At 49.0% G+C, this 142,723-nt stretch overlaps 1 protein-coding gene across 10 annotated transcripts; it reads left to right on the top strand.

The window, feature by feature from the left end:
* The first annotated feature begins 47,036 nt into the window (after positions 1-47,036).
* On the top strand, positions 47,037-98,341 carry MVB12B (multivesicular body subunit 12B). 10 transcript variants are annotated; one of them, XM_072352458.1, is made up of 11 exons: positions 47,038-47,447; positions 51,672-51,756; positions 52,754-52,876; positions 57,183-57,290; positions 59,269-59,365; positions 62,275-62,404; positions 62,796-62,915; positions 74,611-74,708; positions 89,740-89,795; positions 91,402-91,461; positions 93,987-98,341. In XM_072352458.1, exons 3-11 carry the CDS (start codon positions 52,766-52,768, stop codon positions 94,071-94,073), a joined length of 867 nt encoding a protein of 288 aa, XP_072208559.1. In that variant the 5' UTR covers positions 47,038-47,447; positions 51,672-51,756; positions 52,754-52,765; the 3' UTR covers positions 94,074-98,341. The 10 variants fall into 10 exon arrangements, with proteins under 10 accessions (XP_072208562.1, XP_072208559.1, XP_072208561.1 ...); XM_072352459.1 differs by lacking the exon at positions 47,038-47,447 and adding an exon at positions 47,526-47,570; XM_072352454.1 differs by lacking the exon at positions 47,038-47,447 and adding an exon at positions 47,776-47,843.
* Positions 98,342-142,723: the final 44,382 nt, after the last annotated feature.

Here is a 142,723-nt window from a genome sequence, read left to right on the forward strand (position 1 = left end):
CCTCCCTTCCTGAACATTTTCTTGACAATCACAGTTGGCGGATCTGTACTTAGCCTTTTTTACAATTAAAATATTGCACTGATACAAATAGGCTCTGGCAGCCGCTTCAAGAGATTTTTAATTGAATGATTATTGTATTAAGTAACTGTTTTTAATGGAGCATGAACTTGCTTAAATGATGACTGCGGTGCTATCGAGGTTCCAGAGAATTTCTCAGGTGTTTCCAGCACTGCACAAATAAATATTTATGTCTCCTGGTGGCTGGGTGGGTGCTCCCAGCACAGGGACACAGCTCAGTGCCATGCAGCACAACCCAGGCAGTGGCTCCCTGGGATCCATGGCCCCCCCAGGTCTCTGCAGCCCAAGCACTGCCTTGATGCTGGCCACCTCTTTCTATCTGGGCATCACTGCAGACACCCCTCGCAAGTCATCGTGATGTCCTGGTGCATAGCAGCTTCCAGTGACAAACTCCTCCACTTGGAGCTACTTAGAACACCTGCCCACAGGAGCAGGACATCTGGGGTTCAGGACTCTGGCTCGGGGGCATGCTGGATCCTGGCACACTGCTGCGGAGGCAGAGCTCAGAGCACGGGGGGGAGCGGAGCTGGGTTGGGCTGACCCTTACCCTGAGCAGCTGCAGTGGGACACCCCAAGGTGCGGTGACAGCCCTGACGCTCTGCACAGCATCTGCCTGTCACTGAGCCCTTTCTGCTACAGACACCTCAGCCTGTCTGCCTTCCACAATGGCTCGCGTCAGTTCAGATTACACATGAGCAGCAGAAGCAAACATGAAGATGAACCCTCCGGAAAAGTCTTCTGCAGTTCTTCAGCATGAGTGGGATTAATCACAGATGATAATTACCATACCAAGCAATGATACTTGCAGCAGCTCAGCTCCCAGGCAGGAAGGACCTATTGAGACCAGGGGAACAACAGTTCAGACGCATCCTAGCATGAATCACCTGCACCATATTATGAAAACAGCTCTTGCCTTACATCCAGATTTCATGGTTTATCACATCAGAAGCGGGGCACCACGCCAGCAGGCCCACGGCCCCACACAGGGCTCAGCCTTCCCTTTAACCCCCCACTCTGCTTCCAGCAGCACCCTTCAGCTCCTGTGTCCACTCAAGCTTCAGAGCCCATTTAATCTGTGGAGCACTACAATGTTGCAAAGTGCAGCCCAATACCCCCCAGCACCTGGTTACGGCCCTGCAGCACAGGTAGGATCTGCAGCGCGATGCTGCCCACTGGGATCCCACAGCAGCACAGGGAGAGCTGTAGCAGCACAAGGCAGGACCTGCATGATCCGGTGCCCACATGCCACAGGAGTGGAGTGCTGGCCCTCATCCTGCTGCCCCCACCGCTCCTCAGCTCTTCTGCATCCTGGGAATGGTGGTTAATTGCTCTCCCAGCTTATGTGGCCGGGTGACAACAACGTGCGCTATTGGTTTATTGCCTCCATTAAGTCTCCGATAACTTAACAACAGATCAATAAGCCATTATCACCCTCCAGCTTTGAGAATCCAGTCACCCCCAAATCCAGTGAGCTCCGATAAGTTCACGGTTTCTCATCACTAAAATGCAGAGGCAATTTGTTAAAATAATGTGCTGTCAAAACGCCCCTTGCTGCAGGGAGGCGGGGGGCTGCCTCCCCACACTGCAGCTCTGCCCCTGCACACTGCAGGGCTCAGCCCCAGCTCCCTGCTGCCCCATGGGGGTCCCACAGCCCCCTGCCCTCAGTATGTGTGGGTGTCCAGGGCGGCATTTGTCGGGCAACACCCGGCACCTCAGGAGCCCTTGACAGGCTCCTGGATTTGTCATCACCAAATCAAAACTGTTCCTGTAGTATTTAAACACTTGCGTGGCTCCCACCTTAACAGCGAATTTGCCATTTGAAGAGCTAATAATTTATTTTACTAAAAACTTGAATTAATTCAGCCATTTTCCATAATGTGCTGCTCAATAATAAAAATATTGCTTCTGCTTTTGGATTCTTTCCATTAGCTTCAGAGCAAAATGGCTTTTTAAAAATGGTGCTCTCTAAAAGTCTTCTCTGAAAAGTGATCTTGAATTGATACATTAGAAGAGAAAGTTGGGTTCCCTTTGTAGGAATCGCACACTCCGCAACAGCCTTAACAAAGCAAGTTGTCTCCGAATGCCGTAATTTAGTCCTGAAAAAAGTGACAAACAAATGACTCCAACTAAACCAGAGAAAGAAAAGAAATGACTTTTAATTATATAATCTTTTGACGAATTTATTTCTGACAGTTTTATAGGCTGACAAGAGAAAGTATTTTATATGCAAAAAACATTATTCACTCTCAGTCGTTAAAGCATAAAAATTGTCAAATGATTTTAATACAGTTTTAAGTTTAATGTTTATTGTCAGAAAAAAAGTCCACGGCAATTACTGAGTCATGTGGCCCTTAATTCTTTGCATTTCTGACAGCAAAAACAATAACACGCATTTTTGCCCAAGCCTTCTGCTGTACAGATGTATGAGGTTTAAAAGACAGATGTTTTTCTTATTTTATCTTTCCTTTTTTAAAGGCACCGAACTCCCAGACGTTGTTCCACATTCCCCGTCCCAGCTGGGGCTGTTAAGTGGGGCTCTGCACCTCCCCTGAGCGCACAGCTCCATGCTGTCCAACCGTGGGCACCTCAGCTAAAGTGGGCATTGCTTGGAAGAAAAGCAGCTTTCTTTCCTAACAAGAAATCCCCTTTCTTTTCCCCCAGACCACGCTCTTCAATAGGGCCAGGTAATTTAAATACAGCAATTTCCACTCCTTTGGAAGTTCAGATGTTTTCAAGGAGATGGAGGATAACATTAAAATCTAACCTCTCTCATTTGCCAGCAATGAGATTTTTGTGCCCTTAGCGGGTACTGAAAGACAAATGCTACAGTGCTGCCCATGTCGGGCTCCAGGAGGTGAGCCCTCATGTCCTGCTGGGACAATGATGGAAGCAGCTGTTGCTTTTCTTGCCCAGAGCACTGCCAGGAGCGCCCTGGTGCAGTGCTGTGGTGCTAGAGGTGCTGAGGTTCTGCCCGGTGCTTTCGCCATGCCCAGCTCATCCTATTGGGCTTGTGCTATTGTGCCTACAGGAAAGCTTGTGCTCACTAAAGGTGTATTATGGCCTGCATAGGTTGTGAAATGGTACATAACTAATGATTTTTAATATCAGAATAATGAAGCCGAGCTGAGAAATATTAATCTTTTTTAAAATGTAAAAAACTACAGCTCTGTTTCCATGGCAAACCACATCCTGCATGTTATCTATCAACCGGGGATTACGGCAGCGTGGTAAATAGAAGGGGTAAATACACGAGAGAGGCACTGTGTCTCCGTCTGCAGACATCAGCAGTGCTGCCATGGTGAGAGCGTAGCAGTGTTAACCACAGCTGACAGCAGTCCCATCTGCGGGGGAGACTCCAACCCACTCCCCAAAGCCGGTTTGTGAGCCCCTTGCTCCCCTGGGCTGCAGGCTGGGCTCAGCATCCCCTGCAGCCAGCAGGGGACCAACAGGGATTCTTCATCAGAATTCCTCCCTTGTCCCTCTGTGGGCAGCCCCCACCTCAGCCCCACGGAGCAGTGCTGCCCACGGGGGTCTGAGGTGCTGGCACCCCATGGCGCCCACCAGCCAGGTAAAGAGAAAATCCCACCAAACCTCAAACTTCCCAGAGTTTGCCAAACCCCGCTATAAATAGACCCCTAATAGGACACTGTAATAGGATACAATTTATTTCCACATCTGATGGGCTGACCTTCATCATCACTCGAGGCTCTGTTTGTCATGAATTATGGGCAATTCACTCAGTAGTGGAAATAAATTGTATTACCAGTGCTCCGCATCATGTCCTGTGCACTGCGTGCAGATGGACGGCAACTCAGCACCGGCATTGCCAGGGGCTCAGTTCCTCTTCTATGGTCCAAACTCCCTTCAGACCCACCCAGAAGCTCCGTGTGGAATGTGAGCACTGTGCACAAAGGCCATTGTGGGAGCACTGTGCAGAGCCAAGGCACAGCCCCCCCTGAGCTGCAGTATTGCCAGACTGCCACACAGTGCCACGGTTCTCCTGGCACCTGTTGCTGTGGCACAGATCCAGCACCACCTTTTCAATGGGGTTTATAAGGCACCTCAGGGATCAGATGCAGTAACCTGAGCCCTGGGCCCCCAGAGTGCCATCTGGGATTCCCCCTTGCTGAGTGCTCCACACAAGTGGCAAGAGAGGAGGTGTTGTGCAAAGGAGTCACACTGTTAACCAAGGGCAGTGAAGGCCAACATCAATGGAAGTACTTAACACTGGGCAGAGCCATATCAAGGCTTAAAGCAAAGTCTGGCCCTACAAGCTGCAGTGGCCCCGGGCAGCAGAGCCCTTGTGTCTGTCCCCAGTGTTCCCCTCACATCTCAGCGCCCTGCGCTGCCCCACACTGGGTACTGGGGGGACACAGAGAGCAGCCCCCTGAGCCCAGACACCTGCACTACTGTCCCAGGCCCTGCATTGCCCCATCCTCATCAGCTAACACAGCTCTGACATTTTGCACAGGCGTGACTGCAGCAGCAGCTTCAGAGCAAGCCTAATGGATGAGTTCAGGCTCGCAATTAAGTGTGAGCCTATGGGCACACAGTAGTTAGTGCTGTACTTGTAGCAGTGCGCTCAGCAGATTGCCGAGCAGCTCGCTGCAACTCCACTGGGGGCACGGGGCTGCAGTGCACCAAGGGGCTCACGGCAGCACTGTGCTGCAGCCCAGTTCTGCTCCCCAGTACGAAGGGTCAGCTGCAAAGAAAAGGCACAGATGGGCTGTGCTGGTGTGCAGGCAGGAAATGTCATAGGGGTGCTCTGGAAAATGCTGCCTGGTGGATCCACCATCCACTGGACACAGGGCACAGAGCCATGCCACACGTCTCAGGTTTGAGATGCACATAAGCAAGCAGCGTAACAGTGCTTACAAGGTAGCACAAGGATTTCATAAAACAAATCCACTTCTTTGTCTGTAACAGGCAAGCATGGAACTCAGAACCAAAGCCCATGTTGTTCAGAAGAGCCCAGTACACACTGGGCCGGGGGGCTGAGTAAGATCTGCTCCCACAGCAGGGCTGCAGAAGAGGGGAGGGGGCCCTGGCACACAGCACAGCCCTCTGCGAGCTGTCAGCAGGTGGGAGTTATTGCCAAGTTCTGTATTTATAATGTGCTTGCCCATGCATATACAATAAAGGATTTCTCAAGCTATGTGGCGACGAGCTTCTGTGTAGCTCAGATTAGGGAAGAGCTTGTGGTTAGCATTATACACGGTACACATGGAACAGGAATTCATTATTTCGTACTAGAAAACATGTTCTCTGAATACCCCTTAAAAAAAAAAAAAAAAAAAAAAAAAAAAAAAAAAAAGGAAAAGAGGCTCAGGCTTGGAGCAGAACAGTACTCTTCCTGCTCCCTGTGAATGTCTCCAGCTCTTCTTCTTCCCAGCAGAGCCCCATCCCTGCCTGCAGGAGCACAGTCAGCCTGCACACAAAAATTCATTAAAGGCAACAGCCTGTATCACAGCTTATCAGCAATTGATCAAGGCCCAGCCCAACAAGTGGCCAAACACAGCGTAAGTTACGACCCATGGCACTGCAGGATAACAGCCGGGCCCTGCTGGGAGGGCGCAGTGCAGCAGGGCTGCCTCCTACCAGGACTCGTCCCACCACCCCAGGGCAGCACAGTCACGCATACCCATCTGCAGAGCACACCCTGCGCCAGGAATACTCCAAACGTGAAGGCCTCAGCCCCCACAGCACGGCTTCTTAGGGCCAGTTTGTTATTGAGTTGGCAGCTTTATAATTAGCTGAGAGGAATCTGCTGTTCTCTTTCCTCTTGGATTCACGCAGGTGAGCTCTCACAACTAACATCCCTTCCTTTACCAGATAATGAACTTTGCTGCTCCCTCAAGACCGAGTCCCTTCTCCAAGTCTGAAAATACAGCAAAGAATGGATAATCTGTCATCCTTCAGCCACTCTGTCTTGTTTGTAGGTGACAGGAATGTCTCCTGCTTCTCCTGATGCAGCACAGGAAAATCTCTGCAAGTCAGTGGCTCAGAGCACTGTCCTGAAGCCGTGGAGGAACATCAGTGCTGTTCTGCTCCTTGAGCCAAGGCAAAGCAGTGCTTGGAAGACTGCTCTAGCTACTGATGCCTAGGCATAAAACAAAGAACTAGCCAACATGGAGTCTAAAAGGAAAAACGTTCATTAAGCTTCAGTAGCAGAAGGAAACAGATTATGTTGTGTTCCAGTGTGGGCACACTGGAAGGAGATACAGAACTGCAGCAGAGCTGCTCAGAAACTGAAAACCTTTTCTACATGTGAATGCAAGAAGACTGAGTCCATCTTCCCTAAACACAGGCGTGCTCTGTCATCCTTAAAGTTTCCCTAAATACAGTTCTGAGGGAAATGCTGACTACTTTTACCCTTTACAGCTCCTTTTTCTCTACAGTTTAACTGGAGCTTGAAGAGCAGCTGAAATCCAGAAGACACAACCTTTGCAATCTGTTCAGGAAACTAACATTCTGTCCTACAGAATAGCAGGAGAAAGGGGAAAAATGCTTCAGGCTGAGGCACAATACAACTCCTACAGGCACCAAGGTATCATCACACGAGCTAGACAACATTGTGCTTCTCCTACATGTACAGATGTAGAGCAGCCACTGAGCCCCACACTTATGGGAAGCGTGGGCCCTCTGCCCCCACCTTAGGGCAGAACTACCGGGTTGGAAGGCTCAGGGCCACTCCACTTTCTAGAGGGTAGCAGGCATCAAGTGCTTGTTTTTCTTCTGTAGCTGTATGAGATCAATTACCTGCTGCACTGTGCTGATGTAGTCTGGAAGTAATGATGTTCTCTTTCAACTGCAGCATTCAGGGTTTGGTGGGGTGCAGGTCAAGAAAGCAATGCAGGTGTGCTCAGTGGGCTGTGCAAAGGGACTTCTGAGCCTGTGCTCTGCTCCAGTCCTTCAGCAGCTGATGGTGCCCTAGTAAACTCATGGCCCCCCACAGGCTTTTCCCTATCTTCTTCTCAATGGGAATAAAGGTCCCTTAACTCTTTCCCCGGCTGCCTGAAATGATCTTCATTTGTATCTCTTCCTTTGTTCTTGGGAGATAAATGTGTACTCATCTTCTCCTTAGTGTTGGCTCTAATGAACTTTACATTATGAAAAATAGGCAACTTTCTAGGAAACAAAGCTGCTGCTGTGGAAGGCATAGGACAGTCCTAATGGCTGAGTGGAAGCCTCTGGGGGCTTTGAAGTGCATCTGATCTCAAACTCAAAGCAGGGGGGGTGGGAAGGAGCATTGCCAGCAGGTGTACTTCACCTCTGCACAGAACGCCCTTTGTTTTCTCTGTGACTGCTCTGTGATCTCTCTGTTTTCTTGAGTCCAAGGTTTCAAAATAAGTGAGTGCCCCATGTATTTACTGCAGAGATCTTTGTCTTAAACCAGTTCAAATGGAAGGGGAAAGCCAGCTTATTTTTGATAATAGATTATTGCTTATAAACAAAAATCCATCACTCGATTACTTTTGCAGAAGCTTTCTTTCCCAGTGTATGCTCTTTGCACATTAAGGTGCTACAAGGGTGTTTTTCCTATTTTCCTAGCTGCAGATGCGCAGAGAATCCTAATTAAAACCTTTATGTCTCATTCCATTTACAAGAAGGAGTGTATCATTTTTCTTCTAGCTTTTTTTAATACAGGGCCTCAGTACCCATTACAAAAATTCCAATGCATCTTTGAAGTTAGCAGCTAATTATATTTCTCCAAGTTATATATCTGGAGTTCTAGATGTGGGAAAGGCAATTACTTTTTTTTTTTCCTCATTCAACATAACAATCTCCAAAGCTTTATTGGAGCTCCAGTGAGGCTGGCCAGGGAAGAGGAGGAATTTGGGGGGAAGGCAGGATGCTTACTCAGCTGTTCCTGGCTCCTTCCCTCGTTAGTATGCCATCCCCACCAGGACGCTCTCTAATTGTTTGTTGAATGACCGCAGTGCTTTTTGCCTCAATAACTTTGCTTGGTAGGTCATTCTGCACATTCATTATGGGGGCACCTGCTAGCGCTGCTGTAGCTAAGGGTCTGTCAGCATTTTACAGGAGTTTATAACTTGGCTGTACATGCTTGTGTGGAGCTGAAAATCGTTGCATGATTCCTCCCAGGCAGAAACGGGCTGGTTCAGCCCATTTGTTACCATACCACAGCCCATGCGCTGCCTGAAGGCTGCAGAAAGCATGATTCCTCCTGTATCCTGGGAGCACTGTCCCAGTGCTTGGCGCCAGCACCGCGGAGCTGCTCTTTGCCTGCAGGACAAGAGTTGCTTCAGTGGTTGCAGGAGGCAAGGAGCACTGCTCCTGCATGCGGGCAGTGGGGGCTGATGGCTCAGCCCTGGGTGTGGGTGTGATGGAGGCTGCTGGGCTGGGAATGTTGGTGCGTGCTGGGCTGTAGCACGGAGATGCTCCTCTGCTGAGGAACCGGCGAGAAATTAAATTCTCCACTTGGCTGGTCTGGGTGACTCGGCTTTGCTCTACCGACTTGTTCCTTCATTATTTTTTTGGCTGATAACTGACTGCAAGCTTGTCTTGTCTGCTTAATGCCAGCGCAGTGGCTCCATGGGAGGCAGAGCCCTGCTGATGCTGCCAGGCATGCTGTGCTGCTGTCCCCGCTCCCTTCCCTCTGGGCAGCGTGGGGCCTTCAGCTGCCTGGGTTGTTCTCTGGGGCAGCCCCACACCGGCAGGGGCTCAGCACAAATGGGGCCATGCACACGTCCCATCCAGGGGGAGCAGCCAGAGCTGGGCCAGGCGAGCTGCGGACAGTCATTATTAAGATTAATCTTCCCATCACACCTCCTGGAGCATGACAGGGGACTCTCCAGGCAGCCAGGGCTGTGATGGACGTGGCTCAGCTCTCCATAATGCCCGGTGCAGCCGCACCTGCAGCCATGGGTCAGTGGTGGGGTGAGTGTGGGGGCTGCCCCATCCTGTGGTGGGTGTCGGGCATGAGCCCCTGGAGGAACTGTGGAGGATGCTCAGTGATGGTTGGATTCACCGCTGCCTCTGTGCCAAAGGAAGGGGTCTGCCTGCTGAGACCAGTTCTGGCAGCCAGGCTGGGCAGGAGTGTCACAGTGTCTGAGGCGGTTGTGTGGTGTCTGTGGCCCAGCTGGTGCACAAGACATCGTGGATGCAGATGCCCGGAAGATGATCTGCTGTGGGGTTGGAGCCCCTGCACACAACCAGACCCAGTAGCTCTTGTCCCAGGGGTATCAGCAACTGGGGGTGAAGGGACTGCTGCTTTTGCCTACTGGATGGGTCTCTGCATGGACGGCTGGCTGCCTGTGTTTGGCTTGGGGCCGCTGCAGTTTGGTCTTCAGAGCAAGGCTTAGCAAACATGGGAGGTTTTTATTTAATTAAGAGCAAGTGAGGAATTTAAAGATTGGGTTTTCTTCATCCGGTGATAAATTAACCTCCTCCTTGTGCAGAAGGACAGGCAAGCACTTGAGATCAATGATCTTGCTGATGCTTGGCCTCTTCCTTGTTTGGAGGGGAAAAAAGAACAAAGTGTGTCAGCCCCTGCCCTGCTGCTGCCCTGGGGGGCAGTGAGCAGAGTGACTGTGGGTAATTATGATGAATGGTGTGATTCATACCAAAGCTTGGGCCTAAAGCTGGAATTTTAGACCTATTCATAGAATAACACAACTCCTGCTGTGCTGTCTGGTGGAACTCATGGTGCAGCCAAAAGCTCTGGAATTCTCAAGGCAAACCATCCCGAGTCAGGGCTGTCATTGTGCTGCTCACTCATGCCTGCATTCAGAGGACTGAGGAGCTCAGGTTTCTGTGCCAGGTCCATCTTGAAGCCCTGGGCAGGAGCGGGCAGCTCCATGCTGCCTGCATTTTGCAGCAGTGCAGGGTGCCATGGTGCGATGCCATGGTGCAATGCCCCAGAGCAGAGCCCGGCTGGTGGCTGTCCCTGCTGGCCTGGGGAGACTCCCACAGGCTTCCCGTGCTGGTGGAGCACTGCCAGGAGTGTGGGTACCAGGAGGAAGCTGGCAGCCAGCACAGGGCTGAGCACCACAATCCTGAGCAGCTCCGGCTCTGTGGGGACGACTGGTGTTGTTCCTGCTGGCCACAGGAAAGCTGCTAATTTTGTTTTGCACTAGCACTAATCATCAGGAGCAGGATTAGCTCAACTGCATCCAACAAAATACCGCTTTGGAACAGCATGTAATAATGGCAGTCTGCAAAACATTGATTTGAGCATGAGGGAGCTGGCACAGCTGTGTGCTTCTCCAGTGAGAGCAGTGGATGGGGCAGTAGCAATTGCCTCACACCTGCAGACCTGCTTCCACGGAGTGCACCCCAAGTTCTGCATCCCGAGCCCAACCCTGTGGGCACCTGGTGCTGCTTCTGAGTAGGGCTGCACCTGGCGCTGTGCCTTGGGTGCTGGGCAGGGTCTGGCACTGTCCTGACTCCTGGAGCTGGACAGGTGGGTCTGTGCTGGACTCGTGTCTGCAAAAACGTCCGTACCTCAAAAGTGTAAACATGGCAATTCTCCCCATGTCCTTTTACTAGAGAAAAAACCTGACGCAAAGTAAGTCTGATTCTCACCTTTAAATTTTTGAGCATTTAAAATAGAATTACAGTGTTATAAGTCTCTCAGAAATTGCTACTGATGTACTGCAACACATGCTGCTGTGTCTAAACAGTGTCGTTCCTGAGCCATAGTTTTTGCTTTTCTGAACTCCTTCTTTAAATGTATTTTTATACAGTAGCGTTGACCTTTTCCGGCAGCCCCTGCAGAGTGAGGTTGTATCTTGTATAAAAGTCATATCAAATGGGCCACAAAAAATCACTCTTGCCTGATTAAAATGAATAGTCCGGCTGATGTGCGTGTTTTCCTTCTGTGCCGTTTGCTTTGTGTGAGAGCTTGCAGCCATCAGGGCATTTCTGGGAGAAATACAGTTACAGGTACAGGCTGCCTTTGTGGATACTAATTGCAGTCCTTGTAAGGACTGATTTGCAGAGAAAATTTCTATTGCCTCAAGGACCAGCAGTTGTGTATATCATATTATTGTGCATAGAGAAACCAGTAACACTTTGTGAAATGGTTCATTTATAAATCCTCTTTATTGAATTAAATTATCTTTATCACAATCCTTTTCCTAAGTTAAAGTACAGTAAGTGGGATGGTTTCTTTTCCCATTGTTTCCACACTGATGCAGGTTTTGGTTCTCACCACTTGTTGGGATTTCATCATCTGTGCGTTCTGTGACACCGTGCTGTGCTGAGGGCTGGGGCAGCAGCCAGCTTCAGCTTCAGCACCCCTCTCTCTTCCTTTCATTTGATTCTGACATCTGAGAACAGAAAAATTCTGAGCCGCCAGCTCTGAGCAGTGGATTTTTGCTTCCTATGTGGAAATCCCCCCCATTGTTTTATTCCTGTTGTGCATTTTAGCCTGAGAAATCTGGAAAGGAAAATTTCGTGTGGGGTGTGTGGGGTGGCCGTGCCCGTCCTGTGCTCTGCGGGGACACCGCAGCATTTGTCCCATCTCTCAGTAATTGGCACGCATTAGTCCAGCTCGTTAACGACGCTGTGGCTGCGCTCCCTGTCTGCTCCTGCTCTGAGAACAAGGAGTTGACCTTGCCTTCTGAAATTCTCGTCCGCTCTGGAAAACAAGCAGACAAGACATCTTTACTGAGCTAGAAATTCCTCTTGAATGTTCCCTCTTTAATTTATGTTCCCTCTCACTTCGTTGCCTGCAGCAAAACCCATTAATGGTGGCAGTTTGTGACACAACTGAAGGCTCCTCTAATGGGCAGCTCTCCCGCAATTCCACTGCTCTCTTGCTTCAGAGGAATTTGCAGGCGTTGTGGTGCACAGCTTCTCCCCCTCCATTTCCCAGGCTCCAGAGACCAATCCTTCCTTCCGTCGGTTTTGCTGCTACTATGGCAATATTTTCTCCCCCATAGTGGTAATCATACAATGGTCTCTGAGAACAGCAGGAGAAGTGGTGCCTGTTAGATGCATAAAAGGTAAGATGAACTACGTGTCATAAAACTTTTAAAAGTTCCTTTTTCGTGTTTGTGCGGGGGTTATTTTATATGGCTTTTGATATGAAGGTAAAATTGCACATCAAAAAGGATAATGCATCTTTAAGCTGTTACAATGACTTCTAAATTTTTCATTTAATGTCAGTGAGGAAAAAACCCCCTCAGTCGGCTGAGCTACGTTGGTGAGATGGCTGTTTCATTCCATAAAGTGTCTGCAGTGGATTTGAACAGTAGGAAATCCAAGGGTGATAAATAGCTATTTCTAAGTAAATTTCATGCAATTGCCCTTTGGTTAAAGTCTTTCCTCTCAGCACTTTCCTGTGCACATAGCCCAACTAATAATATTCAGGAGCAAGTGCTTTCCAGTGTGACAACTGATTGCACTTTGAAGCAGTAAATGGCTGATTTCATAATTGGTATAATTTTTCACAAGTACCTGAATGTCATATACAGAAAGAATAAGCAACCTGGACTTAATACGGGAGCTTTTTCAATTCTCCTAAAAATCAATAATGTATTAAACCCCTCTAACTGATTAAAATAATGTGAACTCTGAGTGGGTTTGTGAGGAAGGCAGGTTTCTTCAAGGGTGGCAGATTTATGGCAAAAGGGTTAATACATGGGGAGAGCGGGGATCTGTTACAGATGGAGGCGGTTTTCCTAATTAAACTTTTATCAAGATTTCCCTGCTCTGAATTGTTTTGCTGAGTGCTGTGGAAAGGAGCGCTCCGTCCCACACAGCGCACTCCGACCCCCGCAGCGGCGCTGGCTGTGCGCGCTCCCATGGCCGGAGCAGTGTGTGGGGCACGGTGCCCGCAGCGCTCAGCCAGCCCCAAACCCACCGGAGCCCGGGGGGAACATTGGCACAGCCATCATCTATGTGTGCCGTGGGCAGCTTTTTGCCTGTGGGCCTCTCTGCCTAGGAAAGTTCAATTAGTGTCATGGTGACACAAACGTTATTAACACCGCTACGGACGAGGGAGTCGATCTGCCAGGAGATGAGCAGAGGTCACAGTTACTTCTTTCCCAGGATTTGGAGATTTCTTGAAGCCCTTCCAGGAGGACTGTTGTGGAAAGATGTTTGAAGATCTCCTGGGAAAATATCTGTAATAAGAAAAGCAGAGGTGGGCTCTGACAGAGGAGGGGTGGGCCAGGAGGGAGCACAGCCCACCCGGACAGGCGATGGCGCACACTGTGACTGGAGGGATCCGCTCAGACCTCGCTTCTCAAATCAGACATCTTAAGCTCTGTTTTATCCATGTTTGTCTATTGTTTCTAACTCATTTCCTATTTTCCAGCTGAGGAACTCTGCCAGAAGCACTCTTTGCCAGAGATTAAAGCAGTTTAGGAAGCAGACACACAATTCCTTTCTTTGGATGGTAGGTAAATTGGATATCTGCAAGAAGCAACAAATTTTATTATCAAAAGATAGTTTGCTACTTAACTACCCTTAAGAATTCCCAAATATTTGCAGGATGGAGCCTCATGCTGCCCTGCTGCTGGGTTGGGTTGGGCTGGGGCTGTGCTGCAGGGACAGTGCTGAACATGAAGGACTGAAACAGGAGTGAGAGGTTGGGGCAATCCATCAGAACCCAGGGCCAAAGCTGAAGGCTGACTGGGAGTTCATCTTGTGGTGTCTCTGCTCTGCTCGAGGTCCACTACTCTATGCGCAACAGAAGCACTTTGTTCTGGCTTTGGTGGAGGCACTGTGCCATTGCTCTGATGCAGTTTGCGCTCTGAATCTCTGTGGTTGTTCATAATGAGGCCAAGGGACACATGAAATAGCATTTATGTCATTAGCCATGGCTCTCATTGATTTGTATCAAAATAGCTGTTTTAAATGTAATTACCACTAATTTGTGAAAATGCACTGTTAGATATGTAAATTCATTGCCTAATAGATGCATGAGGCAGACTACAGCGAATGGGATGACATGGGATAATGACACCAGCATCATTTCTCAGTGTGCTAAGCAGGTTCCTGGGATCTATGCAGGGCCCTCCCCGGGGTCTGGGGGCTGTGGGATACCCCATGGCAGAAGCAGTTCCTTCAGCCCTGCCGTGGCTGCACCACCAGGGCTCAGCCGTGGGACCTGCCAGGTTGTGGGAAGACAAAGGGGGATGGCTCTTAACAATTTACACAAAGATCAAAAAAAATCATGGGATCATTCATCAGGATTGCTGTAGTTCTTGACCACATAGTAAATGATTTATTTAATCTTAATATATTCCATAAAGAGTCCCCATATTTCCATAAATATGTCATATCTACCTAATACATAGTAATGAACCTGCTCCAAGGGTAAATAAATAAGATCTAAGCTCAGCAAGCCAATGTTTATCAAAGGGAGATATACAGATATTGAGTCCTTTAAAGTACCATTCTTCACAGCAATCACGGCCAAGTTAGGCAATTCATAACATGTCACATCAATTAGAAGTCCCGCGGGCGCAGCGTGGGCTGGGTGTGGAAACAGGAGCCCGCAGTGTGGGCACAGGGCTGCAGTGCCCTCAGCAGGAGGGGTTGTGCCCTCAGGGCTCTGCGGCACCTCAGGTGAGATCTTCTTGTCCTCCAGTGCAGAATAAAGCCTTTGTCTTTTTGAACATATTTAGTCTAAAACAGTTGAGATGATCGTTTCAAGCTGAAGTTGGTTGTGTTAATTGTTCTTACTCCATTATTTCATGGAATTTTATGTAGCAGTGTGTAACACAGCGTAATATACCAGTGGAATGTTTGTTCTCATACAAACGTGGTAGAATACAATCGCAAATGGAAGTAACTATTAATTTCTTGAAGTTACACCTTTTAATCTCACTTTCTGTATCAAACTATTTCCTGTCTGTGTTGTAATTAGTTTGACAAAGTCAATAATAATAGAATATTCTGATTATGTCAATATGACATGTAATATTATGCACTTCTACTACTATTATGCATATTATGACATGACTTGACATGATATGACAGGTCACATTATGCACTACTACTGATGTCATAAAATAATGTAAATGTAAGGAAAACAAATTTTGAAATGAAAAATTTTGAAAGGAATTTATGACTTTTTCTAGGGACAGATCCTGAGCAAATCTTCTTTGTTTCCAATACTAAAATACATTCCTTTTGTTTCCATTCAGAAGGTGAATGGGCTGTGCCATGCAGCTCTTCCCACACACAGGGACCCCGTGGCTTCTGCCCACACGCCCACTTCAGCCTCAGCACAGAGCTCACTTATAGTCCTCATGGGCACCCCCAGTCAGCACATGCTGTGGACCTGTCGGCGTGGCCCTGTGAGAATGCGGTGTGCTCCCATGTGGTGCTGGAGTTCCATGGGTGAGTTGCTGTGGGTGAATGGTGCTGGAAGGTCTCCATCCCAGAGCACAGCCGCTGGGGTCTGCACAGCCCTTCCTGCCCTGTTAGCTGTCTGCCTGCTTCGTGCAGAAGGCAGCTGTGTCCTGGTGGCTGTGAGATGTGTGATGGAGGCACTCACTGACACCAGCGTAGCGAATAGTTTATCTGTGAGCTTCTTAATGGGAAGTGTGCTCCTATTTTATATTCATTTTTACTGAGATGCAATGATAATTCTCACCTCCCAGAGACACAAACCAGTTCGGAAAACATTTATAATGAGTCGTTAGCGAGCCGGATGCTTAAGTTCTGAGAACATCCTGATTTTGTGTACGCTGTGCTTCTGAAGGTGTGGATTCCCTCTGCAAATCATTATGAAGAATTGGCACTTGCTGGCAGGTAGGTGGGAGTTTTAGTGTCCTGGAGATTTAAGCAGGAATCAGGTATGGACACCAGGGAGTACAGAGTGTGCTCAGTGTTCTCCTGCAACGCAAAGGCTGGAGTTTGGATTCATTTTTAATGAAACACGCTTTGCAACAATCCTACAGCAGCCCCAAATGGCGGCAGATCAGAGGACTGCCATGTGTGAGCTCTCTGCCCACTGCTGCCTCCCGCACCCCTCTGTGTGCTCAGTGGTGTTGGGGGCTGCAGACTCACCTCCCCACCGTGTCCTGTAGTGTCCTGCTGGGCTCTGCACTTAGTGTGCAGGACAGGCAACATGCTGACAACTGCTCCTAGGCATGAGGAACCCTGGTGGTAAAGAAAGGTCGTCCAGGGACCTCACCAGTGTCTTTTTCAAATGGAAATGTCATTTATTATTATTTAGTGCTGATAGAGTCCTCAGAATAAAGGCAGCTCATGGATGGGGGAGCTCCCGCTCTGACAGCCTCTGCTCTCTGCTCTCAGCCCATCTCCTGTGTGCAGCATGGAGCTCCCCAGAGCCACCCTTTGGCAGCACCCCCTTCCTGAAAGCAGAGCCCTCCTGCAAGGGGCTGAACGATCACCATGTCACATCCCTGTGCTGGAGACTGTCAGAGTACTTTGCCAGGTGGGTGTCTGCATACCAGGACCAAGGTGAAGGAGGCTCATCAGCACCCCAACATCATTGGTGCCCTGCCAAGCCTGCAGGAAGGAAGGACCTGAGAGGGACCCCCAGCACTGGCTGCAGGGATGGGGGCTCAGCTGTTGTTCCATGGTGTATCCAGCTTTGTGTCCAGGAATACAAGGCTGGAGAGACTCTTTGGGGCACAACCATGCAGCATCCTCTGTCACCACGTGGAGGGCAGAGCCCAGGTCCCTGCAGCACAGCAGCTGTGTAGGACATGTCCTCCCACAGTGCCCAGGCTGCAGCAGTCCCTGGGGCATGGCTGTGGCTGTGGATCCTGAGGTCAGGAAGGGCTGCATGCACAGTAGCCTATGAGAGCTGCTTGCAGGTCTGTGAGGCTGAGGGAGCATCTGCTGTGGGCTCCTTGAAAGCCAGGGGATGCCAGCAGGTGCTTGTGCAGAGGCATTCTGGTTCTGGTGGCCCACAGAGCTGTGCCAGTGGTGAAAGGACTACAGCCACAGCAGTGGCACCAGGCTGGTGCAAGGCCCAGCTCCGTACTGCATTCCTGAAGTGCCTGCCATGTATGTAGGGATGGGAATCCTGTGACCACAGCTCTGCAGCATCCACCTCTGGGCAGGAGGACAGAGTGGGCCGCCACGTGCAGCAGCACTTTGCCCTCCCACCTCCTGCACTGCCGGGTGGGAGCTGTGAGCGCTCACAGGAGTGCACTGCCACCTCCATGAAAGCAAATGAAAGGATTTTGGTCCAAATTGCGTTTCCTCTCGTTGTCTGGAGGCTGTCGGTACATTACGGCCTACAATATTCTGCTGCTGCTCTTTTGCATGATTTTTTAATTAAAAAACTATGGAGTGAACAAGCGTTCTGCTCTGGAGTAGCCCTGCGGAGACCCATCGATAGGCACATTTACATCCCCACACTTCTTCAAGAAAGTTTATATCTTAACAACAACAACAACAACAAAATAGTAATAATAATCTCACTCACCCAAACAGTCAGTATTGGGTAAAAGTTTGAAGTGAAAGGCAGCTGGCAACCTTCTCCAGCCCGTGAAATGATATTAACATTTTATTATTCTAAGGTGAGCTTTTTGAAACGGAATTTTAAATGTTACCCTGCTGTTCCAGAACACAAAAACCTTTAATTTTATGCAAATGAACAGCGAGGAGCTGAGCGCTTAATGTAAACGAACACTTTCTTTGTAGGAGAGGTTGGAAGAGAAAAAAAAAAATTCCCAGGGATTCTTTAATTGCTGTCTGAAATTATGTAAATCCCACCGCTAGGCAGAACGCAATTATCCCGTGCCCCTCTCTGCCAGCATTGCTAATGTCTAACAAAATATCGGTGGGTGACATTTAGTCGAGGTAATGCAAATGAGAATTAATTTTTTTTCCAAGACAAAGGGCAGCGCAAAGATCACCTCATCCATATACAGCAGAGGGGCGTGGGGAGGCAGAGCCGGGGGTGCGGAGCCGGGCAGAGCCGGCTGCGGGGCGGGACGCTGAGCCCGGCGCAGCCCCGCGCCTTTGGAGCGCTTTCTTTTCTGCAGGAGCGAGGCTCGGGGCGGGGCCAGGCTGTTTGTATTTCATTTTAATTCATGGTCATCCTGACAAGAGGGTAGGGTGGGAAATGTGATTGAAACCCCCTAATGGTTCTGCCTTGTGTTGTGTAAAGACTGCTTGCAATTTATCACCTAGTTGTGCAGATAACTAGCAATAATTCTATTAAATATTCAGAGTGAGGCTTTTGCAACACAATTATCAAACGGGATTTGTTAGAGCAGAAATCCTTCCGAGCACAAAAAGGTGCTGTGCTGCAGTGCTGGGTCCTGCAGTTCTGGGGGGCCGCTGCCACGTGTCACCAACCAGCAGAGCTGTGCAGAGATTTTCAGTCGCTTCTCTGCTTTCCTTTTCCATGTTTATTTTTGGTGCTTGAGTTTCAGCTATCCTTGCTCTTAAGTCTGCATCTAAGAGCTTACAACTCTTCTTACCTTTGGAAGAGAAAAGGAAACCCCGGTGGGAGATGGTGCGAGGCAGGGGCAGGTATATGCGAGGAATGATGAAGTACATAGATGCTCAGAAGACTTCAGATCAGGGTAAGCAGTGCTGCTGGAATTATCCTTTGAAATGTACACTCTCTGCAGGGAGGCCCCAGGGATCATCCTTGCTGGAGGAGATGGGCTGAGTTGCACCATCTGCTTGGGATTTAGGACAGGCAGATCTGCGAAAATATGAATTAAAAATACAGAGTAGCAGGAAATCATTTCCTCCTGCCCTGTCTTTTGAAATTATGCTAGGCAAACCTGGGTGGCTGCTGCCACCTGCGTGCCGTGGTGTCCTCGTGGTAAGGCCAGCTCTGCTGCATCGCACTGAGCTCACACCTCTGCTGCAAGGGAGCTCAGCTCCGTGCACAACACCGGCTCACAGCTTGCGGTTGGCACTGGTGTGCAGTGACCAGCTGTGCTGTGACATCGGTGTCCAGAACTTCCCACAGCCACACTCCCGCTCTCTGCCCTGCTGCAGCAGTGCTGGTGATGGTGAGGTGCAACAGCAGGGAGAGGCTGCCCCCCACACAGGGCACCTCTGTGCAAACACGGCTGTCCTTGTCTTCCTATAATTTATAATCTTTATAATCTAAGGTTTAGACTCCTCAAAGCTTTATGCCTGTCTTTAACCTGTAGCACATGCATAGTCTCAGTGGGATTTCTCATCTGCTAAGAGTTAAGCATGTGCATAAATCTTTGCAGGCCTGGGGCCTAAGGCATTCCTGTTCACACATGCACACACATTCCTGTGTGCATGAGTCATGGAACGGCTGCCCTGCAAATCCCCACCACGGTTGGAGCAGGAGGCAGCAATAGTCACACCAACCACCAAAGCATTTCTCGAGCAGTTTGGATGCCCTGGGGGTGCTGAACTCCTGACACTATCTTCAGCAAAGCTCCTTTCTCTGCCTGTGTCTCCTGAAGGCAGGTGAGATGACAGCATACAGTGACTGTGCCGGAGGTGAACACAAGCAGGGAGAAATCATGTATGGCTGCCTGCCGACAGCATTTGGGGCAGATTGGAAACCAGGAATAGCTGAGGAAGAATGCTGGCATGTCAGAAATGTGGGATGGAAAGGGAAGCATGTGCCCTGGGCTGCAAATTCACAGCCACAGCTAGGGCAGACTGGCTCTGCCTAATGAGAACTTTGGCATCAGTCACTGTTGTGAAGATATTTTAGTGGGCTCCATTGCATCAGCTCTGCATTTACCAATGCAGGATGACCCAGGGTGAAGTCCAGGTAAGAAAACAGCACAGATTATTGTGGTCTGGCAGAAGTGTGCACAGCACGGCACAGTGTTCTGGTGGCCCTGTGCTCATGGGCTGTTCCCTAGGAGCCTGTGTTTGGCGGCACAGCATTTACAGAAGCTGTGAGATGTCACTGCATGAACCTCTGACCTTTCCTTTCCACGGAGCAGACCTCGACAGCAAATGATGAAAAAAGAAACAATACGCTTCACATTTAAAATCATTACTGTGAAACTCTTCTTTTTGCCCTTGTGCAATGCTGTTTTAGTCAGATAACGTGATCTTTCATGAAATCACTCTTTTCACTTCATATCTTGTGTTGGCAATGTGACTGGATACGGCCTCTTTAATTTAGGGTTAGAAAATGCAGGCAGAGCCATCAGGTGAGAAGTGGCATTTCATAAATGTTGTGTTTCCTGCAGCGTTCTATTCATTAAGGATGAAATCACATTATTGTCCCTAAAACATCCCCCCATGTACCCGTTGGTGCAGGGTGGCAGAGCAGCGTGCAGTGATGGCTGTGCTCTGTGGCTGCAGCCCTCTCCCACTCTGCAGCCCCGTGGTCACTCAGGTCACCTGCTATTTGTCAGCAGGGCCCAAGCCCCGGGCACCGTGCTGAGCACGCAGCACCCTCTGAGCTGGCCCGGGTGCTCAGTCGTTCCTGAGAAACATTCACAGAAAGGTCAGCAAATGTGTTGTGACAAGATGCCAGCACATCCCTGCCCACTCCCAGCTCAGCCCGGCCCTTGCCTCGCGTTCCAGGCACAGAGCAGTGGAAGCAGAGGTCCATCCTCAGTTTCCTACCCCTTCCTCAGCACTGTGCAAACACCTCCACATGCCACCAGCAAACGATCAGGGGGAAGTGCCATGCTGCACCACAGCAGCACCAGGCAGACAGACAGACAGACAGGCAGGCAGAGAAGCAGGCAGAGCAGCAGGAACCAATCTCTCTGAACAGATTTAGCACCTAGAAAAGGTCCTTGCAAGAAGGCAGAGATGTAAGGGGCAGTGGTCATGGGGAAGAAGCTGGCTTAGCACTCTGAGCCCCTGCCCTGAGATGGCCTGGGCTGTAAGAAGATGAGGGGCAAAGCCACCCACCACTGGGTAATTCTACTTCTTCCCTATAAGCCTGTAACCCCATTAGCAGCAAGTCTGGCAGAGAGGGAGCAGTGCTGGGAAAGCACTGCACCTCCACATGCACAGCAGATTAAAAAGGACTTAATCACAGTACAGCCACAAAGTGCACTACATGGCATTATTCCTCTGAAATAAAATTTTATAAATGGCCTATCTGAGAGCAGCACAAAATAAATACTTTTAAAATCTATGATCTCTGGAGGTTGTTGGGTTTTTTTGTTTTGTTTTGTTTTGTTTTTAATTTTATATTGGTGGCTGAGTTCTGCTCTTGCTCCGAAGGATTAGAGGGATAATTCCATTACAATTTAGTAACAAGATTATAAGAGCCAGTTATCCATTTACGGGGGGTCTGTGGAAATGAGCAGTGGCTTCTGGAGGTCTCGGGATCTGGGCAAGTATCACTCACATCTCAGACACATCCAAATCAGGTTAGGGTGCAGGCAGGGCATGCACGAGGTGAAAAGGTCTTGGGGCCACCTGTCCTCCCATCAGCATGAGAAATGCTCAGGGCTCGTGGGGCAGGAAGGACACAGGTAAGGAGACTCCTGATGAGAACAGCTGCAGGGGAAAGGCAGGGAGAGAAAGAAGTGCCCTGGAAATAAAGCTGACTGCACGGTGTGCAGCGGTGCTGCCGAGAGCCGGTGTGAGGAACCGCCCTGTATGAGATCTGACGCCGGGCAGGCAGCGTCCACAGCACGGCACAGCGCCAGGGCAGGACGGGACCCCGCGACCACCCAGCACCGCTGTGAGACGCCCCCACTGCGGGGCGCTGTGGCATGGCGGTGGGCTCCTGGCCCTGCGGTGCTGCCGAGCGGCGGGCTGTGCGGGGCCCGGTCTGCTCCTCCCTGCTCACACCTTGCTCAGGGAGTAGGGAGGGCACAGCGCTGTGTGTCTGAACGGCCGTGTCACGCTGATGGTCAGTTATGCCATTACGGGGGATTTGAGCATTTGAGTTTAACGTGCTTTTCAGGAGCATTACCAAGTTTCAGGTGCAAGGACATCACCTGGAGGTAGGCATCACACAAGAGTCCCACATGAATGGTGGGAAGGAACGGAGTTACTTGGCTCTGCTCATGAGTGTGCGCACAAAGCCTTGTGATGTCCCTGATTGGAAACCACAGTGTCAGAAACTCCCTTGCAAGAGGTGACAAGTCAAGCTGCACACATGCAAACAGCACAGAATATTCAGAGTTTGGTATTGGCCAGCGCTGACATCGCTATGTGTATCCTCTATACTGATTAACTGATTAATTGATATGTAATTGATTGCACTGTCAGAGTGGGACTTTAGCATGTGCTGATTGTACAACTGTTTTCTGACTGTTACTAACAGGTCTGCAGAGCAGTTGGTGTAAATCCATGGGAACTGTACATAGGATGGGAACAGAGACTGCTTTGTGGCAGCAGAGAGCAGAGCTCATGGTGCATGGTCAGCAGGTGCTGCCATCACCCACAGCTGGGAATCTCTATCTGCTTGTTGTTAAAAATGATAGTCTAGCTAAATGTAAATCTGGCCCTGGACACCCTGTGCCCTCTGCTCCGCTCTGCACTCGCTCCTCGCCCTTTAGACTCACAGCCCAAAGCAATCTCTGCTTCTCAAACCAACCCCCAGGTTGTTCTCGTGAAGCTTGTGGGTTCTTGGGTGAAACATTAGGAAACCTTGCATCAACATGTAGAATGCCTTTTACAGCCTGAGCTGAGGGCTGTGGCAGGTGCTGGCTGCTGAGACATGGCTCTGAGCAGCGCTCCCTTGGCTGCACTGGGGTGCACTGGGTGCAGGGCCCACCCACCCTCTGCACTGCACAGACATAGAGGGTGTCAAGGACAACCTTTAAAAGCAGCATAAATAGGTGAGGTGGTCTCCACCCAGAGCTTGGTGGAGAACAAAGCTGGCTGAGAAACGGCTCTAAATGCGGTATGAGAATTTGAAACGACCAATAGGTTGCAGAAGAACCACCAGACAATTGTAACCACGTTGTCTTGCTGTATTAGTTTAATGTCCACTTGAATCACTGACCTTAAGGTCTGAAAAGGACTAAATCCAGAAACAGATGATTTTTTCCATGCAACATGACAGGGGGGCTGTGGTCGCTTCTAAATACAATTTTACGTTCACTTATGGAAATGCATTGTTTCTTGGCTACTTTAAAAAAGAAACCAATATATGTTCTCCTGAAAGGGGTTAGACCTCAATTATTTCAAAGCCACTGTACGCGCCGCGGTGACAGAGCCGCAGCGCTGTACCAATGCTACCCCCTGGTGACCAGAGCCGACGGCTGGCGTGTGCCGGGCGGCACTGAGCGGGGCGGTGCGGGGCTGTGCTGAGCGGGGCTGTGTGGGACAAGGAGGGACAGGCACGGGGCTGGTACTGTGTAGGACAGGTGCTGTGGTCACAGCCTGCAGAGGAGCTAGGGGAGCCATGCCTGTTGGCACTTCCTCGGACTTCTCGCGGCATTAACAAACTGATTCAATTTGAATACCATTCCCGGTTATTTCCCGCTGGGCTAGGTGGAGATTCTGAGCATTGCACTGCATCCTGCAGCAGAGCAGGAGAAGCCGGGGCATGCTGCTCTTGGTGCCTTCGGATCCCAAGGCAAATGCACAAGCCCCAGCTGGGCCAGCCCCAGGCACCCCACTACCACATGCATGCAGCAGTGGGGTCCAGTGCTGCCTGACGCTGGCTGCAGTAAGAGCTGTGCCCTGGTAGAGCCACCCCTGGCACCTCCAGCAGCAGCTGCCGTGGGCTCAGCGCAGCCGCAGCAGCAATGCAGCCTGGCCTGGTGTGTGGCACATCTCTCTGTGTTACACTGCTCACTCTTTGCATCTTGTTAATGAAAAGCGTGGATGTAATTTCAATTAAAGATAATTACATATTTAAACTTAACATTAAATTCTAAACAAAATTACATGAAATCTCAGTGTGCAGCCTGCTGCAAGGCAGCATGTGAAGCAAGCGGAGGAAGGAAATGCTATTATGCAAAGTGAGCTGATCCTTCCCACAGGTGTCCCCGCCTGCACGGTACTTCCCTGTCCAGTGAGGTAATCCCCATCTGCTCCCACATCACAGCACAGCACCCACAGCCCATCCATGGCTGCAGCCCTGGCCCACCATGCAGTGCTGCGGCAAAGCAAAGGCACTGCAGCACCACCGCACCTTTCCGAGAGAGGCTTTTGTTTAATAAAACATGAAAATTATTCATTGCATGATTTAATTTGATAGGAAATTCCTGCTGCTCCTGTAATAATTATTATCATTATTGATTGTTGCAGTGTGGCTGAGCCCCGCAGAGCGCCTTGTGTCAGAGCAGCCCCTCACCAGCTGTGTGGCCGGAGCTGAGGCCAGCGCAGACAGAGGGGCATCTCTGTGCAGGCGTTGGACTGTGCAGTGCAGGGGAGTTTGAGGATCCACAGCAGTGGAGGAGATGCAATGCCCAGAGCAGCACAGGTCACCTGGTGTGGCTGTCACCAAGTGCCTCTGCAGAGCCATTGGCAGCAGCTGGCCACTGCAGAGCTGTGGAGCTGAGGGCTGTGTGTGGGCACCCAGCAGTGTGCTCAGCCTGGACACCACGTGCAGCACTGGGGCTGCTCCTGCACGACATGACTGCAGTGATCAAGCACTGACAGGTGGCAGTAACATTTATGAGCCAGCATAAAGTTTTATTTAAGGGATGGTCAGAGATTTAGTGGGCTCTGCAAGTCCTTGCCTCAGCTGCATGTGTCCCCCAGCAGTGGATGGGCACAGCCCCGTTCTGTGGGGGGGAGTGGGGTGCAGGGACCCCCAGCTGCCACTCCCTGATCCCTCTGTCCCCCAGCACTGGCCAGCCCTGCCACAGCACTCCCATTCATCACTGGCAATTGTAAATCATGCTACATATGTCCCAAGTTTAAATCCCAGCCTCCCTAATGTCTTGCCATACACTAAATCCTCTTCATGTTATTCAACTTATAAATGCAAGGAATATTCCAAATCAAAGCGACTTTATGTCACGCTCAGCCCATCTCACAGAACCCAGAATTAACATCCTTGCCTGCTCGGCAGTGTGGCTGCACTGAGCCACTGCTCTGTGCTCGTTAATATTTATGATGGGGAGAGAAAGTTGCATAAATCCTGGATGATACTTAATTAAACCCCAATTCTTCTGATTCCTTCTCTTTCAGCTTCACTTAGTGAAGGCAGTGCAGCGATCAGACACTCACCCTGCAGTGTGCATGGGGACACGTGGCACTGCCTGCAGCCATTGCCGCTGCCCTCCTGCACTCTGCCACAGGGCCGCCATGTGCCACCGGGATGTGGTGTGGGGGCTTCAGGTTGGAGGGCCCAGCAGGGTCATGCAGCTGGGGAAGCACGAACCCCACTTTGGCCTTTTTGCTCTGTTTATCTGTTCCTTGAGTCTGATCCTTGCATGATCCATAAGAGAACAGTTAACGTGCGGCTGACAGATCTTTGATACGGTGCTCATTCGCAGGAAGCAGTTTGACCCCCGAAGGTTCCGCATGCGGCAGGATTGACACTTCACATTGACTTTGCTTCAGGCTTATCAGGAAATCTCAGCCAATTTTATTAAAGAGCCGCGTGTGGTGTGCGGAGCGTGCCAGTCAGAGACAACTTCATTTGTGGACCAAGTGCTTGACTGGTTTTCTTCTCATTCATGTTTTCACTTTGCTGGCAAATTTAACTTTAGAAAAACCCATTGCGTGTTCCAGTGAAGGATGGAGAATAGTAAAACCCCTCAGCATTTCCTGGCCCTGTTACTAAGAACAGGGAGAGAGCAAGTAGATTCCTGTTTAAGGGCAATGAGGTCTGTCAATGAGTAAGTGGCGGCTGGGGAGAAATGCAGAGCGCGGCGGCTGCGGTCTGTCCGGGCCGTGCAGGGCTGTAAATCACCCGAGGCAGCTCAGGCAGATCTCTGCCATGCAGATCCCTGGGCAGGCATCGTCCTGGGCTGCTGCCAGTGGATGTTGCCAAAGCCTTTCCTGCACGGCAATGTAACAGTGGAGGGGTGGGCATACGGCTGGGGTGGGGGCCTGGCCCTGCACCCTGATAGCCCCAGCACCCCCACACCGTGGTAGCACCTGGTAGCACCCCAGCACATGTGCTGCATGACAGACACATTCTTTGCAGATCCCATGGGCAGCACTGACTGTTCTAAGCTGGTTTACCTGTTTTCTGCCTTATTTTTTTAACTCAATTCAACATGCACATGGTATTTTCAGCACTCAGGGAGGGCTGGAGCAGGATCCTCAGCATCGAAGTGGGGTAGCGAGCTGCCAGCGGGATCCACTGCTCTGAGGCATCCTTTGGTAATTATGTCTCTTTTTACTCATGCAAATTTTATCAATATTATTTATATATTCAAATCCATTTATAAATAATATATACATTTGTGCTAAGGTAATTGCCTCAACTAGATTATTTGTCCCAGTTTTTATTGTCTACCAAGACACTGAATACAAACCCCTTCTTCTGGCTCACCCTGTGGCCAGGAGGCTGCTGCCTCACAGGAGTGGCTCTGCACCCATCCATGAGGGAAAGGGGAGGAGTGGAGGGTGGCTCTGGAGGGACCACATGGCAGGGAGAGGTGCAGGAGGGGGAAGCTGCACACAGTGCCGTTGTCCCATCCTGCTGTTCTGCTTGGGGCTCTGGGCTCCAGGAGGGGCACAGTGCAGCTCCATCCCAGTGCTGCAAACATCCTCCCTCCTTCTCACTTACCAAAACCCGACATCACAATGAAAAAAGATTAGGAGCACTGACAGGCCTGCAAAGGTGACAGCTACAAAGAAATATGGAGCAATCACGTTGTCAGAGTGCCTATTAGGAACCTAAAAAACCTCAGCTCTCCTGCACAGGCAAAACTGATTTATTGCACAGCACAGTTCATGAACTCATCAGTGGTTTTGCATGGAGAAGAGATGGATTTTCTTTCAGATGTTTATGGTGTGAGCAGACTGTCCTGAAAGTTATTGTTTGGTTTAATAAGATCGGTACTGCTTGCTGGGGCAGAATCGGCACTGCACAACCACCCAAACCATGAGCCAGGCCCTGTCCCACAGCCTGAGCAGCTCCATGCATCCCCAAGGAAATGTTCCTCAAGCATTACCAGCACTGCCCACACTGTGTGCCAGTGCCTGCATGGAACGGGGCTGGGACACCTGCACAGAGCAGGGATGGGACATGCACAGAGTGGGGCTGCTCTTCTGCCCACCTGTGCTGGGGGCTGGGGGCCTTCTCCCAGGCAAGCCGAACGTGTGACTAAACCACAGCTCACCCAAATAAAGTGGAGCTTCCCCATGCATCAGCGCAGCATGTGGGCCTCCCTGTGCCACAGGTGCAGCAGGAGCTGCAGCTCTGGGGGCTGCAGGATGCTCACAGCACGATGCCCACAGCAGCCGCCAGCGCTGCTCCTGAAACATTTCTTTGCAGGAGGGAGCTTTAAATGGGTGTCATGCAGAAGCAGTGTTGGCTTTCTGACAATGTTGTACTGCTGTTAACATGTAAATGTTTCCTTCTCCTGCTTTGGATTATGCCTCAGATGCTCTGGGAACAGCTGTGGTTTATGTAGATTTTAAAGGTGAACTTTCATGCTCACTGAAACTTTAAAAGTGGCTGATTTACACTTGAACCCATTTCTGCTAGTGTTGGTGTGGCTGTTTCTCTTCCTTAATGGCGTGTGAGTGCAGGGCTGTACTGGAGTGGGTTTGTGCCAGGAGCCTGCAATGGGAGTGGGGGCACGTCCTATGTGTGGCCAAAGGTGCAGACATGGAGTGGGTCCTGCACAGCCCCACACAGCCTCATTCAGCCCCCATTCAGCCCCACACAGCCCCGTACAGCCCTGCACAGCCCCATACAGCCCCACACAGTCCTGCACGGCCACTCTCCCTGCTGGGCCCCAGCTCCTTGGCTACGCCAGCTCCATCTCCGTGACCCTTTAAAGATGCTCTCTCTTTTTCCTTTAAAAACACAAAATTTAAATGGCTCTGAATAAAATAAAAGAGAATAACTGAGCTGTGAAGGGTGATGATTGTATTTCTTTCACTTGTAAGAGAGACCTTTATAACTCTCTTGGGAGGAAAAAAACAATAATGGTCCTTCATGGATGAAGTGCGCTAAATATGGTGTATATTTTTTAAAATACCAGTTCTACAGTTATTGAAACAAATTATTGTTAAATGCATTTACAGCATAATAACTGTGCTAATTTGCTGATAAAAAGCATCCAGCGTTAAAGCCCCCATACATTATTTTGTCATTAGCATTTGTTAGCTCCTCTTAGGTATGTTCAGACAGAAGGCTTTGTTCTGTATTTAGCACAGGGCCCCGCATTCCTCACTCTCCCCTCCCTTTGGGATTTGCTTGTGCGCAGAACTGCAGCGTTTTTTTGTTGTTTTTTTTTTAGAACTTCATGTTTAAAAATGGAAAATTTATTTCATTTCATTAATGGGCAAAGGGAGGGGAAGGAAGGAAGGAGGAGGGGGTGTGACTTGATGAGGGAGTGTCACAGCGGGCAGTGCTCACAGCAGCTGTGCAGGCGTCCCGGGGGGTGCAGGGCTGTGCAGACCCCCAGCACCTCCCGGCCACGGCTGTGTGCAGACGTAACGGCGCTGCGCTGGGGTCCCCCACCCCACACCTGCCCACAGGGGCCACCACTGTGGGCACCCCATAGGCAGCACCTGTGTGGGGGGCACACACCAGTCGTGGGGATGGGGATGGGATGGTGATGGGATGGCAGTAGGGATGGAGAACCTGGGTGCACATCTCACTGTGCCCAGCTGCAGCCAGGCTCTGTCACCTCATGGGGCAGGTGGGCACTGCCGGCCCCTGTCCATTCCCCACAGCCACGTCCTTGTGGGCGGGGTTTTCTGGAGCAGTGGTTGCCATGGCGACCATGCTGTGATCAGATCATCACCAGAGGGGGAAAAAAAAAAAAAAAAAAAAGAAAAAAAAAAAAAAAAAGGAAAAAGGCAGCTTTATTATCAACACATCTTCCCAAATTAACCCCTCACACACCCAGTGAGCACAAGGTGGGCTCAGGCCGGCAGGAACTGATGGTCCCCTCACATGCTGCCCAGTCCCTGCTCAGTGCAAAGCCCCACTTTCACACCCAGCAGTCAGCTGTGGAACAGCTGGGGCTGCTCAGAGTGACCGCACCAGGATCAGGGCACCCACAGGGGTGTCACGGAGCTGTGCTGTGTGCTGCAGGCCAGGCCTCACTTTGCTCCCCTGCTGTACCGCCAGGTGCTGACACGTGGTGACAGTGTCACCAAATTCCAGTTTGGATGAAAGCCTAAGAGAAAAGCTCTGATTGACAGAGGGCACCACTGGCTGCAAGGTGGGTGCACCACACGTGTCCTGGTCTGCAGCATCCCTTGGTGCCCTCTGCAGTTTGGAACATTCCTGCTCCCATGTCCTTGGGGGCAGTGTGAGCATGTCAGGCTTCCTTCACAGCCATAACATGTGCTGTGGGCCATGTCACCACCACTTCCCACGACCCCTTGGAGCAGCATCAATACCAACGCAGTGCTGTGAAATATTTCCCTGTGTATCACAGTGCTCAGGGACCCACAGCAGTGACATACAGTGACATACAGATGAGGTGCAGGGATGGACGGGCCCAGCCCACCTACCCCACCTACCCCACCCAGCTGCATGTAAAAGAGGAGACACACATTTCCTCCCTGAAAGCCTGAAATATCATTCTAACTCATGTTATGAATGTTCCTTGACCCTTCCTGCGGTCTCCAGGTGCAGCTGTATCACAGATAAATAAAGAGAAGTCACGAGGAGGGATCAGCGCCAACAGAGCAATGGCTGACAGCGATGAAGTGCAGCATGGCGAGACCAAGGTGTAAGGGTCCAGCCACAGCATCCTGGCAGCACTGCCCACCCCCTGTGTCATGTGTCCCGTGAGCCCTGTGCATCCCGTGTCAGTTCCACATGCTGACAATGCCACACTGCCCCCTCCACCCCCAGAACTGCTGTGCTGCAGAGTGAAGGCCTCAGACAAATGAATTAAGATAGCTACTGTATATTGATTAATATCCTGAGCTATAAAAATATAATTGATTACTTGAAGAAGAGCAGAGGTAATGTACAGAGAACCTGTCTGAGAAGTGATCAATACTCACATTCAGGAAACTCACCCAGGAGTATAATTGGACAAAACAGAATTTGGGCCAAGCCAAGCACCAGGAAAATAATTTTGCTAACAACAAGCCATTAGGAAGTGGCTGGACTGACTGCCATCCATCTCAGCCGTGGTTTATGGCCACAACAGCTGCAGTAACGTTTTTATTTTCATTCCTTTGGTGAAGAAATTGAGTCCGTGGGACCGAACGCTGCTCCCAGTGCCGCAGCTCTGCCGGGCCGTGCCATGGCAGTGCTCCTGCTTCAGGGGGTACCGGGAGCCATGCCCTGCCCTCCTCCCCAGTGGCCCTGGGGGTCCTGCTCCAGGGGAAGGCTGCAGGACCTCTCTGGTCACCAGCTCAGGCCACCACCAGCACTGCATTGGGAAGAGCCAGGTGTGAGGGTGTGAAGTGGGTGCCAGGTTGTTTCCACCTGCAGCAGGGCAAGGCAATTAGCAAGGTGTGCTGCGAGATTACAGAATGCAATGAAATACTTAAAATCTTCTCTCCAGACTAAAGTAAATCAGACCTGACTTTGACAAGGTGAAACCAAAGTGATGAAACCAATCCATTGTGCTTGGGGAATCGATCTCCCTGGCAGGGCGCGGAGAGGCCATCGATTCACAGCCTCAGCAGTCAGCAGTGTCAAGCTGCCTGATCTAAATTTCTATATGCATCACTCCCGATTAGATGATGGAGAAGCACTGTGTGCAAGCATCCACCTGCCTGGCCATGTCCGGGGGCAGCGGGAGGGCTGTGGGGCACAGGCAGCCCTAAGCAGAGATGCACATGCTGGACTGGCCCTGGGCTGGAGTCCAGGGGGCCAAACTGGGGTGGGGGCACCCATGGCGGGATGCACAGAGCAGCCAAGTGCCCATGCCCTGCCAAATACCAGGGAGAGCGTGTGAGTTACAGCCTCACTGTGAAACAGAAACCTGCTGTAGTAATTAAGATTTCATTCTTGAAAATTAAATATTTATCTGCAAAGACGAGCTGTGCTGGCAGCAGGAAGGCTGCGGCCACACGACAGGATGGGGCAGCAGCAGCAGGGCAGGCTGTGCTCAGGGCACGTCACGCGTGGCAGCGCGTTGGTGGGGCAGATGCCATGCGCTGCTTTGTCACTGTCATACCAGGAGAGGCCATTAGTTTTGTCAGTGTGAGAATAAAGAGCTGTCTCTGGGGACAGATGGAAAAACTCGATCCAGCTCCCAGCAGCCCTGAGGGGGTTGTGTTCTACCATTTCTTTATGACTTACCAGCTGGAACAAGAGCAGACTTAGCAGTCACGAGTGGCAGGAGCATTTTCTGCTTCCAGCTCCCACGGGGAGCTTGTGACAGAATAGCAAGGACTTGTGGTGGGAAGCTGAAACGCCGGAGAACAGATTGGGGAAGGGAGGGAAGAGAGAGCTCGGTTGTGCCAGATCTGAGAAGCTTCTGGCACGTGCTCTGCCCATCCCAGCCCCGACCGGCACGGGGGGGATGGGGTACTGCTGTAGCCCTACACTGAGACTGCTCTTGTTAAGTGATTGTATCCCATGACGTTTGGCCATTTTGGCACGACGTGACTAACAGAGATGACGAGAGAGCACACAACGAGCGACTGAGGGTGCCCCCGCGCTCTGTACCCCCCGATAAGCTGCAGCGCGTCCTGCCGGCCACCGCGCAGTCCCGTCTTTGCTTCTGCCACTTCTGTTTCGTACAGCAGACACCTGGACGCCGGGCTGGGGAGAATCGCATCCCCGGGGGATACAGAGCCCGCAGCCCTCCGGAGGACCGCGAGGCGGGCGGGGAGCCCGGCGGGGTCCGTCAGGTAATCAATCCATCGCAGGTGGTGAAAGGAGCAGCTGCTTCCGGAGGCGGGTGGGGGGTTCTTGCAGCGGATCTGCCAGTGCCGGGGCGGGGGGCAGCTGTCCCACGCGAAGGGCTCCTCCTGGGCTCACGTGCAGCTCCGTCAGCCCTCAATCCGCCCCGGAGCGCAGCGCTCCCCGCACGGCCCCGCTCCGCCCCGGCGCTGTCCCGCGTGGCCGTGCGCGTTCCGCTCCCTCTGAGCGCAGCGCTGCGCCACCGCAGCCCCACCCACGGTGTGAGCCCGAAATACCCAGATTGCGCTGCTTTGAGAAACGCGTGAGGACTCATAATTTATTTGCTTCTTAACCTCACAAAACCCGCTTTCAGTTATTTGTTGCAATTCCAAGTGAAACAAACAGTGATAAGCACAACCAAAATAAAAGGGAACATTCTGCTACATAACAATTGCTTATGCAAAACACACCGTTGCTGCTGGTGTTTCGTGTTGGTACACATTTCTACTGATAGTACTTAGGTTCCATTCTCCCTTCTATGTGCTACTGTATTTGCAGTGGGGGCTGCAAAGCACCCTCAGCACCCATGCGCGTCCCACTGTGCGGCTGCCTGAGGTCTGCCTGCAGGATTTCATGGCTGTGGTTGCAGACTAAATAATATTAAATGGTATTAAACTTGAAAGATTTGTTTCCGAGTCGCAAATGGATTCCCCATATTATTCTTTACTGTAAGTAGTTGTTGTTATATCTTATTCATCTGGAAAATAATTTCAAACAGCCATGAAAATAGCGGATTTCTCTCTGTTAAAATGATCGGCGGTGCCCGGGCCGCTGACATGTAGTAACATGATTCACTTGGACAGTTACTGACTGCACATCCAATTCATTTCTTCTCCGGAGCACCAAGTTATTATCTGAAATGCACAAGGTGTCTGGGGGTAACGTATGATCAGCCGGGGACGCTTTTGACGGCTTGAAGAGCAATCAATAAAAATTGTCTCCAGCAGTTTTGTAGAGGATGGAAGTTGGTGGTGAAATGAAGTGATGGAGATTAACTAGTGGAAGTCAGTGCTCCGGTGCTGTGAACCCTGATTTTTAATTAAAGATCCAAAGTGGCTTTTCACTTGAATGGGGCTTTTCCTCCCTCCCAAATTCCATGCTGAGGGACAGCCTCAGTGAGTGGCAGCCACTGCTCCCCATGCGCTGTGTCTGCAGCCTGGCTCCTGCTGCCCCGTGCTGCTGAGGGTGCTTTGCCACTTCGAGCATCACAGTTTCTCACCCTTTGGAAGTGCATTGGAAGGGTAATGTTGTAAATGGTGATGACCAAGTTTTTGCTCTCCATCACACAGCTGTGTGGTCCATGGACAGCTGATGGTTCATTCACCAAAGAGGTAAATGCACGCTGCCAGTCTTACACAACAATTATTCCATTTAGGTCTCGTGTTTATGAGTCCATGTATTCTAGGGTCAGTGTGACTTTTTCAATGAACATTAATAGTGGGCTCTATTCTCTCTGCAATGACTGGAGTGTGTGCTGGGCAAGCACATGGTGTGAAGGCTGCTCCTTGCTCGTCTGCATTCACTGGAGGTGGCATCACTGCAGTGGGCTATGGCAATGCCACTGGACACACATCCCCACCCAGGAGCAGCAGTGGCCTCAGCCCTCAGTGCTGAGGAAACCCATTTGCCATTTTCTTATTGGAGGAGAATTGCCTCTTTTTAAAGCACTTTCTTCTACACAGTGCAGTACAAAGCTGTGGGTTTTCATGGTGACATACTATCAAACACACAAGGACATGTCCACAAGAAATAATGAATGTTTGCTAAATAGACTTCATGGAAAGCAGCAGAGCTGCGGGGGTTGGTGCAGAACCGCAGTGCCCCCAGGGCAGCAGCTCCTCATGTATCCATCACCAGAGCTCAGCACCAGCCACGGCCACAGCCCTCCTCCATGCGGGGCCGCTGCCGTCTGGCTGCACAGAGCTGTGGGGAGCAGAGTTGCACTGCTCAGCCCCACGCAGCCCCCACCACGCACGGGACAACCCAACTGTGCCACTTGGCTTAATAAGAAATGAATAAAAATAATAAAAATGGAAAGTCGTGGATATTATTTGTCAAGCGTGTGCCTAGCAACTCCCTGTTATTTCACATATCGTTCTAGTGGGAACATAAGTAAAACACATTAGCAGTAATTTAAAGTTGCTGTGTGCATTGATTATTTATACCCCCACATAAAGCCCCGTCTCTCCGTGCTGCGCACCAGCCTTGATAAACTGTGTATGTTAAATCATGATCTCCGAATATGTGGACAGAATCTCCAGACGAATATTGTGGGGTTTTTTAATATATATAGAGAGAGATAGATCCACTCTTCAGTAGCGACTTGTTTGGTTCAAGTGCATCTCTAAATCACACCATACATATAAATAATAAATAAGGGAGGCTCATATCCTTAATATTATTCTCATGTCTTATTAAACTAATATTTCAAAAACTTTTATTTTTCCGTTAGTTTGGGTCACCACTAAAGTTAAAAAAATATTACAACCCAGCTCTGATGCTTCCCAGGAAGAACGCAGGAGTCCCTGCTACGGCACAGGCATGAATGATTATTCTAATTGCCTGGAGATGCCTTCCGAGAGTCGGAATAATTAAGTGCCACAATGATTGAGACCTTTGGCACCATTGTCTCCATCCCCCCCAGCCCCTCCTGGCACTGAGAAGAAAGGGACATTTTCTGGAAGCATGTTTTATTTTTCACTTCATCACCATGAGCGCTTTATTTGATTTCTTGCCACAAAAACCTTTCCCTGCATTGGGGCCATTCCTTGCGGCCTTTGTGCTCAGTGTAGCTGCTGGAGTGGAGCGGAGCAGCAGCGCTGATGGGGACGGTAGTGCCAGGAAAGCCAACAGAGTGTGGTGAGGGCTGCCATGTGCCCTCTCCCCACTGCGTGCCCTCACCCCAACACAGAGCTGGGTTTGCTCCCACTGACGCTCCATGCAGCACTGCCATGCTGGGGAAGAACCCACCAACATGCTGGGCAGCGTGTGTCGTGTGGACACACAACTGCAGACACAGCTGTGTCAGCAGAGCTGTGGGTTTGCTCAGGGCGATGCATGGGGGAACCCGGAGGGGTGGGCATGGCTTTGCAGTCAGACCTGCAGTAAACACACCACATCAACATTTGTTGCAGACAAATCCCGCAGCACCGCTGGGCAGAGAGCAGCCAGCACAGAGCTGCCACCACAGAGCCCTGCAGAGCTGCTGAGCGCCCAGCCCAGCACTGCGCAGCTGTAAAATGCCAGTTGTCAGCAGGAAGATGTTCCACAGGAGCACACTGTGCCGCCTCTGACAAAAATTTGTTTCGAAAGAAAAATTGGGGGTGTGGGGGGAAGTTTCCCTGATAAGGTCAAAGCATTCAGCTTCAACCTTTTCAGAGCAGAACGTTTCAATTTTCTACTCCAGACTGATGTTTCATTTCAATTTTGTACCAGAAATGTGAGCAAAATGAGAAGTTGGAAATAAACACTCAGATTTTCCTGAAGGAAGCCACTCCTCTTGACCCGAAATCAGACTTTTTACAAAATGTTTGTTTCCTGGGAGACTGCAAAGTGATGTCACCTGCTGCCATCGGGATGCAGCTCCTATGCAGCCCAGCTGCAGTAACTCTCTGCATGGGGACGTCTAGCTCTCTTCTTTACCAGTTTACTACCAGTACAAGGAGTCTCCTATTTCCCGCAGGGATTGCAGATTTTATTGTAATATAAGCAACAACAGTGACAATAGTCCATAATACTACCACAGAAAACATGAGCTCTGCAGAGGCTGCCAGTACATCGGTGGTTTGCATGTGGGTGGGCCCCTATCATTTTGTGGTAAACAAAACACCAGTTGCTTCCCAGCCCGGAACCCTGGCGTACAGAAGTTAAATCCCGTGCTTACGAGCAGCTCCATATCCATAAATCTCTGCATACAGTGTGAGGAGGGCACAGCCACCAGTGCCACCACCTGCCCCGGTGCTGCCACAGGACCACAGGTGCAGTGTCTGCCCTCCTGCAGCCTCAGTTCTTAGCCTCCTGCAGCCCTGGTGCCTGGCATCCCTCCTGCAGGGCCTGCTGATGGCTGCAGCACTGTGAGGCTGCACTCAGTGCTTCTGGGGCTGTGCTCTCCATCACCATCGCAGCACTGCCCGCTCCAGCTCCGCTCTCTGCCCTCCTCATGGCTGTCATGGCGCTGACATGAGAACAATACTTTATGTAAATAACTTCCAAGTGTAGTTGCTCATTATTAATACAGACAGTTCCGAAGACAAAAGCAAACGGCGTTTGGCAGCAAGGACTTTTCATGAGAATACTGTTAAGGAGCTCAGACGGCAAGGCACGGTGATGCTGGCGCTCCCGGCTGACTCCTGCCTTCCTGCTCCTCTGCCATCCACCAAACAGAAAGACGCCGTTTGTTTCTGTAACCCTGGCATCCCGCTCCCTCTCTCCCTTTATTAACCAATCTATTAGTGGGACAAGTGCAGCCAGCCGGCGTCGGAGGGCAGTGGCCTGTGGACCCTTTTTTTGCACTCACCCCAATTATTTATGGCTATCAGACATCAGTGTTCCTATAAATCACGCCCTCTCTTCCCATCGCTGCCCCGTGGGTTTAAATCAATACCGTGCGTCTCACATCATGAACAATAATTAATAAGCGGTGGGCTGAGATCACTGCATGGTGCTGCTCTGTGGGTGTGGGCAGGTGGGGCTGGGGGGGACCAAGGGGGCCGGGGAGCTCAGGGCTGTGTCAGCACCTGGACCAGTGGGAAACTGGGGGCTGCAGAGGATGGAGGACAGCACTTCTGGTCTGAGGGGTGTTCTGGCCATCGGAGATACGTTTTCCTCTGGAATTTTACAAATAGTCATCATAGAGCAGGAAGAAAAGAACCATAAACTTAATTTAGAGGCATCCGAGCTGTCTTCTTATGACATCAAATTGTTTCGTTATGTAGGAAAATGTATTATCAGACACAATATGCTACATATTATAATGCTATATAAATATTTAATATTATATGCAATTTTAAGCAAAAGTAATTGAAGTAAGAAAAGAGAATATTTTTAATATTCTACCCTATCAAATCAAAATTTTCAAACCAAATATAAAAAGGAAAAAGAAATTGTTTAATCTTTCTCCCATCAAACGTGTCATCAAAACTGACATCCCGCGGGTATTTCCATCTCTGTGAAAATGTGCTTCATGATGGAAAATAAGGCACAAGTTGCACTCAGCAGCGCTGCCAGCCCCGCTTTGCACAGTGCCAACTGCTCCCTGCTGCCCACAGCCGCCTTTCCCTGCAGGAACTCCATGTGGGGACTCAGGGCAGAGACCCACGAGGCTGACCCTGCAGCCAAGACTGTGCAGCTGCACAGGGGAAGGGAAGCTCCCCTGCTGTTGGTGCGGGGGCATCTCCCTTCCTCCTTCCCTTCTCCCTTTTCTTTCTTCTTTCTTATATTTTTGTCTTTCTCCTTTTGTCTCCTCTTTTCTCTTTCCTCTCTTTCCTTTTTTCTTTTCTTTTTCCCCCTTCAATTGAGATTAATTAATGGGTCATTTCTTCCAGGGAATCTGAAGGCTCTCTTCCAGCCATCACTTGGGCTGCTGCCAGTGTTTCACTGTGGCTGTTCTGTAACTCCCATCTGTGGCAGACTGAGAAAGAAGAGAAAAGCACCGCTTTGAAACACTCTGAGATTTACCCCTGGAATGAATTGCACCGTCTTTTCAAGGACGTCTTCATGACCACCATTATTAGCACAAATGCCACATGCAAATGGAGCCAGAGCCTCCCAGCTCTATGGCAGTGCTGCTCCTGCTGTGCAATGCTGTGAGATCGCTGCTGGGAGTGGCCCTGCATTCAAAGAGTGGTTGGAAAAAACAACTTTTTCTTGTTAAAAATAATTATATCTTGTCAAGTACGGTGGCATCTGCAAAATATCTGTTAATCTAAATTACATGATACTTATAGAGCAGAACTAGAAGCTGCACTGATGGTAATTTTTTTCCTCCTACACTTTTAGAAATTCAATTAACGTGTTCATATGGTCTGTGCATCACTCAGGAAGTCAGCTACAGGAGCTATAGGAGCTGTAGGAGCCATAGGACCTATAGGAGTTGTAGCGTCTCCCTGGCTCTCTTCTCTGTTGCTGCTGCAGATCAGAGAGATCCTGTCTGTTTGAGGGAGGCTGGGGCACCCAAATGCAAAGGCACCAAAGGGAGCAGGGATGGCTGAGATGCCTGGTACTGCAGCACAGGTCCTGCCAAGCTGGTGCATGTGTGCCAGGGAAGGAGCTGGGAAGTACCGAATGGAGGAATGTGGCTCTGGGCAGGTTAGAAGCAGAGTCTTATTGCCATCAGCACTGCATCCCACCAGCAGCAGCACGTCCCAGAAGCACAACAGGCACTGGCACTGTTGAGGGAGCTTGGAGACCTGCGCCCAGGCCTGTGTTCACACAAGTTGGTGCTGGCTGGGGACAGCCCCAGGCTCACGGCTGCTGCCCTGCGCTGCCTGCTACCAGCAGTAGGGCCAGGAGCTCTCCCCAGGTTGATGGTGAGGAGCTCTCAGTGTCTGACAGCTCTCAACACAGCACTCGGGCAGAGCTGTGCAGAGAGCCAGAGCTGGAGAGGTGTGGGCAGCAGGAGCCTTGGCTGCGGCACAGCTCTCATTATCAAAACCTGTGAGACATTTGTTAGCTCATTAGCACTCCCAGCTCTGGATGGATGCTTGTGGGCTGGCAAGGGCTGTGCTGAACACCACGGGGCCAGGCACCCGCAGCCCTGCATTCCAGGAGCAGCCCATGGCAGATTGAACCCCCATCTCTGTGCTCTGACACTCAGCATCTGATGCTTCTGGGAAGGGACACTGCAGAGTTTGTGTCCTTGCCTTGAGGATGCACAGCACAAAGCAGACACTGCACGCTCCTGCCCACAAGGTCTTGTGCCCACCTTGTGCCTCCTCATCCTTTTCCTGTCTTTGTGCAGCCATGAAGTAGGCTGTCCTTGGGGCACAAACCAAGGTGCCAGCAGCTGAAAGGGACACAGAAGTCAAACTTGCAGGTGGGATGCGACTAACCTGGAGTAAAGGTATGAGTGGTTACAGAACCACAGAGCACCCTCTGGTGCTGCTGTCACTGCGCACTGCAGGGCAGCCCCCACCCAGCCATGGCCATGACACCCTCAGCAGCACCCAGCGGCTCTGCCAACCCCAGCTCAGCCTCCTCCAGGGCATTCAGCACACAGTGCAGCAGAGCAGGAGGCAGAGAGCAGTCCCAGCAGTGCTGGCAGCCAGGTTCAGAGCATGGGACGGGACAAGGAGCGCAGGCAGGGTGCAGGAGGGACAAGTGGATGCAGGGCCGGCTGTGGGCGAGAGCCCCGCTGTGCTCTGCCATGCACTGCTGCTTCACCCTGCGCCCGCTGCGGCAGCGAGACGTGAGTGACAGCGTGAGGCCGCGCACAGCACCAGGCAGAGCAGCCCCTGACAAACACTCACTGGAAAATAATAAAGTGGCAAAATAATTCTGCATCGGACACACTTACCAGAGCATAAAGAGTCTGAAAAGGAGACAGCATCTTGTATCATCTATCTTCCTTAAATACCCAAGCTGTGACAAAGTGGAAAGCAAAATTATGATGAATGATCGGACATATTTAGTCTGTACCTGTGCTCTTTAACTAGGCCTGGTGAAATGGGTGCTAATGAAAAGCAGAACACCTACCAAAAAGAGGAGATTTCATTGAAAACAAGTCTTTATTACAAATTGGCACTTCGTTTTCATAAAGTGCATAATGAAGGTGCATATTGTGACATAAATTAAAACAGGCAAGTGATGGGTCAGCATTGCAAAACATTACACAAAGACAAATCACCAGTGAGCCCTCGACAATGGCTGTATCTCATTTACAATTTTTCGAGTACATTTTCAGATTGTACGGGAACACGGCGAGGTTTTGTTCATAAGCGGCATGCCATCATTTATTTTACTGCCTCATTTGAATATGATGAATACTGTAGCCCTTTATTTGTTCACAACAACCAAATAATTGTAGATCCGTGGGTTTCTGGGCAATTAATCACATTTTTTTCCTCCAACAATCCACTATAAACATGACATTGAACAATAAAGTACATTAACCTCTGCTTTGCACAAAAACTTTGCTTATTTAAGCAGTGCGAGAGTATTGCTCCCACTCTCCTCTAACACAGAGTGGATGTGCCACAGGCACTGGGCCCCCACCTGCCAGGCTCCAACACTGCTCCCACTGCTGCATACCCAGTCCAGCTCCTCAGCACGGCGTAGTGACTGGGCTGCTGCTGGGGGTTGCAGAGAGCCCCTGTCAGCCCCCCCAGTGTGCTTCCCCAGCAGCAGGACAGACACTGCCACTGGAGGTATGGCACGGCATGGCACAGCTTAGAATTGCACAGCATGGCACGGCATGGCACAGCTCAGTTCAGCATAGCTCAGTGTGGCTCAGCTCAGCTCGGCATGGCACACATGGCACAGTTCAGTTCAGCTCAGCGTGGCACACATGGCACAGCACAGCTCAGTTCAGCTTGGTGTGGCACACATGGCACAGCACAGCTCAGTTCAGCTCAGCATGGCACAGCTCAGCACAGCAGTGGAGGTGTGATTCTCTGCTTGAGTGAAGAAGGCTGTTCCTTCAGCTGTGATGTTTCCTATGGGCAGGACCACTTCAGTGAATTTCCTGACTCCAAAGGAGGCCGACATAAGTTTGTCAATGATTCAGATTCCCCATTTTCCAGCAGAAGATGTTCCTGAAATGAACCTTGTTGGTGCATACCACGGCTCCTGCAGCCCCAGCTGCAAGGTGGGGGGCAGTGTGTTTTTCCTCCATGTTGCTGTTACTTTGAACACTTTGAAAAATCTTTTTGTATTCTTTTAAATCTTCAACCAGGGATAGAACCCACCTGGAAAAGTCTGAGTGCATCCACTGCTAAGCCATGTGAAGCAGTGACCGGACCGCTATCTAACACTGTTGTAAGGTTACTATTTATCTAGAGCAACTGAAGTTGGCACTCACATCTGGCGCCTGGTACTTAGTGCAATTATTTATGATTTCCACCAAGATTTAAAAGCTCATCGCCGGCCTTGTAATGCAGTAACTGATTGCACTGCTAATGTAATTAAGAAAAGATTATGATGTCCACGTGGCACACCAGATGGTGGCATTCATAGCAATCAGCACACACAACTGGCAGACAACTGCACAAGGGCAGTGCGGCTCAGGCAGCTGGAGCACTGTGCTCCGTGCCACGCTCTGAGGAGGGGTTTTCCTGGCCACAGCACTGAGCCCATCCCCACAGCCTGACAGTGGGTGGCCCCAAGCCTGGCACCACTGGGCTGCACGGGGCACACTCAGCTCCTGCCCCCTGCAGGTGCTGTGTGCCTGATCCATGCCAGGCAGAATGTGGGCAGTGGGCAGGGACACCAGGAGCTGCACCCCCTCAGTGCTTGAGTGCAACCCCTGGGGTGGGCAGTGCCTGGCACAAGGACTCTGTTCAGCTCTGTGGGCACCACACACCCTCACTCGGTCTCTGTGTGCCCATGGGCACTGGGCTCGGTGCCCAGGATTGATGCCTACACATGTCCTGGAGTTTCAGTTGTGCAAATACTGCTGCAGCACCAAGATGCTCCCAGCAGGCTGGTGGAGGAAGCAGGGCCGTGCTCAATTGGAACACCATGGTTTGTTCCCAGAAGCAGCAGAGTAGCACAGCGCTGCATCCCATAACTCCTGTGCAGTGCCATGCAGTGCCTGTCCTTGCAACCGCATATGGATTTAACAACACAACTTTGACTCCTTCTCTCTCGGTGCTGCAGCTGACGTAAGTAAAAGTGCAGATTGCCACCTCAATGGAAATTTTTTAACATCTGTATTTACAACACGAATATTTCAGCGAATGTGACATTTTGGAGCCTTCTGTCCTCCAGGTTTGGTGATGACACATATCTGGGTCAGGAGAGCCGCAGGTCTGCCAGCAGCATCCTGTCAATAACTCACTGCTCTGAGTGCTGAGCAGCGCTCGCAGGACACGCTCCGGCACTGCGGGGTTTGTTGGCTCATTGAGCTGACACCATTCTGAAGCAACATAAAAACAGGTTTTGATCTCTGGCTGCTGGCCTCTGTCTGAAAAGCACAGAGCAGGAGGCAGCCCCGTGGCGGCCATTCCACTAATGTCATTGTAACGCGGGCACTGTTTTACTGTCACTTATCAAAGGAAAACAAGAACAGGGCAGGGTAAGGAGAAGCCCTTCTCAGCCCCTCTGCCAGGTGCCCTGGGCACCACCCACAGCACCGTCCCGCTGAGAGAAGTGCAGACTGTCACACCTGTGGGGGCCACAGCACCTGCTACTGTCAGCCCTGGGCAGCCCCACCTGCCCCACACAACGCCCACAGAGCACACTTAAGCACAGCTTTGGGCCTCCTCTGTTCCTGTTGAGCTCTGCTGCAGGCTCCTGGCCTTTGCCCTGCAGGCTGGTGGCTTGGTTCTGTCTCATTCTGAGCTGTTATACTAAGGAGACGGAGAACAGCATCCTCCGAACAAGCCTTTGAAGAAAAAGAAGAAATGTTGGGAATGGGCATTTCTGTTAAACCCAGCTGAGACTTTTCTTTCTTTCTATGAAATGTCACTTTTAAAACATTTACATTGCAAAAATGCTGCACTTTGCCTATAAAAGCAATGCTTTGCATGAGCCTCTTTGAGTCAGGAAGGGGCTGAGGAACCCTATTTCCCCTAATTCCAGGCTCTATCGTGTTGTTGGTGCCTGGTGCTGTGTGCCCTGGGGAGTGGCTCTGTATGCAGTGGCTTCTAAGTGGGGTGTGAGGGCCTCCACTGCTCCTGCTGGTGAGAAGCTCTTCCTGCTCTCCCGATGATGCTGTCACTGTCTGGTTATGGCTGCTGCTGGCATTGCTCTGCCCTGAATGCTGTCAGGCAGCCGAGCAGCGTGCTGGGGTGCTAAGTGGCACAAGCTGCAGCAGCCAAGGAGCCGGGCAGCAGCTTAATGCTGCCAGCTGGCCTGGGATTCGTGATGGGGAAGCCAGCCTGCCTCGAACAGGAGGGATAGCCCTTGGTGGCACACCACCTTCTGCACACAAAGGAGCGAGGCTGGTGGCAGCTCGGGGCTGCACCAGGGGGCAGTAATCCTCTGGCTGCAGCACTGCCTGCAATGTGTGTGCATTATTTTGTTGGGTTTAGGGAGAAGGAAGGATGCTGATGTTCTGCTCTGGTGAATCTGAAGCTCTCAGCTGTAGTTTTTGGGGCCTTGTAAGGTGGAATTGAAGAGGGGGCTGCACCTAGGGAATGCCTCACAGAGCCAGGTGGGCTGCGAGCAATGCCAGTGCTGTCAAATGGTCACTGCATGAATCATTGACAGCATTCCTCTGTGCAAACACCAGGTCACCTGAGTGCTTCTGCCTGGCAGCGTGTTCCTGGGGCAGCAGTGCTGCATCTGTAACTGCCATCAACTGTGGCTTTCCCTGCACACCTTCCCAGGGACGGCTCACAGCAGCACAGTGTGTGCGGGGCCCCTTGCCTGTATAGGTGGGCCCTGGGCAATGTGCAGCAGTGCCTGGCAGCAGCTGGAGGGCAGGGAGTGTGTGCTGCACTGGAAGCCCCGTGGTACCCATTGCCAGCGGGAAAGTGAAGTGAGCAACAACACTCCACCACAGGGTTTGCAAAGAAAACGTTATTTCCCCAAATGTGTTCATCACTCAAAATCATTCAAGCAAAAGTCTCCGTCTTACTGTAGCTATTACTCATAATCCGAGATCCTGGGTACGTGCAGCCCTGGGTAATTAAGCTATGTGCTTTTTCTGCCCTCTGTTTGGGTAGAAGGGCAGCTACAGTTCAGCTCCAGACTGTTTTGCAGAACAGACAGGGCTGCTCCTGGTGGGGCATGGATGACCCCACTCCAGTGCAGAGCTGCTGAAGTGGCAGCACCTTGGGCAAGCTTCTCCCTTCCATCCCATGCTTCTTTGAGTCTGGCTTCCCTGGCAGGAAGGGATGATGGGGAGACCTGGGTTACCCCTTCCCATGAGGAAAGCCTCCACCTGTTCTGCAGCGTGAGCACAGTGTGGCTGTGGCCGTCTCTCAGTGCTCTGTGAATCCCAGCTGTCATCAGTATCACTGCTGTATGCTGGTGTTCCTTATGCCATAACTGAACTAGGGGACAGTATGTAGGTTGTTCTGAAAGCAATGCCTCCTACTTTTTTCCATTGAAACTACAATACATAGACCAGCTGTGCAGCTCTGAGCCTGGCCTTAGGCACAGGCACTGCCCCAGCCCTGGTCCAGCACCCCGGGCTCTTTGCAGCACTGTGTCTGCCTGTGCGTGGGCTGTGCCGCAGCGATAAGCAGAACTGCTGTCCCCGCAGGGCTGCATGGAGTAACTGACCTCACCGCCTTTCCTTTAGTTCAGTGAACTGTCTAAGCATGTGCTTAAAATGGTACATACGTTTTAGTGCTTTGCTGACCTGGGGCTAAGTGAGGAGCTGATAACACTAAATACAGTGTTTCCTTTTGTGTTCAGACTCCTGCATGAACTGCAACTTTGCCTTGGGAGTTGCAAAACTAACACAAATGTGCTGGTTGACTTTGAGCTGCCCACTGCTGTGCTGCAGGGACCTGGCAGCACTCAGAGTGAGGCCGAGGGGCTGTGGCCAGGCTGGCAGGGACTGGCCCTGTGGTGCTGCCGGATCTGGCACTGAGCAGGTCTGGTCACCTCCACCATGACCCAGCCTAAGGAACCCTGGTGTGCAGGCAGCAACAGCACACAGGCAGTTCTGTGCAGCATTACCACCTTTGTCCTTGTGCTCTGCCCTTGCTTTGTTCTGTTCAGGCTGTACTGTTCTGTGAAGGTTAATGTTGCTCATGGCTGTAGGCAGTTTTCAGCTGGAGGACGTGGCACACTCCTTTGCCTTTCCCACCTATCAGCCCTCTCACCTTGGGACCCTAGAGAGCTGTCTTCCCCTCAGCAGCATGCAGGAGGTGCCACATGTTCAAGGTAAGACACCACAGGCCCAATCCACCCAGCTGTGTGCTCCCCAGCAGGGGGGATGGCTCTGGTCCCTGTCACGGCAGTGCCACAGTACCACAGTTGTGCTGTTGGGAAATTCATGGGCAATTCGTAAATGTGTTTTACAGACAGCTGTTAGTGTGTGCTGAGCAGAGCTCATTTTGTCAAGCAAAGCCAGTTACAGGGTTATAGCAGGGCCACTTAAATATTATTATCCATAACATATAAATAGTGGGCTGAGCGCTGCTACGTTGTGCTGCGCAGACAGCGCTGTGCGCTCTGCCCAGGCTCTCACAGGAAGATCAAACTTGCAGTAAAATGAAATGCAAAAAGTGCTGTGGGACCTGGTGGGTGGTCTGGAGGTTTTGACTCCCAAAATATCACCACTGCTCTGGATCTTGTCACTACCTGAAGTGCTCTGGGATTTCCCCATTGAAGAGCAACCCACACACATCCCGGGAGGCAGCAGGTGGTGCCCCAGAGCCCGCAGCAACTGAGAGCCTGTCCGGAGTGCTGCTTTGCTGTAGCTCAGACTTCTGCTGTGCTTTTAAGAAATGGCATTTAGCTGCTGCCTGGGCCTGTGCTGCCCTGAGGAGGGGGAGATATGTGGGACCTGCCTCAGCTTCTCGAGAAAGAGTACCGGGCTCATCTCAACCCACGTGTGTCCTTCCTCCTGCCTGCTGCAGTCCACCCATGTGTCTGTGCCCAGGATGTGCACTGGCAGCTGGGCTGAAACCTGCGCAGGAGATACCAGGGTGTCTCATCTCCTTTCAGAAAGCCACCCTGGGAGCCAGAGCCCAGTGTGATGTATATGGCAGGAGGACTTGTGAGAAAAGGCATGGTCTGAATAAAAAACAAATGTACTTTAGAAAAGAAATATATGCAAAGTATTCAGGGGATAACATTGTACTTGCAAATAGTTACGCTTTTGAGGAACTCTATCTGATAGATGAACCATCTGCAGTATGGTTAGTCACGTACTTAATGCTATGGGAATGAGTATGTGCTGATTCAAAGCCTGTGCTCATGCCCTGTGTAGGAGAACCACTGGGCCCATCTCAGCCCTGCATACAGCAGCTCCATGTGCCCTGGGCAGTGCTGGCACCGGGCAGCTCCTCCAAGGGGAAAGCAGCAGCAGCAGCTGAGCTGTGCTGTGCTGGGAGCAATGTGTCACTGCAGCTCATGCCACAGACACATGGGGTGTACGTTTGCAGTGTATAGTTGAATGTTTTGTGGATGCTAAGCAGCAATTAGAGTCTTCCTTTGGAACTGATTCATTTCACACTGCCGTGGTAGCAGGGAGGATCTTATTGAAACTGTAGGATTTTTAATATTATTACACTAAAGACTCTCTAGTATCGGTGTCTCCGTGGAGGGTCATTAGTGCACTGTAATGGGTAACAACTTCTCCAGTTCAGGAAATCTTGTTGTATTTGTAATGGGACATCTGGGGCATATATTATGTATGGGACATATATTTCTCATTTCCACCAGGCATCATCTTTTCTTCTCTCTAAATTATTTTCTGAATCAAAAAAAAAAAAATAAAATAAAATAAAAATCTTGCCCCTCAAATAAGATGCATTTCTTATTCCTCTCTATTTTATTTTGATATTTGAACCCAGAAGCCACTACCACCACCAGGACTGTACAGAGGAGTGCTCAGCTGCACTTGAGGGAAGGCTGTGGGGCCCAGGCGTGTTGCGTTTTGGGGTGCACAGAGCACAGCTGCCTGCTTTGTCATACAAGTTCTCACTATGCCCCTGCAGAACTCTTCTTATGGCACTTCATACCCAGCACTCACAGACCAGACTGAGGACATGAACTGGTCGCTGCCCTCCTCTTTGATGCTCCTCCAGGTTAATGCTTTCCTCCGTACTGCACTTTGCTTCTCACCTCTGTTGTTTTCTTTCATCACTGTTTTCCTTTAGCACTTTTAGTGCTGCACTTAAGGCAGTTGATGCCGGCCCTACACCAACATCCTGCTCTATGGGTTATTACCCCCTGTAAGCATGGTGCCCACAGCTGGGTGCAGGACAGCTGCTGCATTACCCTATGGCTGCTGCTGCAAGCTGTGCCGTGGTTTTCATCAGCTGCTACCTCATTGTGTTCTCAGTGCCGTCCCTGGAATATGATAGCATTGAACCTAACGGAGCTCTGCAGCAGGTCAGGACGTCTCCGTGCCGCAGGGTTGTGCGCCCCGTTTGGTTGCAGGCTGCGGCGAGTGCCGGGCGGATGGCTGAGGTCGGCTCAGTCCGGAGCTGTTTGACCCCGGGAGCAAAACTGCCGCACCACCGCCTGCCGCCGTCGGCCCAGCACAGCTCCAGGGCGATGCACGAGGGCACCGCGCGCCTCGGCCCCTCTCCTCTCGGCAACAGCCGCGTGCGGGAGCCCTAAGGCTGAATCTCGTGGCGAGGTGAAGACGTGAGTGAAATGATTCTGGGACCGCTACCCACGCGGGAGCCAACAGACGCATCGCTCTCTTCAGAAAGTTTATTTTTCGGCACCGCGGGACTCCCGGCTTCCCGGACCGACGGGGCACAAGCTCCAGGTGCGGCCGTGCCGCTGCGGACCCCCGTGCCCGCGGGTTTCCTGTGGGTGGGGCGGTCGTCGTTTCGGCGGCGCGCCGGTCCGGCTCCGGGTGGGCGCGGGGGAACGGCGCCGCACGGCCGCGGTGAGTGCGGGCGGCTCCCGCGGGAGCGGGCGCGGGGCCGGGGCGGCGCGGGGGCGCGGATCGGGACGCGCCGGAGCCGCGCGGCGCGGAGGAGCTGCTCCCAGGGGCCGGCCCGGGCCGCCGGTGAGGCCCTGCCCGCCGCCTCCCGCGCTAGGCCGCTCCCCCGCCGCCGCCGCTCCTCCCGCCGCGCCGCCCCCGCCCCGCTGGGCGATGAGGAGCTGCTTCTGCCTGCGCCGAGGGAGCCGGGAGCCGCCGCCCGCCGCGCGGGCAACAGTTAAGTGTCCCCGGCTCCGCCGCCGCCCTCGGCCGGCCCCGCTCCGCCGCGCTCCGGGAGGGAGGGAAGGAAGGCAGGAAGGCAGGCAGGCAGGCAGGCCGGGCCTGCGAGCGCTCGCCGCTCCGCGCGGGGCCGAGCCGGGGCGTGGGGGAGCGGAACCGTCCGCGGCCTTCGGGGAGGCGCGGCCCGGGACGGGGGCCGTCCCTACAGCCGCGGCGTCCCCCGCGCGGGGCTGGGTCCGCAGGGCGCCTCCGTGCTGCTCGGCGCCCGGCGCGGCCTGCACCGAAGCTCGGCCCCAGCTGGGCTTCTGCTGCGCGGAGCGGGGCTGCGGGCGCGAGTGGGACGCCGTCCTCCGGCCCCGGTGTGCTGGGGAGTTCGCTGCGAATGCTGTTATCGTCTGGTTAGAGAGAACTGCAACTGAACGGTATAATTGTGGTCTTTTGCTGCAAGCATGAATTTGCTTGATTGTTATTGTTTTTTTCACCTGTTCGCAGAGGTTTCTGCACAGCTGGAAGCGATCAGACCGTGGTGTCTCTTTGCTATCCCAGCCAGGACGGGATGCTGAGCTGCCCGTGCTCTGTTTGCTCCCATCCCTCGTTCCCAGCACTCAGCATCTCTCTGTGGTGTCCATGAAGGGTCACGAGGACCCTCTTGAGCTTCACCCCCTCCCATGTGTCCTCAGAGCCGGCACAGTCACAGCTGGGTTGTGATAGTGTAGGGTCCTAGGAGGCGTTCGCTGCATGGGCCAACAGCCATGTGCCTCCATCCTGTGTTTAACTGGCACTGCTGTGCCCAGCTTTGTGGTTCATTGTTGTTCCTATCCGAGGTCGCCTAACCCATGCAATGTTCTGGGGTAAAGCCTTGGTATGAGTTCGTGAAGGTCTGAAGATGAATACAAAACGTCCTGGCTCGTGTCATCTGCTCTTCTAAGTGAGCCCCAGGCTTCAGGCCTTGCAGCCCCCAGGTGCAGAGATGGAAATACATGACTCGAGTGTTACTGAAACCCTGGGGAAGGTCATCTCTGTGTGGAAATCTATTTTGGTTTGAAATAGGATACCTCACAAATGGGTGTCCCCAGTTAGAACTGCTGCACAGTAATCCAAGATCTCAGTTTTGCTCACCATGCTCACCATGCTGTGCCTTGTGATCAGAGTGACAGAGCAGGACCCACCTGTGTGGACAAGTTTCCAGCAGCACCTGCTCTGGTTTGGTGGGATTGCCTCCTGCACTGTACGGGAACATACTGAGGTAGCCAGTACGTTTGTTTTTTCAGTTTTGCCTTAGCTTTTGATTTGATGACAGCAAGCTGAGTTGTGCAGTTGACACAACAGAGGGGAGCGATGCCATCTAGAGAGACCTGGACACACTTACCAGGTGGGCATGCAAGAATTCAGTGAATTTTGACAAGGCCAAGAACAAGGTGTTGCACCTGAGTCAGGGCGATTTCAGATCTGAGTACTGACTGAGAGAAGAACTCCTTGAGAGCAGCCCTGTGGAGGAGGTGGAGTTGGGGTTCTGGGTTCTGGTGGATTAAAATCTGACATGAGCCAGCAGTTTGTGTGTGCAGCCCAGAAGGCCAGCAGCATCCTGGGCGGCATTAGCAGAGGGGTGGCAGTTGGATGAGGGGAGGGAATTGTCCCTCTCTGCTCTATACTTGTGAGGCCCCATCTGGAGTACTGCGTCCAGGCCTGCGACCCTCCGTACCGGAGGGATGCAAAGCTGTTGGAGCAAGTCCAGAGGAGGGCCACAGAGATGATAGAAGGGCTGGAGCACCTCTCCTGTGAAGATGGGTTGAGGGAACTGGGCTTGTTTAGCTTTGAGAAGGCTCCAGGGGGATCTCATTGTGATCTCTCTTCATTGAAGGGAGCTTACAAGCAGGAGGAGGACCAACTTTTTACACAGTCTGTGACAGGACGGGGGGATTGGCCTTGAACTAAAATAAGGTAGGCTTAGGTTCAGGGTTAGGAAGAAATGTATTTACTCAGTGAGGCTCTGGAGCAGTTTGCTCAGAAAGGTAGTAGATGCCCCACCTCTGGGGGCACTTGAGGCCAAGGTGGATGGGACCCTGTACAGTCTGATGGAGTGGTTGGCAACCCTGCCCATGGCAGGAGGGATAGAGCTAGGTGATCCTTAAGGTCTCCTACAGCCTAAGCCATTCTGTGATTTTCTTCTCTGTAGGATGAGCAGGTTGGTGCCAAAGCACAGGGCTTACAGTTGTGGGAAGAACCAGTGAGCCTCTTCTTTCTCCCGGCCCCCACTATTTAACCTCAGAACCTGGCCTGCCTCGCTGCAGCATGAGGCTTCTACAGCACATACATCAGGCACTGGCCACTCATCTACCACCCACTCTTGGTCTTGCTTCTTGAAAAAGAGCACTTCGAAGAAGAGCATTCTGTGAGCTCAGCATGATGTGTGGGGTTCTGGAGCTGCACTTCTGTGTATGTATGCCCCAGCCTTGATGCAGCAGTGCAGGCAGTTGGGTCACCAGTGCATAGTGCTCCACTCCAAGTAGGCAGTGAAACCAGCAGGAAAGTGTTCTTGAGATTGTCAGAGTTGAACAAGCAAGGAAACAGTTGAGAGAGAGCACAAAGTGGATGTGAAGGGACAGCTCAGCGGCTGTGGCACAGTGGGGCCTATCTCCAGGCACGGGCTGTGCTGGGGGCTTCCTGTATTACATGGTGCTGTGCCTGCAGGTCGTGGCCTCCAGCCTGTGACTGTGGGACTGGGCAGAAAGTCACCACTAGTGAATGCTGTTTGTTCTGTGGCTGGAGCAGAGCATCCTTGTGCACAGACTGCAGGGCTCTGGGCTGACTGTCCCATGTAGAGACTGCCTGATGTGGGCTGCCAGTGCAGCCATGGTGTCAGGGTTGAAGATTTGCTGCTGAGGGACTGGGGCTGGTTTTGCTGCTTTTCAGGAAGGTCAGCTTCTGATATTCCTGAGGCCGCTCCAAAGTGGGGATCTCTCTGTGCCCAGGGCCAGTACTGCACTGAGCGAGTGGGGCCTGAGCTGGGCCTCTTCCTGCCCAGGACTGTGTCCGGCTTCCCCAGGCTGGGAGCAGGAAGTGCCCTGCTGCTGGGAACGGCCTCCAGGGAATGTGCTTCTAGCAGTGTGAAAAATGCTGTGATTGTCGGGTCGTTCCCAAATTCACCCTGCAGGGGGGTGGTCGGACTTTGGGGAGAACAGGGCCATCATTGGACATCGGCTGAGTCCTCAGGCACTGCCTCGCTGTGGGCAGGTCAGTGCTGTGGTGTTTAAAGAGAACTTTCCTAAAACAACAAGCTGTCTAATGGATGTATTTATAGAATCTTGTTCCTTAATTTAATCTGCTCTTTCACTGTTTGTTTTTTATTTTTAAGTTCAAAGGTGTGATAGCAAAGAAACTAAACTTTGCAGGCGCCCGAGGGGGAGTTGAAATGTAACTCATGGTCTGCATCAGCCCAAAGCTCCGCTCTGACCTGTTCTGACTTCAGAAAAACATTTACTGAGCACACAGGCTGGTTCCTGCTGCTCTGCACCAGCTCCAGCTGCATCCCAGTGCCCCTCGGGTGAGAGCCGCCGTGCCGCACAGCCTGGGGTCAGCTGGGTGCCATCTTGTAGGGTGCTGTGCTGGGTGGTGGCACAGCCAGCAGGAGGCTTCGTGTGGGCTCTGGCGGTGTGTGTTGGTGTATGTGCTGGGTGCTCACCCAGGTGTTGGGGTAGAGCTCTGTTGGTGGCGGTCTTTTTACTGCGCCCGCTGCTTTGTAGGCTTTAGGCAGTCTGGTTTGGTTGTTTGTGTGGCGTTGATATTTACATAGGCCCCAGATTTGCTTTTTTTTGTTGCCCGCAGCACCGTGTTGGTTCATACTGGTTACTGTGAAGTGTATTCCCTGGTCCTGCTGGCACCAGCACTCACCTCTGCCTTTTTAGAAGCAGTAAGTAACCTGCTGTCTCTGCAGCCTCAATGCTGGGCTTGGTCTCTCTGAGGAGGCCCTGCCCTGCAGTTTGTCTGCCTGCCCACCTACAACAATGCTTGTGCCAGGTGCTGCTGTTGGATCTGCAGTGCTGGGGGGTCTTGGGGCAGTTCTGCCTGAGCCGGGGTCTCTGCCCAGCTGCCGCTGCAGGAGGATGTGGAAGGGCAGGGGCACCTTTCCTCTTCCGTGAGCTCTTTGGGCAGCTCTCCTCTTCTGCTTCCAGCAACAGCATCTCTCCGAGATGGGTTGGTTTCACCTGCTCCTCTCCCTTTTTGTGTAGTTCTCTACCCTGAAGTATTCAGTGCTGTTCTGCCTTGCTCATGGGGTGTGCTCAGACTCCTTCAAGGTCTCTGCCTGCTTTGCATCAGACCATCTTGTGCTGCTTCGTCTGTGTTTCCCTGGCGCTCAGGCACTCTGCCACGGGCACAGTTTTGCATACAGACACATCTGTGCTGCTATGCGGCTGTGGCTCACTTCAGGGGGGTGTGGTGGGGCTGAAGCCTCGCGAGAGCCCTCATCGTGCCCAGTGCCTGTCATGGGTGGGAGTTTTGTGCTGAAGCCATGGGGATTTCTTGCTACTTAAAATAGCAGAGCAGCTTCAGCCAGCCTGAATCAAGAATGGAATTTGTTCTTATTTGGAAGGGAAGGGACGAGCTTGCGTTTTCCCATCGTTGCTAGATGGAGACCAGCCCATGCTAAATATCCTGGAAACGATAAAATTAATCTCAGAAGAGGCTGCTGACCCAAATTCCAAACTTGCTGGGCATTGCACAAGTGTGTTGTCTTATCAAAAACAAACAAAAGCGCAGAAGGTGTGTCTGCATAATCCTGCATTTGACTTGGCAGCCAGTGTTGTTCTGGCACAGGCCCTGTGGCACACATGTGGGCTCCCAGTGCTCTGTTCCTCCAGGGAGTGCATGCTCCCAAGCAGCCTCTTAACTCTGCTGCTTTCTTTCAGGATCAGTCCACAATGCCTGAAGTGCGTGATCTCTCTGATGCCTTGCCTGATGTGCCAATGGATCCCATCACAGGGGTTGGCGTGGTTGCATCCCGGAGCCGTGCACCGACAGGCTATGATGTAGTAAGTAGAGCTAGTTCAGCTGCGGTTGCAAATGCTTTGGTTCTGCATTAATGAAACTTTACTCTGCTGGGAATGGTATCTCTTCCAGCAAGGATTTGCCATCGGACATGTTGTAAGAAATAATTTGGTGTCTGTATGCCCACCTTGCAGCTCAGGACGCTCAGCAGTGCTTTCCCTGGATGGAGGTCTGTAGGTGCAGTTGTGCAACTTTCTCTGTGCTTCTCCTCCAGAGCATAATTACCTGGAGGAGGGGCTCTGAGAAACAGCTGGCTGCTGTGGCATGCAAATTTAATAATCCTAGTAACTGCCATCCTGAAGGATTCCTAAGTATCGCACAAATTACATCTCCAAATAAATGGATCCCGCATCAGCTGTTTAATCCCACATATCAGCACTGCATAATAATGATGAGAAGCTCCAGATTGAGAAGCAAAGAGTTTCACAACCAGCTGAAATTGCAAGGGCAATTTTGATGGACAGAATGCAAATCTCTAAATTAAGCTTTGGCAGGAGGCTGGGCAGCAGGAAGAGGCAGCTGGATCCATTGAAGATGAATATGTGAATGGATAGATGGACGTCATTGTTTAACAGCTGCTTGATCCCTGGATTAGTTGCTGTGTAACCAACAGGGTGATTTTATTTGCCTATAGATGAATGTCCTAAGCAGCAGAACATCACGAAGTACTGACTTTGCAGAGCAGCGTAGGGAAGGTTTGGCCTATAGCTCATCTTTCTGTGTGTCCTGCTCCAGCTATGCTGCACTGCATCTTGGGTTACAGTGTCACACAGCTCGTGTAGCTCACATCCTCACAGCCCTGGGTTGCAGCACGCCCTGTGCTGCTGTGTGAGAAGAAAGGAAATGGGTCGGGCTGCAGTAAGGAGGGGGAAATTGTGAAAAGGCCCCTTGAGAGCCAGAAGGTTTTTTGCATTTACTGCATTTTTCTGAGCACCAATTGCTTATGTGAGCCAGGCTCTGTAATTAGCTGGTTGCCCTGATAAAGGAGCATGGGGCAGTGAGAGAGCCATGATAACAGAATAGCATTCTGCCTAAATGACTGGGCAGAGAACTCACTTGCCCCAGATAGCATGTGTGGAGTTTAATGGGGGCTGCAGCCCTAACACTATTTAAACTAAACAAGATAAAAGATTCTTCCTGGAGGTTAATCCAATTATAGTGGTGTTGCAATCATGCTTGAGAATGTGGGTCGCTCTCTCCTAGGGGGCACAGGGAGGAGTCTGCCTTGCTTCTGATTTTTGTCTTGCTTTATGTTTACAAGGAGCTCTCCTCTGACCCTGGGGCCAACAGCTCCTGCTGTAGGCACTGAGGTGTCTGCCGCCTGCAGCAGCTCTGCCTATGTTCTGTGCATGTAGCAGGAGAGCTCTGCTCAGGGTCACAGCTGGCATCCCACTATGCAGTACCTGCAGTGGTGTGGCCTTATGCCCAGCCCATGGGTGGGTGCTGTCAGGGCAACACTCCCCTCAACCTCCAGAACCCAGGCTGTAGTGACTCAAAGCAGGAAGCCAGGCATGCTGTGACCACAGGTAGCGTTGGGATGGTCTTGCAGTTCCCTGGGGGATACCATCTCTTTGCCCCTTGTTACAGCATCCTGTAGTACTCCATTCCAACAGTGGACTCAGAGCTGTGGGAACGCTTTTCCTCTTAGCAGTAATGAATTGAGCATTGTGTCATATTGTTGGTGGGTTTCATTTCTGTGATGGCATAATAACCAGTTCTTTTTTTCTGAGCCAGATGTATTATATGTAGGCTTTATCTAGTTTTCCTTTCATCTGTGCACTTTTCACAACACACAGCCATTACTACACTATTTCCCTTCCCTCTGCTTGGCAGAGGGCAGTGCCTGGGGCTGCAGCTGGGCCTTGGGGTGCTGCCCTGCCAGGAGTGGGTGGCAGGGCCTGATGGCATCTGGGATATTTTTTTTTCATCTTTTAGTTCTTTTCTTTCAGTAGTTTTCTTAATCATCCAAACAACTCATTTCCCTTTCTGACTGCTTAGGAAACAGCTGCTGGCACTTGTGGCCAGATCTTTTAGTAGCTGGAGCACTAAAGAACGCATTCTGCCAAAACATACAGAGTGTGTCTGAACTCAAATTCCTGAAAATCCACCCCAGCTGGCACTGCTGAGAGGTGGGCAGGAGGGGTGAGTGGGGAGACTTGCAGTGTGGCACAGGCTGCAAGCAGAATAGACTGTGCTTTGCTGCAGCCTCTCTGGGTGTCTGCAGAGCTGTGAGTAGGTGTCCCCTCCTTTTGGGACTCAATGCATTCTGGGGTGGGAAGGCATGAAGAGGCTGAGCTGACCCATGCCTCTGTCCCCTTGGTAAGGTCAAGGTGGGTGTGCTGGGCACCCATTACCAGGCACCAGCTCTTGTCCCACGCGTTCAGCCCTGTCAGGAGGACCTGGTGGGGCTGCATGGGGCCACAGCCCTTCCTTGTCCTGTCCTCTCAGTGCAGCCCCCAGGGCCATGCCCTAGTGCACACTACTGCTTGGGTGCAGCTCCACTCAAAGTCAGCAAGGATCCTCCCCACCTGCAGGTGCCCAGAAGATGATGCAAGAACTTTCTCATTTATGTTACTCTGTTTTCTTTCCCCGTGAGTTTTCTGACAAGTTAACGCATGCTTACCTCGAGGCTTAGAAAGAGGGTTCAGCTGGATGATGTGAAGCCACAGCGCTCAGGATTAATTACTGGAGATGGTGCCTGTGACTGCTGCATTTCAGCAGAAACAGGAAGGGTTCTCTTTGCCTGCCCTGCCCATGGGAGCCAGTAAGACCCAGACCCTGCTGTGTTGGTTTCCTGTTCACAGTCCTGCAGTGCTGGAGGAGGTGGTTGGGCTGTGTGGGGCAGTGGGGCATCACGGCAGTGCGGGAGGGTTGTGGGGGCTGGTGGGACACATGCTTCTGTCTGTTACTCGCTGCTAAACTGGCTCCAGCCGTTGTGTCTGTTGTAACTGTGGAGTTAGAATTGCAGGGTACTTCCCTAAAAGGGTTTGTGGTGTGGCTTTGTGTATTCTTATTGTTCCTTTTTGAGGGCTTTTTTTCATCACTGAGTCAGGGTGGGACACTGTCAGGCTCTGCTGCTCAGGGCAGATGCTGGTGGTGGCTTACAGCACACAATGGGGGCTGTTCCCACGTCCTGTATCCAGGAATGAGCTCAGCAGGGATTTGTGAGCAGAAGATGCTGAAATGTGACAGCCCATGCACTTTTTTGCCTTTGTGTTAGACAGACACAAGTTTCTCTCCTGCTCTTTGGGTGATGGGGGGGTGGGTCAGCACGCACCTTGACTCCTGCACTCTGCACGGAGCCTCTGCCCTACAAAATGTGGGTGCAGACTGTACCAACAGATACTAGCTGCTCTGGTATCAGGCTGCACAGGTGCTAAGGTCTCACTTTTTTCAATGTGATCATGGCTTTAGAAACAGCAGAGGGGGAGGTTTGTTCCTTCTGAGGGGCACTGGGCAGTCCTGCTGTTAGACTCCTGGTGGGAGCTGTCAGTGGGACTCTAGGGGATTATATGACTTGTTTGCTGTCCCCTCTGGCTAGCGAGCATGCCCTCTGGGCAAGGCTTCGTGCCCCCAGCTGCTGGTGCAGCCCTGCTCTGGGCCCTGGTGCCCCTTGTGCTGTGCCCTGAGCCACTGTGAATGGCATCTGCTGCTGCCTGCCTTCCTGTGTGCATTTGTCTCTTCCATGCTGAATCTGTGGTGTTTTCCTCACTCTCCAGTTTGCTACTGATTGTACTGAATGCAATTGCTGTCACAGCTCCACGATTCATTTGATGTGATGCTTTAATCTGGTTGAAACAGTGTGTAAAATCACAAGAGAAGACAATGGTTTTTGCAGGAGTGCTGTTCTTTCAGCTTCATCCTGTCAGAAGCGGCCGTGGCTCCTGGGCAGCCTCGGAGCTGTCACTTTGCAGATAGCTCTCCAGAGGTTTGTCAAGATGGACCCCTCCTCGCATCTTGCACAGAGTGTGTACAGTGTAATGAATGCCTCAGTATGCTGACTTGTCCAAACTATTGTTTGGAAACTGCACCAGAGTTGCTGTTTCCTCATTAGAATAGCTTTTGTCAGAACATCTTTAATCAATGAACTCCCCAGAGACAGCATTTTTAGAACTTCATCATACCTCTGCTTGGAAGTTCTCTGCACTGCACCTTGTGAAGAAACTAATGAGATGCTGTGAGAGTTTGGGCTACCGTTAATTAGAAAAGGTCTGAGGAAGAGGTACTGCACACACATTAACGTTATCTTGGCTTACACGTCTCCTCTCTCCCTCTGTCTCTTCCTTCCAGGTTGCACAAACAGCAGATGGCCTGGATGCTGACCTCTGGAAGGATGGCCTATTTAAATCCAAGGTCACACGATACCTGTGCTTCACAAGATCATTTTCAAAAGAAAATGTAAGTTTGTTTGCTGAGTATCTGCATGATTTGCATCTGAGCCTGGTATGTTCTTACCTATACAGTGATTAATGTTGTGGAGCCAATTATAATGCAAGCAAATATTTAGCTGAACTGAGGTGACTAAGAAGGCAAAATGCAATGGCCAGATACTTGTGTTTTGTCTGTATTCTTTGGGGAAGGAAATCACTAGCAAAATCTTTAATAAAGGCAGCACAAAAGTGCATGTTTGCATTTCAGCAGCTCCCTTACACAAGCGTTTCCCCCTCTTAATATGGGAGCTGCATGCTCCAGATGATGATGACTGTCTAGCTCTAATCACATGTAACGGTAACAAAGGAGATGGTAGTTTCTGAATCCAGGGGCATCATAGACGTTTTCTTCCAGGATTACCTTTTCTTCCATTGTTTTTTTTGTGCCAATTCTTGAAAATTTGCCCATGCTGTACATACGCTGCCCTATACCTGTAATCTTTCAGTATGGCTGTGAAACACTGGGCTTATTGTTGATCGGTGCCAGGTGTATGCTCACATCTCTTGTGGAGGGGTGGAGACCATATGCAGTGAGAGTCTGATGCCTTCTGCTGTGTTCACTTAATTTTTCAGCTGAGGGTAGCATGAAAACTTCCTCCTTTCCAGGAGGAACCGTTCAATTCTACAATGAATGCACTCCATCTAGTGGGTAATTCTGCTCTTCTTGGTGTTTTGGATATTCTCAGGGACTGAATTCTCAAGGGTATGGTGATAATCATTTTGTACTTGAGCCTTTCCCAACAACAGAAAAGCAACTGTGACTTTGGAGGTTGATCGCAGATCTTGAAATGAAAACCAAGGGCCTGCCAATTCCCAGCTTTTCACCTTTATTCTGTCCACTTTCCTGCCATCCTCCACATTAAAATAAAGCTCTAAAGCTGTGCTTCCTGGGGTCGACGGACAGTAATTGTGTATTTCATCCTTGAGTAGCTGCAGTAGCAGCAGTAATAGCCCAGAATAGGTAGGGAGGATACTAAACAGAAAGATTTGTGATTATTTGGTGTTAAATTTATCTGTGGCTACCTTAAATGCAAGGTTGTCAGAAATAATTACAGGATAGTAGCAACTACTGGCTATCAGAGACAGTGTAAGTCCCCTCAGTCAGTGTCTGTTGGGCTTTGGCATGAATCATCTGCTCAGCATGGTTTGGGAATACATTCCTCATATTTATGAGGAGTGAATTAAAGCAAATGTAGCAGGAGGGCTGTGGGGGTCTCAGCTGTGCAGCAGACGGAGGTATGAGGAGCAACACAGGCACCGTGCCCTGTGCTGGGGCTGTGAGGCAGCCCATTGGGCCGGGTGCTGGGCTGGGGCACCGCTGGGCAGCTGCTGTGCTGAGCCGTGCTCCCACACCTGATGGCTGGCAAGGAGCTCCCTCATTTTGGAGGCCAGATTTCCCAAGATAGGTCAGCCTGCTCACACCTGCTGGGATTCCCTCCCGAGGCTGCTCTTCTGTCCAAGCTGTGCAGAAGATGGCTTATTTTTTTTCTATATTCATGTTTAGAAATGCTGCATAGTAACTAAAGTATTGGGGTTTTTTTCTTACATACATGAGTGTAGATTGCTGGCAGCAGTGTTGGCTTTAATGAGAACTGCAAAGAAAATCTGGTCTCAAAACAATTGTGGAGGTTGTCATTCTGAATTGTGTTTTTAGCTCTTCAAGCCTTGATTAATGGGACAAGGCATCAGTTCAGAATTCACATGGACTCAAATGAAGTTCTTCGTTCCAGATGGCCTGCTTTTCTGGAGCATGGTTATGTTTGGAGCTAGAACTGTCTTTATTCAGTACTAATTAGCTAATGCATGTAATAACTTTGGCTGTGTCTGCATGAACCATCTTCTTGTAATGCTTTCTGCCATTGTTGTCACAGAAGTGTTGCATTGCTCTTTTAGAAGCAGTGAGAGCAATGAGGTTACCTGATTAACTGTTTCTTTTCTCTCTTCAGAGTCACTTAGGAAATGTCTTGGTTGACATGAAGCTCATTGACATCAAGGACACTTTGCCTGTGGGCTTCATCCCCATTCAAGAGACTGTTGACACACGTAAGTTGAGGCTGATCTTCAGTCCTGTGCCCTGGTGCCTGCACAGTTGGAGGGCCATGTCCTGGGTAGAGGGGATGCTCTGAGTGTGGCTGCTCTGTGAGGCACAAGCACGTTTCTGGGTAGCTCTTTCCTGTACTCCCCAGACTCACTAATACTGCCTGGCTGCCACTGGCCTGCTTGCATGACTGGAAAGGAAGAACTTGTCCTTCCATCTTGCAGGGTTTGGACTGGACCAGTAAGGGACAGAGCTGCCATGCTGGGGGATAGTCATAGACGTGTACTGAAAGCACAGAGTTTGTGCACGGTGCTGTGTTCATGCATGTGCAGCTTTGTACCACCTGCACAAACATGGAGTGCTGAGATGTTTGAGCTTGCTGAGAGAAGCCAGGAAAAATACTGTCCTTTCTTCTGAAAGGCATTGGTGACTTTCTCACAGTGTTTAAGAGAGCAGTTCCTAAGCAGTGTCTTCTGATCCCCTGAGACTCATGGCAGCTGCTGACACTGTGCTGACCTGCAGCAGGCACTGAGTGTTCCTGGCTTCCAGTGCAAAGGGACCAGGGGAGCAGCCCAGGGCAGATGGCTGGAGGGGTCATGGGGCATGGGATGTGACTGCACAGTAACTACACAGGGTGCATGCTGCTGGCACCTGTCTGTGCCATTAATGAGATCCAAACCTGTCAGGGACAGAAAGGAGGCATGTGAACCTGCTGTGCAGGGAATCATTCATCCAGATCTGCAGCAAATCATGATTTTTTTTAGTCCCTGCTGAACTGGTTCTGATTGGAACACGTAGCCCAGAAGTGAAAAGTTCTGCAGCTTGGTATTGGGTGCCTGAGCTGTCCCCTTTCCCTGGAGAATTCCCCACAATTCCTGTGCATCCCTGGGAGTGTGGGGTAGTTGTCAGCTGCTAGTGCAGCGTTCGTAGCTGTGCTGGTAGAAAGGTGAGAGGAGAATTTGTCCTTAATTTAAAATGCATTGGATTTGCAGCTCATATAGAGGCACTGTCTGTATTAATGAAGTGGTGCATATCCCTGTCTCCATTAGCATGTCTGAACACATTTCGATTGACTGTTTATAATATGTTTACTTAAAATTAACTCAGGTTAAGCATGAGTAATTAATGGATTCTGTTCCTAAACCAAGTTTCTGCAGACTACAGACTCTAGCCAAGTGTGGAAGAGATTGAAGATCAAAGCAAACACTTGGCTTTGTGCTGTGAAAGTCGAATAAGAGGCATGAGTTTTGTTTAAAACTGAATGTTTTGGATGTGTGAGTTCCTGTGTTCTCCTCTAAGTGACACTTGGCTTGCAGTAAATAGGTATAAATGTTCCTTAGTGGTCTTGACAAAAATTTTCAGATGTGAAAGCCTTAAACCTGAAATAGTATCCTAAAATCTGTTTTAGACATGCCAAATAAAGGTCTTCATTTTTCAGTGCAGGAGTGGATTAGAGTTTTGGGGAATAGGTATTGAGTGTCTATAAAAAACATCTCTGTGAATGCAAAGGTGAGTGCTGTACTGTGACACCTCAGTGCTGTACACTTGCTGGTACTGGATGGCAGGTTTCAAAGTCCAGGATGGATTGCTTTCTCTGAGATGCAGATTATGAAACAGGAGGAGTCTACAGAGATAGGACTGCTTGCCATCTGGTGAAGTGAGGGCACATTTTTATACTGGAGGTTATTTATTCGTATTAAATTGGAGAGGTTTTATTTTCCAGGTGCTTTCAGATTTTTCATTCATTGTCTGCACTTTTCATTTTTCACTTTATCTGTAAACTTCTGTCATGTCTTTTAAGTGTCTGCATGCACAAATGGAAACCTCACCTTGCTGACATGGAGCCCCACAGATTATTTAGGAAGAGGTGGAGCAGATCTATATCTGTGTACCAGTACCATGTATTATCCTGCGACTGACCCATAACTGGATGTGGATTATCTGCATGCAGACAGACAACAGCCTTATTATACATCAAGTCATGCTACAGATAAGCCTTAACTTTGATGGGCTTGACTTATTCATAGTGGATAACATGGGAGCAAGTGAAATGTCCCTGTGATGCAGCATATGGAAGGGCTGTGCAGGAGATGCTTCTACCCTCTGAATACCGTGCAGACCAGCTCTCCTGTTGGGGTCCCAGCAGTTACTGCTTTGTAAATCTGGTTTTAACCCTTCGAAGATGCCACGGCATTTTCAGTGGGAGTATCACTTCAGTGCTAACTGACAGAGTCAGGACAGCTTGTTAGCACTTAAAATGTGTAAGAGTTGGACAGGTGAGGTTTATTACTAGCTACTCTACATGGCAGCTTGTTTTTTGCTGTTCCTCAGTGCAGTTTGATTGGCTGTCTGGGAGCACTTGGCAGAACAACCTGCCTGGTTGCTTCAGCCGATACCAAGTCCGCTGACTCAAATGCCCCTTAGAAAGAGGAACTGAATATGAGAATTGTATCATAGAATGGCTTTGGTTGGAAAGGACCATAAAGATCACCCAGTTCCAGCCCCCTGCCACAGGCTGCTTCCCATCCAGTGGATCAGACTCCCATCTAGCCTAGCCTTGGAATAGGAGGATCTAAAAACCACTTGCCACTTCTTTTCTCGGTGCATTGTGCTATCGTATGTGTGAGGTCTTGTCTTCTCTGCGGAGGAGAGTAGAAAGTGTTGGGTTATACCAGTGCCCAGTAACAAATGTCACACAGTATACAGGGAGTTCCTGATAGAAAATTTCCTCGGTCATCAAATGGCACTGTACTGTCTGGTTTGCTAACATATATCTGTTTTTTGGCTCCATTTCCTGCCGTGATTATCTGCCTAATATCTGGAGAGACAATAAATAACATTTATACGCTGATCTTGCATTAGGAAAAAAAAAAAACAGCACAAAAAGCCGCTCTGTCTTGGATTGTTTTTGCAGAAGAAACAGCTTTCAGAAAGAAGCGGCTGTGCATTAAATTTATCCCTCGAGATTCTACAGAGGCAGCCATCTGTGATATCCGAATCCTGGGGAGATCTAAGCAAGCCCCTCCTCAGTACACGTTCATAGGGTAAGTAGCACTGCTCCTGAAGATGATCCCATATTTTCAGTTGTAGCGAGGCTAAGTGTCTTGTCTTCCTGTAATTACTACGTGGGTGTTTGTAAGAACTGGAAAGGTCCGTGTGATTACGAGCGTTACTGACTGTGATGTGGAAACTTGTTAACCTGGAGGTGTTCAAGGAATGTTTAGACATTCTATTGGGGGACATGGTTTAGTGAGAACTATTGGTGATAGGTGGATGGTTGGATTGGATGACCTTGTAGGTCTTTTCCAGCCTTGGTGTTTCTTTTATTTCTTCAATAAAACTAGTTCTTACTAGCAGAGATGTTTATGAAATTTGTCTGTGCTTTGATAGTTGTGCATGTATGCAAGATTAATGTCTTCTGTCTTGACTACCCAGGGAGTTGAACAACATGGGCATTTGGTACCGGATGGGCAGAGTTCCCCGCAACCATGAATCTTCACAGCCTGCTGCTCCTTCCCAAGCTTCATCTCCAACACCAGCTCCCAACCTGCCAAGGTGAGTTTTCTGCTTTCCAGCTCTTTCTGCATTGTGCAACGTGGCATATTATTGTGAAAAGCTTTGCGTGGTAGAATCAAGACCAGGGGCATCACCTCAGGATGAAAAACTGTATGGTATGTTTTCTAGTTTCAGTGTACATGCGAGTTACCCTGGAGGGTAGGCCAGAACCCTGTAGTCAGGCTGATTTGTTTCCTTGGCAAAAGTATGCATATAATCATTAATGGCTAGGGAGGCAAGTTCTGCTTGTTCTTCAAAATCAGCCCATTCATACTTCGAAATAGTAGCCCTTCTTTTTGTTATTTATTGGACCCATCCACTGTGCTTTCAGTTGACATTGTGTAGGCAGAGCAGACTGCTCACTTCGCAGTGAATGACAAGAGCAGCAGTTTTGGGCAGACACTGGCATGGTGTCTGTCTAGGTTATTTTCTCTGTTATATGGAATCTGATTGTGTACAAATGCATGCACAAGTATACTTAACGTATAATAGTAGTCCTATAATGACAGCTTACTTGCTGCATTTCTCTGGAGAAAGCAATGTTGTTAAGCAACAAACCAACCTAGACAGATGTTAAACTGAGCGATTTATACTCCTGGATTTGATGTGAAAGCACAGTCATGTAAGATAGGCTTCTACTGGTGAGTCTGGTCGCACTGAACTGCTGCCCCAGCCATTGCGGGTCCCTTTGTTTTTTTGCTTAGTAGAACAAAATACATATTTTTGCATTAGCCTTTTGGTGTACTGCAAGTATGTTTACAGTATGACAGTAACTGTCGAAAGCTAAAACATCAAAGGAGACAACAAAGAGTAGTTCCAGGGAAGTCGTATACAAAGGTCACAATCATTCCAGAGAATGATGCTTTTAAACTGCTTTGAACTGTCCCTGAAAAACTTATTGAGTATATTGATAAAGCAGGTGTGTGTATTAGGGCCCTCACCTGCCTCCCTAACTTGTCTTCTGTCTTATGGTGTCTCTTTGACTTCTCCAAAGAGTTTGGGTGCTTTTTTTCACCAAGAGGTTTGCTCAGTCACCAGCCATACCTCGGCCCCCCGCTTGCTGTCCTTCCTTGCCAGGTGCTGTGCAAGCAGAGGTGCTGCCTTCTTTCTTGAGTGAAAATGGAGGCAGAAGAGGTGAAAAGTCATCAGGCTTCTGGAAACATTTGCCTGTCTCACCAGGAGTTGTTGCATTGTTTTGAAACTCCCCTGGCCATAAGCTATGTGCTGGTGAGGGCCTTGCAAGATCAGAGGGAGAGATGTCCTGGTTTCAGAGCATAGCTCTTCATTTTCTGTTTGCAGAAAATTCCTGCCTGGGCAAATTTTCACAGTAAAGAGAAAAATTGTCATAGAGAGAGAATGTCAATGGCAGTCCTTAATCACTAAATGTGGAAGGGTCACTTTATAGCCAAGCAGGGAAGGCTGCAGAACAGCTTCAGAGCTATTGGGAACAGGGCCAAAATTAGAGCTCAGAGCATCAGCAACAGTCTGAAAAGAAGTGTTTACAAGGCTTATATATTTTATAACCTCTTGTTGTACAGTTTATGGTTTACAATGGCTGCAAGGAAATTGGATCAGTTTTGTTTTACTTGCCAAATAAAGCAAATGTCAAAATAGTCAATATAAAATGTATTCTAATTTGGCTGAGTTAAAACAGCCAGTATGCACTGGAATAATTGAATGTTACATTAATGCCTCCTAGTAAAAACCACCTGTCTGTCGCCAGCTCTGCTCTCATGCCCACCATGTGATTTAGAGGTAACTGTTACACCACCAGCCTGATCATTCGAAGCATCTTTCATGTCTGCTTTTTACTCCGATTATTTATTATTCAATATATTTTTTTAAGAAATAGAAATATATATAAGGGTACACCCTGGCAATATTTCATTATTATGGGAAGCGCATGCTACTCAAGAAGCCTTTTCTAATACTATATCAGCAATGTAGTAAGTTACTCAAGTTTAACGTTTGTGGAAGACTGTAGTCACAAGTAACCTCTTATTTTTACATCACCATAGAGAGATGAGATTACAGCTGTAGCCAGTTTGCCATTTTATTCTGTGTGGATGAATTCTGATGGGAGCAGCTACTGTGAGTTGCTCTGCTACTGTGAGTGCTAAGACCAAACTGGCGAGTAGTGCAGAATGGAGCTCTGTGGAGATCTGGCTGTTAGGCCGGTCAGGTATTTACGCTGTTCTCTTCAGTTGCTGGCTAGCTTTATTAAACAACTTTAAATCAAGATGTCGTGCTGGGGTCCTTCTGAGCAGTTTTTAACTCCGAGTATAAACTAAACATGTAGAAACTAAACATGAAAAACACAACACTGAGCTTCTGCACAGCAGACATGTCTGCTGGGGAGAGCTCCTCACAGTGGGAGGTTTTAGTTTTTATACCAGCCACGTTTACTCTGCTGGACCTTGATTCAGGTTACTGATGGCCATCAGTGGAGGCTCATCAGAGCTTTGTTCTGTGTAAGAGGTTTGACCTCTGCAGCTTGCTGTTTGGCAGAACACTGCTTCCTTTCTGTGTCGAAGGGTTATGGCTCACATCAGAGCTGCACAAGGGGAGGCTTTGTTTGATATTCTTGCTGGACTGCATGTTATTTTCTGGCCACTTCTTGGTGTTCCATACTGCAGGCATCTGTCTCAGTGGTCTCTAATGGCTGCAGCAGCACATGCCAGCAAGGATGGCACGCTGTGCTTTTCTGAGAGGCATCAGGTTCCTTTACTGCCTTTTCTGTCCAAATCCTGTGACAGCCCCTTGGCATTAATGGCAGCCTGGAGAAATGCCTTTGTAGACTCCTGTCCTGGAAAGTTGCTGCTAAAGAGCTCTTCCTGTTGACTTGAGTCACCAGTGAGTATGCAGTGCAAGTGCCCTCAGTTCCTCGCACTGTGATGCATGTGGCCCCAAATACTAGTAATGCCAGTTCTGCATGTTGGCTGCGTTTTAGGTACAGTGGGTAGTGCTCCCACAGGAAGAAGTGCCAATAACAGGCCATTCACCTGGCCCTTGTCATGCTTCTGTTTCATCCAGTCTGCAAGTCAGTGACTGCAGTGTGTATGTTGGGGACCTGCAGGGATGCATGTCAGCAGCACATAAGCAGTGCCTCAGTGCTCAGACCTTCTCTTGCATGGGCTCTGCCTGGGCTGGCAAAGGGCTGCCATGCAGTGTTCCTTTCTTCTCCAGTCCACCTGCAGCTGGATCAGCTCTGAGCCCAGTGCTGACCTCCGCTCACTTTGCCCCACGACTCCCATGGCAGCTGCAGCTCCTGCAATGTGTGTGGCCCTTTGGGAGCTGCAGAGCACCACCACCGCCGGGCTGCGGCCGTTTGTCAGCTGTGAGCAGGTGTCAGTCAGCGCTGCTGAAGGGTGCTTTGCAGTGACAGACATAATTGCACTTAACTTTGTGTGTGGATGTTATCAATCTGTGACAGATACTTTGGGAAATGGAGCACTCTGATTGCAGATGATGTGTCACAGGCGTTCAATCTTCCTCTTGGAGAGACTGGGATTCAGTCACAACTTTTACTTGTTGATGTCAGGTTTTGAAAATATCAATAGTCCCTGACCCTGGGAGCCACTCCGTCACGCCGTGTGTGGGGCTGTCACCTGCAGCGGGCTGGGAAGAGGCGGCACTGCTGCTGGTGTCTTTGTGCCATGTGGCCATGGCGGGGCCTGAGCTGCTCCTGGCCTGCAGGGTGAGCCTGCAGCGAGGGGCTGGGCAGCTGCTGTTGGGGCCCAAAACCTCCATCAACAAGCAGAGAAGCCAGGTTTTCAAGTTGATTTATTAATGGCATTTGAACTTTGTCCTGTGGGCTTGGAAAAGCGATCAGCGTGTGGCTGCCTGCTGCAGATGATGATGTGCAAGAGGTGGCAGCTAATAAAGCAGCCATGTACCCTGGCTTAGTGGCACATCAGACACGCTCTGTGCAGTGGGGGAACTGCAGGAAAGAAAGCCTCTGCTTTTCCAGGTTTGTAAGTAGCAACAATAATATTGAGAAGTAACTGTGTTAATCTTCTCTTGAAGACATTTGGAACAATTTTCTTGGAAATGCTGTGGAGGAGGTTCTGAGGTTTCACCGCTTGCCTGTTCCAATGAGGAGCACAGCCAGGACTTCAGGAAGCTGCCATTGAGCAAGGACAGCCCCCACTGGCAGCCTGGTAGCTGGGGTCTGCCTCCAGACCCTCATCTGAATGAAATGCTACCACATACAGAGCACTTTGGGGTGGATGACTTTGATTTGACTGGAAGCCATTCAGAAACCTGCCTGAGAGAGCTCTGTCAGTGCAGTCCCTTTGCAAAGTCTTTCGTTCTGGGTGGAGTGACCACTGAGGATAAGGAAGAGGCAGAGGTTCTGAATGCCTTCTTTACGTCTGTCTTTAAAGGTCAGACCAGTTATCCTAAGGATACTCCAATCTCTAACCTGGTAGTCTTGGCTGGGGAGCAGACAAAACCCCCCGTGATTCAGGAGGAAACAGTCAGAGACCTGCTGCTCCAACTGGGCTGCCACAAGTCCATGGGGCCAGATGATTGTGTGCCTCCGGTGGCGCAGCGGTAAAATTCCCGTTTGCAACACCAGGGGGCCCGGGTTCGAATCCCCCCCTGTGGAGCAGGGGGTAGAAGTGCCGCTCTGCTACACAGAGGGCTCGAATCCCAGGAGTTGGACTCAATGATCTCTAAGGTCCCTTCCAACTCGCACGATACTATGATATGATATGATTTTCACCTGAGAGTGCTGAGGGATCTGGCGGAGGTTGAGAGCTGAACTTCTTTCCTTCATCTATTCACACTCCTTGTTGACTGGTGAGGTCCCAAGACTGGAGGCTTGCCAGTGTGTCTCCCATCTACAAGAGGGGTTATAAGGAGGACCTGGGGAGCTACAGGCCTGTTAGCATGACCGTGGTACCAGGGAAGATTATGGAGCAGATTGTCTTGAGGGAGATCATGTGATAAGTGCGGGACAATGAGGGGATCAGGCCCAGCCAGCATGGGTTCACGAAGGGCAGGTCCTGCTTGACCAACCTGATCTCCTTCTATGATCCAGTGACCCATCTGGTAGATGAGGGAAAGGCTGTTGATGTGGTCTACCTAGACTTCAGCAAAGCCTTTGACACTGCCTCCCACAGTATTCTCCTACAGAACTGGCAGCCCCTGGCTTGGACAGGTACATCCTTGGCTGGGTAAGGAACTGACTGGAGAGCTGGGCCCAGAGAGTGGTGGTGAATGGAGCTCAATCCAACTGGCAGCTGGTCACAAGTGGTGTCCTCCAGGGGTTGGTGCTGGGGCCTGTCCTCTTCAATGTCTTTATTGATGATCTCGAGTGCGCCCTCAGTAAGGTTGCAGAAGACACCAAGTTGGCTGGGAGTGTGGATCTGCCTGGGGGTAGCGAGGCCCTACAGAGGGATCTGGGTAGGCTGTAGAGCTGGGCTGAAGCCAACGGGATGAGGTTCAACAAGACCAAATGCTGGGTCCTGCACTTTGGCTACAACAACCCCAGGCGATGCTACAGGCTTGAGGCAGAGTGGCTGGAAGACTGTGTAGAGGAAATGGACCTGAGAGTATTGATTTATGCTTGGCTGAACATGAGCCAGTAGTGTGCCCAGGTGACCAAGAAGGCCAAATGGCATCCTGGTTTGCCTCAGAAAGAGCTGCCAGCAGGAACAGGGCAGTGATTGTCCCCTGTACTCAGCTCTGGTGAGGCCGCACCTCAAGAACTGTGTCCAGTTTTGGGCCCCTCACTGCCAGAAAGACATGGAGGCCCTGGAACGTGTTCAAGGAAGGGCAACAAAGCTGGTGAGGGGTCTGGAGCACAGGGCTTATGAGGAACAGCTCAGGGAGCTGGGATTGTTCAGTCTGGAGAAGAGGAGGCTCAGGGAAGATGTAATTGCACTCTATAACTACCTGAAGGGAGGTTGTAGTGAGCTGGGGGTCGGCCTCTTCTCTCATGTAACTGGTGATAGGACCAGAGGGAATGGCTTCAAGCTGCACCAGGGGAGGTTCAGGCCGGATGTTAGGAAATACTGCTGCTCTGAAAGAGTGCCCAGGGACTGGAATGGGCTGCCCAGGGAAGTGATGGAGACAGCGACCCTGGAGGCATTCAAGGAATGTTTGGATGTTGTGCTGAGGGACATGGTTTAGTGAGAACTATTGGTGATGGGTGGATGGTTGGACTGGATGATCTTGTAGGTCTTTTCCAACCTTGGTGATTCTGTGAGTTACATTTTTCTGATAAGTTGTATTCTAGAATACTTTTGATGAAACTAATTTGCAATTAATAAAATATATTGTTTGACTTGAATGCTCAGATCACTTGAATCATGAAATGCAGCCAGATATTCTTGTTTTTAAATTATTTACCCTGTTAGAGACCAGGGATAGCATCGCAGGATAAGAAGCAATGAGACAGGCGTTCAGTTGAACCATGGAGGAGGTGTCTTCCACAGACCCATTGCCATAGCTGCAGTGAGAAGCAGACTTGAAGGCAGAAGTGATCCCAGACCTGGTTCCTTGTTTGGCTGGGTGAGCAGCACTGGCATACATTGATCCAGAGTCTACTTCCCATAAGGAATTTGCTATGAAACTACACTGACTGTATGGCTCGCATCCAACTCAGCTGGATGAAGATGTGCAAAAATTGGTTGCAGTCCAGTACATTTTAGTGGCAGAAAATGATGATTAGGAAAAAATGTTTAAACAGTATGAGTGGTTTCCAGGCACAAGATTCGTTTGCAGCACTTGAGAAAGAAGGACGTTTTCTGTAGCTGGGAAAAGTTTGATTGATTTAGCTGATTTTGAGGATGCATTGAAAAATTTTGGGGAGTGCTCTGGATGAAGAGGCTTCAATATCCTTAGAATCATTTTTCTTTATAGAGCTCTGCTCCTGGTATAGTAATATTCCTGGAGGCATGTTTTCTTTAGGGTGTAGAGTAAGGTCATTAAATACGAACCAAAAGTATTCATTCAAAGAAGCTATGTTCTCAGTTAAATAAGCCCTATGGGGGAACCGAGCACTTTTTTTCCCTAAAACTTGTATGTTGTTTCCTATTTAATATGATCTCTGCCACTGTTGATTTGTAATCTGTGCTTTCACCCTGCAGTGCATGTGGTTGTGTTCGGATATTTCCTTCTTTAAATCAATCACTTTCACCATTTTCCAAAACACTTTTCGAGTTTATTGCTTTTAGTAAAGTGTTTGGACTGTCATTATTTATTACTGGCAAAGTGCTGACAATGTGCTCTTCCCAGATGAGTCTTTACAGGGGTATTTGCTTGGTGCGGGGCTGCATGCTGGTGGTGTGGGGCAGTTTGGGACTCAGCTTGGCATGGTCCCAGGCTCCACTCTGATTAATTTGGTGGAATTTAAAGTCCTAGCCCAGGAAACCTGTGCTGCACAGATCAGACTTTCAAGCAGCGTAAATTAAACTTGTTGGTCTTTTTCCATTGTTTGGCAGCTGTTCCATCCTGGTTTCTTATTTTCTCTGACCTGAGTTCATCTCTATACAGAGGAGCTGCAGGAGCTTCATTCACATCCAGCCATACATCCTGGCTGCCAGTCTGCAGGTCGTGGTACGGCTCGGAGCAGCACCAGGGCTGTGGTTCTGGCAGTCCTGGGATGCAGGCATGCAGTGTGCAGTGTGCTCCCTTGGGCAGGGTGCAGGATGGGCCTCATCACCGCCGAGAAAATGAAGAGGTTGAATGTGAAAGTGGAAAGAATGGCTCACTCCCTTTTTCATTTCTCTCACGCGTTCGGGCTTTTATAAAATTTTAATCTGACTCCACCAGCTCTCATTGATTTTTGGAAAACAGGATATTTAAGTAGCTTGGAATGAGATGAAATGCTTGCAAAGCCCATATGGTGCTTGTTTTAGGCGAAGGGTCAGCAAGGTTTTAGAAAGTATTTAAATATTTGGTTTACACGATTAGAATAGATTGTCTGGAATGGAGTCCATTACCCGAGGTGGTTCCTGCCGCACAGTTTTGTTTTTCACTGCAGTTCTTTGGGGTATGAGGTAGGTGTTCTGGCAGTGTAGGGCCTGAGCACAGTAAAAGTTAAGGGCTGTGAAGAAATGCTGTAGATGGGGTTCTGGACACAGCCAGAGCCATAGGTGTCTGTTGTGGTGCTTTTTGTAAGCCACAGTTTGGAAAATCCATTCTGCTTAGTGAGCAATGGTGCAGATGGCCTCTGAGCCCGCACATCTCTTACAAGCAGGCTTTCCTTCTACCCACAGGCAAGGCTTTCAAGTGGGATTGTGTTTCTTGAGAAGCGTAGCCCAACATTAATTTCTTGAAGGTATGTTTTTGTCCTTCTCCAGCTTTGAATCTACTTAATCTTTCTGTCCTCTGCTTTTTGTGTAATCCATCGATTAGGGAAGATCAGCTCTTTTTATTTTGGGGTATTCCTGTGGAACTTTGCAGGACCTGCAGCACCGTTCTCAGGTTTGCCTGGAAGGCACTGCCTGAGGGAGGGGCATCAGCATGCAGTGCAGATCCGGGCCTCTGTATGTGCCAATGCGGGGCAGCTTCCGAGCCACTGCCTGATCCTTCTGCTGCTTTCATCGCATCCAGTTGGAGACCAAATGCCTACCATTGTTCTTTTGCTACGTGTTGTTGATATTTTTATATGAATTATGAAGCATCCTTTGATATTTGGAATTTCCCCTTATGCTCTTATGTTACTTTTTATGAGTACTTTCTCCCTAACTTCAAAAGCAGTTCATCACCTTCGTGCAGACAGTCCCTGATTGCTGGTTTGGAGCTGTTGGCCATTCCTGGACCTGTTTTATGTGTTTCTCTCTAGAAACATTAAAAAAGGGCCATGATGTGTGCAGACCTCGGACCTTCTCTGCTTGCATCCAAAGAGCCTCTCATCGTGTGCTGCTTCTGGTGCTGCTGCACGTAGACACTTTCTATTGGTTTAAAAAATAAAAGAAAAACTGAAAGTTAAGAGAGCAGTTAAATCTAACCTGGCCTGAATTGTGGTGGTGTTTCTTCTTAAATTACCTGGAAATTATAACCTATTGGGAAGAACACGGATTTTTAATCCCTCTTAACCTGTGCAGGAGCAGCGTGCATTGCTGCAGTGGGCACTGCCTGCCCTCCTCCCCCTCCTGCTGCTGTGGGACAGCAGCTCTGTACCCCCTGCTGTAGTGCAAAGGGAGGGCAGAAATCACTTGTTTGATAGTCCAAAACGGAAAATAATTGGCACTAGGACAGTTCACGGGAGTTGCCGTTCCTTGACATTAGAGATTCCACTGAAGTACTCATAATTACTGTTAATATCTTTCAGTGGAAACTTTCTCAGTGAGCGAGCACTGGCGAAGCAGTATTTAACGGCATGCTGCTGGCATGATAAGAATGCAAATAAGTGTTATTAGCCTAATGATTCTGCTGTCACCATGGCTGTGCAGCAGTAGTGTTGTGAATATGTCATGCAGCACCCGTGAATTTGGAAAGTGTGTCAAAACACAACTTCAATTAGTTTGCTCTAATTATGGCTCTAGAGAGTTCATAACGATATTGCTTCTCATTAAAAAGGGTTTTCTTATATGGACACACACAGCACATGAAGGGCCGGTTGTGGGGGGCAGGAGAGGGCTGGGGCTCCGGGAGCATCCCAAGCACCCTGCTGCACACAGCCCTGCTCTGGGCTCAGCCTTCTCTTTAGTTCCAAGAAACCGCCTTGGAACATCCCTTGGTGCTGAGATGGAGATCTGAGGAAGGTTTGCTCTAACAAAGGAGCAGGACAGGCAGAGCCCTGCAGTACACAGGGGCAGCCGTGGTGCTGGCGGTTCTGGCCCCGTGTGGCTTGAGTGCGTTCCGGCCCTGCAGCACTGGGGAGAGGGTCTTGTGCTCGCAGGTGAGCAGCTGGTGAGGGGTTAAAGCAGTAATTGCTTAAATCTTTCAGGCTTTCCTCCCAGTTCTGTGATAATTTGATGAAGAACTTCACTCTAATTAAATATTCAAATTAGGAATAAGTGTCAATATGGCTTCCCATTGCCCGGAATGATGATTAATTGTATTCAAAACTCTAGTGGCCGCTGTAATCTAAACCAAACCGTTGTTCTTGATTATTTCTGCAACACATTTACCACGTTTTTGTTTTAAAATTTAAACTAGTAATTGATTTGCCATATGCCGCAGAGCTGCACATACTTTCACAATATGTGTTTAGGAACTTGGGGACTCTGTAATTGGGATTTTCTTGCTTTTCAATGGCAGCTTCTCTTTTTTCTTTCTTTTTTTTCTTTTTTTTCTTTTTTTTTTTTTTTGTCTTCTACAATGCAAAATGATCTGGCTTTCACAATACGTAAGGAAAATGCATTATGCAATCAACTTGCTGGGTATAAGTTATATCGATCTTGGCCGAAGTTTGCATTAATTTGAAATAAATCAGACTTTGTTTCCCGTTCTTTCCCTACAATGTCGTGCTTGTAAAGAAGAGGAGAAGAGGGAGAGAACCGATCTCATTGCAGCAGTCCTTATCTCTGTCTCTTGGCCATGGCCCCACACAACACAGCCAGGGAGAGGTGATGAAACACGGCAGTACTGCCTCAGATCAGAGCGGGGCGCTGCGGGCTGAGCACCCACACAGTGCTCACAGTGCTGATGGTGCTGCATGTGGATCTGGGCCAGCAATGGCGCTGGACTCGGCGCTTGGTGCTGGTTGGCCAACAGGAACTGCACATACAGAAGGGTGGAGCCTCTTGCAGCAGGTGCTGGGGTGAACTTCTAAAGTGCTCTGCTTAGAAATGGACCTTTTTCAAATAGATCTGCTTTGCTTACGTGCGGAGTGTTTCCTGCTTTGTTTAGATATGACAAAAACCATCCTCAATACCAGCCAAAGAATTGCAGATCTTTCTGTTGGCTGTTGTGATGCCTCAGAAAGTGTTTTTGGGTACAGCTATTAAAAGAAAAATGAAACAAACAAAATACCCTGAACAAATGAGGAGCCTGCAGTGCCCGCAGGCAGCACTCTTCTGGTTTATAGCGTGTCCATGACAAACTGCCTCTGCTGGCAGAGCCCCGTGCGGGTTCTGCTTTAACAGAACACTGTTAGCCAAATTTGAAAATATTTTCACACCGTCTTTGTTGTTAGAAATAGCTCTGGGAAGAACAGCAAATTCAGACTGATTGTTGCTTTTTCTTATTTTATCCATGCTGTTCACCATCAGCTGCATCAAGATCTAAAAATACGTGGCTCTTTGCAAAATCTACCTTCTGAGTAAGGCAAACGGTTTCCAGATGATTTGCACAAAAGATAAAACCTGCTGACTGAGAACATGGGTCAGATTCCTCCTGGACAATATCCAGGGCTCCTACAGCTGCAGCACAGAGCGTGGGGTTCCCTGACAGTAGGCAGTGCTGGGCACTCTGCAGGTAGGCAGCTCTGCTGGGTGAGGTGTTGGCCACTGCCTTTGCATTTGTGCCAGACTGAGCCCTGCTATGAGAGTTGTCATTGTATGTGGCAGTGTGATCCAGAAGATTAATGATAATGTTTTTTAAAAATTCACGTGGAGCTGAGATCAGCATTAGAAAAATACAAGTTTGAGTTGCAGGGCAAACTCGCTGCTGTCGTTTGGCTGCTCTGTGGACAGACAGGGAGCTGGCAGCCCACCTGGGGCACCCTTGGAGTCACCTCAGTCAATGGGGGCATCTTCTGCTCCACGGTAACCTTGTTTCCCTTTCTCTTCCTCAGGCATATCTCGCTGACACTTCCTGCTAGCTTTCGAGGCAAAAGTCACAGCAGCCGCCTGGACTTGGAGCACCAGCACTCAAACCTGTACGCCATATCAGGTAAGCTGGCGCACACCGTGGTTTCTCTGCTTCTCAGTAACCAGAAGGTTAACCAAGTTAAAGCAGGCTTGTTTGTGTGAATGGCAGGTGGGTGCTGTCTGTGAAATGCACCCCCAGATCTGTGCAGGTGCCATTTAAGCACTGAGCACAAGGAATGCAGAGGGACCACAAAACACCTGGGTGGAAGTGTTGTTAGTAGTGAGCGTTACTCACTGCTGAGGAAATGGCAGCCCTCAGGGAGAGATACAGCTGCCCAAGGTGGCTTCAGATGAGAGATCTGGTGAAAGCAGCACTGGCATAAACCTTGCTTTTCAGCTTTTTCATGATCTTTGCTGGTGAGTTGTGTCAGGCATCTCAGCACGTGGCCTGGGAGGCTCATTCTGTATTGCAAGGACAAGTTTTCATGCACGCAATTCTTTGCTATGTGCAATATATTTGTTAAAAACAAGTGATGTTAGGGCAAATCTGAAATCAGATGTGGAGATGAAGCTTAGATGAAATTAGGATACAGGTTGTTCTACTTTACTTTTAAGAACTATGTGCTCTCTCATGCTGTGACACACTGTTTGCTAATCTGGGCTGGTATGCTAATGCTGGAGGTTATGATAGCTTCCAGATGCTGGTGTGGAACTGCCTATGAATTTTTTTGCTAGTTTTTATTTTTACATAGTTTGTAGGGAAGAGCACTGAGGCTCAAGCCCAAAGCTTTGCCCATGTGGATATTGGTAATTTTTTACTGTGCTTCAGGACTACGTGGTGGGTTTGTTTTGGAGATAGGGTCCCCTTTGAGCTGACAGCACTTCTCTTCTGAAAATGGTCCTGCCTTGAAGTGCATGATTTCTTGGAAGATGAGAATGCTGGGAAGGAATGCAGCATGCTTCTGGGGCCCAGCACAAGGAGGCAGGGATGCTCTACAGAGCTGCACTTCAGAGTCTCTCACTCTTGCAAGTGTTGAGAGCTTTGCACTCTGGAAGCTATTAAGAAAGCACAGCAAAAGGACTTTGGGTTCTGCAAACTAAAGAAGAGTGTTCCATACAGCTGTTGCACAGGAGTATATTTCACCTGCCCGTCCTCTTATTGGGGCTGTCCTGCACTCTAATTCGGCTAAGCAGCGCAGGAGATTTTTCCTTAAAATTAATTATTTTTGAGTGCTGCTACACCTGAACAAATATTGTGATAGCCGCAGTAGAAACACACTTAGTAGCAGTTTTCTCTTTGTTACAACATTTTTGCAAGGGAAGAAAAATATTTGCTTTAGACCTGACTATGTCAAAACCTAATGAAAGTGAGCTCCCTTCTCCTGACTGGGGCAGATTCTCAGAGCAGCTTGGAAACCCAGAAGCAGCAGCAGAGGATTTGGTGGGCTGTACAATAAGTACTGCTTGTGTACGATCATAGAAGAGGTGGTGGCAAAAATGTTCCTTTCGCAGGTCCTTTCCATTAATAGTGAGTGACACTTCTTACATGGGAACATGGCACTAATTCACGTACCATAATCAAAGGGTTATTTAAGAGGTAATCTCTGACTAAAACTGCAGCTTCAAGTTCCTAAATAGACGGAATATAAGAGTGGCATAATTCTTGTCAGTACTCGTTTTTCTTGTTACTTTCCTGCCCTAATAGATTTAGAAATGTAACGGAAAGCATGTCCTGTTCTTGTGCTCACAAGGCCATCCTGCACAGGGGATGGTAGAGCTGTGTTTTCTCTTCTGATACAGCATCAAAGGCACTGGTGGAGGCAGTGGTTCTGCTCGAGTGTTGCTGGGCATGACCCTGCTTTTGGGACTGCCTCTGCTTGCAGCATGAGCTGCCTGGAAAAACAACCTGTTCTACCAACATCCGGAATGTTTTACAGTATAGTTATAGGCAAAGCATAAAACAGAAAACTAGGCATGGCATCAGCCCTCTGCATTTGCACAAACACATTTCACTCAAAGTGTATGGCTGCGTTTGTTCCCCGAAACTGCCCGTTCTCCGCCAGGCGTGTTACACAGGCGTGTTGTTGTGTGTACTGTGATGTAATTAATGGTGATGTAATGGTGATGTAATGGTGATGTAATGGTGATGTAATGGTGATATAATGGTGATGTAATGGTGATGTAATGGCTATTGTAGCTGCGGGGCAGTTCTGAAGAAATGCTTAGAAATGCTTTTGTCACACAAAACATCCTTTGTGTTGGCAGGGATCTTCTTGCTCACCTCCTGACCGCTGTAGCCTTGTCAGCAGCTGTGTTGAGGTGCTGGGATAATTCCCTCTGTATACTTGAACCTTACCGAGGCAAATTAACCCCAAGGCACATGGTGGAAACCATTCAGAAGTTTCCTGTTATGTCGGAGCAGTTCTCAGCCAGTCCCTTTTATCTGTGCTGCAGTGTTGGTGTCTCACTGCAGTGCCATGGCAACGGGAAATTTATGAGCGCTTCTGCACTGCTGCCCTGAGTGCTCCCAGGCTGGGGTTTGGGGAGGGGTCCCAGTGGTGCAGAGAGGTGGTGGGGGAGGGGGAAGTGGTGGGAGGCAGGCCTTGCTGATGTGCACCTGAGCTGCTGGCTCCCTCTCTCGGCTCCTGGCAAAATGGAAGGCTTCTGGTTCTGGCTGAGGGAAACAAAAGCCATTATGGGCAGCCTCTTATCTCCCAGTTCTGGTGTGGTCTTGGTCTGAATTGTGGTGAGAAGTGGATAGGATATTTAGAGAAAGAGCTGTAGATGTGCTGGAGGTCTGTGCTGTGGGCTCAGCATTGTCCTGAGCCACCCAGGGCTGTCCCAGCACATGACACTGGAGGTTCAGTGGAGACCTTATTGCTCTCTATACCTACCTGAAGGAAGGTTGTAGTGAGCTGGGGGTCGGCCTCTTCTCTCATGTAACTGGTGATAGGACCAGAGGGAAAGGCTTCAAGCTGCACTAGGAGAGATTTAGGCTGGACATTAGGAAATACTGTTGCTCTGAAAGAGTGATCAGGCACTGGAATGGACTGCCAGGGGTGGTGGTGAAGTCACCAACCCTGGAGCTGTTCAAGGAACGTTTGGATGTTGTGCTGAGGGACATGGTTTAGTGAGAACTATTGGTGATGGGTGGATGGTTGGACTGGATGATCTTGTAGGTCTTTTCCAACCTTGGTGATTCTGTGCTTCTGTGAATGGGGAGGAACTCAGCAGAACTGCTGCAGGGTGAGACCTGATGCTGCTGGCGTGGTGCTACAAGGAGCGCGGTGCTGAGGGCTGACAGGTGTAATATGCATGTTCCAATGGGCAGCAGCTGGAAGAAGAATATCCTGCACCAGGCAGTCCTATCAGCAGGCACTGCTCGATATTTCACAGGACAGACTTTCTTCATGGCCTTCAGCTTAATTAAGATGTTGTTGTGAGTACATACTGCCTTCATTTCAGACTGTGGCATCATCCAGCTGCGTACTGCTTTGCCTTATTGGAGCCACAAGGACAGTGGGAGAAGGGAGCACTTGCAGGCAACCACTGATGTTAACACATAGGGAAAATTCCTGAATGAAGTGAAAAATTATTTATAATAACGGTACTCAAATAGAAGGGAAATAAGTCACTTTAAGGGTATATAAATTTTTATGATAGTATATAAACAGCCATAGCTTGCCTTGTTTCCCATCTATCCCTGCAGAAAATGAGGGCAACATCTAACATAAAGAAAAATATAATAAGAAAACAAAGAAATGAATGGGAAGAGCTGGAGGATTGATCGCTTGGTGTATTTGTATATCCTGATGTAAGAGGTGCTGCTGACAGGTGGCCAGGTTTCTTCTGTACAGAACCATGTGTGCGCTGTCAGGGCGGTGCGAGCAGCCTTGTTCCGATTGATGAATTGCCTGCTTTCTTGATTAAACCTTCCGTCACTTAAGAAACAAAAAGGCTGTGTTTGGATGGCAGAGTGGGACACGTCAAAAAAATCTGTCTGCTTTACCTTTGTGCAGATGTTGGGCACAGACTGTAACATGTATTATTAAAATGAATGTGGCATTTACTGTGCATTATTTCTTTCCTGGGAGAAAGGACCTGTAAATTATATGCTAATAATCAGCTTTAACCCTTTCAGAAACCAAGAGATGAAGCAGTGTGAATATTCTTGCAGGCCTTGCTAATTGGATGGTCCTTAATGCCACTGCAGCTCTCTGAAGTTAATAACAGTGCATCAGGGCAGGATGGCACTGCCTTGAGAGTCTCACCTGCAGGAAGTGCTGTGCTGTGTGAGTGCCAGCAAGCAAAGCCTGGTGGTGGTAGATGTTGCACTGCAAGTGCTGCCAGGGCTGTGTGCCGGGGTCAGCAATGCAGGCCTGCTGGCAGGGCAGGCTGTGACCGCAGTTCCCAGCTTCCTGCACTGTGCCAAGTTTGGTTTTGCTAGAGTTGCTCTGACCTGCAAACTGGTCATATGTGACCAAGTTGCCATCTCAAGAAAAGAATTAGGGGTGGAACAAGGCCTTAACATTCCTTTCGGAGCACGTGGCAGGACGTTGTTGGACACTAGTTGCTGAGATAGCTGAATGAGGTTTCGACCTGCTCAGCCATGGGCTCCATCTGGCACCGTGCTTCTCACTGTGCCATTCCTTGCTCATGGGGGAATGAGGCCCCTGCTGGCACTGTGTGTGCCCTGCACGCTGCTGGTAGTGCCTCTGCTGTGCCGTGAGGCTTTCTGCTGCCAGCTCCTGAGTCCTGCTTCAGGTGGGTGTCTGTGGGTACTGCTGCAGAGCGCACAGTCATTCTGACTGCCTCATATACAAAGTCTGTTTGTACCTTCTGGAGTCTGACGCTTTCAGACTGTCAAGACAGAAATTGCATTGCATGAACTGCATCAGGTACTTCTGTGCAGTCCCGTCAGAATGTGTGTGAAATAATTAGAGCCTCTTTGACCAATCTTGTGCTTGAAACAAGTGCACAAATGTCCAAATGCTGCTCCAGCTGTCACCTTCTGGGCAGGAACCTGACTTCCATCACGTCATCCTCTGCCTCTGCAGGTTGCTGCTCTGGCATCGCCTGGAGATAACAAGGTGATCTGCTACCCTTGGATGTGACCAGGTTCCATTTATTTTGAGCATTTAAATATGAAAGCTGCACTGGAAAAAAAAAAACACAACAAACCAAACCAACACAAACAGAGCGTACTTTGCTGCCTGTTAGTGTATAAGTGTTTCAAATAACCCTTGTTGCTTTATGATTTCTAGCCATGTCACTACTACAGCCCCTCGTGTGTGGCTCTTAGAGGAGCTTTTGCAAGGGGCAGGACTGCATCATGGAGCTGTTGGGAGTGGGGAGCCCAGCCCCTGCAACACATGGAAGATTTGGGAATGCACTGGGCTGACATGGATGTGTAATGCAGAGCTTGGAGGCAGCAGAGAATGGGAACTGCTGATAATGAGCTGGAAAAACATGAAAGCCAGTGGATTCCTGGAGATGAAGAAGTGGGAGAAAAGTTAAAGACTGTGTTACGTTTCTGTGCCCATGTGTCAGCTTCTTTCTCATTGCAAAATATCAGGTTATCTATGCTACAGCTGCCACTTACTTCTCTTCAGCTTGCATTTCCTTCTAAAAGATACTGTATCTTTTATCTGGATGTAATGAGGAAAGACGTTTTAATCAGAGGTTAGTCATTTATTTTTGCAAACTATTGTTTTCCTTCATCATTTTTGCAGATAATTAAATGGTTCGCTTGGCACAGTGTGTCTGCTTTATTAAAACAGGTAATTTTGAAAAAAAAAAAGAGAGATGGTATTTTTTGGTTCACTGCACAAGAATTGCTTTTATCTTCATCTTCCTGTGTAGTTTCTGGTGGCTCTGCAATCCCCTCCGATGTTGGAGCTCTTTGGTACGCCCAGCTCTGCTCTGCAGAGGGGAGGCCCTGTGCTGCGTTTTGCTGTCGATCCAGATTGCCGTGTGTGTGTTCGTCACACTTCTTAGGAATCAAAGCAGAACTAAATTTATTTTTTGTGGCACTGAATTTTAATCAGAACGGTCCAAAAGCAGACAAGTTGTGACACAGGCTTTATCCTGCACTGAAACCCCTTTTCTAGGCTGGGATTAAAGTCAGCCCATTCTCCTGCCCTGCAATTCCCAGTCTCTGGACTTAGAGTGCTGGATAATCATCAAAACACAAAAAGGTCTATTAATAACCAGCCGTGCAGGGAGACCGAAGGCTGATGTAAAGTGCTGCAGCTGCGTCTTCCAGGCAGGGAGATGTGGTGTTTAATGCTGTGTTTAATGGGATTCAGAGTAGTGTTTGTGGTGGGCTCAGCTCAGCTGTGCCCATTGTGGTGGGACAGGAGCTGGGCTCTGCTTAACTTGGTCTGGTCCAGAGCCGCATCCTTTGTCTTCCCCAATCCAATGTTTGTATAGTGGTACGAATGCAGGTGTCAGCTGTGGCACTGCTCTTTTCTGTGCCCGTATGCCATTACTGCCTACTGCAGGAAGTGCTGTGCCTTCGTTTTGTACTGTCCTGGGATCCACTCACACCGGGGCCATGCGCCTGCTCCCAGCAGGGCTGCTGGGGTCCCGTGGTGATGCAGGATGGCAGTGCTGGTGCTGGTGGGGTCCCGTGGTGATGCAGGTACCCCACGGCTGCACAGCACAGCTCACAGTGCTTTCTGTGGAGTGCCACCTCCGGGCACTGCGCCGTGTTTGTTTTGCTTTGCTGAGTGCTGTAGTTCCATTTTTTTAAATAGGAAACTGCTCTGTGGTTTGGATATTTAAACAGTTATTAACCGAATGACAATTAACAGATTGCACCGACAGATTTTCTTTTCAGAACCTCTGAAATCGAGTACAGTTTGCAAAACTATCGCAGCACAGTAATGACAATGAATTTTGATTTCCCGGAACTGATATTAGACTCCTTATTAAACTATGTGCATCTGCTTTTAATTTACTCCAAATAATTGGAAAATGCAATGAAGCTTTCCAATTAAAGCACGGCTTTATGCTGTTTAATAATACCCCCATAATATTATAGCTTACGAAGTGACAGGTGAGTTGGTGTATGAATAAAACATAAAGGCAGCAATAAGGGACAGAAAACCGGAGACAGTTGTTGGGGATTTTAAATGCTGGATGTAATTTGCATATATTAATCTCTTCTTTTCAGCCTTATCAGGCGTTCTTCAGTATTTGAAGTTAAAATAGCGTTGACAGGCGGGAGTACGCTTAGTTTTTTCAAGGATTTATTACTTGTATAATTTCTGATCTTTAATAAGCAGATATGACTGATCCTCATAGTTCTATAGAAATCGGTTAATTGTTCCAGATGGCGTGTACTGATTATGCAAAATTACTTTTCACACCATTTTTTTTTTTCTGATGGAGTTTGGAGTAAAATTAAATTTTTTATAGCTTTCTTATCATGCTGTTTTACAGTGGTTTTCGCACAGAAGTTGAATTTAATCTACTATATTACATTGACCAGCAGAGTTATTCTAATGTAGCATTTTGTGATTTGACAAAGAATAATAGAACACATCGCTCATTGTTCGTTACCATGCTGCTAATAAAAAGGAGTTCTAGTGCAGAAAACCAGGCTGTTATTTATGAAGAATGCTTAATTTGCACCCTTAAAAAAGCGGAATTGTTACAGTGAGATGTTCTCTCCTTTGGATAGAAGACTGGGGCAGAACAAATAAAAATAGCCTCGTTGCTGCAGATTCCCTCTGACGCGGGAGGACTCTCTCAGGGATGGCTGCAGGCGCAGCGTGCCGTGCCAGGAGGTGTGTCCCCATCATCCAGAGATGGATCTCAGTGGTGTCATTTTGTAATCCCTGTGGTGGGCCCATCCCGGTAGCAGAGCCATCCCAGTGCCACGCTGTCCCCATCTGAGGCTGCTCCCACCCCTGGTGCACTGTAGCCCTCGGTGGAGGGCCGAGGTGCAGACCCAGCCTGGGGCCTCCCATCCTGCTGCTGCTCCTCGCAGAGCAGAGCAGCCACTGGTGAAGACACAACCTTGTGGTGAATGGAATTAAAATCTTCTATTAGCGACTGAAGGAGCTGTGGCTGTTTAGTCTGGGGAAAAGGAGGCTGAGGGGTCGACTTTATTGCTCTCGTCCAATATCTGAAAGGTGGTTGCAGCGGAAAGGGGTTGGTCTCTTCTCACTGGTGACAGGACGAGGGGCAATGGCCTCAAGTTGCACCAGGGGAAGTTTAGGTTGGATATCAGGATAAACTACTTGACTGAAAGGGTTGTGAAGCACTGGAATGGGCTGCCCAGGGAGATGGTTGAGTCACTATCCCTGGATGTGTTTAAAAACCATCTGGATGTGATGCTCGGGGTCGTGATTCAGCAGAGGGCTCTTAGGGTAGGATGGTGAGACTGTGGTTGGAATCGATGATCTTCAAGATCTTTTCCAACCTGAGCAATTCTATCATTCTACAATTCTATGATAAGCTAGAAAAGTGGGGATGCAGCAAATGGACTTCTGGAAAGAGTGCTTATTTTTAACTCAGTAGAAAGAAGACAAGTAATTAACTTGGCCATTAGAAATCGCAGGATTTCTCTCATCTCCTGCAGAACAAAAGATTGTGTATACTTTTATATATGTACAAATAATGTATAGGGAAGCAAGTAATGGCATAAATCAGGAATGATTAGAAAATATTTGTTCTAATGAAGTAATAATTTGGTAGTAATGCTTTTCATCAGCGTAGCTTAAGGCTACATTAAGTGGACAGACTTTATATGGATTCTCTAATTTTAATCTCCAAAATGCTATCTAATGTCTCATTAAGACTCGCATATAATGTATCTTAAGTACAGTCATTAAATATAGTTTAGGGAGATTTATGTTCAGATATTGCTTAAAGATGTTTTAATAGGCCCATTTACTCTGATGATATTAATGAGCTCTTAACACATATTAAGCTTCTAAAACTGGGAGCGTTCCTCTGGCAGTGACAAAACAACGTGGACTGGGGCCCTGTGGCACAGCCGCCTTGCAGGGCTGCAGTTGCCCCCAGGGCTGTGCTGCTGTGGGCAGTGGGGCTGGGAGGCACCACGGGTCTGTGTGTGTGCTGCAGTAAATGAGGGCTTTTAAGGATTGAGCCAGGCACGGCCATGATTCATACAGCCTGCAGTTTTGATCGTTTCAGGTTGGTGCAGGAATCATAACTGCATTTAATACAAGCTGCTCGTTCCCATATTGTTGCTTTAGTTCCAGCTCTGCAAGTTATTGCAAACAAAATTCTCCAGTTTCATCGCTTGGCTCTTTTTAAAGAATCCTTCTGAGTTCAGAGACTTTTCTAATTACTAAATTGGTTTGTTAGGAGGAGATAATAGCAAATTTCTTCTTTTCGTAATTGGACATTTCTTCCCTGTAGGCTAATGTATGCTCAGCACTCACATGCACAATAAGCCGCGCTTTTGAGAAGCCATAACTAGCTAATAAGTGCCGCGGTGTCATCAGAGAGTAATGGTTTGCTGATTAGCATAATTAATGACAAATGGTGGTGCGGAGCTGGCGGATTGGTTTAGCAGATGATGAATGCGTTGCAGCCGCCACTGAATCCTGCCAAAGCCCCGCTGGCTGCCAGCCGCCCGCTGCCAGCAGGCAGAGCCCTATGGCTGGGGCTGGGCTGGGGCCTGCACAGGGCATGGACGTGGCCCTGAGCATGGCACTGAGCACAGCTGTCCCATCTCAGCACAGGGCTGGGACACTCAGGGGCAGCTGATGCACTGCAGTGGGCTGCCTCAGGAGCTCCATGGAGGGCAGGAGGAGCTGCCCGTGTCCGTCCATGCTATGAGATGGGCACGTTTATCTGTGACTTGATTAATCAGCGCTAATTTGCATTCGCATGAGGCTGATAAAAATAGAGTTACCTTTTCACCTTTAAAGGGAGGAGGGATTATTTCTAGGTTGTCTCTTTTTTAAGTGATAAGCAACTCTTTTACCGGTAAGGATGAAAATACTTAATTTGCATTAGCAAAAGAAGCTAATTATTATATAGTTAATTAGCATCTGGAAATGAGGATTATCTTAATTACAAAGCACAATTTCCTTAATAGCTACAAAACTGTAAGTTTGATCTGTGTGGAGATCGGTGACTATTATTATGTAATTAGTGATCATATTAATGGTGCAGTGTATTTAGATATAATTTGCATATGCAAATGAAATTTAACTGATAGAAATATGTGGCTCCACTAATGGCTCTGAGCACTTAAAAACTGAATTACATCAGGAGGTGAGCTCCAGGCCAGCTACGTGGCACCACTGTCCACGCAGCCCTGGCTCAGCCACGCTGTAGCTGCTGGCAGCTGGACACTGCCTTGTACAGCACTGCTCTGCACCACCCCTGCACTGCTCTGCAGCACCCAGCTGCACATGGTGCTGGGTGCAGGGCTGGTGCCTCCTGCAGTAGCAGCCCCTCCCCTCTTTATTTTTTTTACAGAAAGCCATTCATACGTCAGGTAAGGGGAATAAAAGCTTGTAGGGCCAGACCCCCTGACAAAAGGCAGTGTTCCTTCACTGTGCCCTGGTCCCAGGCTACAGTACTGCAAATGGCTGCGGTGCCAAGAACATGAGCACTGGAGGAAGCAGCCTGCCCCAAGCAGGATGTTTCTCTCATCAAGAGGAAGAAATTTACAGCCACGGCCGGGGAACACTGCAGCCATTGTGGGTGCCTCCTCAGATGCTTTTGGCAACTGTTGACCCCAGCCTGAGCTGTGCACGCTGGCACTGCTGTCAGCCTGCTGCGGGCGGTGCAAGGTGACGGCCCCACGGGTTCTGCTGCCTTCAGTCAGAGCTGGAGGTGACGGAGCAGTGTCTGTGTTTCCTTCAGAGCACGGCCCCGCTGCTCTGCTCAGAGCTGTGTGAGCGCCCCACGCTGTATCAGCTCTGCTCTAATTAATTAAGGACTGTTGCTTGGGAGAAGCACGTGCTTAGGTGTGAGCTTTGATGTTCAGTATGTTGCAGAGACTTCAAAGGAGACATTTTATTAAAAAATAATAAAATCAAGAGCTCCCAAACACTCGCAATCTGAAGAGCTTGTTTGAAGTCGCTCCATGCTGGCAGTGTGGGGCAGCCGCAGCACCCAGGTACCATTAGCTATTACCATGCAGTGCTTAACCTTCATGTTATTTAAAGAGAGAAAATAATCAAAGCCAGGAGTGTTTTCGGAGCTTGATCTAGCAATACAGAACTAATTGTGTTGTGTCGTGAGTTATGCAGGAAATAGAGAAAATCAAGGCTGACAATCAAATTAGCAAAAATGAAAATTTATTCCAGGTCTGTTTTTTGAATCAGTGTCATTCACGATGAACAGAGAAGCTGTGTCCGTTTCCATTGCCAGGACACCTCTCTGCAGTGAGGCCCAGCCCATCCCCCCTGAGGAGCTCCAGGCAGCTTCTGGCTGTGCTGTGGCCCAAGGAACCTCATGCTGGGGCTGTTCCCCTGGGCTGCAGTTGGAGCTGGAGACAAGCCCAGAGGAGGGCGGTCAGCTGCTCTGTGCTGTTGTTTCTCCCCTGAGGTTTGGCTGTCACAGTGCTCTGGAGTGCCGCTCCATCTGGGATGTGGCGCACAGTAGTGTGGAGCGCACACACGTGTAGTGTTTGGGCTGCTCTTTACATGGCTGTGTACAGAAGAGCAGATGTAGAAGGCTTAGCTGTACAGCATGGAGGGAGCGGCTCGTTCTGGAAATCTCTCTCCCTCCTTCTGCCTTGCAGGCTGCTTTTCCTGCACTTGTGAACGGCTTTCCTTGGGGCTGAGAGCACAGCATTCCTCAGCACTCGTTGTCCTGCACAGTTCCGTGCATGGGTGCAGGCACCGAGCTGTGCTGCAGTGGCAGTGCATTCAGAGCTGTGTGCTTTCCTGTGGGTTGTGGAAGAGATTATTAACATTTAATTTTCAATGCAGTGCAGGAAAGTATTTTGCAAGGAATTCAGTTAAACATTTTTAAGATCAGCAAGTGAAAATTCAAGTGTAAAAGACCATGCAGAAACTGCAGTGAAGGTAGCCAGAGCCACAGAAGCACGTGGGGAGGATGTGAGGAGGGGACTGGAGCTATGCGGCCGTGTCCCATGGCTGCAGTGTGAGGAACTGGCACTGCCACAGTGTGCACCGAGCAGAACCACAGCTATTCATCTGCACCCAGGAGCTAAATATGACAATGTTAGCATTTTTCATTTCCCTGACGTTACCATTAATAAAGCAATGATCCAAAAGAAGCTTTGCTGAGTCTGTTCTTTATGCTTCCATCACTCACAACTAGATAATTTCACACAGGATCGTTTTTAAATTAAATGACGATAAAAGCGCTCCGCTGTCCTGTGTTCACTAGTTCATAGAAGTCTATCAAGTCATTAATGTGTCATGACAAACTGCTAGTTGGATTCAAGAGTAATTAATTATTTGCATAAATAACAGGTTGGGCTTGGTGCCTTGCGCAGCGATGGCGCAGTGCGTTGGGCGCTGGGATGGCCGCGTGTGGATGGAGCTCGCTGTGCTCTGCGGCCTTCAGCAGTGGCTGCTTCAAGAAGCCATCCGATGATTGGAGATTTTAGTGAACAATGATACAGATTTTCATAATCACCATTAATCACCACATCTTTTTCAAGATAATTACAGCAATTATTATTTAGATTCCTCTTTCATGTGCGCATTGTAGAAAAGAACAAGTGCTTATTAAGCCGGGTAGTGTAGAGGGCTACGGTCTGAAGTTCTTTGTCATCCAGAAACTCATTATGTTAACTGATGCTGCCTGTGAAAGTTCGTCAGCATGTTTAAATGAGGGTAGCATTGGCAGTTCTGATTATTTAAATCTGGTGGCTTTGCTAAAAATATAGTTATTCTAGAAAGATGAATTACTAATTTGACAACCGCGATTTAGTTGGAGTCTGCAGCACAGAAGGCAGCATCTCTGGTGAGCTCGCAGTGGGTGACGGTACTCCTCGTGGCACAGGGAGAGTTTTAAGTCAGCTAACAGCTCGTGTTTACAGCCAGGGGGGCTGTGGGGTGCGTGGCCCCGCGGTGGGGAGATGGACTTCTCTGGAGGTTGGGCTCAGCACTTCTGGCTGTGGGCTCTCGGCACCCTTCTGATTGCAGCAGACGAGCTAATTGGTTGTGACCTTCAGGGAGGAGCTGTTCCTCAGAAACAGTAAACGGTGCTGACGTTTTTCTTCCTGAGATCCGTGTCTGTTTCTTGCTGGTTTTGAGAGTGGTGCAGGCAGCTCCCTGATCTGTTGCAGATGTAGTTCCATGCAGGGGAGAAGCCATCTGGGCGCAGTGCTATGGTTCTCGGCAGGCCCTCCCTCACAGTGCCTGCCCCAGCACAGCAGTGCGATGCCGGGCTCTGCCCGGCTGTGGGCACACTGCAAGGCCAGCCATCACTTGGCCCCCTGTGGCACGGTGTGTGTAGGTGCCACGAGTCCTGTCTGGCTGTGCAGAGCTGCTGAGCAAGCTTCTTGCCTTCTGCTGTACTCCCTGTAGTGTGACGGGCCTGCCACGCCAGCTCCTGAGCACATTCCCTGCACTTAGGGACTGCGGCATTAATAACACGCTTCCATGCATCATGCCATTTTTAAGTATGATCATTAGGATAAAGGGCATATACTTAATTACAGGCCTGCTTAATTACAGCTCTGTTGAAGCTCGTTTGTTTGGGAGAGTGCTAATTGTGCTGCTGGGCCCTTGGCACACCCTGCATTCAGCTGCTCCTCGTGCAGCAGTGCAGGCGCGGGGCACCGTGGCTTGTCCCGCAGATCACCGCACAAACACCGGCGTGTGAGCAATCAGAGCAGCTTCTGTTGGGGCAGCGGATGCAGATGGTCCTTCGGGTTCAGAACTTCGCAGGGTTTTGTGATGCTGCTTTTCATCTGTTTCCTTTTGTTTCATGAAACACCGCGGCTTCCACCTAACACCTTTGATAATGAAATGATCTCAGTGGAGCGGGGTTTTGTTTTCATTTGGTTTGATGCTTTAAGTCAAAAATAGACAGAGTGTGAGATGCTGAGTATTCTTAAATGACTCATTAAATCACTAACGTAATAACTCGCTGGCAGTGAGGAAACAGCAAGCGGGGAGATGAGGGCTTCAGGGGTGCAGATGCTTTGTGAAAGAAAACCCTATTTGAGGATTACTGGAGGGCATTTCAGGGGTTAAACTTGGTCTGGTTGAAGTTTTTATTTCCTTAAGAGCTGAAATTTAGAGGTGTAACTGACACAAAGCGTGTGTGTCTGGGGCTGCACTCTGCCTTAGAAATGTGCCCTTTTCAGCCTTGTGTGGAAATTGCTGAGATACATGCATCAGAAATAAGTGGCTCACTTGTACTGACGTATCTTGTGGGAAGATTTCTGTGAAGTTTCCAAGGCAGTGATAACAAGACAGGAACACTGAGCATCATTGCTTTATCTGAGAAGAATATACAAGACATTAAAATAGAAAAAAAAAAATCCTCTTAATATCATAAAGGTGGTGCTGCAGGGAGTGCCTGGCACAGAGATGTGTCCGTGTGCCTGTCCTCTACTTCACTCGTTTCTGTCCTCTGGAGGCCATTCACATTTTGTTTGAGCTCCATTTCTTGCTGCCAAATCTCCAGCAGTGGCAGCTGGGCAAGGGAAGGGGCTGGCAGTAGTTCTGCCCAGGTAGCAGTAGTTACAGCTTTGCATTTGGAAGGTGAAAGTTACATGAACCAGGTATTTTCCTTCTCCTCTTGTTAGGACACCAAGTTAGCTCAGATGGATCTCTGTGGGAGTGGTAAATAAATATCTGTCATTTTAGAGTGTTTGTTTTACATTGCAAACACCATCCTGTTTTGGCAGCTGGACCGAGTTGGAAGCAAACTTAAAACTGAGAGCATGAAATTACATGTGGATTGAGCAGGGAGGGTTCATCGAGCTCCTGACTTTGTAGGGACTAACCCAGCTGTGTCTTGAATGGAGAGAAACTGCTGGGAGATTGGAGGGAGAAATGATTGGCAGTAATTTCCATGGAGTATCAGATGTCATTGCCATGTACACTTGGTATGTTTTTGTGAGCGTGAAGTTGCACGCCAGAAGTGAGCTGGAAAAGTAACATCTCTGCTTGTTTTGTCCCTTCCAGCCATGGATGGAGTGCCTTTCATGATCTCAGAGAAGTTTGCCTGTGCTCCTGAAGGGGTGAGTTGTCTTCATGCTTCTTTCCGTGTCCGTAGTTTGTCTGTCTGTGGGGAGTGGTCACAAAGTGCCTGTTTCTGGGAGCTGACCTTGCTGAGCTGTAGGGAAGGAGCAGCCCGGGGCCAGATCTGCACAGGAGCTGACTTCTCCCCAGAGAGGAAAGTTTAACACAGTTAAAATGGGAGTGGCAGAATGGCTCTGGGCACGAGAAACACCTTTGATTTCTTAATAGAGATTTTAAAGAAAGTTGCAAATACTCATGTCTACCACATTTATATTGCCATTGATGCAGCAATAGAAATGTGCGTGATGCCAGGTGAGGTGCTGTGCCCTGACCAGGCCAGGCTCCCTCCTCCCACCTCCTCACCTGAGGCACGATGCTCCAACCACCCTTAGCAGCACCGCCGCTTCCTCTGCCCTAAAACCAAGTGCATACGGCATCACCTGAGCCTTCCAGAGCTGTTAAATTGCTGTGAGCACTGGTGGCTGCATGTGGAGCTGAGGAGCTGCGGCTGACCCTAGATAGCAGGGTTGCCATGGCTACACTGGCAGAAATCCAATTCCAAGGTGAAGCTGTGCCATCATGTTTACCAATTCCAGCCTGGAAAGTTTAGAGAGGTGCTCGAGTCCTAATGACACCGCAGCTGGACCTCTGCAGGGCACGAGGAGCAGGAACAGCAATAGAAAAATGATTCTGGCGTTCCTGTTGCCCTCTGGCTTGAGAGATTATTTAAGTCAGGGAATCTCTGGTGCAGCAGCAGAGCAGAGAGGTCCCCATGCATAGCACAGCAGCTGAGCTGGGGCATCCCCATGCACAGCATGTTTGGGCCCTGTGGGAGCCACTCAGTACCGCATCCTGCAGGGCATGGCACTGACTGGAGTTGGTGGGCTGGAGCTTAGAGGCCCTGCATCCCATTACCAGTTCTTTAATCTATCTAATCGCTAAAACAGTATCTCTTTTAAAGTCAATTTATGAGAAGCTGTTACAGCAAGTGCAGAGCTGTCAGCCGTGTCTGATTTTTCCCACCATGCTCCTGCTTCATACATCCTTTTACTCACTGACACAACCTGTGTGTGCAGCTGGATGGGGTTTTTCCACAGCCATTGCTCTTTGCAAGGGTTGTTTATGGGCCGTTATTCCCAGAAAGCTGGGACCCCTGCCATGAGGACAAATGCAGAGAGATTAGGCTGTGCTAATCCTCCCTTCAGATCCTTTAGACACCATTGCCACCATATGGTCAGTTTGGTTGCAGCTTTCCCTGCCTGTGCCACTCACACCTGCGTGCTGCGGCCAGACAAAGTCTGTGAGCAGTGCAGGGATGTGCTGAGGGCAGCGAGGTGGCTGAAGATTGACCTGTCTGAAGCAACATGATGATCAGTGTCAGCTGTCCCCAGTTAGGGAGAAAGGCATTAGAGCTGTTATCCCTAAACCAGCTTCTGCTTCTTCACTCTTGTGGTGCACCAAGAAATAGGATTACGCATGTGTTTACAGATGGTGCCTCTAAGTCTCTGGTGGTAGAGTCTGTGCTGGCTACAAACAATATGAAAACAAAACAACAAAGAAAAAAAAACAACTAAATTGGACATTTGTTTCTTTTTTCTCCCACAGATGCAGCCAGTTGATCTCTTGGGCATCACAATCAAAACCCTTGCAGAAATTGAAAAGGAGGTAGGTACCCAGCCATGCACTGAGCAGAAGCTGTGTGATATCTGTGCTTATTTGGTTGCAAGATCCTCTGCCCTGTGGCAAAGCTCTCTTGTCTTTCCCAAATCACTGCTTGTGGATGAAGTCAGCGTTGAGCTGAGTAGTTAATATGGAATTAGAAACACCTGTGATTTGTGCCTACCGAAGCTTTAGGTGTTGAATCCAGTGGCAAAGTCTGCTGCCTTTCATTTCCAGATGTCCCTTATTTAACATTTCTTTCTTGTTATCAGAATGTACTGCCTGTGTGCATCCTTGGTCACAGACAAACACCCCTGTCGTGCACACCATCAGGGTTAAAGGCAGTGTGTGCTGGGAGGCAGTGGACAGAGGGGCTGGCACCTGCCCCGTTTCCTCACACCCTCCTGATGCATTGCAGGCTATGTATTTTTCAGAGTAATGAAAAGTCTAATTATGCAGCCCATATTCCTTGATGAAGTATCTTGTCTGCACATAGATAGCTGCACATATAAATATTGCGAATTTCTGCATGGCTTTATTTCCCTTGCAAGCAATAGCACCATTACAGCAAATCTTCTGGATTTCCAAAGCAGCAAGAATGTTTTCCCTGGAGCTAGATGCCTTGCAAAAAGTATTCCCAGAGAATGCCAAGAGTTATTGTTCTCTGTTGCCACATTTGCAGATGTGTGCACCCATCCTCCAACCTGCACAGTGAGCCGAATGAAAGGACCCCACCCTTCCAGGGAAATCAGGGAAAGTAGGTGCCAGTTCTATTCTGCACACTCAGGCTGTGTCTGAGCCTCTCACTGTACCAGGCCCAAGAACTGCATGACTTCAGTGCTGGGGAGCGTGTGAGCAAACGGTGAAGCCCAGTGAAAGCAGAGGGTGAGGATGCTTGGTTTTAAGATGTGGGCACAGTTTGCCCATAGCCAGTTCAATGGATGTATGGCAGTGAGGAGCAGAATGGATGCATGCCATCTCCTTGCAGGACTGCAGCAAGTTGTGCTTGCTGGTCCTCATGTCCCAGGCAGGGAAACTCCCCTGTGTGTGTCCAGGTGAGCCAGGCGGGCTGCACGTGGTGCAGCTGTGCAGCAGCAGGGCTGTGCTGTGTGTGCAGCTCCAGCAGCAGGTTGGGCTGTGCAGGATGTGCTGCTCAGGCTGCTGCAGGCCGCAGCTCTCTGAGCGAGGCTTCCTTGTTAGCCCAGCGTTGGGCTGAAAGTCTGGAGTCTAATTAGTGAAGTGCGCATCTAATATTAATCATTCTTTTTAAACTGACAAGGAAGGCTGTCCATTTAACCACTTAATTGCTCCAAGTTTTCACAGGCTGCTCTCTGCAAATATGTTTAATGAAGAAGTTGTAAATCTAAAGGAGCTTTAAATTTTCATTTTATACAGAAATATTTCTCCTTGTTCTCATGTTTGTAGTCAATTCTCCAGAGTGCAGTCACATGAAATGTTCTTTAAATGAACATATTTGCTAACTGGCATGATTTCAGTTTTTAAAACATTGGTTCCAGCAATTAGGCATTTTTTTCAGCTCCCAAATGACTAGAGAAATTCGTCTTGATTATAATTGCTCTTAGCCACGCATATCTAATTTGTGTCTTTTTAAGTGTTAATTAGTAAACAGTTTGAGCTGACATCTTTATGCGTTTGTTTGTTGAAAAATGAGGCTTATTGCCGCTGTAGCTCGGGGTGGTGCTGCTGGCTGTGACATCATGACATTGAGGTGCAATTAATGAAGACATGCTTGCCAATTAAAAGGCGGTCTGGCAGCACGCGGCTCGCTGACACGCCGTCCCCGCAGCTGGCGGCGCTCGATGCCGCGCGGACAAGATGGCAGCTCGGCGCGGTGCGGCGGTTACCGTGGCAGCGCCAATTCCCGTCGCGCCGCGCGTACCCGTGACGCGGCGAAGGGCGGGAGGCGACCGCGGCGCAGCCCGGGAGCGGTCGCCGAGCACCCCCTAGTGCCGGAACGCCTCCCTGCACCGCGCGGCTCCCGCTCCGCCCGCAGACGAGGCCGCTCGGGGTCCCGGTGCGGCCGTCGCTCGGCCCCGCCCGGCGCTGTGCCGCGGTACCGCCGTGCGGCGGGGCGGGGCGGGGCGGCTGGCGGCGCTCCCGGGCTGACTGACTGCCGCCAGGTGGCGCTGTGGAGACGGCCCCGCGCTCCGGAGCTCGGCGGCGCTGCCCGGGGTGAGCGGTCCGGGTTGGCCGAGCCGCGCTGAGCTGGGGCCGCAGGCTGCAGGCTTAGGGACTGCGCCCAGATGGCCGAACCGACGGTTGTAATTGCGGCGGTAGAGCCCGCGTAACCGGGCCGTTCGGCGGGGAATCTTCCTGCCCAGCTGCCCTGCGAGCAGGACGGCACAACGGGCACGCCGGGTTAACGCGGGTCTGTGGGAGCGGGGCGATTCTCCCGAGAGGCACCAGCGGGGGCTGCCAGGCGCCCCCCCACCCCCACCTCCCACTCGGGACGTTCCCCCTGGGGCCGCAGGCGGGTGTCCCAGCGGTGCCTCTGTGTCCCTTTCCCGCAGTATGACTACAGCTTCAGGACGGAGCAGAGCGCGGCAGCCCGCCTGCCGCCCAGCCCCACGCGCTGCCCACCCGTCCCACCGTCCTGAGGGCCACCGGCGCCGGAGCGGCCATGCGCGCGTACTACTGAGCGGGACGCGGTGCCAGGCCGCCACGGACGGCCCCGCTGCTCCGGCCTCACCCCGCCCCGCACCACCTCCGTATGCCCCGCTCCGCCCGTCAGACCTCGCAGCCCTTCAGCCGCTGCCGCAGATGCGCGTCCACGTGAGTATGACTGACTGGCAGCCCCCTGGTTGCTCCTATTCCCATATCCCCTGCTGTAGGACAGTCACAAAACAGCCAACTGTAGCAAAGCGCTGTGCACAGCCGACGGTGAGCTCGCAGACAGACGATCGGGAACGCTCGGCAGCGAGCCCTGAGAAAGAAAAGGACTCAGCCGTCAGCAGTGGACCCCAGGCTGCACACCCAGGCCCAGCCCGCATGTGCCGCCCCTCCTGTGGTGCTTGGTGGTGGCACTGCCGAGATCTGAGCGCACAGCAGCTCCACTGCGATCAGCCCAGGCTCAGGTCTTCATTTTAGCCATAGGCACGTGGGGCCAGGGCCTCTCAGGCCTACGTTAGGCCTCTCCCCAGCAGCTGGTAAATGGAGGTACCACAGAGCACAGGCTGCGCTGGGGTTCCTCTGCTATGCACAGGGACCTCAAGTGACAAACATCCTGGCTGCCCTGGGCTTGATGCTGACTGTGAGCCGGCCAGCCCCTGCACGCCATGCTGAGCCATGCCCTGCTGACAGGTGGATGCTGCTGCCCGCCTGTGGCGTGGAGCAGGTCTCTCATTTTTGCCTCATAGCTGCTAAAACAAGAGGCGTGCCCGTTCCCTTTGGCACTCTAGAGGGAAGCACTGAACTCTGGCGTAGCATAGGCTGAGAGCTGGTGCGTAAAGCCCTGACCTCAGCCTCCTTGTGAGCTCACTCCAGAGCTGAATGCATGTCTTGGAAAAGTCTGTTGCTGTAATAAGTTATTGAGAAACGCCTATCTGACTCTGTGCTGCTTTTTTGAGTTTCTGCTGTAGAACAAAGCTACATCATGGCAGCGAAATGGCAATTTTTAAGTAAGTGTTAAAACGTACAACTTTTTGTATTGTAAAATAATGATTACCTAACCCCATTGAAATGCAATTGCCATAGTAACAAATAACAGTATTGCCGCTCTCTGTCTGGGTCAAGTGTATGCCCTGACCTGCTTTGCACTGCTTTTGATGGATCTTGTATTTTCTAGTCGGATGGAATGGTGACTAACGGTAGGTTTTGTACTGTCAGCTTGTATTTTTTATTTGTACATATGTAAAGTATTCCTTGTCCAAAGACTCATTTCTGGTTTTAAGGCACCATATCGTATTTCTGGGATAATGAGCACAAAATACCTTAACATTCAGGATAGTCTGATTCCAGTTCTTTGCTTCAACTTCTTCCAATCAGGTAATCATTTTCTAAAACTGCCTCTGTAAAGCAAGGCTGTGTGATTTGAAAGCACAGGCAGATTCAGTTGCAGGTGTGTCATAATTTGGTCAAAAGAATTAAAGCTATTTCATTTGCATCAGCTCTGGAGGTTTGAGTGACCCCCTGGAAGTGCTCATTTACTTGAAGGTTGCAGTACCATTTGTAGTTCTTATTTATCCTGCAGGAAAGCAAAGCCAGACCTCACTGCCAAGCTTCACAAAGGCTAGATTGATGATGCCGACATCGACAAATGAACACACCATGGCAGCCTGGTCATTTGGCTCAGGTTCACTTGAAGTTCAAATCCACTCTATGCAGTAGTAGTATGCCCATATCATCCATCTTTTGTCGTTCTGTGTTTCTGCTTGTAATTTGTCCTGTAGTTTTCTGTGACATCCATTCGTAGCCTCTCTTGTAGTACAGTGGATGCTGCAGGTAGGTGGAAGCTGGCTGCGGTGGTACATTCCTCATCACGTTGGGACAGCAGAGCTACAGATAGCCAGCGTTCCCCATTGCTGATGGCAGGGGAGTGAGGGCTGCAGAGACAGTGCCAAGCTTGAGAGTCAGCTTTTGCTACCAGGAGATGGAGGCATATCTGGAGGAACACCTGGTCCCACCACCTCTCCACATGCCGAAGGCAGTGCCGACCACACAGTGGTGAGGAGCAGCTTTGGGCACTGCCAGGCTCTGATCCAGGGCAGCTCTCCCTGGGGATGCCTTGAGGAAACAGGCATGCAGCATTGAGTCCCTTCCTGTGAGATGTAGCTTAGAGCAGATAACACTTGCGCTTTTGTATAGCTTAGTTTTCTTCAAGTAGTAGGTTCAGCTTTCTCCTCAGTGACCTACAAGAAACACTGGATGGCTCAAAATGCTGACAGGACAGGCAGCTGGCACACGCATCTAAGAAATCTTCAGGATATATCTGTATAGTTGGTTCTCTTAACTTATACTAGCCTAGCAAATCTACTTCAGGGATGCATCTGCAAATAAATTTGGAAGAAAAAGTTGGTCTTTACAGTGTTTCTGTACTGTGGCACTGCAGAAGATAGCTGTTCCTGAAAGTATGAAAAGTGCAACTGCAGTTCTCTCTGTATGAGCACAGTAGGGATGTTCTGAGTGCTGAAGGCCAGTTGTGCTCTCTGCCGTGCTAACCAGAGTCTAACAAACTGTTGGCATTTCCAAAGGGAGAGAGCTCAGAGTCACTGCTTAGAAGCATGGCGTGATGCAGCACAACTTGGCTGGTTCTGTGTGTCATTTTCATGATCCACTGATTTTAGGAAGCTTTCTTGCTGCACCTCTGCATCCCCAGACTGTGGGTACCAGGTCAGTATTTTCGCAGGCAGTTTTTGTACTGTTCTGTAACTTTTGTACTCTCGGTTGCTCATTGCAAGGCTGGTCCTTGCATCCTTGCAGCGATATGCTGGAGCCCGCACAAGCATCTCTGCATCTTCCTCCCTCCCTGTCCAACGTGCAGTGTGCAAGCGTTGCCCAGGGAGTCAGTGTTCAGGCAGCCTGATATCAGTGTTGTCTGGCTGTAGAGAAGCCTTCTGAAGCATACAGGGAGGGATGTGTCAGCAGACGGCAACAGAAGTGGATTTGCAGAGCTTTGCCAGATGTGTTTGGCTACCTTGTCTCTAGAACAAAACTAGACACCAGCTAGCTTAATGTTGTGGCTAATGGAAAAATTAGTTTACTGAATTATCCACCAGATTTGTATCTCTGCGAGAAACAGAAAAGCAGCAGCAGTTTAGTTACTGTACAGTATACCTTCTGATGTGAATTAGTAGTGGCATGCTGCCTCCTGGATTTCCCTCAGCAAAGAGCATACTGAGGTGACTCATGGACTATCCAGGACAGACAGTGATGTCTAATGTGTTAATTATGGAAAGGCAAGATGTTAGTGCAGAAAGTAACGTGGAGTGTGAACTTTGTGATCAAGTGTGGCCAGACATAGCAGATGTCTTCCTGTGGGAGTGTTTCATAGCTGTAGTTTGTAGAAATAAGCTTTGTCAGACTTTTCTCCTTTGACTGTCACTGCAGTTATCCCGATGTTTGTAGGAGAGGATCCCCTGAGAGCCTCCTATGTAGTAAGATGTTGTTGGTTAAATCTTGGGTTTTTTCGCGTGCTCACCTGGTGACACCTGGCAGGGCTGCTGTGACTCTCCTTGCCCCTTTCCCAAAAGATCAGCACAAGCAGCTGCACAAAATAGAGCCTGCAGCACTTGACTTACCGGTGTCTTTAAAAAAAGGAAAAAGATAACGTCCCTGCTGTGCTCATCCAGCAAAGCAGCAATGCTGGCAGAATGAGGGCCTGGCAATGGAGTCTCAGCCCTACGGCTGCTGTGTCCCACTGCCTTCCTCCCACAATGTGTCTGCATCGAACATTAACTCAGCCCCAGCCTTGACCAGCGAAGATCCCAGCACTGGGGCAGCTACGTGGGGTCAGTGTTCACTGTTCGGAGCCATAAGGTCAACGTGCTGCAGGTAGGGAGGGTGCTGCCTGCTAAAGGAAAGGCACAGTGCGGTACTGCTCGCTTTGTTCCATACAGGGAAGCCAAACAGTTCAGATATTTTGGTCAGTTATTGTGAAATTGTTTCCAAACAGCAGCAGTTTTAAATGCCGTCATGCAAGTGGAGGAGAGAAACCTTTTATGTGGTTGGAAAGTGTTGTTTTGAGATGCTATGCATTTTGTTGGGTTATTGAAAACAAATTTACTGTGCATTAATCTGATGAATGTTACTACCTTTTATATTTATTTTAGATGACTCTCCTGTATTTTACAAAGGGAAGTTTCATTGTGTGATAACAGTCTGTACTCTTAATATAATTTGTTAAATAAAATCTGTTTTAATTGGTTTATTCTCTGTTTTGTGTATGTGTTAAATTTTGAGCTTAAGAAGCTTACAGCTCCTGCTCGTGGGAGCAGAAACACTCGGCCCTGGGACCAGTGTGCTGGTTTGTGCTCCTCACCATCGCTGCATTGGCCTCTTCGTATCCCAAACCTGGAGTTAGAATGTGTCAAGAGGAATTAAACATCAGTCAGAGCTATTCTGAAATCCACTGCAGTGCACTGGTTTTAACTGTAGCACCTGGTACTATTTTTATTTCTTGGTAAGGTTACAAGTTAGTTTGATACAGGTGATGTTTTCTTACAGTAGACTTTCAGTTCAGTGCAGCGTTTGGCTTGATACTACAATGAATACTTGTTCAGGAGTTAGAACAGTACAAGGTGTCACGGAGTTCTCTCTAGATCTCACTCCGTGACAGCGGGAACAAACCCAGGGAGAGAAGGAACAAAAGTACCTCCCCTCTCTAACAGCACAGCTTGGCCTGGCCACGTGCGCTCGGAGAGAGGGAAAGGGGAGGGAGATTGCGAATGGGTCTAGGAGGGAAAAAATGAGAAAAGGAACGATCTGAGAACAAACGGCAATTTAATGAACCCAATGACACTAAACAACAACGAGAGAGTTTCAACAAGGAGAAAAAATACAAGTCCAAATCTCACTGGTGGGCACTGGGAGGCAGGAAGTTCCAACCATGCTGACTCCTCGCAGGGAACCAAGTGAAACCCTGTCCCCGACCTTCCCTCTGCTCCACCCCTCGGTCTCTAGCCCACTTATGTGTCGTGTCTCTGCCTTGATGGCCCGAGGTCTCATGGGCCCACTGAGCTAGGAATAACTTTCCCTTATTCTGCCAGTCCAGGCCACCTCAATTCTGGCAGCTCAATCTATTGCTGGTTATTCTGTTGTTACTCCATCGCTCGACTCTTGGGCACATGCACATCTACATGATGCACCTTTATGGCCATAATCTTTGTTTGGGCAGCAGTATCCTTGCACAGTTCAGCAGCCCAAACAGGTTTACCCTTCTGCTGCCAGTTGTTTTGTTCCCACTGCTGCAGCCATCCCCATAAGGCATCGGCTGCCATCGATGAATCAGTATAGAGGTAAAGCACTGGCCATCTCTCCCGCTCAGCAACATCTAGGGCCAGCTGGACGGTCTTTACCTCTGCAAACTGGCTCAATTCTCCTCTTCCTTCCGTGGCCTCTGCAACTTGTTGTGTGGGGCTCCACACAGCAGCCTTCCATCTGCGATGTTTCCCAACAACGCGGCACGATCCATCAGTGAACAGGGCAGAATTCTTTTCATTTTCCGGAAGTTCGTTGTATGGTGGGGCCTCTTTGGCACGTGACACTTCTTCTGCCGGTGGTGTTCCAAACTTTTTACCTTCAGGCCAGTCCATGATCACCTCTAGGATCCCTGGACGGCTGAGGTTTCCCATCCGGGCCCGCTGTGTGATTAATGCAACCCACTTACTCCATGTGGCATCTGTGTCATGGTGAGTGGAGGGAACCTGCCCTTTAAACATCCAATTCAGCACCGGCAGTCGAGGTGCCAGGAGAAGCTGCATTTTGGTGCCAATTACCTCAGAGGCGGCCTGGACCCCTTCATATGCGGCTAAGATCTCCTCAGTTGGAGTGTAGCCCTCTTCTGACCCCCTGTATGCTCTACTCCAAAATCCCAGGGGTCGGCCTCGGGTCTCATCTGAGGTTCTCTGCCACAAACTCCAAGTGGGACCTTTCTCCCCAGCAGCAGTGTAAAGGATGTTCTTCACATCCTGTCCCATTCGTACTGGCCCTAGGGCCACAGCACGGGCTATCTCTTGCTTAATTTGCTCAAAGGCCTGCTGCTGTTCAGGACCCCACGCAAAGTTATTTCGGGTCACCTGATAGAGGGGGCTCACAGTGAGGCTATAATTTGGGATGTGCATCCTCCAAAAGCCCACCACACCCAGAAAGGACTGTGTCTCTTTTTTGTCAGTGGGTGCAGACATAGCAGTAATTTTCTCAGTCACATCTGTTGGGATGTGACGGCGCCCATCTTGCCATTTCAATCCTAGAAACTGAATTTCTTGGGCAGGTCCTTTCACTTTGTCTCGCTTAATAGCGAAACCAGCAGACAGGAGGATTTGGATTATCCGCTCTCCTTTTTTAAAAACCTCCATTGCTGTATCACCCCACACAACGATATCATCAATATACTGCAGGTGCTCAGGAGCATTGCCCTGTTCCAGCGTGGCTTGGATCAGTCCATGGCAAATGGTCGGGCTGTGTTTCCACCCCTGGGGCAAACGGTTCCAGGTGTACTGAACACCCCTCCAAGTAAAGGCAAACTGTGGCCAAAGGGACAGTAAAGAACGCATTGGCAATATCAATGGTGGCATACCATTTTGCCTCTTTGGATTCCAGTTCATACTGGAGTTCCAACATGTCTGGCACAGCAGCGCTCAGTGGGGGTGTTACCTCATTCAGGCCACAGTAGTCTACAGTTAGCCTCCATTCTCCACTGGCTTTACGCACTGGCCATATGGGGCTGCTGAAAGGTGAGTGGGTTTTACTAATAACTCCCTGACTTTCCCAAGTATGCAGGTAGCCCCCTGGCCAGTCACTGTATAATGTTTCTGCCAGTCTCTACTGGTGAGGCTTATCTCGGCCTCCAACACAGATAGTTCCTGAGAACCCCCAGTCACTTCATGTACATGTATCAGTTCTGTCCCTTTATAACTTGAAGGTATCAGACTGCACTGTGCACCAGTATCCACCAGTGCCTTATATTTCTGTGGTTCTGATGTGCCAGGCCATCGAATCCACACAGTCCAATACACTCTATTGGACTGTGTGGATTCACTCTCCCCACCCTGGCTGAGGGCAGGGCCCCTCTTTTGGTTACCTGCAGCAGCAGAGTCAGTTTCAGTAGTGGCTGACCTCTTTTGTAATTCTCTCACCTGTGCTCGTAGTGCATAAGTGGGTCCGTCGTGCCACCTCCTCATATCCTCTCCATGCTCACACAGATAGTTCCACAGGGCACCACGTGACATAGGCTCACTGCGGTCATTCACTCGAGCAGGCGGGCGTTTGTATCTGATGGCTGAGACTGCCACAGGTTCACTGTGATTCCTTGCTGCGGACCAGTTCTTCAGCATGCTGTCTTGTTTCCTCTCAGTTTAGTCCAGTCTCTCCGCCATTAGGCAGATGGCTGCAATGGAGGCATGGGATGGCGCTAGTGTGTTTTCTGTATTTTGAAGTGCAAGGATCAGCTCGAAAATTGGAGGTCTTCTATCCAGCTCTTCGTACCTGTTAGCGGCCATTAATAGTACACTGGAATATCTCTCCGGTGCTGACCGTATGAGCTTCTTCCAGATTTCAGGAGTACTGCTCACCTTCTCTGGGTCATGGCCATTGTGTGGGTCCTTAGGGACAAACATGGAATTGTACAGCATTTCTGCCACAGCCATTTCTCTCAAGTACTGGATGCCTTCCTCAGCCGTACTCCATTTTTCTGGTGCAGGCTCCAAATCACTTCTGAGAAGTTAGGTTGCCTTTACAGCTGATAGCATTCTTTCCCAGAGAGTGGCAACTCCATCGAGACATCTGCTGATCTCTCTATCAACAGATGGGTTTCAAGCAATGCTTCCTAGTTGACGAGCCTCATTGCAACTTAGGGACACGCTGCCGTCCCCCTTGTCCCAACACCGAAGCAGCCAAGTGACGACATTTTCACCTGGGAATCAGGTGAACTCCTTTCTCGTGCCTTGGATTTTGATTATTTTCAGAGGTCTACAAATAGACGTAATGATGACTTCCCCCTCATCATCACTATCCTCTCCGTGTCTGTTACTCTTCTGAGTTGCCTTCCTTGGTGATGGCGGTTTTGGGGAGGGTCCCTCTCCGGGATCTTCCTCTACTTCCTCCTTCCATCCCAGACGTGAAGACACACATTCCCATCTCTGGCCTTCCACTGGGGCGACTGACACTGATGCTGGTGCTTCCTGTGGTTGGTTGGGATTGACTTGGTGGTTTTCTCTTTGGGTTTGAGTCTCATTTTTGAAACTCTCTCTCTCCATCATAATATTGATAATATCCAACCACGCTGTCTCCTCGCAGGGAACCGGGTGAAAACCCCGTCCCCTTCCCGACCTTCCCTCCTGTGCTGCTTCCCTCCCCTCATGCCCATTTAAGGCAGTCCACAGAAAAAGAAAAGAAAGAAAGAAAGAAAAAAACTTGTCTCCTTAACTCCCATTATCCCACATGATGTTCTGCTGTGGAATAGCAACACCAACCAAATTACAGAACCACAACAAAGGCTAGCATAGTATGTGAATAGGAAGCCGGGTTTCTGGCCAGGTGGATGTTTCCAGCAGCATTCCACAGTGGTGAGTTTTCTCACCTTCCCATCCCATGGCTTTGAGGAAGTTACTCATAAATGTCCTTGGATTTGAAGGTCTCAGAAAGGAGGGGGTATTGCAGGCTTTAATACAAGAGACTCACAAAGGAGCTTTCCTCTCTGTCCCAGCTGCACAGGTCACCATTTCCTTATGCTTGGTTCTAATGGGGACTTTCTGAGCAGTTTTGGTGGGACACAAGTGCTGAGGTCAGATACATCCTTTCCTGTGCTCTCAAGCTACCTGAGAGGATGCTGAATGAGATGTGACCTGAGTTCAGGCGCAGGACATAAACCATGGGAGCAGAGGAGTCACTGGCGGTCCGACCAGGAACTGTGAGCCCTCCAATGAGCTACAGAGCTTACTGCTCCTGGCTGCCCATTGCTGGTTCTGCAGAGGTGATGGCATGAACCCCATGAAGGTAATTTGCTTTTGTTTGTGTTGGTTTCTATCCTTGTAAACCAGTCCAAAATATCTGCTGAGTTCTATGCTGCAAAGTCAAAAAATCAGAAGTCAGAATATGTTGACTTCATCATTTTCTCGAGGGGAAGGGACCACACATGACATATACACTGCTGCACAGGCAGTGTTCCAAGTGCATGTGGCAGTGAGTTAGTGGAACAACTCATTTATCCTCTATAAAGTGGCCCAGGCAGGGCCAGGAGTGGCTGGCATTGCAGCAGCACGCAGCAGGTGACAACAGGATGCAGCCTGTGGGACTGCAGGGCACCTTGCTAACACAGCCACAATCTCCATCTGCAGTGACCCGACCAGGCAGGCAGGACCCTGGGCCTTGAGGCAGGGCCTTCTCTTGGAGGTGCTCAGCAGCAGCTCCCCACAGCTTTGGGGCTCAGTGCTGGCACAGCATTGGGGTTTGGTGCTGGTGCAGAGGTTCTGACAGCTGTGTGTGGGCCAGGTTTCTGCAGGCTTAGAGTGGCCCTGCTGGGCTCAGGGCTTCATGGTCTTATTTTTTACAAATACTGTAAATGAATTCTGCAGAAATAAACAGGGTTTTATAATCAACTTTGAAATAGGGCTGTATTTTAATAGAGGCAGTTGAGGGTGGATGTGTGAGTTACAGGGAAGGTGCCGTTCTTTTATGACCCACATTCTGCACTGTGTGGCCCTGCTTCATGCTCTTTGTTGAGCACTGCTGCTGACCAGAGATTTAACAGCAGCAGGGGAATGTGGCTGGGAAGGCCTCAGCTCCAGTATCGCTGACAGCATCATCTGCAGGGCAAAGCTACCCCTGCAGCAGGGAGAAAGCTCAGTGCGAGGCAGGATGGGGTCAGGATGATGCCCAGCACAGGGATGGTGCAGGCAGCAGTGTGGGCAGTACGCAGCAGGGGCAGAGCTGCTCTGTTGGTTGGGCAGGGGATCATGGCCCCATGGATCCCAGCCCCGGTGGTCCTGGAAGCTCTCCCTTTTGCAGGCACCCCTGGGGGCAAAATGGACTTCTTGATGGGGGAGAGGCTCATGTCACACCATTAGAACTCAAGTTTGTTATTCATTCTGCTCTTATTTTTCTGAACTTGACCCAACGATGGTGCACACTATGACCTCTGGCATCTTGTCTCACCCCAGCCAATATCCCCATCTCACATACTTTGAGTGCCCTTTGAATTAAAGGAGATTAATTCCCAAGTTCCCGACATGCTCTTCAGGCACGTGTTTTTATAACCTCCTGAAGCAAGTGCCCCTGGTTCCACCAAACCAGCTCAGGCTCACGCTGCAGGCACTGGGAGCTACCACTTGTGCCAAGAAGGGGGGCACCCTGCTGCACCCACCCACAGCCTGGCTGCTGGCTGGGAGTGCAGCAGGCTCAGGTTGGCAGCAGCTGTGGGTTGCAGCGTCACAGCCTGCTGGGCTTTGCGCTGCTGTGGCTTTTGTTGATGTTTGTTTTCTTTGCCTCTTCTCCCTCCTACAGCTTCAAGAATTAACTCGCCCTGGGAATTTCTCCAAATCCTTTCCCTTCTCCGAAGTGATGGATAAGCCATGTAACTGATTGCCGTGGCCTCAGAGAGGGTAAACATCTTCTGCAGCTTAAAATGAAACTTTCTCACTCCTTGGTTAATGAGTGTTGAAAGAAGCATAAATAGAACTAACACAGGATTTCCATGACTAAAAGGATGACCGCATCAGTGAATGTTGTTGGGGTTAAAAATGACTCAGCTTTTGCTTCCCCGGGGCATGATGTTTTATCCCGCGGCAGGAAGGGCTGCCAGCAGCACTTTGAAGGTCTGGCACAGCCGCCACGGCTTGGATTGTGAACTGGGAAGTGTTTGACTGCACGGAGAAAGAAAGGAAAATCCTGAACTCTGCTCCATGTGTGCAGATTTCGTGAAGATAAAGGAGCCCACAGCTTTATCCAGCCGTGCTGACTCTTTTCTTTTCCAAAGCCTTTTCAGATGTTTTCACTTTTCTGCTTGCTTTGTTGAAAGATGTAAAAATTTAAGACAACCACAAAGTAAACATTTCAGAACTTTCTATTCTGAAAATTAGCAACATTTTCAAAATCCCCCGATTTCCGTTTCTGCATGATCCGAAATGAAGATGTTTGTTTGGCCTCTCTGTGGCTGGCGCTGGACTTTTGTTCATCAATAACCTTTCTTCTGTTTTTCCAAGAAAACAGGTCGGTTCTTCAGTAGAAACACCAGATAAGTCGATGTCTTGTCAAAATAAAGCAGGTTTTCCTTATTAGAGTGAAATAGTAATGAACTCATCTGCTTCCAATACTTATAAAGAGGAGAGAAGGCCATTAATTCTACTGCTTGTGAATAAAACCATCTGTGATTTCTTTCCATTTGATGTGTTTTGGTTTTAATATACATTTTTCACAAATAAGCGTCGGGATTTTTTGTGAAAATGTCACATTCAGAATCTCATAAAGAAGGAACGCAAAGAGGAGGAAACGAAATATTTTGTTAGCTAAGTAATTTCTCACCTTGTGCAGAGAATCAAATTCATGCCAACTTTAACACATTAGGCGACAGAATTACATGTTCGGCTCTAATGCAATCCGTGACATGTAACGAGGCAAATAGAGCATGTTTGGAAGTTTGTTTTCCTTTGGGAATCACACAGTACATTTAACCTAATCTGTCCTGACACTTGAATTATAACATTATGAGCTTCTTCAGGGAAGCAAAACGGTAGATGCCTCTTTTTAAAGCAAAGCAGAAATTAACAAAGCGGGCGATACGTCGGGGAAGGAAGGCCAAAGGCATCATGGCGCAGCACCCTGCAGACCTGGGTTCCAGGCTGCTGCTTTTCCAGAGCTGTTGGGTGTCTCATGGCATCCTTCTTCCAAAGGTGAAATTTGACCTCTAGAATGATGCTTGATTGAACAAAAACGTGAGAACGCTCCACGTGGGACCACTTTGTAGTTTGACTTGTGAGTGTTGGATCTTAAAGTAAAATGGGTATTCATCCAGCTGCTCTGCACTGCTTTTGTTACAGCCTTCCCCCCAGCCCGTACTGCAGAGGCTGTTCCGTGGCACTGTTTCCAGAAGCACTCCCGCAGCACAGAGCAGCGCCGTGCAGGACACTCAGCCCTGCCAGCCGCCCCCCACCCCACGTCCCCCCACAGGGCTCTGCAGGGCACTGCACGTGGCTGTGGGACCTGGAGCAATGATGGCACTGGGGTGAGTGCGGAGCGAAGCAGAGGGGCTGCGCTGCGGGTGGTGCAGCCATCAGAGTGCTTGTGGGCAAAGCAGCGCTGTGAGTCCGCATGTGTTACCTCTCCTGCTGCTGAAAAAACAGCACATCTTCTCAGCTGGTTTTCTTTCTTTCTTTTCTTTTTTCTTTCTTTCACTTATCAATAAAATCTTATTTTGGATAACCTAAATAAAGCTTGTCTTGGAAAGCGAGGCCGCAGATCATGGCAGCGCTGGCTGCAGCTTCTGCATGGTGTTTTCTGCTGCACCCAGGGGGACGCAGTGCTGCCAGCCTGCACGGCTGATCCCGCACACACAGGGATGTCTGCACTGGCACAGACAGAAGATGCTGCCCCGGCTGCCATGCAGCCCTCCTGCTGCACCTCTCATTGCTGCATGCACTGCTGCCCGGCCTGCACTGCTCTCTGCTGTTTGCACAGCTTTTGGTTCCTCCATCTGGCAGAGGCCAGCTGCAGCTGAAGAGGAGTGTTTGTCTCTTGGCAGTGTTTTCCTACCTACGTGCAGCAGCTGAGCCTGCCACTCTCCTTTGTGTAGTTTGTGCTTTTATTATTTTATTGTTGAAGCTTTCAGCTGCCTACACTTCACCTTTACCAAAATGCAGTGCACTGAGGGAAGGTTCTTGATGTGTTTTATTAGATATCTTTCATTCCGGTTTGGACACAGGGACCGTGTTTTGCAGGATGTGCTTCACTGCTAGAGCTGGAGACGCTGCTGGCCGTGGGCACTTCCTCCTCCCATGGCCCCATGCTCAGCCCCATCTGCACAGGGCTGGCAGTGCCACTGGGAGCACCTTGTGAGCTCTGCATCACTGCACTGGGGCTGATGAAAGCTCTGCCACATCTGACCCAGCGCGGTGCCACCACCCCCGGCTGTAGGGCACAATGGGGTGGCTCTTCTGAGGTTGTGCTGGAGGGTGGGCGCAGTGCCCACAGGGGTGATGAAGCATGAAGGAAATGGAGGCGGGGAGCTGAGGCAGCATGAGGTCACGTTAGGTCATCTTCCTGCCAGGGGAATGCTCCCAGCAGGAAAGGCATTGCCCAGACAGCAGCCAGGAGCCCTGCACTGCAACATGGTGCAGTACTGTGGCAACAGCTACGGGCTCACATGGGTGGATGGATGTATAGACGGCCACAGTGCTTCCTGCAGGACCCGAGGAAGACCAAATAAGGGCTGTGCTCGGTCCAGATGAGCACTGAGGGGACAGGGACGTTTCCTGTAACTGAGTTGTACCTGAATTGCTCAAAGGTTTTATGCTCTCCCACAACCCCTGGCAGCTGCAGACAGAAGCCAGCTGATGGACTCGAAGGTCTCATTGCAAACTTTTTCCTTGTTCTATCTCTAAATTCCATTTTCTGCCCAAATGCCTACTTGTATGAAACTTGTAGGAACTTAATTATCCTTGAGACTTCTGCTTCTCTATGAAATCTGGTTCAAATCAGTTTAAAAAAAGAGTTCAAAGTCGTTGGGCAGGCTGAGCAGACAGACAAGCATGCAGGGATCACAGGAGCCTTGTTTTTGTAGGAAACGAGATTAAAAAGATCCCACGGCAGCACGGAGCTCCGTTGGTGCCCCCCCGGCACTGCTGGCTGTGGGGCTCAGCTCGGCACAGCCGCACGGCCGCGCTCAGACTGTGAGTGTCGGCCTCAGCCCGGCTGCTGCTCCCAGCTGGATGCAGACTCAGAGCATCCCCGCTCTCCCTGCAATGCAAACCTGTACCTAATTTCTTCTGAAAAGGGCCCTGAGGAAGTCAGCAGATGTTATTATTAAAGCATTGAGTATCAGCAGCTCCCGAGATATTGTCAGTTCGTTAATGAGCTGATCAAACTGTGGAAAACAAGGGGTTTCCCAGCCTCCTATTAAGGAAAATAAGACCTCCAAGGTTAAAAGACTTCTGTTAAGCTGCACCAGGTTTATAGGTTGCCAAATGCTCTAATCAGCTCGTTCTTAGAAGGCCTTGCTGTCCAGGCACATGAATGGACATTGTCCCAACCGGTCCCCAGAAGGAAACGCAGCCGCTCTGTGCTGGGAGCATTTGCTGACATTTTGCTTGCCAACATCTTCTTAACCATTCCCTGCAGTTACTGCAAATATTTGGTGAATTCTCTGCATATCCCTGCCAGCAGCTCTGCCTGCAGACTTCTGCTGATTTGTGAATTACTGTTTCCCTGTTTGAAAGTTAAGCTCATTTGCCTATCAACACATTTGTATTCTTTTTGGCATCCACTGCATCTCAGAGGTTTCCCAGGGCTGCAGAAGGCACAAAATGTGTGAGTGAGTAAGAAATGGCCCCAAACCAGAGACTCCCTGTACCTCTTCTCTGCATCATCTCACTCCCAAACCATTTCTGTGTCAGGGGATGCACCAGCTCAGCTCAGACAAAAGCAGTGGGAAGTGGGAGCCCACTCTGTTGGGTCTTTTGCTTCATGCCACGTTATCTGGAAACTTCCTTGAGGTTTTTCAGATGCAGGGATATTTAGGATTTAGACAGTGGGGCTGATGAGATTAGAGTAGCCCTGAGAGTAGGAAAACCAGTTGTTACTTCTGTAGTTCAACAGAAGATCATGACTTGCCTTAAAGGCTCATTACCACTACTGCCATGTGAGGCAGGTCCAAGGCCTGGCCAAGACAAACCCTCATCTTGGGGAACTTCATTGTATCTGAAAAGTAATTAGGTAAACTGCTACAGAGCAAGGATCAGACAAGGAGAATACAAAGACTCATTTACACACAGGTAAATTAACCCTGAAAAAGAGTGCATGATTTTAATGGAAAGGATTGTGCATCTCTGATGTGTTTCAGTTAGTTACATCTAAGGGTATCTCTTGAGCTGCAGCTCGTGGAGCATTTCTGACATTACCAATCATTATAATCATAGCCTGTGCCACTCAGTGAAACTTGACAGGCACCAATAGACAAACAGCTGCCAAATTATGCCTCAGCATCCAAGAAATACTGCTCCCATCCTTCCTGCCCAGCCCTGCTCCTTCCCCTGCGCTGCACAGAGACAGACTCTCCTGGCAGTGCCCACCACCCCATGCTGGGGAGCAGAGCCCAGAACCCGGAGGCTCCTCAGCCCTCACTCTGAGGCTGCCACAGAACCAATGGGCCCCACCTGAACTGGGAGCATCGAGCACGTGCTGATGTCTAGCGGGTGTCCTTCTGTGTTCTGGATCATTTGTGGTGGCTTCAAAGAATAACATGTATTAATAAACAAAAAAACCCAGAGAACAAGTGAGAAAACGTGAAGAGCTGAGCACCAGGCCTGCTCATGGCAGAGAGCACTGACAGACGTGCCAGGATTGCTGCTGGCTGTGGTGCCAGCACACACGAGGCCCACCAGCTGCATGTGGTGAAGCTGGGTTCTTTAATTGCAAACTGAAAAAAAACCTGTTCTCTGGGTGGGAGGGTGGATAGTTCATTTGCCCTCGTCTATTTCAGGTGTGGAGCCAATTAGCAGCCATTTGTGGGATGGCTGTGTTAGAGCTGCTGGTTTCTTCCAAACTGTGAGTATCAGTTCAATTTTTTCATCTTTAAAAGTGACTTTGTAATTAGCCTGGAATTCTTCAGGAAGAGGCAAAGGCAGCGCTGGTTTGGGTTAGAGTGTTTTGTTAAATCTCAAAAAACCTGTTTTTCATTAAAGAAAGTGTGTTGGCTTCTGGGGAAATGGCCGAAGACCTTTCCCCTTCCTGGTGTTCAGAGTCTTGTGTGTGTTTGAATTTTATTTTCTTTTCCATTTAAGTATTTGAAGCTTGGTTAGTTTCTTGGTTCTGTGAGGCTTGGAGCGCATTGAGGAGGTGGATGTTTGCTGTAGGCTGAGAGCCCTGGCTCTGTGGGTGTTGAGGAGCTGCCTGGTAGCAGAACAGCCTAAGAGGGTTGAGCAAATGGGTACTGGGGGGGAAAGCTGTTTTCCTGGGAACTGCTGAAATATTATTGGTGAAGCATAAACCTTGCTGTGTGGGTTAGTGAAGATAGGGTAAGTTTTACTGCTTAATGTTTGATTGGCTGCCTTTTCCCCCTCAGTATGATAACTTGTGTTTGGATCGTACTTACATTGTTTTTGAGTAGTGATGCATCTGGGTGTCCATGGTCAAATCTATGAACTCTTCTAGAAGCAAACATTCATCTTGCTGTGCGAATCCTCTTCAGTGCTAGCAGCATTCCTGCTGTGTTCCACCTGGCTGAAGAAGTCATTCTGGCTGTTTAAATATCTAAAGGCCAAATGAGCTGCGTGTGCTTGAATGTACGTTCAGCAGTGTGCCTGTATCTGCATTAAATTGTGTAAAAGAAGCCAAAGACAGTGATTCTTCTTCACGGGGCTCTCATCATGCTGTGAGGCTCCGTACCATGGTCTGTTCCAGGAGGTGGAAGTGAGGAGCTCTCGCAGGGCTGTGCTCAGTGCAGGAATTCCATCCCCGTGGGCTCTGAGTAGAACCTGTGTATGTACCACTCTGTACTCGTGCTGTTCTTTGTACATCAGCTCTTGGCTGGGTCGGAGCCTTGGTTGGACAACTTGTGTTTTGACCTCTCTTAAGTACTTTCGTGGTTTCCATTAGTGAGTCATAGGTTTTAGATGGAATGTTTTCCTACAGAGTTTCTGTCATGAGAGATGTGGAGCAGGAGAGGGAAGCAGTAACATTGCTGCTGAGTGTAAGAAAGCCCTCCCTGTGTTTGGCTGGGAGCAATGCAGGGGCTGCTGCTGCTGTCATCCTGGTTGCTGTGCTGCAGCTAGGCACAACCCTGCGTGCTGCAGAGTGCTGATGCCGTGGCAGCTGTTGTCTGTGCACTCCAGACACAAATCCATGGCAAGCTTTTGGCCAAAATAAATCTGAAAGGGGTTGGAGTTCTTGCGTTCCGTATTGCAGCCCCACATGTTGTTATGGTTCCGTGTGGCTGTTATGGCACTGAAAGCTTAGAAAACACAAAGGCGCTTCATGGAACTGAGAAGGGTGCAAAGTGTGGGGAAATCTGTTCTCACAGAGCTGCTCTGAGAGAGGGAATACTACATCTGGAAAGAGAAAATGCCTCTATGCTGAGGTAGCTGGGTTTTTGTTGGGCTTTTTGGTCCTTTGGTGGTAGCTTTGGTTGCTGGGCTGGATGTTGTTTGGGTTGTGTGTTTTTGTAGGGCTTTTTTGTTGGATTCCTCTTTTTTTTTCTTTTTTTTCCTTGCCTTATGATAACACCAAAAGGAAACCAGTGCAACTTCTGGCAAATTAGAAACAGGCCTGAGTATTGGACTTTACATTGATGGTACTCAGGTATTAATCCATTAAAGTAATCAAAAGAGCTTAAATAAGAATCTGAAGGCTGCAATATATATGTCAATGAACAAGCTGTAAAACTTCCTGAAAAGGTGATTTCAAAGCCATATTGCCCAAGCTTGGCAAATTGCATATTTAATTATTTTGTCAGTCCCTCTTTCTACTCTAATCTTTTGGTGAAATACCTTTAGACATATGAAATCAGTTAAGATAATTAGGGTATGATGGAATTAGGTGTGACTTGATTTTTAAGAAAGATACCATCCTCTGCCTTGGTATAAAATGTGTGCAGACCCCAAAAGCGAGACTGTATTGTGATGTTTTCTTTTCTATAAAGATCAAAGGTCTTCAGCCCCTTTCAAGATGCTTGCAGAATTTGTTTCCTAATTATCTCACATTCACTTATTTGTGTGCTGGGACATCAGAGTTAACTCTTTGATTGTAAAGATGAGACGGGACCGTCATCCAGATGACCGCAGCTGAGGCCTCCATCTCCAAATTGTTTTTCAGATTACCCGGCTCTACTAATTCTCACGTCCCGGTTTAAAACATGGCAGATGAGGTGTTGTGTTTGCTTTATTTAATACCTGGTCCTCTACAGCAAAGATTTGTTTTTCCTCAGTAAGGGTTTACACCTTCATTAATATCCTTTACGAGTTTACGTACCCTTCACAAGCGATAGTAAACTGTTTGGGCTTTGATTTGTCTGCGAGTCGGAGCTGTTTTCGCCAAACCTTTATGATCTTTCCATGATGTGGTGCCTGAGTTTCTTCAGGAGAAATTTCTATAAAAGTTTTGAAATTAGAATTTTTTGGCTCACTTCATTGACTTGACTTTCCCCCCATCTAGAGAGGAATAAAAGAGTGACAGGCACACAGAAATGTGAAAACAGGCTGTAAGGTTTGCAGTTCCAGTTGTGAAGTTACAAAAATAAAGCTGATTAGAATAGCATGAAATCTATAAAATAAAGAGTAAAAGGTTTATAGGGGAAGTCTAATATGAAACATTTTTAAACAATGTGTTTTATTTACTTTTTATACATTTCCTTTCTCATATTCTTTTGAACCTTCCCGAATCTTCTCATATGCTTCCTGATTACATTTGCATCTCCAACTCCTGTCGGTGTTTTTTGCCGTTGTATTGATGTGTTGTGGGATTTTTTTTTTTTTTTTTTTTTTTTTTTTTTTTGGTTGGTTGTTTTTTTTTCCTCTATTGAAAAACAAAGATGCTGTATTGGGCTTCTCCGGGGGAAATGTTCAGGGGAAAAAAAGTGATGACAGCGCAGAGCAGAACTCAGAGCCGACGAATATCGGAGCGGCCCCGCGAAGTGCCCGTGGTGGGGTAACAGCGCCCCGTCTGCTCGGAGCTCCGGGCCGGGCAGAGCCACGGTGCCGCCCTGGAGCCGTCCGCCGCCCCATGAAAGCCGCCGCGCTGCGCCGTTCGGTTCTACCCGCAGTGCGCGCCGTAGGAGCGGCGCGGTGAGGCTCTGGCGGGCGCTGGGCTCTGCCACCAGCACTGAGAAAATCGCCCCTCCGCGCCTGGAGCTGCGGCACTCCGGGAAGCCGCACCGCGCCAAGCGTTGGGCGCTGCTCTGTGGGAGGTGCGGCCCCGCAGAGGTTTCTAAGGACGTTCGGAGCGTTTATTGTCTCGCGCTGCGGAAGAGCCTCGCGCTTCAGCGCTGCCCTCCGAAAGAGCCCCTCGAAGCGCAGCTCCCTCCGCTTTCCTCCCTGCACAGCCATGCCCGCGCTGCTCGCCCCGCTTCGGCTGTGAGCGCTGCCCGGCGCTGCTGTGCGTCCCTCGGTGCGGGGCGGTGCGCGGGGTGCACAGCGGCACATCGCGTTCCAACGCTGCGTTTCGCGGCGGTTTATCACTTAGCGGAGCGTTTCTCCTCAACTCACCGTTTTAATCTTTGCTCTCCGGTTTGCTTGGGTTGTTTTGTTCAGTTGGGACGTTTTTGTTCTCTGCTTAGCATTTAGGGACACGGGAGCCTACGTTTCTTTTCGCCCTCTGCATTAGAACAGTTTTATTTGCTCGGCAATGAGGTACATACTTTTGTTCCACCTCACAGAGCTGAGCCGGTCGGTGATGTTTGCCGTTATCTGTGATTTTTGGTGGTGTCCCTGGTGGGTTTTTACACGATGTGCCCATCTGGGAGGTGTCAGCCAAATGTTGTGGGTGTAGTTCTGATTTAAAAACAAAACCTAAAACTCCTCAGATGCTCACAGGGTTCTTCTGAGCTTAAACACTTGAGCAGCATTCGGTACTTCAGTGTTAGTAAATCTCTAAGATGGTGCTGCAAATGATCACTTGTACATCCCAGAGTAGTCAGAGCATTAAAGATAATAATCTCATGTATGTTACTGAAAACTGTAACCATATAAATCCAAAATAGAAAAGATCTCTTGGAGATGGTCCCAGCAGAGGTCAAAAATCTCTCCTAAGCACTTTAGGATGGGTTTTAAGTGCACCAAGGTTTGTTATGAGTCACAGGAGCTCTGGAAGGCCTTCTCTTGGTACATGGCAGAGGGGTTGCTGCCTGGCTGTGCTGCTGCCCCTCAACAAAGTGCTTCTGGGCCATGGCTGTTTCAGACCGAGGTGTTTGATCCCATCTTCAGTCAAAGGCTTTTCCAGTCTGGGGTGCTGAATCTCCAGGACCATTTATCCCAATGCTGTCCCTTCACTGGGGAGCAGATGCTCTATTGACGAACTTCCATAAATTCTGAAGCAAACCTGGAATTCCTCAGAGATGCAAAATATTCATTCTTGCCTCAAGCAGTGATATAGAAATCCATCCTTTGGTTCTCTGTGTTTTCCTTCAGATGTACCCACCGCTGTCCTCAGGTGAGGGCAGCTCCCTGCTGGTGGGCACTGTGAACATCCCAGAAGAATGAGGAGAGCCAGAAACAAGAGTGCTGCAGTCTGGGTGTGCCACAGTGCTGCTACGTTGGGGTTCTCTTGAAATCCCTTCCCTTTAATTGCTGTGCTAATAAATAAAAATAGCATTTTTCAGTAAGCTCCTGTAAAACCTGTGCATGTATCTTTGTCCAATTGTTTTTAAAAAATATTAAGGTCTCAAAATCAGAGCTCCTACAGCACTGCGATGCTGCAGGTCTGTCAGTACTGGTAACAATTGTTAGACCTTGCATTCAGTTCTAAACACATTAATAAAATACATTAATTCCACACTGAGACTTAGACAGATAACTTCCAGTGAAAGAAAAGGAGGAACTGCCATATCTCAGTGTTCAAGTGATGGAGCACACAGCAGTCGGAGGTCTTTGGGTACGGATCCCCCACACCTGTCTGTCGCAGCTCCGTGAGGTTGGGGTGGTGTGGAGGGCTGCAGACAGGTGCACAAACACTGCCCCTTTGAGGTGCTACCTGCTCTTTACTGGACGTTTATTGCAAGTCGATGCAATTTCACAAAGCACCTGCATGCAATAAAAACCTATTACATGTGTGAGGCCTTAAGGAAATTAACGGTTCCTCCCTAGGGATGCATATTTTGTTAAGATGTTTATTACAGATGAAGTGGTCCTGGGGTAAAACATTAACAAGTTGTAGAGTGATAAAAGGAATTTTATCATTTCTCAGTGACATAAATAGGAAGAAACCTTTAACTAAATCTATAAAATTCCTGATTCCTAATGAATTTGCTTTAACTATTTATTAACTGGCTGGACCAGTTTGTGCCGCGATTTGCTTTTCTTCCCTCTGTCCCCTTTTCCCCTGGCGCTGTCTGGGATCTGCTCTGAGCTCTGCTACCCAGAAAAGAATCTTCACCTGCGTATCAGCTTTAAAATGATAATGATTTTCCCTTGTGAGTTTAAGGCAGAGCTGTAAAACTCAGCTCGCTCTTGTGATGCTGATTTTCATCATTGAATGTGACCTTAACGTTCCGTACTGTTGTTGTAGTGTCAGCTCATACCGTGTAAGCTGTGTGTTGTATTTTTAGATTCAGAATGGTGACTTATTTTTTTAGTTACTGTTAGAAATGGAAATTCTTTTTCAACGCCATATTAACAGAGTTTGTCTGTGTGCCATGATTAGAGATGAAAGCAGAGAACACTGGCTTTGGACTAAGAATGCTCAATCTAATTGAATTATATGAATGTAGTTAAATGTCTACTTCAGAAAGGCTATATTCACTTTCAAGATTAGTTACTCCAAGAGTTAATGGGCTATTTAAACAACATAGTCCAAGAGCCAAACACAGGTGGGCTGTGTTAATAACTTTATTTAAACCGTTTTTTCCCCTTTTGAGAGGCACAAGCCATCCATTAATGCATTCATTAGAGTTTATGGCATAGTTCTGCTTTTCTCCTAATGACACTATCCAGACTCAAACTTGCTCAGCTAATTTAGCCCAGCTGCCCTTTGCCTTTCAGCAACAGGTCTCTTGTTCTTCGGTCATACGTGCTGAAGTGTCACGATGATTGGTTTTTTGCTCTCTGCAATATTCTTTTGTGTATTCTCTGCATCAGAATTTACTTTTTCTTCCATGTATTTTTGCTGAAAAGTTCGTGTAAAGCAGCTGTTGGAGGGGGCAGTGCAGAGACATCCCCTGCTTGCTGCAGCGTTGCATTCCGGTGTGATTGAACATAGCGCTTTATTGCTTTACTCTGACCAAACAAGCTCACAGGTTTTAATATCCAGTTCTGCCAAAGGTATTTGTAGCAGTTCCTTGCAACTGCAGCATCTAAGCTTTGCCTTGATTTTCAGTTTTAAATCCAATCAAAAATGCTTTTTTACTGATGTCATTACAGCTGTAAAATATATAACTGAGGACAGCAGTGCCTGTTTCTCACAGTAGCTGCAGCGCAGGTAACCTGTATATGTTTAGCAACGAATTCCCCAGGTACCAATGAACATCACAGTGAATAAGAATGACCAATGTGTTACTCAGAAATTAGCAGACAGGAACTATGTGGATGGATTAGAATCTACACAATCAGCTGCTGACATTAGCAGGGCTTTTCGGAGCACTTTTTCAGTTGGGGCTGGGCATGCACAAAGTTCCAAGGATTCTTGTGTTAGCTGTGGGCTTCCAGTCTGAAACACCACCACTGAGCTGTGCAGATCGGGAGAGCTGTCTTCACCACTATTGGGTGCAGTGCTGGGTGGGCACCATGCTAACCCACCACTTAAGGTTCACCTGGCTGGGTCTCTGCACAGCGACACAGTTTGCGTTTGAATTCGTCCATTAAAATTAAATCTAGTGTAGAGAGACAGACTGGAGAGAAGTGTGCCAGGTCTCAGAGGTGCTCTGCTCAAGGCCTGCCCGCCCTCTCCATCCATGGCTGCACCAAAGCCCTCTCTGAGGCAGGGAAGCAGTACCTGGATATCAGACTACTTCTGCCATGAATAAGTTGAAATGGCTGCAGGGTGGAGGGCTCCACAGAGCAGGGAAGAGGACCAGGAGCCTCAAGCCTCACACTGGTGCTCCTGTTCACATCCATGCAGTTCCAGGGAGATTTGTGCCTGTGGCCAGGTCTTTCCTGCTGTGCAAAATGAAATTGGTTCATTAAAGAGCTGCTGCTTAGGCAGTGAAGGAGAGGCAGAGCCTGAATGTGCACAGGTCTCACCACCTGTAAACCTGCTGGAGAGAGAATCTTCACCTTCAGTGCCAATGAACCAAACGTTTCCATGCATCTTCATTTTGGGTGGTCTCAGTTTTGTCTTTGATTTACAAGATTTTTCCATTTTATTCCGAGAAACTATTTTGTACTGCTCATAACTCACTCAAAGTCCCTTTTCGACTCTAGTCCTGAGGTTCCATCTGCATGGAGGAATGTCCACTTGGGTGTCAAATGTTTGGAGGAAGAGTTTCAGGTAAGGAGCAGAAGCTTTCTGGTTACATGGTGGTTAGGAATGTGCACAGTGAACGCTGTGGGATGGGGCAGGGCAGACATGCTCAGACCATGTCTGGGCTCCCTCTGCACAGCAGGAGCCAGGTGGCACCATGGTGCTGTGATGACCTCATAGAATGGATGCAGGGAACCCTATGAGAGCAGATCTGTCATCCATGAGTTCTTCTGCAATGTGTTCTCCGTAATTTCCTCTAAGAAGAGGTTTGAAGGTGCTTTCTCCTACTTGGTACATTGTTGGGAACTGCCTTATTACTCTGAGGAGCTTGCCTGGCACTGGGAACAGGCAGCCGTACTACTGATGCTGCTCTGATGCAAAGCATCTGAGAGCAATTGAAGCACAAGTCAGGTTTTGTCACTCTGCCCAGTTAATGAGTTCTTCCTCCCTGTGCCAAGATCCTTACTTCTAGCAGTGAGAGAGTGTAATTGTGCTCCCTTTGGGAAGCACCACGAGTAGTGCCAGCACAGGTGATGGTCTCAGCTAGACAACGAGGTGAGAGGTGTGAGATTGCCCAGCAGCACCAGTCCAGCCTTCAATGACATCCCAAGCCACTGCTTCTAAGACTGCAATATGCAGAAATCAGGAAGTGCTTTATAATTAACACCTGGGGCAGACACTGAGCCTGAAACCATTGCTCATGGTGCAGCCATCCCTGTAGGAGATGCAGCCCCGTGAGAGCCAGCTGGGGGCCTCGTGCTGCATGGAGCAGCAAGTGCACACCTTCCTGCTGTACCCACCCTGCAACACAGAGCTACGGCATGCCCAGTGTCTGCAGATTGGTATGCACAGAGACTGAAATGAGAAATAAAGGCCATGGGAGGATTACTTGCTTTCTTCAGCTGCAAAGCAGCATAGAGCAGAGCAAAGGCAGTTGGTATCAGACAGTCTGTTTCTCACTAAATTCTGTTTGTAAATGTTTGTGACCCATGAAAATGTAGTTTATTGATGCCATTATGCTGCTGTAATATTTAGTGAATGTCCTGCTGTATTTGCTGGTGTTGTTGCATGTGTGTGCTGGAAGTGAGCTGTACAAGGCTGGGAGGAGGCTCCTGCAGTCTCTGCTATGTGAAGTGGTGCTCAGGGCCCTTCCTCTCTCTGGAGAATGGCACGTTGCAGGATGCAGGCAGTGTTACCAGGGGTTACCTGCAATCTTTTCCTACTCTTTGTCGCTCCTTCCTTTGACATTTGGCATTTGGCAGGCTTCATGTAGGCATGTGAGTTCCCTATGTGTTCTGCAATAATGCAGTAATTAGTGAATGCCCTCAGCAGGTTTGGATGTGAAAACTGGCCCCACAGAAAGGCAGGCAGATTGGACAGACATCTATGACATGCCTGGGTGAACTGGAGCAGGATGGCAGAGTGGAAACATCGTGTGACCCTGATGCTTTCATCTTCAGTAGCAGTGAAAGAGTTAATACATTAGTTAAAATGATTTTTAGCATGAGTCTGAGCTGGGGCTGACAATCCATTATTCATAACTCTTTGGAAACCTGTAGCTTAATTCTTTTCTTTTTCTTTCATGATTTACAGAATATTACACCAACTGCAAGCACTTTGCAGTCAGGCTTTTATTGTACGTTCCGAAGTGAAGAATTATGGTTCAGGATTCACAATGAGTATATGTGCTCTGGTGTTTATGCATCCTTTTCATCTTCTGCCCCATCCAGACCTTGCCCCCTGCTTGCAGCAGGAACTCCTTCCAGGTACAGCAGTGAGCGGAGCTGCAGAAGCTTTGCCGTTGCGCTTGAGATGCGGAATGCTGGGCGGGGAGGAGGAGGTGCTGCACGCCGTGCAGAGCAGCTGTTCCCGTGCTCCCTGCGCGTCCACCAGCGGGCGCGTTGTGGGCATCTCCGCAATGCTGGGGCGAGGGCCGGCACCGCATTGGGTGCAGGCCAGCACTGGGGCTGGTTGCAGCTTGAGGGGCGAGGTGTGGGCTGCTGGAAGGAGCGCGTTTGGGGCTGGCTGAAGGCTGAGGAGCTCCTTCCCTGCTGGTCGGCTCCGGGAACAAATCCCTAAGAGGGCTCTGCAGTCGCAGTTCTGAGAATGTCGTTAGGGGTGGTCCGCTCTCCAAAAAGCGCTCAGGTGCCTCTGGGACAGCTCTCCTCAGTTCTGGGAGAACAACGGCAATGAGGGATAATTTTTCATTATGGACAAAAGAGTTATGAGGTACAAATGAGTGCGCCCAAGAAGATTAATAAATTACTCAGGATTAGCGTCAGTGATGGGTAGCTCTGTGCGCGCCGCGCTGGCCTGGCAGGACAGAGGGATCCTGCGCAGTGTTTGTCGCAGATCAGAAGCACTATAACCCCTTGACAGATGCCACGTAGATCTTCATTTCCAAATTCACCCATCTGAGAAACATCTGTGCACTTAGGCTGGCAAATCTCAAGGAATGCTCTGCCAAGCAGCCGGCTTCCGCTTTTATAGCTCTGTAATCCTCGCTTGGGATTCCTCCTTTAAAAAGAATGGAAGCGTGCACAGCTCTCTGGGAAAGCTGCGTAGGTCCAGGAGAAGTCTATGAAGAAAAGATTCATGGCATGATCAAAAAGCACCCAGGCTTTTACAGACAGGGCTCACCAGGTGCTTTGAGCGGTTGTAAATAACTGTAAGGAGGAGGGAAGGAATTAAAGAGCTGAGCGTGAGGGCTGTGAGGCACCGCCGTGGTGTGTGCTGCTCCCCACAGCATGACAGCCGCAGTGGGGTCACAGCTGTGGGCTCTGAGGTGTGGGGCTGTCACTGTGCTGCAGGCTGGGCCTGGAGCAGTGCAGGGTCAGTTTGGGCAGCGACACGCAGGGACTGTCAACTGCAAAGTGAGCTCCTTGGAGGAGTCTGCAGTGGGTTGGTCATCCCACATGACACAACTGCAAAGCTGTTGGTGTCTGTCCCCTCCGGCCTGCAAAATCTAGCAGTGACCTGAAGCACTGACACAGTGGGGATCTGTGTCTCAGGAGCATCAAATCCTCCTTTCAGCAAATGCCATTTGTTCCTCCCAGCTCAGTGACATCCTAGGTAGTGCAGCTACCAGCAGGTGCACCTTCCTGCAGCCTCTGCCTGCTGCACCCACATTTGCACTGTTTGCTGCTCTATTACTTCAGGGGTAAATATTCCTGCTTCTTTTGTGGAAAAGAGCCCTTTACTCCCAACCTCCCTCTGCTTTTGGCACATAGTGGTCCAGAAGTTCTTTTTGGAACCTAATTGCAGTTACACTGACAGCCCAGCAGCAGCCACCTGGCAGCCCAGAGACAGCTGTTGGCATTTCAGCGCTAGGAGCCAGTGCTATTACCAGGCAGCAGTGTGTGCTGGCGTGATGCAGGCCTGGACTTAGAGCTCTGTCCCAGGGAGCTGCAGGGACAGTGTCCGTGTGGAGGAACAGCCATGATCTGCCATGTGCTGCTGAGCAGCTTTGCCATCACTTCCACGTCGGTGCTTTACTTCCTCCTCTTGGCAGCCTGTGGGTGAATTCTCTCCATACCGCATCCTTCAGTGGCTTTTGTGTGTGTGCCTCCACCTCCTCCCAAGTCATGAGTTCCTGTGCTGGTTATAAAACAGGGCCTGGTTCCCCCGGGGATTTTGAATTTGGAGCAGTTCTGGGAAGAGAGGAGGCTCTGGATTTCCCATACCCAATCCACAGTAGTCACCAGTGGGTTTATGCTGTTGGGTTTTGTTTTATTTGGAGGAGTATCAATAGCCTAAGGGCTGCCCCAATTTTTTCCATTTGTGCAGGCAAAAGAATATTGATGAGGAGAAGCAGAAACACCCACGGCACCCTCAGGGCTGAAGATCTTTCATAGGAAATTGTTGTTTTCAGACAGATGAAAGCAAATCCTTTTCCTTTTTTTTTTTTTTTTTTTTTTTTTGTAAGTGCATGCAAGGAAACAAAAATAGTGTCTCAGGTGCGCTGATGTTTTCCCCTCAGAGCCAGGCTCTGTCTTGGTGGAGCTTGCTCTCATCTAGTTGAAGTGAGAGCCTAAAAAAAAGACCAGGAACACATTCTGTCTTTCTCAACACTCCCCAGCTGTTCCCAGAGCACAGTGAGGCTCAGTAGAGCCATTTCTGCCCCTCAAGATGGCAGCTGCAGTCACTGCCCTGAGCATGGAAGACGCCTCCCACCTCCCCTGGCCATGTCTGGGCACCCACTCCACATTGGTTTCCCTTCTGCTGATGAGGAAGGCAGTGTGTTTTCTTAACATTCGAGGGCATGATTTATAAACAACCACTAATGCGCCTTTAACCTCTTTTTTTTTTTTTTTTTTTCATTGTTTAAATTTCAAATTTTTGGATGCAAACTCCTTAAATCAGTTCAATATGCTCTGAAGGACTTTGCTAGAATTTGGGTTGAATTGCTTCCAAATGTAAATATAATACATACACACACACACACACACACAAAAAGCATGTCAGTAATTTTAATTGAATCTACTGTGCATATGCTCTTAAATAATTGAAGTCTTGCTGGATGCTTTGATTTGGCAGTGATTTGGGTACAAGCATAGAAATGGCAGAATATAGAAGAACTGTGCATAGTGTTTCACAAGGGATGTACTCATGACTTCATTGGGATTCCTGTAAAGATGTGTGGAACTTTGGCAGTGAAACTGGAACCCAGGTGAGCTGTGTGGGGGGCTGCTGTGAGGGTTGCTGCTACGCAGGAGGTGCTGAGGTTCTGGATAAGAACTGGGCAAAGTTCCCTGATTTCACTGGATCCTGCTTTCAAATGTTGGTGTTGATTTCCAGCTTGATGCACACAACCAAATCTGAAGGCACTGAGCACAACCCCAACATCACACAGAACTTTACATTTCTGAAGAGGAACTTGTTATATTTATGCAAATTTGAGTTTTTGTCATGGAGTTTTAATACTAAAATTTGTATTTGGAATTAGTCTCACTTTAAAGGCAGTAGGAAAACATTGTCCTCCCACTGTATATTTCCTTGATTTCCCCTTCAGTTCTTAGCAGGAGAAAAGAAAAGGTCTCTTTTTTTTTTCCTTTTAATCTGAGGATTACTCTCTGGATCTGATTTATGTTCCAGCATTTAGATGAAGAAAGACAAGGAGTTGGAAGTTGTTCTTAGGAATCTTGAAATATCAGGGCAGGAAAGGCGTCTGCAGTGATAACCAGTGAGGAAGGAAATGTTACTTTCAAACATGGTTAAATGTGAACGTAGCCCTGGGTCAGGGTGCAGCCTTCCCACCACCAACAACAGTGGCAGTTGATGAGAGTGGAAGTCTGAGTCACTGTTAAGAGGCTGCTGCTGTCTTGCTGTACATGTTCCTTTGATTTTAACAACCTCAGATGTGAAATTCAGATTTCAGGCCAAATTCTGCTTGTCTCAACGTATTTCATACCATGTTCTTTTCTGTAGGCTTCTAGTATGCACAAAATAAGTGAAGTTTGGCTCCAGCAGTGTGTGTGCTATGCAAAACCATAGAAAAACAATGGCGCATTTACTTCTCATCTTACTGCAGCACTTTGTATCGCCATCCATGTTCAGCATCCCACAGTTACACTGAGTTCAGATTTCTAGCAGATCTACCAATGCTACCAGAACACCCGTGACACTACAGTGGAGGAACTGGGGGCACTCTAATGAGTTATAATGTTGCTTTCTGGGGTATGGAGTGGATCTGCTCTTTGGACAGCATGTAATATCCGTTTCTGGAGTGTGCATTGCCTGCATGGTGGTATGCTTGCTACAGTGCATGAATCAGAGGCACCCCATCATTTCTTTCATTGTTTCCGGCTAGGAAGAAGGCACGAGGCATGCTGTATACCACAGTGAAACATACACATATGTCCATTTTCCACACCAACTTCAGGAATAACACCTGTTCTTGCAGCAGCTAATTCATTAGGTTTCCTGGCACATTGGCACTTGTGTTATTCAATCTTTTCGTGTCTGTAAGGAGTCTGCAACCCAAGCAGTCAGCAATGCATGCAGGCAGAGCTCATCCTCTGGCATGTAAGCTATGTGCATGGGGAAAATGTAGAGAAAAGAGGGGAAAAAAACCCTGGAATTTCCACTGGCTGCACCTCTCATGTCCAGATTGCATGGGATAAGGGTCTAACAAAGTGCAGGGCAAGCAGCCTTGCTTTTAACAGCTCATGCCATGGTTCTGTCCTCTTACCTACGTGGCTGCAGCAAGTCATCATCTCAGGCAACATTTCCAGATCTTCTGAGGCTGTAAAAAATCAGGGTTTGTGCTCTTTTTATTTCCAGTTGTTTGTGCATTTCTTCTCTCCCCAACCTTGAGGTCAGATCCTAACAAGGTCTAGAAAGGATGAAGGGCTGGTTGGGGCAGCAGCAGCCAAACCCGTTAAAGACAGGAACCTTCCTGTCCTGCCCTGAGCTGCTCGGGGTGCTTGTGTCCCAGCTCCAGCCTTGCCATTGGTGCCTTGCTCCTATGCACAGTGCACTGAGTAGGCACAATTGCCTCAGTGTGTCTTCATGTGTCCTGAGCTTCAGGAACAGAGGAGCAATCCAGATTTGGGCAGGAGTTACTGATGTGGGAACGCCTCTGCTCTGATTGTTGTCATGCTTCCAACCTGGAATGATTAGGAAATATATCCAGCATCCCAGAGAGCACTTGACTCCTGTTTTAATTCCAGACTGATCTCTGAGAAAAAGGATCAGATAAGATGTGGTGACACTGGGGAATGCGTATGAAAACCAGACTTGCCTTTCTTGCATGCTGAACATACAACTGCACTACAAGCGCTGATGTTGTGGTGGTCTTTCAAAAGACATCTCAGTAAGTAGCCCTGAACAGAAAATAATGAAATTCTCTTCATCTCTCTGTCAAATCCTCCCTGCTTTTATCTGCTTTGTGCCCATACCTCTCCAAGCTGCCCCCCTGGTGCTGGTAGCAGTTTCTGAGTGACTGCAATCCCATGCGTGGTGTGGGAATGGCTGTCCCTGTGTGACCCCCATGTCCTGGTGTCACCGATCCATGAAACAGTGCAGCCCACAGCCCCACCACACCCAGGATTATGGGCTTCGTGCACAGCCTTAGCAGTAGCAGAGCACAGTTAGCACCTGTGCTACATTCTAGGTAACGCTGGTTGCCAGCTCACCGCAGCTGCTGGGCTGCAAGAGGCCCCTTCTGTTAGGTGGTGGGACCCTTACAGTGCTGGAACAATGCTCAGCATGGGGTAGAGTGGTGATGGCTGCGGTGCCCCAAGCTCAGGTTGGTTGTCTCTTCTTCTCTCTCATTGTGTGGCCAAAGATGCAGAAACACAGAGACAGCTCCACCCAGTGTACCTGCATGCACCCATCCTGCCTCACAGCTTTCAGGTTTGGGATTTCTCTGTCTCAGACATACAGGACATTTGCTTCATATAATTGATTGTCCCTGCGGTGCAAACATCCAAGAGGAAATAAACAGTTTGAAAGGTGCATAATGTCTGGGAAGCGTTTGCAGTGCTCTGATCTCTGGGGAGCAGCCTGATTTCCTGAGTGTACTCTGCATGTACCACTTCTGACAGCTTGCAGTGTTTCTCCAAGCCATTTTCCCACTGCTCACAGAACCCACTTCAAGCCTGAAATAAAGTTACCAATGTGTTCTAGTATTTTTATTATTAACCACCTCTACCGTCTTATAATTTAAAGCACCTGTCCATTTAGATTTTTCCTTCTGACCTACTAAATAACCCTGCATGATACATACAGTGAAACTAATGGCTTTTGGATGATGTTGTTGAAAACTAGCTTATGAAAAGTGAGTTGAATGAACCACACTGCAGGAAGTCCTTTCATACCCCTTGAAAAACCAAGTTAGAGCACCTTTCTGTTTTGGTGTGCAGAGCTGAATTCTTAAACAATTATCACTCACTTTGCACTTGAAAAATGAGGACTGTCTTGTGATTTCTCAGCACTGCTGGTGTCACTGCTCCCCCCTCCCCCCCTTCCTTCTCATGGCATTCTGTGAGGAATACCAGAGCCTTTGCACACACAGGTGCATGGTGAAGCCTGGAACACTTGCCCACCAAGTACAGATCTGTGCAAAGAGGCTGTCCATCTCCTGCTCCGCTTACTCTTATCCTTACACAAATACAGAGCTCTGTGGTGGTGTTGGGGAATTTTGGTTTGGCTTGGTATTGGCCTTGTTTTTCAAGGAGAAATGAATATTTTCTTCTCAGCTACAGCAAAAACAGCTTTGTTTTCACTCTGGTTATTTCTTAATTTTCCGTGTATCTTTCAAAAATGAGGTTGGCAAGCTAATGAGAAGGGCTGGGTGGCATTACATTGCTGTGGTGCTTTGGAGTGTTTTCAGTGGAGGTTTCTGGAGGGGTGGGCTCCTGGGGGTGGGAATGCTGTGGGAGCTGTTGCCACCAAGATGCCTCAGCTCTGCACAGCTCTCCGCTGGATGGGGCAACTGCAGCAGCCCAGGTCTGAGTGGGGCTGCGTGGGCTCATCTTGTTCCTGTGTCGCTCCTTCAGGGATCGAAGCTTTGGAATGACCCTTCCCAGCCACACAGGAGCAGCTGCATACTGCTGAGTGCTACGAGTGCTAACGCTGCTGCTGTGAGGGCAAGTGGTGACAGCCTCAGTGGTGACCAATTTACAGAGGTGAAATTCCCCTGTACAGCTACAGAGAGAGCCGGTCTTACTTCCAAAATGAAACATACAAATAATCTGTTGCCAACCCAAAGTTACGTGACACTTCTCTGCTGTCAGGCAGATCCCCTGATGGATCTCCTGCAGCTTCCCCACAGCAGCGATGAGCTCTGAGAGTGGGGACTGGAAATGGGCACTGTCGGGTGCAAAGTGGGGCAGGATTTTCATCAGCTGTCATCTGTCCTGGGATCCTCCTGGTTCTTGTCCGTGGGGCACAATTACAGGCAGGGGTTTGTTTGCAGAAAGTTTTGTCTTCATTCTCTATGATTGGACATTGCATTTGTAACAGAACTACTGAAAAAAGGTAATAGCATAATTGCTTTGGGGTTTTTTGTTGTTGGGTTTGGTGGTTTTTTGTGGTTGTTATTTTTATTTATTTTTTTTTTTCAGAAGTAACTAAATGAAACTAATTTTGTTGTGGAAGATGTCAGTTCTGAATGGATTTTTGTAATTTCTTTAGGAAAAGGACATCCACTGCCCACAAGTGACACCTCTGGTAACTGTGCCTGCATGTCCCACAGAACCCTCTGTGAGCTCAGGGATGGCCACCAGTGGGGCTGCCACTGCTGGGAGGAGATGGTCCCCATCAGTGGTAGGAGGTGCGAAGCCCAGGGGGCTTACATACATGGGAGCTATTCTTAGTAACAGTGTAGGATAATGCAGCCCATAGCGGGTTACAGATTGAGGTTGTGTGCAGCTCTGTGGTGCTGTCTGTACATCATCAGTAACATCCACTTCTGGATTAAATGCAGAGTGAAGTGCAGATAAGTCAGACATTAAGGTGGCCATACGTAGCATGCTTTGCAGGAAAACAGTCAGAAGGAGAAGAGCCCGGGATAAAATAATTATGAATGCTTACAGGCTGGCCAAAACAGACCTCAAACAAATTTTTGTGCTCAAAGAGAGATCACCAGGCAGTAAGAAATACCCTGTTCAGTACAGGACAGTGGTAGATTATTTCCCCACCACCACCACCCTGCTTTTTAAGCAAGGCCTGCCTGAAGGGTCAGTGCCATCCTTCAGCTGCATGCTTTGCCCCACGATGCACAGGGCTGCCCCTGAGCACTGCATATGGGAGCAGGACAGGGCCAGGGGGAGCCCCGCTGCTATCCCAGGGTTGAGGTTGGTGGGAGCAACAGTTTCTGTGTCTCAACCCCAGCAGAGATCCACTCAAGGTTGGCAGAACCTGGTGCTCAGGCTGCGCCCAACATGAGAGGAGCTGGGCAGGCACCCAGAACTGAGCTCGTATCAGTGAGGAGGTTTGGGTTGTTTGTGGAAAACCACCTCTGCTGTGAGCTGGCCGGGGGTTGTTAGCTACATCCTGGAGAGGGCCTGCCACAGGCCTCTGAGATTTGTCACAGCGAGTAAGGAAAAGATGGTTCAAGAGTTAGGTAATGATGTGCGCAGAGAATTGGAGACTGCAGAGATAAAAGGCAACTGGTAGCAAAGCACAAAGACTGACACCACTTAAAAGGGCAGGAGAAGTAAAATGGCTAGACACATCATAGCTTTAATAGGAAACACATGAGAGATGTTGATCAGAGAATGCTGGCAAACAGATGAGGTCTCTGAAAAAAAAAAAAATGAAAAAGAAAAAAAAAAGAAAAAAAAAAAAAAAAAAGAGGAAACAGAAAACAAGATGGAAAGATAAAATTTCAAAGCAAGCCCTAAATGGGTAGCAGTTCCAGCTAATAGGAAGACCTGTAGTAATTTTGCCAAGTACTATACAGAGAAGCTGATGATCATTAACATATTGATAAATTTATTATCAGACAATTCAGTCCTGTCAATTTCAATTTCTTCTAAGAGAGGGGGGTGATTTCATAACTTTACTAATATTATGTGAATCCCTACAACAACAAATCTTCACTGTCTGCTTTTCGTACACCAACTCTTCAGAAGTTGAGTGGGTTACAGTCAGAGCACCGCCAGACCCATTGCTGCGGGCCACAGTCCCACAAGTGGTGCAGGGTGAGGGCTGTGCTGCATTGGGCCCTGCTCAGGATGGGGGAAGCCCTCAGCTCGGGATCACTGCGATGTGAGAGGGAAGAAAAGCTGAATTTCAGCAACCCTGTCTGCTCCTGCCACCACCTGGAGAGCTGCTCTTGCATTTCCCGGTACAGAGAGGGATTTCCAGGCTCTAAAGCTGAAGCAGAGTTGTTCACAGGGAGGGGAGTTACAAATTTGCAGCTCAGTGCCAGAAAGAAAAAGCAGAAACTGCATTGAAAAGGGAAGAGCTGCAGAGGAGGCACGCGGCTGCACGGGGTGCTGCACACGGGCACAGCACAACCCAGGCAGGGCAGTGGGGAGCTGGCATGTTTGCTTTGTGGTGTTTGATATACCTTGAATTTTTGGTAATTAATAATTCATGCCTTGCACTCTGTTTTACAGTGAAGCTCTGCCACATCCTAAAACTAAAAATAATCCTCTTACATTTTTAATCAGGCTTCGTTATGAATGGCAGATGCTGGAAGCTGAACTGAAAATCATCATCAGTTGTGTTTATTGGCTAAATTCCTGCTACACTCAAAGCTTGAGAAAAATCAAACGGGTTTGACAGCTGGTGGAATGAAACGGGAGGATAAATCTTACCCTGGCAACATCATTACCATGAGCCCTTGAGCTCAAACAGGCATCGCCTTCAGCCAGAGTGCTGCTGTGCTGTAAGAGACTGCAGCTGTGGCACCCACTGGGCTGTGGGCCCTGCAGATGCTGTGCATGCCGGTGCTCCTCATGCTGCCTCATGGGCAAAGCTCTCATGTTCTGCTCCCAGAGTGGCCTCCAGGTTCACCTGCGGCCACGTGGAGCTCCAGAGGTGCAGAGAGCCTCTAAGCTGCTTGCTCGCTCCTTGCATTGCAACAGTCTGCTCTCACTGCCTGTAGGGAATGCCCAGCAAACCACGTGGTTCTGGGTAGAGGTTTGTGGCCATGTTGGTCCACGTGTGCGGGGCAGAACATGCCAGGCTGCAGCCAGCCCTGGGTGAGGACAGCCATGCCCTCAGCCCCATGCTCAGCTCCTGCGCCCTCCCGAAGGCAGTGGCGGTCCATATCTCCGCCATCAGGGCAGCAGGACGATTTCCCAGTAATTCAAGTACAGAAAGATAAAGTTTCAGCTAACTTGTTAACCTGATTGGTGAGCACTAACTCCGGTGTCACATTTCACCCCCACATAATTGGGGAATTATGATTTGCATTCATTCCCTCTTCACCTGCGGGTCAGAGGTCCGCGGCGTGTCCTGCAGCATTTGAACAGCTGTTTCGGGGTAACGTTAATGCGTCGCATCCCCAGGAGCCGCTGGGGCGCAGCGCTTCACTGCGTCGCAGCCAGGGAGTGCAGCGCCAGCAGAGCGCATTCCTGCCTGCAGCGGCTGAGCGACGCTGTGAAACTTCTGCCGGCTTTTTGTTGATGGGTATTTCATGGGTTTGCATTGCTTGGAGGCGGCAATCACTCTCTGTGAATCGCATTCCTGAAAAGAACACTGAATAAAAAAAATATGTCCGAGCTCAAAATGCGGAGTTATGGAAAAATCCTGTTTTACTACCAGAGGCTTGCAGATTATTACGTGGGTCTGTTTTCACTTGATTTCACACCATGCAGATTTACCATGTTATAATGAAATATTGGGGTAAAATAATTCCTCAAATGAGTAATGTAATTTGTTTATAATGTGATGTTCTGTGTCTATAGCAATTAGCATGTAGCAATTAAAACATTAGATTTATCTTTTAAACTGTAATGAAACCCAAATTCTGGCACCTTTCACAAAAAGGGATTTGCCCACAAAGGGCAGTAGGGAGCACGGAGTTCTGCTCCTGCCTGTCGGCCCATGCAGAGCCCTGGCCTGCAGCCAGCAGTGCCACAGAAGGGGCAGAAGGTCTTCTCAGGCTCAACCCTCACTGCATCTGCACTTCTCAGTGCCAGCTAGGAAAGCATTTTCCTCATTGCCAACAGTGCCAAGAACCCTTGGCTTTGCGATAGAACATTCAGAGGGGCAGAGGAAAGTCAGCCCATCAGCCCACAATTCTGGTTATTTATGTTTACAGGTTAGCAAAGGGAACTGATCTTTTTGCTCATAACACAGCTGAGCATTTCACCAGCAGCATTCAGCACAGCAGCAGCATTCCCCAGACTTGGTTCGCTCAGGTTTTGGCCTTCTTGTCTTTGCCCTGGAATGGCCCAGCACGCTGCCTGTAGCCCTCACTTCGACACATGTGACTGCCCCTGCTCAGGCTGCAAGGACTGCAGGGCCCCAAACCACAGGGAGCAGCACCCAAAGCAGAGTGGCTTTCTGAAATCAAAGGGATTCTCACACCTTTGTCTCCTGGTTGTATATCTCCCGTTCACTCAGTTTCCGTCTCAGTCATGTCTGAGCTGTGCTGTGTTTTGCTGATGTTTCCTGCTCAAATGGTGCTCCTTGCTTTCCAAGAAGCATTTTAGCTGAGCTTTGCATTCACTTGCTTTGGGATGCAGGTGAGGAGTCCCACAAGTCAGATCAGCCCAGATGTACCATCACTGCAGTGTAAGCCCTGCTGCCACCCCTGGGCATGAACTTCTGCCATCCCTCCCAGCCCTTACGGCAATGGCTCAAATATGGAGTGAAAATTCTTCACATGGGATGCCCTCTACCCACATGCTGCCAGATGCTTCGGTGCTCGGTAGCCTGTGCTGGAAATGGACTTTTGTCAGGTGAAGGGAGATGAGGTTGGCAGAGACAAAAACCGTGTTTGCAAACTTCAGTGAGTATTTTGCTAATAATGAGAAGTACCAGAGCTCCATGCTGGGAGCAGCCCGGATTGCCCACAGTGCAGGAGGGTGCAAAGCTCTGCAGTGAGCAGCTGCGAGGGTCCTCTGTTTGCAGTGGGGCTCTGCATTGAGTCATGGTGTAAACAATGTGTAAACTGTTGGGAAAGAAGAAAATGATTTCGGGTTGAGCGCTTTGTCTGAACTTTGTCCTTTTCTCAAGCAAAAGAAAATATTATTTCACCCTTTAAAGAGCCACACATAATAAGAGGCAAAATGTCAAGACCAATGTTGATATAAACCCCTAAGGAAAACAAACATCTATGTGGCTTCTCCAAAAGGTCTCACTTCCTCACCCCTCTCCCCTAGTTTAAACAGATTCAGTAACAGAGGAGGAAGGGAGGGCAGTCTCCTCCTGCTGAGGGGCTGAGGGTCCCAAGCATGGACCCAGCCCTGCAGCCCCCCAGAGCCCCCCACGCCAATGTCTCCAAACCACACCATGCATGGGGCAGAGCCCTGGGCCCCACCGCACCTCAGAGTGCAGCGCAGACTGCAGCAGGAGTGTGAGTGTCCTTTGCTGCTCAGCAGCACAGGCGTGTACTGGGGTGCCAACATAAAACGTCCTCAGATGTTCCAGAGTCTTCCTCCACTGAAGGAGTGGACACGCTGAAATCAACAAGCTCTCACCCATTTACATCTGTTGACTTTTTCAGAGTGTTACATAAGATTCAAATTGGTTGTCTGCTGGCACCAGAAACCGAATGTTTGATTCTTTGTAGAGTACTTTTTTTTCTTATCTTTAATAAGAGGTAATGTTGAAGACTGAGGTAATCTGGAAGGTGTGATGCAAGCAAGGAGGATCTGGACCTGTTCACCAGGATCTGCAGCAGAACAGAGCAGCCCCACAGCTGGAGGTGTCTCTGTCCTGCAGACAGGTGCAGCTAGAAGGGTGCGGGTCAAAGGGCCTTGTGCATAGTGATGGGGGGACAGTCACATCCACACCCACATTGTCTGAGCCTGCTGTAGACACAAAGCCATTGGCTGTGAGAGCAGGGATTGGGCTTGTGGAAGAAGGCTGAGGTAAAATGAGAGCATGGCAGGACTAAGGTATACGCAGGGGAACACCCTCTTTTGATGCTGGGTGTGCACAGGGTGGAAGCAGCTTGGAACTGGGGGTATCCTTTGATGTTTCAGCTAGCATGTAAAACTTCAGGTCTATGGAGTCAAGGAATGACATCTTCCATTGCCAGGTCTGAACTATAGCCTGTAGTTATTAAAGAGGTGTCTCTGAATATGAGTAACTGTGCCAGTGGTATTGGCTCCCTGAGCTGCAGGTTGGTTTGCCCAGCAGCATGGGCACAGCCCTGCTTCCCACTGTGGGTCTTCATGGCTCCTTTTGGCCTCACCCCTCCCTTCCAGCCCTTGGTACATCAGTGCTGCAGAAGGCCTGCATTTAAATGGCACGTCATCTGTGGGGACAAGTTCAAGCCATCCCAAATCTATCCAGTGTTTAGCCTGAAATGTAAAGTTCCCAGTGATGGTGCTGTTACCAGCAAGCACAGGCACAGTAATTCCCACCCATAGCAGCAATAACTGTCACATGGTGCAACACAAAGTACAGAAATTAATAATTAAAAGCCTTGAACAAGCTTTGGAAGAGCTGCATTATTATGTGCATCAGAAGCAGAATAAATCACAAGTAATTCAGAAGTATATTCCCAGGTTCACTCATAACCATCATGGTATTTGGAGCCCCTTTGGGAGCAATAAACGACATAGAGTCCATACTATAAAAATAAACATGAACTTAAGTGGCAAGGATTCATTTAAACCAAAAGGGAAAAGACTTTGCTACTCGTGCTATCAGTTTAACATAAGTAGAGCAAGTTTCACCTTGGAGCACATGCCCACTGCTTGGAGAAGGGGACAGAAGAAGAGGAAGTGGCTGCCAGTGGCTGCTTCTGCTCAAAGCTCTTTTCTCTGAGAACAACTGTGTGTGACTCAGGTTCCAATGCTTACAGCTAAAAGTGGGCGCTATGACTGCTAGTACTGCAAGGGCAGGAGTCAAAGCAAGCATTTCTTGTTGATCTCACTATTTTTAAGTCAGATGAGTGAATTTTAGAAGGCTGATTTTGAACCTTTCTTTCCCCTTCCCCCCATCCAGTAAGAGCTTCATCATTTTGCTCCCAAAGCTTGCTCAGGTTTAAACAAGGACAGGTTTTCCAATCTGACATTCCTTTTTTCTCTTAGCAAAAAAACAAGTTAGAATATTCCACAACACAGATCAACCAAACAATAATCGAATAATAATGAATACAGTGTAAAATTCTGTCATGGTTCGGTTGGTTCACATGGGAGGGGCACACCCTGGATCCATGTGTAGGTTCTTAGCAAAAAGGAGAATTAACTCAGAGGAGTCAAGAGGAAGGCAGTGCCAGAACGTGTGAGAGCAGACCTGTATGTGCATCATGGGAGAATCATGCAGAGCTGGAGCCAACAAGCCTCCCTCTGGCAAACCACCGAGCGACAGCAGCACACTCAATTCAGTGGGGATTCTGCCTGGCCGAGGGCTTGGTGCTGGCCCTGGCCTCGTGTGCACTCTTTGCTGTTTCTGCCCACAAAACTGCCTTTCTTCAGATCTTAACTGCATCTTGTCTCTGATCTCAGGCTCCTCCTTACAGGCTCCATTTCAACTGGCTCCATAAATAAATACAATTCCAATGTGTGGTCTCATGGTGGATTATTGAACTGGCTCCAAAATGCTTTTCAGCAGTACGAAGCTAACTTTCCTCTGGGTTATCAGTCTCACCTCACACTTGTTTTACTTGATGTAAAACCCCGCAGGGTAAACACACATAAGCACTTGTCTTTCCCTTGATAGAACTTTTTTCTAATCTCTTGAAGAAATAACATTGAAATTATTATTGATGGAAGACAGCACGCCTAGTATGCGCAGCGCAGTAGCTACGTGCAATCTGCTGTAAGAACAGTAGATGGAGCTAAGGGAGAAAAGAAAGAGCAGTGCTTGCTCCTCCCGGGTGCAGGTTCAGCTCTTGCTTTGACCTGGTTGGGAAAACGAATGCCTCATTTCGTTTTTGATGCTTTGAAAGTAGCATAGGAAATAGTTCTGTGCAGCTCTGCTGGCTCGATGACCGCTGGCAAACAGTGACTTCTAGAACAGTAAAGACTTGTAGCCAGCCCAGCCTGCAGGGTGAGGAATACAGAGCATAGCAATGGGACTGTGGTGTTATTTTTCTGGGAAGTGAAAGATGGGAACAGCAATCTTTGAGGACAGTAGTAGCATTCTGAGCACTGAAGCAGCTGTTCCCCATCAGTGGGCCCAACAAGATTACTCAGCTGGGCTTTTGTTATCCTTGACTTCTCAGAGCTTGCTATGACAAACTCAAGATGTAGGTGTTGACCGCAGATCCCAAATCAATACCATCACTGACAGTCACAGTGCCTCCCTGGACAAGGTAAGTTCTTGAGAGCAATAGCAGCAGCTATAGCAGAGCTGAGGGTTATCCTCTTAGAATGCATGTATTTGCAATGGAGACATCCAGTCTGAACAAACTGAACCAACTGAGGCTGATGAATGGTAACTCAATATTAACTAATCCTGGGCTGCAGAATTTACCAAGTTGTGTTGTGCAGAAAGTATCCTCAGCAAATCCTTGTTTCAAAAGACTTGGAGTGTAAGAATATGAAGCTAAAAATTCTTAATACTGCTTGCATTGGTGAAGATGCTCATGTGCAAATTTATATACTCCAAAGTCATCTATCATCTCTGTCAACTTTTCTGATGTCTGATAATCTTTTCTAACATCAGGGCTGTGATTTAATTTGACTGTGCCTATAAAACAATGTTATTCTTTTTATATATTGACCATATGAAAACATCAGACGAACCCAAAATGAACAGACACTACCAGCATGTGAGATTCAATACAGACATAACAGGGATTAAAAGCAAGAAAAGTATGGCTGAGCTCCAAGATTTGTGATGCCCAACTGCTTATAAGCTTCTTCTTTTGCAATTCCCAGCCTCCCTCTCTTACGTCCAGGCCCTGAGATTCCCAAGCGGCAGTCTTGGTAGTAAAGACAGAAGCAAAGAAGGTGTTCATTATCCCTGCCTCCTCAGCATCCCATGACCATGGCACTAACCTCACTTAGTAGCAGACCCACACTTTCCATAGTTTTCCTATTACTGTTGATATATGTTAAAAATAAAATAAAATAAAATTAAAATAAAAAAATAAAAAAAAAATGTTATCTTTCACCTCCTTTGCCAGATTAAATTCCTGGTGGCCTTCAGCCTTCCTCATTGCATCCCTACAGACCCTGACAACATTTCTACATTCTTCCCAAGTGAACAAGCCCTTTTCCAAATTTCTTGAACCTTCTTCTTCCCTTTGAGTTTATTCATGAGCTTCTTGCTCATCCACGCTGCTCTTCTGCCTCCTTTCCCTGATTTCTTACTCTTAGGGACACATCAATCTGTAGCTTGGAAGCTGCAGGGCACTGGGAATCTCACTGCAGTTTGTTAAAGGCAGTGTTATTGGTGCTGAAATGGTAAAGGACAAAAGAGACAGTGTTAAATCCTGCCTGTGATTCAAGGAAACTAAGAATCCCTCTTTGTTTGATGTCTCAAGCTATCTTTAGCTCTTGCTGAAAGTTGTTCTTTTAAGTGCTGTTCACTTCGTACGGTGCTGCCTTCCCGTGGTCAGCAAGGAATATCCTCCATGCATGTTCCTGAGCCATTCTGCATGCTGTGTGCTAAATGATGACAAAGCAAAGCAAGGTGTAGCTTGATGTGGTTCTTACTGTTTCTGTACTTGTTTTACTTTCAGCATCTGAAACTTAAAATCTTACCAGGAACATTTTGAACTTTAAAATACAGAAAGACCATAACCTCCTGTTACTGTAAGCTTTCTCTGCTGTTACTTTCCTCCCTTCCTGAGGCCGTTATCACAGGTGATGTGGGCAGCATCACTCAGTGGCTGGGAAATTCGAGGCAAAGGCTGGCGAGCATGTCCTCATAGTGACAGGGCATGTGAGTTCTCACACTGTTACTGATGATTTTTGGTACAAACAAATGTTTTGTGGAGATTTTGGAGAATATTTCATTTATGGGGTTAAATGAATAATTCCTACTGAATCTACTTGGGCAGATGCATTGGGCCCTTTTGTTGTGTGCATTCTGGAGGTGGAAGAATAGCACCGAAGGAGGAAGAAACTTGTCCTTCCCTTTTGTTCTTCCCCAGTGGTGTCTGCTGAGCTGAGTGCCCCACTCTTATCAGGTTCTCATCCTTATGCTGGAGATGACTGCTGAAAAAAACCCAACCTGCTGATGCAAATAGGGTGGAATGCAAATACTCTATTTCTCTGAACACATGAGGCAAAATCAAAAGTAGAGTAGAAGGGTGTTTTTAAAAACCCCTTTAAAATTTCAGCCCGTTTCACAGCTCTTTACTGCAAACAGTCTGTATCTTCAATGCTCAAATGTAACTGGAGCTTTACAGTTGTAATTATCCAAATGTTCTACACTTTAACGTGTAAGTATTAAATTCTCGTAAATACTGTTGTCAGGTCTATTTGATTTTAATTGTTTTGTTGTTAAACAAAACAAGTGCTACATTTGAATTGATTTCCCTTGCAGATCCATTGTTTAGCTTTTCTTTGATTTTTATTTGTATCTTTTAAAGACAAAGAGAAAAGTACATCCATCCTGTACAGCAGGCAACAGCCAAAATAAAAGCATATCAAATAAGCTTATTTAAACAGACATACTCATAAAAAGTTAACGAGACATCAAATAATTACAGGAAAAGGCTGAAGTCCAGCTCTGTGTGGAGTCTGAAGGTCTGAATTGGATTTAAGACCGATCAAATAAAATGTGCACTGACAGTATAGCACCAAGTCTCTATCATCAGCAACGCATCCATTTTTTTCAAGGACAATAAACTTTAATGGGGTAGAGGAGTTGCATCCAAATCCTATAAAATGCCCTGCCATTGGACATGCGGGAGAGACTAAAATTGGTTCTATGATTCAAAATATTATCCTACTGTGGTTTTGCTCATCACACTTCTATTTTGACACAGGGGCTAAGTAACACATTACATTATAGTGCTTTAAACGAGTGTTTCTGCAACAGGGGCAAGCACATCCTTGTCCTCTGTAAACAAATGTTTGTTCAGCTAAGTGGGGCTGTGGGTGGTGCTGGTGGATCCATGTCCCAGGGCTTTCTCAGCAGTGTCTCTACTCAGCAGCCACCGCTCGCTCTGTGGCTCTCCCTGACATGAGAGGTGATCCCCAGCAGCACCAGGGAGAGGGCTGAATTTTGGCCTGGGAGAGGGGAGGGTGGTCACTGCAGGGTTTGTACTGTTTCTGCCCCATTATCCTCACTGGGCAGTAGTACAGTCTGTTGGCTTGGTGAATGTTTATGGGATAAAGGACTTTGGTGCACCTAAGATGCATGTCAAGATGCAGATTCTCTGCAGAGCACAGCAGAGCCATGCACTCTTCCAAGGTGTGGATAGGAGAGAGCTGCTCTGCCCATGCTTGTGGGTGCACACAGACACAGGGCATCCAAGGAGGCAGAGCATTCCTGTATGGCCAGGAGGGATCTGGCTCAGGCACCAGGCCATCCATGAGTGCAAGTGCCAATGTTTGTGCTGGCTCTGTGGCCAGAGGTGTCCTTTCCTTCTCTTTTGGGCTGCATTAATTCCATATGGGTTGTTCAGCAGAGAAATTGGGCTTTTCTCTGGCTCTGTGCACACCCTGAAGTAATGTTTTACTCCAGAGGTTAAGAAGGTACTTCTGGCAGCAAAGGAAAGCAGACAAATGGCACCAGATGGTACCCTCTGCTTTAGCAGCTAGGAATAGAGAGCAGTTTAAGATCTCTAAACTGCTCTTGCAATGGTGTTAAAAGATACATGGTGGATTTTTAACAAGTTGCTTTAGCGGTGGGGAAATTGATTTCCTTTCACTGATTTTAAGCACTCCGGTCAGCATTCTTGTCTCCACCTGCTGGTAAAAAGAATCCCATCTGCAAGTCTCGGCCAGGCAGTGCTGCAGGCGCTGAATTGCCATTTCAATTTTCACTCCACGTTAAAGGTCCAACTGACATTATTTGCACGCAGAAAACTCTGTAGATATTCAAGGTATATTGGGATTGTAGAATGGTGCCTGGAATGTGTATGTTGGCAGAAGCTCCTTTGTGAGTATTTCACTATAGTGAAACCAATGCTGTAATGCAGTCCTCTTTTTTCTTAAAGATGCCTGTATCATTTTAGAATGTATAAATAACTCTTAAATTGTTTTCCCTGAGCACCAACAGGATTAGAACAGCAGTTTCAGAGGTGAAAGGCCTGTAATTAATACAGCATGCCAATCAAATCCCATCAGCGAAACACATTTCATTAATATTTGTTTTTTCTCTGTTAAATCACGTTCTAAACACTGTAACAGTTCACATCTGTCTTTCATAGAACAACTGTAATTGAAATTAAAATTTTAGTTTTTCTAAGGTAATTCTATTTTAGGAGTGTACATTCTTGCTGGTGGGCAGATGATGTCTTCAGCTGTATATCTCAAAGCACTGAAAGCTCTATTTGATCATCAATAGCAACTGCTTAGTTTGTCTTTCACCTGATAAAAAGTAACAAAATGTTTCCCTGAAAATGTTTCCCTCTGCACCTTTACCATGTTTTGACCTCTTGTCTCCTGCCCCTTTCCAGCCCTTCCCCAGTATTTAAACCCAGGCAATTTCAGCCCATCTCCTTGCTGGGTTCTGAGGCAGGAGCCAGGCTGCGTGTGTGGCAAACAGTAATACTATCCCCTCCAGAAGGGTCCTAATGTCCTCACAGCCATCCTCAGGTGATGAATCCAGGAACAGTTTAAAATTACAGTGAGTGCTTCAGTGAGCAGTGAATGCATTGGCAATAAAAGATTTCCCAACAAAATGTTGATGTCATACAACTTTTCTTCATTTTGTCTGGCAAAGGAAGATTGAAAGTTCAAACCGAGACAGGTTTGCAGTTTTATATTTAAACAGCAAAATCAATATCTCATAGAATCATTAAATCATTAAAGTTGGAAAAGACCCCTCAGGTCAGCTGTCCAACTACTACCAGTGCTCCCCACCAAACCATTCCCTGCAGCACCACCTCTTCTTGAACACTTCCGCAGGCAAGGAGTCCACCATTCCCTGGGCAATCTGTTCCAGTGCTTCCTACTACTAGATTTTACCAATCAACCACGCTTTTTCTTAGTATCTCTGATTGTGATTCCTTTCCACACAAAGCCAAGGAGAGGAATTTCAAACTTAGAAAGCACCGGAACAAAAACCTCCTGAACACAAATGTTGCATGCACTTCAGTGTGTGACCAACTTGCAATCTACTAATTGAGGTCTGATGCTCTCCTTGTGCTCTGCTGTGAAATTACTCCATGTGATACAATGAGTATGAGCCCTGATCCTGCCACTTCCCCAACTTTACAGCTGAGGAAAACAGGACATGGGAGTCCCTTTAATGCACTCTATTGGCCTCCTGAGTAATCTTATAAGTGTCATGTTAAAAATAAATAAATAAACAAACAAATAAATAAGTGTAACTACACAGCGATATTCTCAGTCTTATCCCGTTTTTTATAAGCGATGGGTTCATTCCCTGACAATGGTAAAAAGGCGCTCACGTGAGCTGCCGTTTGGGAGCAGCAGCCCCGCTCCGCTGTTGGAGCCCCGCGGCACCTCACGGGTGCTGCTCGGTGTGCCGCTGCTGCAGGCCGGGAATGGGAACGGGGCGGGCAGTGCTGAGGGCAGCGAGGAGCTCTCGTCCCCCCCACGGCCCCCCAACCCTGCGGCGCTCAGAGGGCTCCGCGCTCCGCTCTCGGGGCGGTTGAAGAGCCGCTGCAGAGGCCGCCGGCCCGGCCAGAGCGTTCGGAAGGCGCTTAGACTCTTCGGAAACATTCTTTTCCACCTGAGGGTAATAATCCCATTCATTTAAGCACAGCGTGCCATCCAAAATTAGAAATGTAAATGCCTTTATCTACTGGCTTACGTGACAAGCTTCTTGGGTCTGAGGTTTTAATTTTGATTTTTCTCTCCTAATTCGAGCTTTCCTACAACAGCACCGAGGTTGAAAAGGTGGTTACCTCCATGTGGGCGAATTCCTGAGCAAATCAGAACTCATCCTGTGGAAGTTACTGCTTCAGAAGTGCGGGATGGGCGCTGTGGGGACGGCTCACTGCCGCCCGCACCCGCAGGTGAAGCGAACCGCGACCCAACGCGATCGCGTCTGCGAGGATCGCACGGAAAAGTCGCCTTGAAGTTCTCCGTTCCCTGCTTCAATACTCTACTTTTTAGTCCTTTTTGAAGCAGGTTAAAAGGGTGTTCTACATTTGTGGTGAATGTGAGCGTTCTGCTACACAGTTATCATACAACGGGATTCCCCCCCCCCCCCCCCCCCCCGCGGACACACCCCGGCTATTACACAAATATTGAACTCCACAATATTTGGGGTTCCGGGAAATCTCCGGGGGAAAATAAAAGACGAAGTCGGGCTCTGAGCCGCCGGAACGGCTCCACTGACCTCTGCTCGTTCTCAGTTTTCCACACACGGAGCTACACTGAAGTGACCAATAAAGACACATCTCCAGGGGGAAAAAAGAGAAAGAGAAAAATAAAAGGAAAAAGAAAAGGAAAAAGAAAAAGAAAAAGAAAAAGAAAAAGAAAAAGAAAAAGAAAAAGAAAAAGAAAAAGAAAAAGAAAAAGAAAAAGAAAAAGAAAAAGAAAAAGAAAAAGAAAGGGAAAATGAAAAGGGAAAGGGAAAGAGAAAGGAAGCAAGGAAGGAAATGAAAGGAAAGAAAGAAAGAAAGAAAGAAAGAAAGAAAGAAAGAAAGAAAGAAAGAAAGAAAGAAAGAAAGAAAGAAAGAAAGAAAGAAAGAAAGAAAGAAAGAAAGAAAGAAAGAAAGAAAGAAAGAAAGAAAGAAAGAAAGAAAGAAAGAAAAGGGAAAGAGAAAGAAAGAAAAGAAAAAAAAAAAGAAAAAAAGAAAGAAACCCAGCAGAGATCCGATGCACTGCTCCATTTTTACCAAAAATAAGAATCCTAAAATAACGAGGGGAGCAAATCTGTAGCGCGGGACATGTCAAATTTGTTCATCTGCAATTGTCTCAGTGAGGCTAAAGGTGAAAGTGTTTATTGTTCACGATAACCTTTGAGCCCTGGGATCAGAGGATTTCTTTTAGGAAAACACCTTTCAAAGAGATCACTCTTCAATCAGCTGCCACAGTCGGCTTTACTCGCACTTACTACTTCTCGTTATCTGGGAATGTAAGCGCTCTGCTCACTGACAACGGATTGAAAATCACCGCGTTCTCCCACGACTCCCGCTTACCCAACGAGAGACAGAATGAGGACAGAGCGCAGGTCGGCACGGGCAGTTCTCTTTTAAAAATTACCTAAGCGGTGCGGGGTGATCGAAGCCCCGACTTCTAATAAAGACCTCCGAGGGCCGCTCCGAGTCTCGTCTTGCCAGTATGCAGCGTGTCAGATAAATGCAAACATGCAAGGGAAAGAGACGGGACAAGAAAACGCTGCCAGAAGAGCCTGCAGCTTCGTGTGCATCTTTAGAGTGATCAGTTGGCATCAGGTGAGAACATGTCATGTTGTGGAATTACATCACGCAACTGCTCTTCATGACAAACTGCCAGCCTTGTGTGGTGCGGATCTTGGAAACGGGAGCCTGTAAGTCAACTGCATCTGAAATGAGAGCGGCGGGAGCGGCTCCGCGAGAGCTCAGCTCTGCAGCGCGGGGCGCGGAGCGAGCAGCGCTCCCGATTTGGGATACTTGCTTTAGTATAACGTTACTCTGCGTTCTGTGTGGCACACACACTCGAGTGATTTCCTTCCCTCTTGTCGTACCGCGTGTGCTTGGAGTCCCGAAGCAAATATTTCCACCACTGCATTCTTTAATGACAGTGCAATAATCACTAATATAAACCAGAAAGGAACTCTCAGCTCTGCTATTCCGGGGAATTCTCAAGCTGGCGAGGTGAACAGTTTCTGATATCGGAGGTTTCTGATATCTCCCCATTTAACGTGATCGTTTTCTATTTACAAAGCTGGTGCAGGCGACCCAAAGCAGAAAGACCCCGACTTTGTAACGTAACACAACCACCTACTGATATCATTTGCTGATAACTGTTAATATCTTACGTGAAAAGATATACTATCTTGTATGCAAAGCCCTCTCCTTTTTTTTCTGCCTGGTCTCGGTCTTTATTTTGTATTTTTACTTTGAGAAGCAACGGTCAGAGAAGGAGCACCGCGGCAACCCCTCCAAGCCGTGCGCAGCGCTGGGCCGAACTTCGGCAGTGAATCGCAGGCGCGGAGCCGGGAACCCCCGGAGGGCTGAGGGAACGCACCGGCCGGGGCTTCGCTCTCGGCTTCCCGCGGAAGGTGCGCGGCTCTTAGCAAGTCTGGGGACGGCAGCGGGGCCGTGGTGGCGCCGTCTTGAAGGGCAGAGAGTGGCCGACAGCGGTCAGTATCCGCGCTCCCGTCGGCGAGGCGGCACGAAACGTTGGTAGTAGACGAGCGACTGCCCAGCCCGGCCAGAAAACGATTTCTCGTTGGATTTCGTTTGCTCCTGAAAATGGGCTTTTATTAGCTTTATCGATTAAAGGTATAGATGTGACCGCGCAGAGCGTCCGCAAAGCAGTGGAGAGGGCAGCTCCGTTCTTTCCACGTGAGCCGCTTGCCAACCCATCCCGACTGAGCCGATCCGTCGGAGCCCCCGGAGCTGCCCCCGGAGCGGGGACCGCTATACGGACGGAGCGCACCGTGAGTACTGATCTGC

The sequence above is a fragment of the Excalfactoria chinensis genome, chromosome 18 (assembly GCF_039878825.1).
Source record: "Excalfactoria chinensis isolate bCotChi1 chromosome 18, bCotChi1.hap2, whole genome shotgun sequence".
Lineage (NCBI taxonomy): Eukaryota > Metazoa > Chordata > Aves > Galliformes > Phasianidae > Excalfactoria > Excalfactoria chinensis.

Bases quoted from the DNA above. Each gene is read 5' to 3' on its own strand.
- MVB12B (XM_072352453.1), top strand. From the start codon at position 47,781: ATGAGGAGCTGCTTCTGCCTGCGCCGAGGGAGCCGGGAGCCGCCGCCC. The intron at 52,877-57,182 runs GTAAGTAGAGCT...TCTTCCTTCCAG, and splicing joins CACCGACAGGCTATGATGTA to GTTGCACAAACAGCAGATGG. The intron at 62,405-62,795 runs GTAAGTAGCACT...TTGACTACCCAG, and splicing joins CCTCAGTACACGTTCATAGG to GGAGTTGAACAACATGGGCA.